Source organism: Phoca vitulina, unplaced genomic scaffold, assembly GCF_004348235.1.
Source record: "Phoca vitulina isolate PV1807 unplaced genomic scaffold, GSC_HSeal_1.0 scaffold72, whole genome shotgun sequence".
Lineage (NCBI taxonomy): Eukaryota > Metazoa > Chordata > Mammalia > Carnivora > Phocidae > Phoca > Phoca vitulina.
This window is the reverse complement of record NW_022589775.1, coordinates 2,442,329-2,586,507: the sequence shown is the minus strand read 5'-3', so window position 1 is coordinate 2,586,507 and position 144,179 is coordinate 2,442,329. Positions and strand designations below refer to the sequence as shown.

Below are 144,179 nucleotides of genomic sequence, written 5' to 3'. Positions count from 1 at the left end.
AAAATAAATAAATTTTAAAAAGTACACAATGCAAAAAAAAATTTATTAAGCTAATTTCTAGCAGGTTTTTTGATAATACTATACATACACTTAAAAATTTGTACTTCATCTCCAAATCATAAAGGAAAACTAAGGCACAATTTTAGTCTTTTTTCCTCTAGACTGATAGAGATATGGAGCATCAGGGAAGTTATACAATATGTCTAGGGTCTTACAGTGAGTAAATAGGAAAGGGAATATTCTGGCTGTATTCCTCACCACCACACCATCAGATTTTCTGTTTATATCATCAGTGAATTCCAGAAAAAATATACAGTTGATCCAGAAAAAAACACAGCAGTTAGAGGCACTGATTGACTACACAGTCAAAAATCACATATAACTTTTGACTCCCCCAAAACCTGAGCTACTAAGAGCCTACTGTTGGCTGGAATAATACAGACAGTCAATTAACTCATATTTTGTATGTCATGTGTGTTATATACTGTACTCTTACAATGAAGTAAGCTAGATTAAAAATGTTATTAAGAAAATCATAAGGAAAAGAAAATCCATTTAGGGGCACCTGGGGGGCACAGTCAGTTAAGTAGCCACCTCTTAGTTTCGGCTCAGGTCATGATCGCAGGGTTCTAGGATCAAGCCCTGAGTCAGACTTTGTGTTCAGCCCATAGTCTGCTTGAGATTCTCTCTCTCCCACTGCCCCTTCCCCCACTTGCACAGGCTCTCTCTCTCTCTCTCTCTCTCTCTCTCTCTAAAATAAATAAATAATAAATAATCCCTTGAATAAAAGAAGTAATTATGAAATTAGAAAGAGGGTAGGTTCTAAGGAGAAAAACCAGACAGAGGATAGGGATAAGGAGGGTCTGGCTTGGGATGGGACTTCCATTTTAAGAAGAGGGGACTAGAGCAGCATTACAGAAAAGATGTCCTTGTGACTCAAGTCCTATGGCATTGGGGGTGGGAGAGAGAAGATACCTGAGGGACAGGAAACTTTCTTTTTTTTTTTTTTTTTTAAAGATTTTATTTATTTATTTGAGAGAGAGAGAATGAGAGACAGAGAGCATGAGAGGGAGGAGAGTCAGAGGGAGAAGCAGACTCCCCGCTGAGCAGGGAGCCTGATGTGGGACTCGATCCTGGGACTGCAGGATCATGACCTGAGCCGAAGGCAGTCCCGCTTAACCAACTGAGCCACCCAGGCGCCCTGGGACAGGAAACTTTCAATGAAAAATCCCTAAGGAAGCAAGATTCCTGGAGTGTTTGAGGAGTAGCAAGAAAGCCAATGTGGCCGAGGGATAATAAATAAGAATTAGATAGTGGAAGATAAAGCCAGAAAGGTAAAGGCATGCATAAGCTTTTGTAAATCATTGTCGAATTTTGGCTTTTATTTGGAATGAAATATGAAGCCATTAGGAGGATTTGAAAAGAGAAATTATATGATGTAACTTATATCTTAATAATATCACTTTTTTTAGTTCATTTTTTTATTATGTTATGTTAATCACCATACATTACATCATTAGTTTTTGATGTAGTGTTCCACGATTCATTGTTTGCATATAATACCCAGTGCTCCATTCAGTACGTGCCCTCTTTCATACCTATCACCAGGCTCACCCATCCCCCCCCCCCTCTAGAACCCTCAGTTTATTTCTCAGAGTCCATAGTCTCTCATGGTTCATCTCTGCTGGTCCATTTACCTTTCTACTTACCCAGATGATCATTTCATATCTTCTCTCTTCCTTAACTTCTAGAACTTCTTAACACATTTTCACACTGAACTGATGAACTTCTATTTGACTGAGAAAAGTAAAGCAATCAGAAATGAATTTTAACCAACTTTCACCCCCAAGGGAGGACCTACCTAACACCAAACTCTCCACCTGTGTTCTCGACTCCATCTCATCTCACCTCTTCTTTCTGTCATATCCCAGGCACAATCTATTCCAAATACCATTAGCTCATCTTCAAAATAAACTTCTTCCACTTTCACTGCTTCTATTCTGATCCAAGACATTGACATCTGTCACATCTCTCAACTGAACAACTGTATTAGCTGAATCACTGCTTTTTTTTTTTTTTTTTTTTTAACTAACCCACATTTCCTAGCCTATTTACAGTACAGGTGTTAAGTGATATTATTAAGAAAATTTATCTTAATAAAATAAGATGGAAATGTGGGTTAGTTCAGTATGAAAATGTGTTAAGAATTTCTAGAAGTTGGGGGCGCCTGGGTGGCTCAGTCGTTAAGCGTCTGCCTTCGGCTCGGGTCATGATCCCAGGGTCCTGGGATCGAGCCCCGCATCGGGCTCCCTGCTCTGCGGGAAGCCTGCTTCTCCCTCTCCCACTCCCGCTGCTTCTGTTCCCTCTCTCACTGTATCTCTCTGTCAAATAAATAAATAAAATCTTAAAAAAAAAAAAAAAAAAAGAATTTCTAGAAGTTGAAGAAGAGAGAAGATATGAAATGATCATCTGGGAAAGTAGAAAGGTAAATGGACCAGCAGATACAGTATGATTGCTCAACTGCTTGAAGTTAAGGATTGTAAATTTAATATGAGATCAGACAACACAGTTTTGTGTTTGATTCCAGCCACATCAAAATGCAGGTGCAGATGTAAAGTATTTGGAGAGTTGGATTTAAGCAGGGTAGGGATTTTGCCGAAGTATTGATTATGGGAAAGAGGGACAAGGCAGTTGAAAACTATATGCAAAGAAAACCTTTTAGTTGATTATAGAATTGAGGCTGAGTAAGAAGAAAAGTGAGAACATCAAGTAAAGCAGCCATATAATTTATTGTCTAAAATAGGGCTTTATTAATTCTTTTTTTTTTCTTATGCTGAGATAACTAACAGGTTTAACCCAACCCTCTCCTATGCAAGCCAGAACATATGGCCATTATAACCCGAAGGGACATGCGACAAGGAAAAGGCCTTGAGATTGTTGGAATCAGGGTGCTGGAAGGGATGGGCCAGAAAGGTTAGAAGGTGGTACTTGAAATTGATAGTATGGAAGGTTTGCAGTTGCTGTTAACAGCAAAATCATGCCTATATGGCTGAGTGGCTGAGTAGGTGGAGGCCAAAATAACCGTAAAGGAAGTCAAAACCAGAGAGGCTCATCTATGGACAGGCCCACACAGTTGTTTTCAAGCACAAAAATTAGGAGAGGAGTACTTTGGAGAGAGTGGTATTTACTGGGGGCTAATATTTTCAGGGAATTAAGGGCTTTGTCTTGGGATCAGTAGACACTTGCTGATATTAATAATGTTATAATCTGAAGACTTAATATTTAAAACTGGGGGAATTTAGAGAGGAGGAAGTAAGAATTGTCTCAAAGAAGCAAAGAAGCAAAGAAAGCAAAGAGCATGCCTACTCATCTCTGGGCCCATGAGACCAGGTTTGTTAGGAAGACGTAGCTGCTCTTGACACCACAAGAGAAGCTGTGTGCCAATGAGCCAAGTTTCAGAGCCAGAAGGCAAAGCAAATTGTCATAAAATGATTAAGGATATGAGGAATTTGGCTGTGTCATCAAAATGGGGGGAAGGATGAAAATAATGCTGAGTGGGAAGAGTGGAAATAGGGAGTGGGAGGTGGGCTCAGAATAACAATGTTCACTCTGGAGGGAGATTAGAGACATAGGAAAATGAGATGACTGACATCTCTATAGATAAAAGGAGCGATGAGATTGGGCCTTTTAGTCCCAAGGCAAATAATGATGCTCAATCCATTTTCAGCAAAATGAAGTAACTGAGTCTATTTTGTTTTGTATTGTATTTTAAGGAGTCTTTAAAGCTCTCATTCTTTTTAATCTAAGAAAATAGTAATAAAATTTTAATTTGGGGCAACATGGTTACTTATTTAAAAATTTTAGTAAATGTAATACCATTGGAAAAACATTTTAGTTAGCATAGATTTGAGTAAACTATCAAACACCACTGCATAATACATTCAAATTTTTAATTAAAAACTCTACCAGTACTTAATAGTATGTTACTTATTTTAACATATTGAAAGCTATTTAGACTAAAACTCTAAGTCAAGGGGGAACGCAAATATTTGGATGACTAATAACAGCAAAGGAAAAATTCAGTTTGGATACCTCTGTTTTTTCATTTAGACAAATAGAATGACAAAAATAAAGTTGTCTGTGTAAATGTATGGTTATTAACTCATTTTCAGTGACTCTTCAGAACAACTGATATTTTATCTCTGTGTTGTTTATCTTTTGAGGGGGAAAAAAACAAGAAGGAATTCCAGGTTCTAGAACTGAACAAAACAAAATAAGTTCACATAATTTTGTAAAAGGAGACTAACTGAATCTGTACATTTGGATGGGCAGTCTCATCTCCGGTCAATGGCTAAAACCAGTGATTCTGCATTCCTATGGTTTCCACTTTGGCATTGCTATTTACTCTTGATTCCACGTGTACATATTTTTTTTATGTTTGTTATTTTCATAGATCTTGCTAATAACTTAAGAATTGTTCTGCTAGTACGCTGTTACAAAATTAGTGGGCACTAGTCTAATATCTGTTTCAATAAAAATGAATATGAAAATAGATTGGTTGCAAATATATGCCCGAACGAGTTAAGCGAAGGGTTATCCCAAAGTACTCATGAATGACTATGCTGTTTTCCAAATATGTGTTTTATTATACTTTGAAGAGTAGAAGGATCTCTTTAGATGCTGTCTTAGTATGAATGCCAACAGGAATCGCTTGTGGCTAAGACATTCCTTCCCACACAAGCCCCAAATGCTAGGGCAGCTGTCTTCATAACAGGTTAACAAGTCCCTTAAAATGTCCCCTTGCTCTGAATGGCCAATGCGAAGTTTAAAAAGAGTCAGAGTAGGATGTGGGGAAGCAAAAGTACAAAAAAAAGAAAAAAAAAGTGATGTAAATAGCTTCTACTCTTCACCTAATTTCAAACGCCTAGCTTTGGTTCACTGCTTCTTTCCAATCTTTGGTGAAGAGAGGAACAACTGCTGATCAATGGGGTTCTTTCAAGGAATTATGGAAAAATTCCCCCCTCAACCACTTCAGATTTAGCATGTGCTATATTTGTCTTATATATTTTATCAATATGGGGTCAAAGACCCATCTATATCAGAGGTAATAAATTTTGTTCCAGAAATTCACCGTGGAAGCCAATGTAAAATTATTTTACCCTTTATCCTTAGCTTGTGTGTTGGGTTGGCATTTCTGCTGGACTGTGAGTCTCCTGAACATTTCCTTAGTCATGAGTTTCCTATCCTGTCTTATGATTGCCTACCTGTAGAAAAGCGTGAAGATAAAACAATATGTATTCCCAATAGTTGATATAACCTGTGTCTTTTATTTTTTATTTTTTAAAGATTTTTTTTTATTTATTTGTTTGAGAGAGAGAGAGAGCACGAGCAGGGGGGAAAGGCAGAGGGAGAGGGAGAAGAGACTCCCTGCTGAGCAGGGAGCCTGATGCGGCTCTCCATCCCATGACCCTGGGATCATGACCTGAGCCAAAGGTGGACCTTAACTGACTGAGCCACCCAGGCGCCCTAGCCTGTGTCTTTTAGACAAGATTCAGCAGCTAAACTCTTCCCCATTTTTTACAGTTCTTGGACTCCTAGTCTTAAGTTGGGTATGAATGTCTCTGGGTTTCCATTAAATTTACTAAGATTCTTGCTTTAAAATTAAGGAAGCTGATAAGAGCCTAGAAAAATGTGTCTTGTCACCCATAACTTGATCATGTGAAACTCTGAGTAGGAGCAATTAGGCTCTGGCAGCTGGTACCTTCAAAATAGAAACAATTTCATGAACTCACCCAGCTTTCTTAAGAACGCATTCCCTTCCAGAACCTTCCCTTACACTCGTGCACACATGTGCACGCACGCACACAGACACACCTTGTATTTCAGTAATAAATGTTCTAGCCACCACTCAGATCTTTCTAATTGCATATGTCAAAACAGAGTCTCTTCCCTGATTTAGTGGAATCTTAGTATAAAGAGTTGTTGTCTGAGCTAGTGACTTTGGTTCAAGCACCTCTATCAATTTTTAAAGATCAAATTAGTATTACTAATTCTACTGGTTTTCTAGGGCTGCCATAACAAGTACCATAAACTAGATGACTTATGCAACAGAAAGTTATTCCTCAGAGTTCTAGAGACTAGAAACTCAAAATCAAGATGCCAGTACCATTGGTTTCTTCCGAGAGCTATGAGGAAGAATATATACCATGCCTTTCTCTTAGTTCCTGGTGGTTTTCCAGAAATCTTTGGCCTTCCTTGGTTTGTGGCAGATTATCTCCAATCTTCATATGGTGTGTTCCCTGTGTGCCTGACTGTGACCAAATCTCCCCTTTTTATGAAGCCATCAGTCATATTATACTAGGGGCCAACCCTACTCTAATATAGCCTCATCTACAATAATTACATCTGCAATGACCCTATTTTCAAATAAGGTCACACTGTAAAATACCAAAGGTTAGGATTTCAGTGTATAAATTTAAGAGAGACAAAATTCAACCCCTAAAACTGACCAATAGGTCCTTGGAGGTAACAACTCTTGAATCATCATTTGATATTGTTTCTAGTCTCCCAAGTTCAAGTTTCTCCATTCCTGTTACTTATTTATGTTTGGAATACACAGAGCTCCAATGCATTCTCATCTTCTCTTTGAAACCAGGGCAGTCACTTATTTATTCAATAAACATGTTTATCAAGCATATAATATCTTCTGGGTAAAGGGGACAATGTGTAAAACAAACACTAAACACCTCCAGCTCTGATAGATGTTCAGTCAAATTAGAAAGTCAAAAGAGCGTAGAGAATTTTATAATTGAGAAATTTTAGATATTAAAGAAAATACATTTGTCTTCTACATACAGAACACTAAGGAAGAAGTCAAGAACTTGAATTTCCATGCCTTCCCCAAAGTTTAATTTTTCATTCTTAATCATCAGTTTAGGGGAAAATCTGACATTCCAAAGGGAATAGTTCCTAGCAAGAGAAAACAGACTCCACAAGAGTTATTTTTGAGGGCTCACTGAGCATCTGTAGTCCAGCAGCCACAGGAAGATTTTTTTTTTTTTTTGCCTGGATTATATCCTTAAGACCTTGAGCAAATGTTGTTCAAAAATGTGAATGGAGAAGTTTCACTCTAGAAATGATTTCCCTTTTATGCTTTGTTCTTTGCCACAAGCAGTTTAAGCAAATCATTCTTCAAGAGGCACACTGGGATAAGATTCAAATGGACCACAGAGTGGATGGGAATTATGCAAATAAGGAGAAAGGAGAAAAATGCATTAAGTACCAAAATAGTAGCAAGGATACAGAGAAGGTAGGCAAGACTGGAATCTCTGACTTCACGGTGACTGTGGCCCCAAGGTGAGCAGGAAGATCCAATTCTTAAACCAAGAGTAGGTAGCTTAATATCACTATTTGTCATGTATTATTAGGAAATATCTATATGAAAGATATGCCTCATTTTGAATTTTCTGTTGTTTACAATAAAAAATATCTGACATCTTAAAAAAAACAACTGCGAAAGAAACAAGTTTCATTCTTTAGGAAAGATCTAAAAAGTTTCAAGTATCTCACTTCATTGGTATTGGTAGTTCCAATGCAAGGATATTTTTTCAATTTCTAAGAGGGTCTAATGCAATAATGGGTATACTAGGACACAAAACTGAGACCCCACAGCATCTCAGGCTGAAAGCAATTAAGAGATCTTTGTCCTCGTTCTGAAAGGGAGAAACATTTAAAAATCACTAATCTTGTGGAGAGAAAGGAGCCATAGCTTAACTTGACTAGACATTGTCATGTTATTCTGCAAAATGAATACAGCTATCTTCACTTCCACCAGAAAAGCATGAAGGTTCCTTTGATTCCATGTGGCTGGGGACGTATGGCTACTCCTGGCTAATAATTAGGGGTAGAAGTGCCATATGTAATTTATTTGTCAATCCAAAGTCTCACCCCCCCCATCCCAACTCTATCCCCACCAGTACTCTCCGCCCAGAGGGATCTCCTTTTCCCACTGGCATGACCAACAATTTTGGTTGTACGTATCAGCCTGGGTCTCTGAGCACAGTGAGCAGAGGAGTACTGTTGACTCTACAATATACATGTAGCATGAGCAATAAATAAACCTTCAGTGAATTAGCCACCAACCCCTTCGTGTTATTCATCTTCATAGCTTATACTAGTCCATCCAGACAGACGGACTTCATAACCATATCACTATTTGACATTAGCTGGATTTGTAATTTTTTCCAGTCTTAGCTGTATAAATTTATATTCCTATTGTTTTTTTAATGTGAATTTCTCAGATACAAAATATTCTGTGTATCTTATCATATGATTGTGAGATTTTTGTGTTTCCTCTTCAACTTTACTATTCATTGATATTGCCCATTTTATATTGCTACCCTTATATACCATTGATTTTCATGAGGTTTACTCATGTTTTTTATTAATCTTTTTTTAGTTTTAGGCATTGCAAATATTATCTTCCATTCTGGCAACTTGTCTTTAACTTTGTGCTGTCCTTTTTGGAAAAGTAATCCTTAATTTTTATAGCATCAGATCATTAATTATTTTGCCATCAGTGTTTTAAGAAATCCTTTCTGATCTCTAGGCCAAAAAAAAAATTCCTAAAAAAAAAGAGATGAATTCTTACTTTTTCTTTTAATAACTTTATGGTTTTCTGCTTTTCATATTTACTTCTTTAATCAGTCTGAAGTTTTATTCTCTTCCATAAAAGGAGTAGTTTTCTCAACACCATGTATTTAAACAATCTGCCCTTTTACCACTGATTTGTAAAGCCAGATTTCTTGTATTCTAAGTTCTCATATATTTGCAATGTGATCATTGACTCAAATTTGTTAAATATTCCCACTTTGGGATCTCATTTGGTAAGCAAGGGCATCTCCTTCCTCTGGGTTTTTTGCATTTTGTGGCTGGTGGGGCCCACCTATAGGAATTGGAGCAATGCAGATGAACACAAACACTTCCATCATCGTATAAACAACATCAGTTGATAACCTTTCATACTGGGTTAATTAACTTAGCTGAACACCAAAATTGCATGAATATTCTACACCATGTTAGGAAGAGGTGAAGTATAGGGTGTTTGGTTTGGGTTCCTTAGAAGCAAAGCCAGAGATAAGAATTTATATAGAAAGCATTTATTTTTGGAGGTAAAAGAGCCCTGGTAGGAAAATTGGAAAGTAAGACAGAGAAGGCAGGTAAAAAAAGGTAGTTACCACTGTTGGGACTAGAGCTTAACTCCACTGAGGAAACTCTGGGATTCAATGTAGAACACAGGCTTTGCAATTATCAGACATGAGGGTCAGGGAGCTGGGGTATTTCCAAACAAAAAATCATTGTTTGAAGACTGCATTCCTGGACTTCAGTGGGCAGAAAAGAAGTTCCAGCACCAGGAGAAAGCTCTTAGGCCCAGATGCTGGCAGCTTATAGTATGCAGGTACATGGTGTGTGCTGAGGAAGCAAGGGTGGGTGTAGATCATAACAGGATAACCCGATTTCATAAGAAGGGAAACACAGGAACTTAGAGCTAATTAATAAATGTACCCCTTGGGAATCCTAACAAAACGCTACAAAGTGGATACTATTAATATTCCTCTTTTACACATGAAAACACTAAGGTGTAGATAGAGGTGTTGGGGATATTTCCCAAGATTTCAGAGCCAGGTTTGGTTTTTACTTTTTTTTTTTTTTCAGGAATTCGGGTCACTGGGATATTGAGACTCTTGGTATAAATATTTCATTATTTTTCTTGATCCCCCACTGTATTTGCAAAATACTCTGCGGGGAAAAAAACATAATATATATATACAAGTCAATAATGAAAATGTTTCGTTTCTACAAAATGAAAGAAACAAATAGGTAAGATGTGAAATCCAAATGCCAAATTACTTTATGGTTAAAATGCACTAACACAAACAGGAAATATTATCCAAGCAGTGAGTGGACCTCATATTTAATGTTCTCTCTTATTTCCTTACATTACCCACAAAGAAAATAGTACTCCAAAGCTCTGACCTAAGAGGCTATTTACCATATTTGTCCTTAAAATCTCTCAAATTAAATCTTGGTTTCAGATTTTTTAAAATGTAAACACAATGACAGCTTTCGAAAACTATTTTCCCCACTCTAATGTTTAGTTGCAATCATTCACTGCTCTTTGTTAAAAAGAATAATATAATGTGGCAGACTATCACCCTATTTATGAGGCTTTAGATCCATGGCCAGCCTGTTTGCAACATAGTCTATGTTAGACAGTTCTGGCTGTTCTCCACCTATACTTTTTCCCCGGGGTTGATGGTAGGTTCTGAAATTCTTCTCTAGGATCTATTATCTCAAAGCTAACAAAAGAAGACAGGAGCGCCTGGATGGCTCAGTCAGTTAAGCATCCGACTCTAGATGTTGGCTCAGGTCATGATCTTGGGATGGTGGGATTGAGCCCTGCATCAGGCTCTGTGCTCGGCATGGAGTCCACTTGTCCCCCTCCCTTCCCCTGCTTGCTCTCTCTCTCTCTCACAACCTCTAAAATAAATAAATAAGATCTTCAAAAAGAAAAAAAGAAGACACACATGGTTCTTGGTCATAAAAAGCTTCAATGCAACACTCTAAGATTTCATAGATTTTTTTTTCATTTCCCCTAGGGAAAGTGATGTTTAATTGTCAATATTTCACATATTGCTATCCACACTCACGTGGCACAACCTCCAAGCTGGAATACCATATAATGACATCCCTGGTGATACAATATATCTTTATGTGTCCTTCTGTATGTGCACCAAAGATATTTTGAAAAAGAGCATCTTATTTCATCACTGAAAAATGTATTCCCTGTTGTAGACTTTTACAAAAAAGAAAATTGAGGTAACTATCCCAGAATCAAAGAAAACTAGCAATTGCCAGACGTATAAGTTGAATTCAGGATTGCTAATGCTAATATGAATGTAACATCAGTGTTTTTCCCACTAAGTCATGTTTGAGGACTATGATTCCAAGTGACACTACCAATTTAAAATGTAATCTCATAGAAGTTCCTCCCGATGTCTGTAAGTGATCATTCGTTTCTGGATATTTGCTTCTCAAATATGTCTGCCAAGTGAGGCATGAGATAACACTTAACAAAGATAAGATGCTTGTTATAATTACCTGTGATAATTACCACAAAGAATCTCTCTCGGTAATTCTTACCAATGAGACAGAAAAAAAAAATGTGCCATAAAGTGTGCCAGCTAGAGAGTACACTGGAAACGAGTTTGCTCTCAGAAAGTAAGTGGCAATGCGGGTAAATGAAGGGACTAGTGTTTCTTGTGCACTGCTGTTACTTCCGTGTTGCTTTAAGCAGTGTTCTGTTAGGGTACGGCACACATACAAAAAGTGAAAAGACATCATCTCTGGTATCAAGAAACATGCACACACGCACACACACACAAGGGCACACATATAATCACTGGTCATTAGTGAATAATGGGTGCAGATATGTTTTAGAAATTCAGATGAGATATTTCTGTGGCCTGATAAACAGTGGTGGCAGTTCAACAAATTCCCAAAATGAGATTCTCGAGAAAGCAGCAGAAATAAGATATAGGTTCTTGATAAATTTCTCTCCAAAAAATTCATTCTGGTTCAGAGAGCAACAGGATTCTCCGCTAAGAAAGGGTGCCAATAAACACTGTTTAATAAACACAATCTGCCAATAAATATTGTTTAATAACAAGGCTTTATTTCATGCTGAATACTCCCTGAAATCCAAGACAGAATGCTGGCAGGGCCATCAAAGAAGAGGCTTAGCATCATCTGATTATACTGCCGAAGCCGGTAGTTATGCCACAGACTTGTGTTAAAGGGACAAGATGATCATTTCATGGCTTAGGCAATGAAATTATTCTAACCCATCTAAAGTTTACCTATAATTTTCAGATGGTGTTCCTTTATTAGCAATTAAGACTCCTCTAGATTTCATCTGGCTTTTTCTTTTTCAGCTAAAAATGGTGCTCTGGTTAAAATAACATGCATTGCTCAAGCCAAACAATATCATTTGTATCCTTGCTTTAGACATCTAAATTTGACGAGAGTAGAATGAAGTGAACCCTAAATGAGTATTATTCTGGAGGCATACATTATATATTCTTATCTTTTACATATTCTTGGATTAATTTAATCAATATTCAAATGATTTCCTAAATTTCTTTTTCTTATGTTAATACCTCTTTGCTTGGTCATTTGCTCGCTCAATCAAAGTTGGTAATATGTAACTTGATCAGGGTAAGACAGGCTCAGTAATTATTTAAGTAAGTTAAAACATCCCATTATCTAAACAAATTAATCCAGATTTTTCCCAGAAAAAGTAATCATCCAATTTTGGAAGAAATGAACGTTTTTCCACTCTTTCTTACACTCAGCCATGCACGGAAAATGTATCCTGGACAAGCGATATTATTTGTTCTGGCCAAACCTAATTCAAAGATCACTCATGTATCTCACAAATTATCATTGTTTACTAAGTGTGTGTTTCACATTCTAATAGGAATGGTGGAGAAAAAGCGAAAGTCCCTACCATCCTAGAATTTACAGCATAGGACAGGAAACTAGTCAGATATATAACTCATTTTCTATGATCAATAAAATTTTTAGTTCATGTAGTATCCTCAGATCCTGTAATCTAATTCATTGTGATATAATTAATTAAGACAACCAGAAGAATCTACGAAAATAAGACACAAGAAGCTTGCAGCGATCTAAGGTTTAATCCATGGCACAACCACCTTATATCTCATCAACTGCTATCTCATGGCTAACTCCTGCATCATGTCTTCCCTGGTCAAGTCAGTAGGTATTGCGTGGTGGAGTTGAGAGGCACCCCTACGTCATTATTATTGCATCCTCCATGTCCCTAGAGTTAAAATCAGTATCACAATATCTATGGTGAGAATTTTTTTTTAGTTGAGAAATATTAATATGCTCCACTCAAAAAGTGATCCAAGTTTTGGAGGTCTTTTGCTTATATCATCGTGGGGGTCTTCTTGCAAAAAATAAGAAGACACATATGAATACAAAATTAGGTAAAGAGATTTGGAAGGTGCTAATTCGAGGAAAGCTCTGAAAGCCAAGCTTTGTCAGCTTCACAATAAATGTTTCCATTAGTAAATAAGAATAGAGCACACAATCTCTCACATAGACACCTTCATACACACACGTCGAGTGTAGGACTCTCTCACCTATAATAAGGTTATGAAAATCTTATGACAATATTGGCAGATGGGAAACTACCAAACTGTCTTCCAAAGTGGCTGTACCATTTTGCATTTCCACCAGCAGTGAATGTGATTTCCTGTTGTTCCACATCCTCACCAGCATTTGGTGTTGTCAGTATTCTGGGTTTTGGCCATTTATTAGGTGTGTAGTGGTAATGTCATTGTCATTTTAATCTCTGTATCCATGATGATATATGACGTGGAACATCTTCTCATGTATTTACTTGCCTTCTCTGTATCTTCCTTGACAAGGTGTCTGTTAAGGTCCTTGGCCCATTTTTATGGGGTTGTTTGTTTTCTTATTATTGAGTTTTAACACTTCTTTGCATATTTTGGACATAGTCCTTTATCAGTTATGTCTTTTGAAAATTTTTTCTCTCAGTATGTGGTTTGTCTTTGCATTCTCTTGACAGTGTCATTCAGAGGGCAGAAATTTTAAATTTTAAAGAAGTCTAGCTCATCAACTCTTTCTTTCATAGATCACACCCTAGATGTTGTATCTAAAAGTCATCACTATTTGCACAGGGAAGGAAACCATCAACAAAACAAAAAGACAATTTACTAAATGGATGAAGATATTTTCAAATAATATATCCAGTAAGGGTTAATATTTAAAATACATAAAGAACTCATACAACTCAATATCCTCCGCCCCCCCCCCAAAAAAAACAATTCAATTAAAAAATGAGCAGAGGACCTGAACAGACATTTATTCAAAGATGACATACAAATGACCAAAAGACACATCAAAAGATGCTGAACATCACTAATCATCAGGGAAATGCAAATGAAAACCACAATGAAATATCACCTCACACCTGTCAGAATGACTAGTACCAAAAAGACAAGAAATAACAAGTGTTGGCGAGGATGTGGAGAAAAGGGAACACTTGTGCACTGTTGGTAGAAATGTAAATTGGTGCAACCACTGTGGAACACAGTATGGAGTTTCCTGAAAAACTTAAAGTTAGAAATACCATATGCTCCAGTAATTTTACTACTAGGTATTTATCCAAGGAAAACAAAAACACTAATTCAAAAAGATATATGCACCCCTATGTTTATTGCAGCATCGTTTACAACAGCCAAACTATGGAAGCAGCCCAAGTGTCCATCGATAGATGAATGGATACAGAAAATGTGGTATGTATATACAATTGAAATATTACTCAGCCATAAAAAGAATGAGATCTTGCCCTTTGTGACAACATGGATGGACCTAGAGGGTATTATGTTAAGTGAAATAAGTCAGAAAAAGGCAAACACCGTATGATTTCATGTATATGTAGAATCTGAAAAACAAAACAAATAACAATCAAAGAAGCAAACAAAAAACAGACCCTTAAATACAGAGAACAAACTGGTGGTTGTCAGAGGGGAAGTGAATGGGGGGATAGACAAAATAGGTGAAGGGGATTTAGAGATACAAACTTCCAGTTATAAAATAAAAGTCACAGAGATGAAAAGTACAGCATAGGGAATATAGTCGATAGGATTGTGATAACATTGTATGATGACAGATGGTGACCATGCTGATTGTAGTAAGCACTGAGTGATGTGCAGAATTGTCAAATGTAGAGAATTGTCGAATATGTTGTGCACCTAAAACTAATATAACATTGTAGGTCGATTATACTTCAATAAAAAAATAAATAAAAATAAAAATGATTGTTATGATTTTTTTAACCATATCAAGATATTTTCAAAATAACCCTATCTGTGAATGTTTTTATTAAGGTCTGTCAATTCGGAATTCTTTCAATCTAAAACCAAAGAGCATTGTTATTAAAGAAGTTTAATTTTAAAGTCTGATTCTCTTTCAAAATGTTTTGCTACTGGTGAGATTTTATATCACCATCTATCATGGGGGCTAATAATTCACTTGAAAAACAATTGAGTTTATGTATTATGAATATCTACATATGAAAGAACTTGGGAATAAAGCAATTGCCTCTTTACCTTGAAAGAGCTGTGTGTTTGAAGTAAAAGTATCACTTTAACTAGAATCATCCAAATAATTTATGTTTCTGCTCCTCTTCTATCTCGTCAGTATATACAGAAAACTTGTAAATAAAACCATTTTATTCAGATTCTAAACACAGACTGACACGCACACATGAATAAACACACTCATATACATCCATAACCCCTACAATTAAAACAAGACTATTCCTTTCAAAGTAATACCAGCCTTTACAGTAAACCCAGAATGTTAATGTGTTTGTGCATGAGTTAGAGATAGAGCAGCTTCCCAAACCCCATGCGTGGTGTTTACAAGCCAGTGCCATCTGTTTACCCCTGAACGTTTCCTGAGGCCACTTCCCACCACTTTTAAGACATTCCGTCAAAGGGAATACCCAACTGCCATTCTAAAATGTGAATGTTACAAATCATTCCACTCTAGCAAAATATTTTGCTCTTCAAATTCATCTTTGAAAACCCACATAGCAAGGGCAGAAACAACAACCTTAAGGGCATAATTTCTAAGTAGCAGAAGTAACAAGTTCTCATTATTGCTCTCATTTGACCATTCAGCATAATTCTTTCTTCTACTTCACAAAAGCTCTGGCCAGCCATTCACCAATAATTGTCAAGATGTCAACTAATAAACTTTATTTTAACCTTAAGTGCAGTTGGATTTTAGTGTGAGATTCTAAATGAATTAAAATCCTTTAAGACTCACAGAAATAAATATCCTTTGGAGAAATTTCAAGCATCATAATCATTGGTGAAAGAATATTTGGAGCAGGAACCTTCCCAGAAACCACATTTTGAAAACATTCACTTGCTTGGCTCCATTTCACTGAGCTGGGGGCAGCAGGGTAGTGGAGAAAGGGCCTTATCTTAACATCAGAAAGAACTGGATTCCAACAGCAATTCAGGTATTGATTACATAGATGACTATGGACAAATGATAAAACCTTTCTGTTCATCAGTTTAGTTAAGTGCATAATGAGAATAAGAATATTTATGTCCTAAGGATATTGTTACTTAAAAGTTTAAATGCATATGAAGTGTCTGATGGATAGTAGGTGCTTAATAAATGACAATTAATAGCCATAGCATTCATCCATTTGCATCTTCAAGTAAACGTCAAAATGTGATCTGTATTGTAATAATTTTGGCTCTTTTTCACAACTATAGTTTAACATTCCAATCTTTAATATTTATAAATTTAAAGTGAACTTAACAGAAAATGGTTGCTGATGTTGCTTTGTTTTTTATTTTTTAAAGATTTCACCTATTTATTTGAGAGGGGGAGGGGCAGAGGGAGAAGGACAAGCAGGCTCCCCGGTGAGCAGGGAACTGGACGAAGAGTTCCATCCCAGGACCCTGAGATCATGACCTAAGCCGAAGGCAGGTGCTTACCCGACTGAGCCACCCAGCTGCCCCCTGTTGTTGCTTTGTTAATGTGGAACTTTTTCTCAGTGTTTAAAAAAGTGTTCATTGCCCTCACACCTATTAGAATGGCTAAAACAAAAACATAAGAAACAACAAATGTTGGTGTGGATGTGGAGAAAAAGGAACCCTCTTGCACTGCTGGTGGGACTGCAAACTGGTGCAGTTAATGTGGAAAAAAGTATGGAGGTTTTTCAGAACTACCCTATGATCCAGTAATCCTAGTATTGGGTATTTACAAAAAAAAAAAAAAAAAAACACAAAAACATTAATTGAAAGGATACATGCACTTCGATGTTTATTGCAGCATTATTTACAATAGCCAAACAATGGAAGCAGCCTAAGTGTCCATTGATAGTTGAGTGGATAAAGAAGATGTGGTATATAAATACAATGGAATATTAATATACAATAAGAAAGAATGGAATCTTGTCATTTGCAACAACATGGATAGTACTAGAGAGTATAATGCTAGGCAAAAGAAGTCAGTCAGAGAAAGACAAATACCATATGATCTCATTCATATGTGGAATTTAAGAAACAAAATAAACAAGCAAAGGAAAAAAGAGAGACAAACCAAAAAACAGAGTCTTAACTATAGAGAACAAACTGATGGTTACCACAGGGGAGGTGGGTAGGGTATAGGTTAGATAGGTAATGCGGATTAGAAAGTACACTTATCAAGATGAAGCAAATAAAATAAAATAATTTTAGAAAACATGTTCAGTGCTAAGCCCTTTCAACTTCTACTCTGTAGTGGCATTTTGGATAGAAATGGAACAATATAATTTGCTACTTGGATTTGAGTATAAGTGGTATGGGAATTCTACATGCTTCTGAAATCAGAGAGAGGAAATTCACACATAGAGGATTTTATGTTCTCGATAAATTCAACATCATAAAAGTATGCCTCTATTCTATAAAATATCCATGTTCAGTACCTAAACAACACTTTATTTGTATAACTAGAGAGTCAAAGAAGGGAGAGGATAGAAAAGAAATGATTTTTGTTTGCTTTTTAAAATTTCTATTTGGAAGTAGCATTGTCACCAAAAAAATAAATAAATAAACAATTTACTATTTCATGAGGGGATAACTTGACAGGAATTATTTCATAAGCCTTTTATGCATAAATTATAGATATCTGATTATGATATCAGAATATGAGCCAAATTTAAGTATTTATTAAGTTATACTTTGAAGAAAATGAAGTTTTCCTACTGACTCTATTGTTTTATCTACTTTGTTTTCCTGGTGAGTCTATCCATAAAGTTCCAGAACTTGTGGAAGTCTAGTTGATACAATTGCTGTGAATAATTTTTTATAGGGTAAGAATAAAAATTCTTACCATTTCAAGTTTTTTCTATGTGCCAGTTACTATTCTAAGACCTCATTTAGTCCTTAGAACAATCTGTAGGATAAGTATTACTATTCTCATTTTTAAAAAGAGAAAATTGATTATTTTTAGAGATGAAAGAGCTCCCTTTTTCCAACATCCCAAATGTAGGGCCAGGACCCAAACCCAGTTAATCTGATTCCAAAGATTTCATTCTCCTTAGATGGCCCTGAGCGTATACCAATGAGGCCATTCATCTTCCAGATTGGATAGCTTTTAGAGGGCTCTCACCTTCTCTGGGAAGCTGCCAGCATTGGTACGGTCAAAGTGCAAAAAGTTTCTTGACCTCCAAAACTGCTCTCGTAAAAGCCTGTCATGGCTTACTGTGTGCAAATAACCAGAAAACTAGGAAACAAAGTAAGGGCATTACCTAAAAAGAAAAAAAAAAGAAGAAAAAAAGTCATAGGTGAAATCTGGGGTGAGCTGACAGTCTGTGTGAACAATCATGTGCGTTTGGGTTACAACAGAGAGACTGGTGTGCGTATCAGTGCTGAGGGGAAATTAGGTGAGCATAATGGATAGATGTTGATTTTTTCAATCACTATAGGTTCCATTGGCATCCCATTATACTTTCCAGGTGTTTCCTCATGGCCATCCTGCAATGCAGATAGAGCCAGAATGACCCCTTGTGACAAAATAAATATCAAACTTAATCAATTGACTTACCTAAGATTACATCACCATTTGATAACGTTGATAAGGTAGGGTAGAGGTTCTCAAACTTTTGGTGTGACTGAAATTTAACAGGAGATCAGTTAAAATTCAGATTCCTAGGTGCAACCCTAGAGATTCAGATTCCTGGATGATGCTCCAGGAGCTACATTTTTAACACTACCTCAACTTTTTTGTGGTAAATGACCCAGTCTGTGTTTGAGAAACAGAGCTTGTCAATGAGCTTCTTTGTCTGCAAATGTTAAGGTGATTAAGGACAGTCTTGAAGAAGAATTGTGGCCTGGAGTTTCCCAGGGTGTCGGACTCCCATTGGAAATATTACTTACAGGATTTAACAAACGGTTCATAATGGTTTAAATCAAGCCATCTGCCAAGGAAATAACTATCCAGGAGACTGGGCAAAGAAAGGGGCCTCAGATACCAGGTCCCAGGGACATCACAGGGAAGCTCTGTCCACAGAGAAAAAAGGACTAACTGATCACATAGCTAAGTACTCCAGACAGACCAGCCTACCTGCTTGGTCACTATCAGGTAGTGAATATACCTAGGGCCAAGTCCTCAGTCTGATCTTCCCCATTCTTCTGTCTTAGGGATGGCTGACTCCTTAATGAAAATTGTCCTAAGGGAATGATTTTTGGTGTTCGTAAGAAGCACTTAAACCAAAAATCCTTCTAAAAAACATTTGGCATCTTTTCTTATAAAGATTTTCCTGATCCTGCCAGCTGAAAGCAATCATTTCTCCCCTCATTTCCCATTGCACCGGATGCTCACCCCAAACTGACACCATGATTGCTCCATGAGGCATGTTAATTTATGTACCTTTCCTATCCCTGCATATAACTCTGGGCACATTATGGACAAGATCCATTGTGGATTCACTGTTTTATCCCCCCAAGTATGTGAGGCACATAACTGGAACTTCTATGCTACTGTGTACTGGGGATTTGAATTAGCAAAGGTTTCATTTGCTAGAGAGTAACTTCTTGCAGAACGGCTATTAACAGCCCTGAAAAGACAATTTGAGAATCCTGCCAAGCAGGTGATATTCCAGAAATTATCCCTGCCCAAGAAAGAACAGTGAAAATCTCATGTACCAGATATGTTTTTCCTCTGATCTGAGACTTACGATCTTGCAATTTGTGAAAAACAGTGAATCCAATTTGAAGTCCTTAGAAAGAAAACCATTATTATTAGGGAAACTAGGAATCTAAGATTTTAACTCTCTTCAGGGGAAAAGAAGCAGAGTTTCCTTGGACATGGACTTGGCAAGAAGAAATTGGTTAAAGGTCTTGGCTTACTTGCCAAACCTTAACCTGAGCTTGGTTTGAGGGGAAGGCAGTGCACACACCATTGCAAGGCTAAGTGCATCCATTTAGTCCAATGGTCAATTGTCAGGCAAAGATGAAGAGAAATCTCTTTCAGCTATTGCAATAATAAAGACTTGTGGGTTGGGTGTGGTGGTCAGAATGTACTTATCCCCTTGTGCATTTATTGAATATTCATGGAGTCTAGTGCTGTTTAACAACCAGTGAGGCCTCTGACTTCTCTTTGTGGCCTGTTTGGCATAGGAATGGCATGGTCCATGCTAAAAAGCTGTGGTTTGGTCTCAGTGACACCTTGGTCCAATAGTGTATCTTGGCCCAATCTGATGTATCTTAGACAATTTGGTTAATTCTCTTAGCACACTGTTGCAGAGGCAAGAGTTTGTGGTGTCTTAGCAGTGCCTGGAACCTGGTAACATTTTTCCCTTGTACTTTAGTCTGGATGAAGTTTTAGCTAGATAGTCGGGTCATGGCAAAATCTTGTAAAGATCTAACTGAAATGTGTTCTAGTATTCCAGTTATGATAGCTTCTAGACTGTTGATTTGGGTCAATAAGTAGGATTTAGAAATAACTCCATAATGTGATTTGTCTGGGGGGAGAGGGGCAACATTAGCTTTCTGGTCAGTTTTTACTACAGTTTGTAACCAATGCTCCATTTAGGAGCTCTCCTTCCACTGCAGGTGATGCCAACCCAGGGGGATCCTGGGCCCAGTAACCAAAGTCTAATGAAGCCTCAGTTCTACGGCCCTTACCTTATGAGGCCTCTGCCTGGTAATGGGATAATAGTGCAATGGTGAATTTAGAAGGTCTCCAAGTATATTGATAAAGCCTGTGGAGTCATCAAAAAGCCATCAATCCTTAAAGAATTCTCAGTGTCTACCACTGTATGCACCTGGACACTTGCATTTGGAATGTGAGAAGAGATACCAAAAACCCTTGCCACTTTTAGAACTTGTGTTCTTTCAGAGACTGTGACAATGTGTAGTTTGTCATGGTGACTCCATTACTCTCTAATCATTACTGGTGGCCAATAATAAAGTCATGTGGGTGCCACATTTGGGTCATGGTAATGGTATCCCAGTGATTCCACACCCATGTTACTGTGTGGAATGGACTAATGGTAGAGCTTGTAGGTTAGGTAGTCAAATACAGCCCTAGCTCTGGATACCTGAATCATCTTTGTGTTGTAGTTAGACAATTTTATGGTGAAGATATAGTATTGGCTACATTTTATATAGATTGTGACACATTTAGGACGTGACTAAACATAAGAAGCTGATGTTTTTCCTATGTTAATACTTACCTGGGAGCCCAAATTTCAAGTGCTCTGTTAAATGACATGTATATTTTGGTTTCTACCAATTACCTATCTTTCTCAAATATCATATTCCTATTACAGAGTGAAATTTATCTACTTCCCAGAATATATGTAACATAAGTTTTTGGTGTGCTACCCAGATTCCTTTTACTGAGGCACTGTATTTACCCCTCAGAAGCTGGAGAAGTTTTCTATTAACAATTCACACCAGCACCCTTCTCTAGAAGAACACCATTGGAGAATGGGAGCAGACTCATCTGGAGATGCATAGGGTTGCTCCATAGCCAATGACTAATAGAACAGGGGTCTAATAATCCAGTCCCCCTTGCCTTTGGGCAGGGCAAACTCTGTAATGTGATTTATGCTCCAGAGTGTCCCGTGGCTCAGTCCAGACTTTTGCGGAACAACATGATTGCCTAGTTTCTTCCCTGGTTCATCCTATTTTCCTCATTCCCTTAAAAGTTTTTCCTGAGACCACTCCATCAGTAAGTCACTCACACAGGAATCTCAATCTCAGTTCTCTTTCTAAACACATGAAATAGGGGTGCCTGGGTGGCTCAGTGTGTTAAGTGCCAGACTCTTGGTTTTGGCCCAAGTCATGATCTCAGGGTCGTGAAATCAGCCCCTTGAGGGGCTCCACTCTCAGCACGGTGTCTGCTTGGGATTCCTTCCCTCTTCTTCTCCCTCCCTCTCTGCCCTGCCCCACCCCTCACCTCCCACAAAGCACATTCCAGTCTCTCTCTCTCTCCCTCCCTCAAATAAATAAATAAAATCTTTTTAAAAATTTTTTAAAAAATAAAATAAACACATGAAATAAAACAGGTTAGAAGCCAGGCAGCCTGAGACAGAAATGAAAAAAAAAAAAAAATTGAGAATTTATTTTAAAAGAGAAAGATGCACTTGTGGCTACGAAGGCTCAACCAGCCAACTCTTCATATACATTGATCCCTTTTTGGCCTATTAAATAATACCTTCTCCATGGACACAAATCTATAAGATCTATCATCAGCAAAAATTTTGTTTTTTAGCAAGGGGAATTGCTTACTAAATAAAATCTCACTCATACACTCACTGGAATTCACAATCAGTAAAAAGGAATATTTATTGCTTTGAATTTGTTTGCTAAGTTAAAACTTATGGCAGAGTCGATCAATGAGAAAATGGAACTGTGTTAACTAAAAAAAAATTAAGTGTGGATTATGCGTGTCTGTTTCTATCCCCTATGAACCAAAGTATGTTATTTATTTTTCTGTAGTGCTTTTAAGAAAATATGAACACACACATATGAGCAGTTGTAATAAGACCAGTTTTTAGTGCCTCACTTTGTAATCCCAGTCACTCTTAACCAATTCAAAATCTTGAAAAAACTCCTAGTAAAAAATTCCTGTTTCAAAGTTGAATCACTTAGAGTCTAAAACGGCATGCCTTATCTATAACAAACGTTGACAATCACTACCAAATTGTCATAATGAAAGGTTATGAGAATACCTGTTATTTCACAAGTGAAATTAAGCTGTGATCCAATTATCCATGGGATAAGTGCCCTTAGTATTTTTTCTCTGGTCATAAATATGGAAGGAGTGTTGTTTTTTTTTTCTAATATTTTACCTTACCAAGTATGCATTAAACTGTTTTATTCAAAAACAGTGCAATACTAAAACTTCTTAATCAATATTACATTTATTAGACATTTACATTTTTATAGAGATACTACAGGAAAAGAAATTCCAATGCTCTTTCCATCAGAAGAGGTTCTCTTAAGGGATGTGCAGAATCAGGGGGTGAATGATGCCTTTAAGAATCAGATCGGAGGATCGTGATCCAAAGAAATTTGATGCAACCCAGTGTAAAACCTGAGTATATTCTTCGATGGCCATGACCTCCAGCAGGATAGTCCTTCTCGGCCTTTTACTCATACTGAGCATCATGTTCCCCTTGATTAGAGACCTGATATTACCCTGGTATTACACAGGCCCATCACCCACGTACGGTACATGTGAACCAACAAGACCTGAGAAAACAGCAGAAGTAAATGAATTACATAGGTGTTGAAGTTACCTAGAACCATCCAGCCCAGGAATTATGGTCAACACTGCGTCATCTTTGTATCTTCGCTAAACAGGAGTCTTTGATGGCCCTTTCAATACGTCCCAGATAACTTTCTGATTAGCCTTCCAAATCCATTTCTCAACCTTTTTCTCTCGACTTTCTCTCTTTGGAGGCTAACCTGTATGGACTATATTAGTGGGCATTGTTGCCTTCTGGCTTCTGTTGGATTTGGTCAACAAGAGGAAGAAAGTAAATTTAAGATACTTACTTCCACAGCTGTCTTCTTGTGTGGTTGCCTCAGACTGGCTGCATTCCTCAACCAAAGGGCAAAGGTCATTGCTCTTTTCTGCCAGGTAACCATTTCTAAAGGCTCTTTCCTCCCTAGGTTCTAGAAATTGATCTCACCTCTTTTCCTGACATGGAGGCTCAACTGTTACCACTGTCATTATCCCATTATCATGTTCTATCTTTTGATTCTCCACATTTTGCCCACTCATTTGCAAACAGTCCCTTATTAAAGCTTCCTGGAATGCTCACTATTAAAATGTGTTATTTGGGGGCGCCTGGGTGGCTCAGTTGGTTAAGCGACTGCCTTTGGCTCAGGTCATGATCCTGGAGTCCCGGGATCGAGTCCCGCATTGGGCTCCCTGCTCAGCAGGGAGTCTGCTTCTCCCTCTCATGCTCTCTGTCTCTCATTCTCTCTCTCGCAAATAAATTAAAAAAATCTAAAAAAAAAAATGTGTTATTTGTTTCAGGCTGGCTGGCTTGATTGGTAAATAATACCATGCTCACCTTCTATGGAATTTTCAAGATAGCTGAAGTTTCTCCCTGAGCTCAGTGTCTAGGATTATATTTGTATATTGTCACAGTTAAATGGATTTGATTTTGTTCATTAGAAATTTGAACATCTATGCAAGCTAAAATTGAGCCATGATTACTGGATACCAATTATTTTCCTAATCTTATGGGGATTTAAATCTATATATATATATATGTCTTTGGAATTAAGATAATTTAACTGAGGATCGTATAAAGCACCCAACACAATTCTTGGTGTGGTGGCTGGCTGGAGGAGGTGTGGAGGCTGGCTGGGGGAAAGGATGGGAGGAGATGGACATAGGATCATGTTGAAAGAGACTCACTGAGTGATGATGAGAAGAGTGGCCACAGTGTGGTGATGGTGGTAGGGGTACATTCAGGAAAACACAGTGGACAAAAGTTCATTTGAATGGCAATAGGACAAATTAAGATGAAAGAGGAAAAAAAGTCAATACGTACTCAAGAACTAGTGACCATAGACCTCAAGATTGAACTTCAAGTGAAAATTTTTAGTTTATGTGGAAAAAAATGAAAAGAATCTCAATGAATGCTACTTGAGGGCTAGCACTGTGTTCTTTCCTGGAAAAAATTTCTCTTGGGGAGTGGAAAGGGAAGTGAATTCCAAAACAAATGGGTCTAGCAATTAAGGACACAATATAAAGAATTTACTCCTCATTGATGTCTAACATACTGTTTTCATGTGTTACTTGTTAGTTACTTGAATGGACCTTACTTTTTGTTGAAAAGAGGCAAAAGAGGCAATATTCATTTCTATTAAGGGTAATAAGACAAATGAAAACTACATTTTGCCAACTTTTCAACTTCTTGGCCCATCTGAGTGGCAAATGTGGTTCAAAATTTTTCATCTAAGTTCAAGTACAAAAGGGGAAATAGTTCTGGATTGACCAAGGCATAGGTGTAGAGTAGCATACAGATATTGTGGCTATAAAATAATTATTAGAAACTATTTTGTGAGTTATGTATAAATAAATAAATAAATAAATAAATAAATAAATAAATAAACAAGAAACATATGGACTGCATTTCCCTGGAAATACACTTGGATTTGAAAATTAGAAAGAAAAAATAACCACTTTGGCAAAAAGCTGACAAGAGTTTGCCAAACCCCAACAGTTGGAAAAATAGCTTGAAACATTTGAGGAACCCAAACATGGATGAGTTTGCCCTAGTTAGAAGGCCTTTTACGGTCAGATGAATGTGGGTAACAGTGGAGGAGGTAGGATGGAAAAACAAATCACGAACAACACACGGTCTGGCATTTTTCCAGCCAATTTAATGGGAACCCAGATTAAAATATTGCACAGAAGGTACCTGACTCAAATTTTCACACTAAATAAGATCAAGAATTTTCCGGGTAGCTGACCCAATTCGAAATTGTATATTCACATCACCTGCCATCCTACCCTTTCAAGTGTACACTCCGAGACTTAGTGACCAGGATTTCAAAAAGCTCAGGGAAAATTGTATGAATGACCACATGAATAGACACTCTGCAGGAGAGGAAGGACTAAAAGGGCAGGTGATATATCAGAAGTGAATTCTAAGTAAGTAATTAAAAATTCTGCCCATGGAGAAGAAAGGAATGATGTCCCCAAGGCAATTCACAAATCTGGACAGAGAGCCCTTGGTTACCTGAATATTTGCCAGGCAGAAACATAGAAGAGAGAAGTGCTGGTTACTAGGAAAAAAATTACAATGGAAAAAACTAATGAAGAAACAGAGCACAAAACTGAGGCTTTTGAGAAATACTAAGAACCATAAAAAACTTATCATTCCCTCAACAACAATTTATACTCTGAGTAAGAACCAAAAAGATGAGATACAGTATCAATTTGTGTAAGTTTAAGAACTGGGATTCACAGGGTAGAATAAACTACCATCTTATATATTGTTTTCATCTTCCCTATCAGGGGTGATAATTATCATACTCAAGTGAATTCATTTCATTAAAATTTGAGCCTCAAATTAGCAAAAAAAAAATACACACACACACACACACATATATAGCAAAGGACATTAACTTTTCGACATGTTACAGTGTCTAAGCCTGGTAAACTTACGGGAAGTACTTGCAATATTTTAGAATATTAACTCAGGAATAGTTCCCATCTTGAGAAATTTAAAGATTTAACTTCAGTTTGACTTACTGGAAGTTTTCTAGGAGAACCTGGAAAAGCCTGTGTAGGAAGTAACAATCACTAGATAATGTCTCATATTCACAGTTCTGGAAGGGAGTTTGGAAGAAAAGGAATAGATGTGCAAAGAGATGTGGAATAGTAATCGATAAGAACAATAAACTCATTTCAAATAAAATGAGACAGGATAATTCAAATAAATTCTTAATGATTTAATAATAATTAAAAATTCTGCCCATGGAGAAGAAAGGAATGATGTAATATAAAAATAAAATGAAACAAACCATAATATCCAAGCTCTGCAGAAAGTCTAGTATACCAAAAGTATAGCTCCTAGAGGGGACATCATGCATTTGTTTATTCAGCATGAGGAAAATGAAAGCCTACTGTGTGTTAGAATCTGTCCTAACTACTAGAGCACTCTGATGCTTAGTTTTATTATCAACAAGGCTATAGTCCTCAGTTATTCAAACAGTGATCTAGGTATTTCTGTGAAGGTATTTTATAGATGTGATTCACGTCTATAATCATTGACTCTAAGTAAAGGAGATCATCTTTGGTAATCTGGGTGGGCCTGATTCAATCAGTTGAAGGGCCTGAAGAGTAGAACTGAAGCATTTCTGAAGAGGAGAAATCTGTGGACTTCAGCTTCAGAGGGTACCTGAGAGTTCCAGCCTGCCTTCCTAAAAGCCTGCTTTAGGGGCTTTTGGAGTCACATAGCCAGCCCCCTCAATTGGACAAGCTGGTTCCTTGGCAATAAACATCCCAATGTATATGTCCTATCCATTCTGTTTCTCTGGTGGAAGCTTAACTGATACAGATTTTAGTTCCAGAAAGTAAGATGCTGCCGTAAGAAATAAGTAACTCCATGGAAGTGGCTTTGAAATTGGATAGTTGAATAGAAGGTGGAAGAATTTTGAGACACATAATAAAAAAGCCTAGACTGTCTTAACCAAACTGCTGGTAGAAATATAGATGTTAAAGCACTTCTGGTAAAACTCAGAAGGAAATAAGAAGCATGTTATTGGAAACTGGGGGAAATGTGATTCTTGTTATGTAATGGCAGTAAATTTAGCTCATCTGTGCCCTACAGTTGTGTGGAAAGCAGAACTTGTAACTGATGCACTAGCTATTTACCTGAGGAGATTTCGAGCAAAGTGCTGAAGGTGCAACTTGGTTTCTTCTTTCTACTTCTAGTAAAATATTAGTGAAAAGAGGTAAATTGAGGAAAGAACCATTAAACAAAAGGAAAATTGATAACTGGGGACATTCTCAGCCTATCCAGATTACAAAAGATGCTAAAATTAGCAGGTTCATTGTTAGGAAAGTGTGTTCTGAAGAGAAAGCACAAGTGTAGCCGGACGACTTTCTGCTCATGCAAAGAGATGAGGCATAGGACTCATGGATCTCCTTAGCCTTCTCAGAAGAACATAGGGAAAAAGATTGGATTGTACAGGTAAGATCCTTGGAGGACACTTTTGTCTAAAGGAGTGAGTCCACATGACATACACCAAAGAGCCACAACATTTTTAAGAATGTTATATCAGGGGCGCCTGGGTGGCTCAGTAGGTTAGGCGTCTGCCTTCAGCTCAGGTCATGATCCAGGGGTCCTGAGATCGAGCCCCGCATTGGGCTCCCTGCTCAGTGGGGAGTCTGCTTTTCCCTCTCCCTCTGCTGCTTCCCTTGCTTATGTGTGCTTGTTCTCTCTCTTTCTCTCTCTCTGTCAAATAAATAAAATCTTAAAAAAGAAGAAGGAGGAGGAGGAGGGGGAGGAGGAGGGGGTTATATCAGCAAAAAAAGTGTCAGGACAAAATGAAAGAGGGTTGCCAGACTCCAAAAATTCTAGAGGCAGGAAATAGGTTGATAACACGACTCAGTTGCAGACATGTGCTACCATTCAAGAAAAATAAAACACAACTCCAAAAGCAGAGACTTTGTCCCAGAGGCTACACCCACGGTTTGAAAGGCTGGGACAGTGGTCACAGACACAGGAACTGTAGGCCCAGAGTGTGGAGCCATACACCCGGAAGCCAGAGACTCCAAATCCACAGGGGATTATCCCTTGCCTTGAAACCCAAGGGAACATGCCCTACTTCATAATTGCATGAGACCAGCGACCCTCGTTTTCCTTTCATTTTCTCCCTTTAGGGATAGGAATTTTTATATCTACTATACTAAGTCTGGCCCACCATTATATTTTGTGAACAGATCACTCCTTTTCTGGCTTCACAGGTTGGCAGACAGAGAGGGATTTTTGCCTCAAGGTGGATCATACCCAGAGTCTCATCTATTCCTGATTTAGATGATTTAGGTGATGACATTTGGGACTTTTAATCTGATGATATTTAAATGAGATTTTTGGACTTGAGTTGATGCTGTAATGAGTTGAGACTTTTAGAAATGAGGGCATGGTGTGACTGTATTTTGTGTCCAGATGGGCATGACACGTGGGGGCCAGAACAGACATAGTGAATTGAATAGTGGTCCCTTAATCCCTAGAACCCATAAGTGTTACTTTATTTAGAAAAAAAAAAGGTATTTGCAGATGTGATCAAATTAAGAATCTTGAGATGAGGAGATTATCCTGGATTATCTGGACAGGCCCCTAAATCCTATCACACGTGTCCTTATAAGAGGGAGTCCAAAGAGATCTGACACAAACAAGAGAAGGAAAAGTGACCAAAAAGGCAAGAGATTGGGATGGTGGAGCTACAAGGCAAAAAATGTTGAAAGCCATCAGAAGCTGGCAGAGACACAGAACAGATCCCCCGCTAAAGCCCCCCAAGAAAGCACCTCCCTACCGACACTCTGATTTTGGTCTCGTGATCCTGATTTTGGACTTCTGGCCTTCAGAACTGTGAGAAAACAAATTTTAAGACACCAAGTTGTGATCATTTGTTTAAGAAGCCACAGGAAACTACTATAGGTACAAACAAAAGTAGAGAAGGATTCTTCCACAGCAATTGTGACCGTGTCATGGAGGCCAGATGCATGGGAAGCCCTTGCAACAAGGGCAGGTGCACAAAAGAGGAAAGATTGGTTTCTCCTTGGGCTAAGGAACATATCACAGCAATGCTTTGAGCGGTAATTACAGGTTAAATGCATCTTCTCCAGATAAATAAGAGAAAGGAGGTCATTGACCCAGCAAGACTAATAAATAAAAAGATGTAGGGGCAATGAAAGAGTAAGAGGTGTTTGAAAAGCAGAAAGCAATCCTATTCAGCTAAAATACAGAATGAATGAAAAGAAGGCCAGCAATGAAGTAACAGAGGCAATCTGGGGCCTTATCGTTAATGGTTTTTGATTTGGTACTGAAGATTTTGGAATTACTCATGTAAGAAACTCTGATGCAGTAGTCAATAGGAGTTTATGAAATATTTATATATTATATATATATCATAAATACATATAATGTGTTCGCCCTAGAAGCTATGCAAAGAAGAAACTAAAGCGAGGGCCGAGAGACGAGATCACTTAAAAAACAATTGCAACGCCCCAGCTGAGATAATATGACAAAGGTGACAGAGATGAAGAGATGAATTTTGAGGTCAGATTGCCTGGACTTGCTGACCAAATTAAATGTCAGGAATGAGGAGGAATCCAAGGTTTTGTTTTGTTTTGTTTTGTTTTTTTCTGCCATGGATTGAATGGACGCCAGTGCTATGAACAGAAAAAGGAAAGATGGGGGAGCTTGCGGACTGTTTACTCAACTCATTCATTCATTTAATAAATATTTACCATCCACCTACTTCGTCCAGGCTCTGGGCTGGTAGCGTTCAGCTTGGGGTGATTCCAGGACCTTCAGAAGGTCAAGCAGTACAAGAAGGGTGAGGAAGGAAACAAGTCACTCAGGCAATGTTTAATTTTTTGTGTTTGTTTTATTTCATTTTGGTTTTTGAGTGGGTTGGCTGTGTGGAAAGTGGTAGATAGTAGGTGAAGAGGTTGTAGATTAGACAGGGGAGGTGGCAAATGTGCCATTAAAGATGTGAAAGGTTGCTCAAACAAGAGGTGAATTGGCTGTCAATAAGAATGTTCTATCTCCTTGAGCACAAATGCAACTTGATAACTTTTGAATGATTGATTGACATTGAAATGTTCTGGCTTTAAATATAAATGACATCCCATTTGAGTCTCCTCCTCCTTTTATATGAATTTTTTAGACTGTAGACTATATAAAAATGTACAGCGATCTATGGATATGGACATTCTAGGATGTTTACAGCAGCTAGACAATGAGGCACTCTCAGTATTGGGCTTCACTAAAATTCCAGGAGCAAACTTAACAAAGAAGTTCAAATGAAACTGCATTTGTAATTTAGCAATTCTTACACAGCAAAGTGGTATATATAAAATGATATACATTTATATACAGTGAGATACTTATTACATTTATATGCTATCCAAACACATTTAAAAAAATATAACAGTCTAGGAAATAAACCAGAATATTCCTCTTTTTATCCCCACCCATGATGCAATGGTACAGGATTACAAAAATAAACAATGATTATTTTCTTTTTTGCTTGAAAGTCAGGATCATTCTTAGTCTATGGGCATTATATTGATAATCAACAAGTGTCCAAAGATTCACAAGCCAATGACCACATACAAACATCTCACAAGTTTGATGTCTTGGTTCAAAAGAAGATAAACTGAAGTAACAGAGAAACTTTCCATAGCAAGAATTATGTACATGGTACTTGGCATGCATCCTTTTTGTTCTGTGAATGGTTCATTTTCATGGATGTAAAAATGGCCCCATTCATATTCTGAGCCGAGTTCAAACTTTATCATATCCTTTTGGGAGGTATTCCATAGCATTGCTATTCTGTAATTCTGCAGCAGAGAAATTTTTTCTTTTTTTTCTTTCTTTCTTTCTTTCTTTTCTTTCTTTCTTTCTTTCTTTCTTTCTTTCTTTCTTTCTTTCTTTCTTTCTTTCTTCTTTCTTTCTTTCTTTCTTTCTTTCTTTCTCTTTCTCTCTTTTTCTTTTCTTTCTTTCTCTTTCTTTTTTCTTTTTTCTTTCTTTTTCTTTCTTTCTTTCTTTCTTTCTTTCTTTCTTTCTTTCCTTCTTTCCTTCCTTCCTTCCTTCCCTTATTTCTTTATTTCTTTCTTTTTTTTGAGAGAGGGAGAAAGAGCACGCAAGCAGGGTAGGGGCAGAGGGAAAGGGAGAGAATCCCAAGCAGTCCACGCCCAGCACAAGCCTGGCGGGGGGCTCGATCCCAGGACCCTGAAATCATGACCTGAGCTGAAATCAAGAGTCCGACTGAGCCATCCCGATGCCCAGAGCAATTTCTAATTATTAAAGGCTCCAAAGTACCTGGTACTATATAAAAATAACTTCTATCCACCCAACATTGCTGAAGAGAAATCTTATTATAATAGATATGGAAACTGGTAATTTTCTCATTTTAATGGATGAAGAAAATATTATTTTGGACATTTTAATAGATGAGGAAATTTACCTGGCAGAATGGAGTTTCAAACCAAACACGTGATTCTTCAACCCCAACGCCAAGCTACTTCATAGACACACTATTTAAAATAATCAAATAATTAAAACACATATTTTGGGTGTGTTTGACCCAGATTTAGTCCTTTGAGAAAAAATATAATTTTTCTATTACAATCAAACTTCAGTGTATTTATGGATGATGCCTTTAGTTGGCTTAAAGGACATAAGTAAAGAAGGACATAAGTAAAGGACATTAGTAAAGAAGAGCTTAAAGGACATATATATATATGTAGTCTGTAAAGGCTACAGATGCCATATCTTTGGAGTTCAAAATGTGTAAGTTTATTTTTAACCAAAGTATACAAATTACCATAATATTTCAGCTAAATAAAAACTCAAAGTATAGTGAGTTGGATGCATTTTTTAGATAATGTTTTTCATTTGAAAATTATTGTTGTTCTTTAACGATGCAAGATTGACCACATGTATTTATAGCTTCTCCCTTACCTTCTCAAGAACGCACTGAAATGAAAAGACTAAGCAATTTATTCTCTTACTTTCCTGTCTCATATATTCCTCTCTCCTCGAAACTCTGACACCTCCTTCCCTTTCTTTGCCCAGCCAAAAACCTTGCTTCCTGCAAATTAAGAAAATAAGACTTTCACAAACTAGTGATTGTATCCAAGCTTTATTTAATTCTTGGGTATGGATAGGAAGGCTATTTAAGAGATCAATCTATAGCTACTGTAAGAAGTCATTGTGTGATTATCAAAATTGGTAAATCATTATTAGCCCACCACCAATCAATATGGAAGTCAGTATCACAAGAAAGAGCTAAACTTTTTTTAAATAATTGTTTCTGAAAAGCAGAACTAGTAGGTGTGGAGGCATGGGAATACTATTTTTTAACTCCAAGCCCTGTAGCATTTACTTAAAAATCTATATGATAAAAAGTAAAATTGATAAAATTATAAAATTAGAAGCTGGAATAAAATACACAAAAATTATAGTTGCCTTACTATTAAGATGTTATTCTGGGTGATCATTTTACTATGTTTTTTGCAACATCTTAGAATGTTACATAATTCATACAATTTTCCAACAGTTCCTTATACAGAATAAATTCTTTTGTATTTTATTCTATTTTAGAAAACATTTGAAGGGTTTGCAAAAGAACTAACTCAGTAGTGGAAGAGGAGAGAGTACATAAATGTGTTTGTATATATTAAATCATACTCCTGTAGCCAGGACAAGAGATTACCCTCTCCTGGGCCCATTCTTGGACAGAACACATGATGAAACATTTTCCAGGATTAACAGAGCTTCTGGTTTTATCAGTAAATGTAATATGCTAAAGAAATTACATATCAAGGAGGGTTTCCAGCTCTGAAAAGTGGATGTGCTAGGAAAATGAAAGGCCCAGTTTCTTATCTGCAAAACTAACAATCCAATCTTAGACCAGGAAAATTCACCAAGATAGTAAGAATCTCCCAAGGTTTCTTGGTAGATGGTAAGCTGATTTCAGAAGGCAGTTCATTCATACCTCAGAATGATATGTGGACCATCAGAATCATCAACAAGAATTGTCCTTGGCAAGGACGACGTGAAGGCACAAGGAATTGGCTAGATTTCTGAATCTCTGATTTTAGGTCAATAGCACATCATCTATATCCAAGAATCAAAAGTGAAGATGATTTAAAAAAAATGAAGATGAAATCTCTCTTTCAAAGACTTTGCCTTCTACTCTATTCTTTTCCTAGATCACAGTAAGACAGTCCTTAAATGTATAGCTAATCACTTGGGCTGTAAATGAAATGATCCCAGTTCCCTTTGGTTTTCCCATGGATGCAATGTTGTAATAAGAGGATATTTCCTAATCAACATCCTGATGCTCAATTTTTTTTCATAAAATGATCAGTTTCTCTATTAAAACTGTTTCTCATCAAATCATAAATTTCTATGCTGCACAGTATAAAAGTTGAACAGTATAGAGAAGTTGATATACTTGAGTAATGCAGTAACTAGACACACAAAAATACTTAGTTCACTGAAGGTATAACTGATAGAAATACTTTGTGGATAAAAGTAAGCACCTAAGGACCTCCTGGGGAGGAACAATATTTTATATTAAGGGACAAGATCTGGAGTCAGGAAACTTGGGTTAGTCTCTTCTCTGCCACATACCACTCTTTGGCTTTGCCCAAGTCACACATCATCTTCAAGTTTTAACATACCTGTAAACAAAATAAAATTTATAATGTCCTTGTCATAAATTTCTTAAAGAATTAAATACGCGCATCTAAACAAAATGACTGCTATCGTGACTGTCACGTGGGAAGTGCTCAGTAAGTATTTGGGCGCTGGTACCACTTGGGTAAAAATTGAAAGAATGTTCACAAAAGTAAGCCGTAAAGCTTTACATCATGTATCCTACGTGATTTTTATTGATTATTGGTAAGGAATACTTGAGACCAGGAGTCAAAGAGAACCCAGGCGGAGGGAGCTGTATAGACTGTCAGGAAGCCACCTGAAGTCTTAAGTATTGGTTCATGTCAGAGAACAGACATTCCCAACGACGTAACTGTGCGTGACCTCCTGCCAGAGTTCTCAGCAGGTGGCAGAACACTGAGCATGTGACTTATCATAAGTCAAATCAACGTGAGTGAGGAACCACCTGTTGTTTAAAACAAGTGCCTCATTGAACTTGTTAGAGCATGAGAAAACTCAGGGAAAAAGTGGTATCTCTGGCGTAAAATGCATAGTCCTCCCTCTACTAAGCTTCCTCTTTGGAGAAGACTGGGAAGTGGGAGCTGGGGCTTCCTATGGCAACACTTTACCTGGGCTCTGCCTTCTTCACAACATTGTGGATCACTCTACAAAATAAAATAGGGAGGTATTCCCTTTAGCTTCATGTATAAACTATACTAGAAAGCCCTATCCTACCTATTTAGCCTGAGTGCTGTCCCACGTATAGGTATTCAAACTTTAATTCAGGTTCTTAAACCAAACACCATCACATTCACAAAACCTGTTTATTTTTTCTTTCCCTTCAACTTAGCTAAGGGAAATTCTCTCTCTCTCCTCTTTCTCCTCTCTCTCTCTCTCTCTCTCTCTCTCTCCCTCTCCCTCCCCCCTTCTCTCCATTTTTATTGAGAAATAACTGAGGTACATCACTCTATAAGTTTAAGGTATACAGCATGATGGTCTGATTCACGATTACTGTGAAATGATAACTATAAGAGGTTTAGTTACCAGCCATCATCTTGTATAGATGTAATAAAAAGAAAAGAAAAAAAGTTTTCTCCTTGTGATTAGAACTTTTAGGATTTAATCTCTTAACACCTTCCCTGTATATCATACAGCAGTGTTAGCGACGGTCCTTATGCTATACATTATATTCCTAGGACTTAGTTATCTTATAAAGGGAAGTTTGTACCTTTTGCCCACTTTCCTCCGATTCCCTCCAATTGAAAAATTTTTGCTTTTTAACATTAAAGCTAAATCCTGCTTGGATATTGCCACACATTAGCTGACAATTTTCTCTTTCTTCTCTCCTCATTGTTAAAGCTCGCTAATTCTATCTCCATTTGAACCTGAATCAACCTTCCTTCTCTCTTTTTTTAATTTATACTTAATTTCTGTTTCACTAAAAAGCCTCTGCGCTCCTTATAAACTCCCATTTCTTTCAGTGACTGAGTAGAGGACCCTTAGACCATACTGGCACCCTGATCTTGGACATCCAGTTTCCAGAACTGTAAGAAGTAAGTGTTTGTTGTTTACAAGACACCTGGTCTGTAGTATTTTTTGTTATAGCGGCCAAAATGGACTAAGACAGAGGCACACTAGATGAATTAAATCTTCAATACCTTCTTCCAAGTCACTGTCTTCAGCTGTATGCAGAGTATATGGGTGTATTGTATATAGTTTTATTTTCTGTATATTGTGATGTTCTGGAGTCTTAACAAAAAATTTAAAAAAGCCTTCCGACTAGGGAGGCACTGGGCACTGCCCATCCCAGGACCTGCCTTTGATATGCAAGCTGACCAATCCAGAGCCATACCTCCTCTATCTAGCTCATGTACTGCAGGAAACTGCCTTAATCAGCCCATGGCCATGCATCAGGCAACCAGGGACCTCACCTGTGGCCCAAAGCCTGATAAAATTATCCAAGTTAGATAATCCTAAACTCTTTACCCTGCCTTGCCCTGCTGTGGAAACACCAGTAAAGGCCTCAGTGCTTGCCATCTCCCACTTCTGGGTCCCGACCAACCCCTGGTATTCCCTCAGCCTCCCCTGCGAGGCAAGCCGTGCCTATCATTCCTGGGAGAACTGGATTGTTCAACTGTTTGTCAAAGGCACAGACCTCTCAGTATCCTCAGTCAGAACCAGGCACAGGTTCTTAGTTTTATATTTTAAAAAGATGTTTTTTACTTCCAATATTTCTAACTTGTTCCTTTTTACACCCCCTCTTCTTTTTTATTGTACCTTAATGCTGTTTTATAATATCCTGTTTTCTCACGTGGAAATTATTTATTCATTTACCTCTCCACATATCCTCAGAAACTTTTAAAGTATTCATCAGCTGGTTCCATGAGATTCTTTTCACCCCTGAAATTATATTCCTATTTTGACTGTTGATTGGGTTGGCTGTACACTTTAACATTTGATTTCTGTGTACGTGTCACCCACATGCTTAGATAAGGATATGTTTGTTTGTTCTTCGCTTTTCTTCCTTGCTCACCCATCCTTGCTTAGTGATCATTAGTCGTAACACCCTGATATTGCATATTTCAGTGTTCTCACTAGAGGAGGCCCTGGGGACATCATAGATAAATTCACTCGTTCACTAGGTTCCCTGGTTCCATTTCTGAGCTTAGATCCACAACTAACCTTACTATACAGCTTGCTACAAACCATTGATGCAAAGAGCAGGTACTAGCCATTTTCTTAAACCCAATGTCATGATCTAGGCATGCTAGAGAGAGGATTTAAGTTGAGGCTACAAGCAGCAAGGCTGACTCCAGACCTCCAGGTATGATAGAGCACTTTGGTTTTGCCCTTAGTTCCTTACAGAACCAGAGTCCTAGTTTCCACTGCCCACCTGTCCCAGAGTCCATAAAGCCTATGCCTCTATGACTCGGAATTTATTTCTGATCCAAAGAAACATCTTTTACAAAATGCCTATTTCTCTTTTTCTATTTTACCTTATGCATCTTTGTTACATTTTTGAGCAGAGGGATGTAAACATGTGTAAGTATAAACTTAGTATAAGTTTATGTACTCATACATGTAACTCACATAAGCTTTGTGTACTGTCTTGATCATAAGTCTGAACACCTTGTTAAAGATAACACACTCTAAATCAAAAAGAATACAGCATATTTTTTCAAAGAAAAAGCATAATTGAGCAAATAGTAAGTTCTGGACTATGACTTCATCTCCACTAGCAGCAGCATAAATACTGGGCTCCCATATTGGACTAAGCTTTCTACAGAAGACTCACATCTGCTGGGTTTAGAGACATGGGAGAGTGATAAATTATCACAACCATCCCTTTCTGAACAAGCTGTGAAATAGGCCATAGACCCTGCTAAGGATCAAAATATAATTGTCCCATGGAACACCTGGGTGGTGCAGTCTGTTAAGCATCCGACTCGGTTTCAGCTCAGTTCATGATCTCAGTGTCATGAGATCAAGCCCCAAGTCGGGCTTCACACTCAGCGCGAGGTCTCCTTGGGATTCTCTTTCCCTCTCCCTCTGCCCCTCCTGCTCACATACTCTCTCTCTCCCTCTCAAATAAATAAATCTTAGATATATATAATATATATATTTACTATACACACACACACACACACACACACACACACTTGATTCTCCTTCCTTCTGACTTCCTTGTTTAGTCTTTTGGACCTACGTTTAAAAAGAATTACAAACAAGATATTTACCAATCTTGCTCCACACAACTTTGAGCACAGAGAACTCTGCCCCATCAAAAAAAAAATGTTCATCTAGGCTTACTGACATTGACCGTATTAATTATTCCCAACAGGGAAATCTGACCAATCCAGATTGGTCAAACCAGTTTTCTTTTTCATTTACCTATTAGCTGATCCTCTCTTTTTGTCTGGGGAGAAGTCAGTAGAGATGTAAAGTAAGCAACAGTGTCCTTCGATTTATATCCGAGAGCAGCACGTTTCTCAATTTAATGAGTGTGTGACATATCTGGAGAGCTTCTGAAAAAGCAGGTCCAATGGGTCTGGGGCAAGGCCTGAGATTCTGCATTTCTAAAAGCTCCCAAGGCATGAAGACACGGGTTTCAAGTACCAAGTTCCTGGAGCAGTGTTTTTCAAATCCTTTCGGGAAATCCCCAAGATCAAAATTATTTTTATACTAACATAAAGGCATTACACTGGAGTTTTCCAGAAGGTATGTGACATATGATGTTACAGTGATTGAATACAGAAGCAGATATGAGAATCCAAATATAGTCTATAGAGAGATTTGCAGAAATATAAAACAATATCACTCACTTTACTAAATGTTTTTCATTTTGGAGAATATAGTTATTTTTCAAAAACAACATATTACCTAAATTAGCATTGAATAGGTTTATTGTTGTTATTAGTAAATGAATCAACAAATATTTATTTTTAAGGTCTCATTTCTATTATCATAACTATTAGTAGATATAACCACATATTGAGGACTGCTCATAAACCAAATATTTAGAGGTTCTCAGTAATTTTTAAAGGGATAACAGGCTCCAAAAAACTGAGATTCACTGCTTTATAGAGGGTGGAAATTTATTTTCCCTGTTTCAGCAGAAAAATTAAGAAAGAGAAAGCATCCTACTCCATCCTATGAAGAAAACATTGAGAACCCACACATTTTAAAATCCTACCTTAGCACAAAGTACTTGTGGACATTTTTGAAGGAAAAAAATAAAAGACTTTGGCCACGCCTTATGCTCTTTTTAATGGAATGTCAATAAACATTCAAGGAGTTCTTATTCAAGTCCCTTAAGGTTGGGAAATGACAGAACAGGAAAACAAGTGAGTCTTAATCCCAAAATATGCTCCATTGCCACAAAAGTAGATGAGTCAGTTTATCCTTGGCCTCTTTAAATTCCCATGTTTTCTTACCCATCTCGTGGATGAGCATTTGGGAAGGTATTTTCCTTATTGCACATATTATTTCTTCTTACAAGCTTCTCTTCAAAACATCTGTGGGGCAACGAGTGAAATAATGCATTTGTTGACTTCACACGTGGCAAAAAATACAATGATTCTGGAAGCTTCAAGCCAACATTTTACCCCAGGCATGCTTAATCCAACTGCCGGTACCCTGTGTTCCCCACCTGCAGCTTTATAGAAAAGTGTGCACTCTCTCGCCTTTCCCTTCAGCCTCACTTTATTGGCGATTCACTGTGGTGTACTTTTTGTGCATAAAAACACATTTTGCCATCTTGCAACTTTTTTCAAATGTTTATCTCACTGGTGAGTAAACTCTGCATTGCACTAACCACCTGGAGGTTCCGACTCATCTACCTCCTTTTCTTAGGCCTCCGGGCAGCAGAGGTGAAACTGTTCACGTGGTAGATCTGAGCCACCACTGGATTCTCTTTTCAACTGTTTCCATCTTCTTTTCTGTCTTAAAGCACAGGCTTACTTATGCTCTTGTCACTCCTACCGACAAAAATAACAGTTAACCTCCTTTGAACAAAAAGTTGTAGGTTTGTTTCATTGGTTTTGACTTCAAGCAACAGAAATGTATTCTCTCACCTGCTGGGAACTAGAAGTCCAAAATCAAAGTGTAAGCAAGGCCACACTCTCTCTGGAGGTACTAGGGGAGAATCCCTCCTTGCTTCCTCCTGGCTTCTCCTGATTCCTTGGCCTTCCTTGGTTTGAGCTGTTGTGTCTCTCCAGCCTCTGTATCATCTCCACATGGCCATCTTCCCTCTGTGTGTGTGTGTGTGTGTGTGTGTGTGTGTGTGTGTATCTGCGATTTTTTAGGACACCAGTCATTGGATTTAAGGCCTTGCCTAATCCCAGTATGACCTCATTTTTACTAATTATATCTGCAAAAACCCTATTTCCAGATAAGGTCACATTGTGAGGTTTTAGATGGTTCCTTTTGAAGAAACAAAGAGTTGTGGTTTTAGTTTTGGCTCAATCTCTTTACGTTAGTTGCTTGCTACGTGATAATGAGTATTCAAAATGAAATAAACAAGACACAGAACCAGAAATGCCAGAGAGCTGTATAAGATGACCACATTTCAAATTATGAATTGGTGTGTACTATATACATAAATTCTTCAGGGAACTACCCAGTGATTGGAAATGTGAATACCATATCCACTAATCCTAAGGGTCTGATAGATTACATCATGTGGTGGGAAAGACAAGAGTCATTGTGTCCTCCCTCAAGTACCGACAACTACCTGAATTCTCATCTGGATTTAGCGGTCTAGAACGCAAACATTTCTATTAAGCTGAGTTAGAATCATGGTTCTTTTCATGAACTATAATTCTTTCTCTCTTCCTTCCACTCAGGCCAAGATCGTAAAGAATAAACAAGAATTATATTATTATTATTATTATTTTTGCTTTGTCTCTCCTCACTTAAATCCTGTGGGATTAAATGAGATTGATTTAACTGAAATCAGTTAAGCACAGGTCTGTTTTGGAGGTGCTGGAGGCATGTGTAAATGAGGGTAGCAGTCCTCACGCTCTGTGACAGAGTGTGGCATGTGTCAGAAGGGACAAAAAGACAAGCACATTAACAACTTTAATACTGTCAGGAGTATAAACACAAGAGGACATGAATGAGAAAGATACATTGGTTGTTTTCTGAAAGTTCTGTAGGGTTTATGTGTGGAATATAGGTGGGAAGCTTTCTCTTGCTATACCTGGCAGTTTCCCTCTGTGAATGCCTCCATCTTATTTAGTCTTAATCTGCACTGTTTTCCTTCTTCAACTTTTTTAAAAGAAAGCCACTTTATCTGCTAACAGATGAAATGAAATAATGATAATGCAATTAATGCTTTGGCAGAAATAAATGAAAATCTGAAATGCAGAAAACAAATGCTAGAGGTTATATAATTACTTGTAAATATGTGTTTAGTAATTCACATCCAACTACTTGTAATTAATTCTAAAGTTATGTGTCAAAAGAACCCTTTCAGATGCCACTCAACAGAGTCACCTAAAACATTTGGGCTTAAACTGACATGGGCCATCAAAGATCTGATAACCTTTGTGGGCAGATCTGGTGAGTGATGTGGGAAACAAAGGCAAAAGAAAAATCGAATTTCTTTACCACTTACAGCCCAACGACAAGTCCTTGAAATAGGCAGAGTGACCTTCCTCTAGAAACTCAGCTGCCTCGATGTTAATACTTTGCTAAAGGCAGAAGACAATTCTGGTCTGACCCCTCCCCCCCAATCCTGTAAGTCTACTTTAACATATAAAAATTCCTTTTGAAACTTCCTTTATCTCTAAACCCCCGCAAGATACATGTTGGCAATCATCCCCCAAGCATATGGCCCACCGATACACATCTGAAGGGTCTCATGACTATGGTTTTATTAGACAGTAATAAATGACCTTTTCCCAACAATAGCTAGCCCCCTCAAGGTCCTGGAAAACTTGCTTCCAAAACTCCTCAGAGACTTACACTATTCCTAAGCCCCTCCCAACTTGAAAGTATATAATGGGCCACTACTCATGACCCCAGTGCAGCTCTTTCTACCCATGGGTCCTGTCCCCACGCTTTAATAAAATCACCTTTTTGCACCAAAGATGTCTCAAGAATTCTTTCTTGGCCGTCAGCTTCAAACCTTAACATCTTTTCTACATCAGTAAGGACTCCCTTTAGGGGATGATTCTGAACACAGATTTGAATGTTATGAGTACAACTTCATCCTTTCCTACCCAGATCTGTTCTCTAAAAATTTGATGTTCCACATGCCTGAAGGACAAGAGGAATCTCGGTTTTATCACGTACCTGGACTGGAAAGGGGGTGGATGGATTGGATGAGGATCCCGAAATGAGAAAAAGAGAGAAGCAAAAGCAAGAGTCTGGCTTTGGGGAAGAATGCAGGAAAACGCGGTCAAAGATGAGTTCCTTGAACTAGAAATCAATCAAACTCTACTTCCCTGTCTCTTCCAGCTGCCTCAAGCTCATCTGCTCATATTTTCAAAGATCAGAGATAGCAATTGTGTTGGGACTCTGGGGTGTTCCAGCTACTGGTGAAAGGAAGTTTCCCACAGGCTCAAGTCTGGTTGGCTGGAAAGAGAAAAGGGAGAGAGTTGGTGGTGATTGACATGGAAGAAGTATCCTCCCTGGGACTTAGAATCACATCTTCATTCAGGCAGTAAGTAATGGTGGCATTCTCGCTTGGTGTTTAGAAAATGATTCTGGGGACGGGAAGTGGGGTATAGGAAGAGCGACACCTCCTAAGTAAAAGAAAGTAAGTAAAAATTTCAATGCTTTTACCTGAACCCGTCTTCATGGAGGATCATCTGCTCTTACATCTGTTAGTGCCTGACTGGGAAAGCTGTGTATTAGAGAGATACGTATTAGTCCATGGACAGTCATGAAAAAATGATACTGAGTATCTTTCTTAAACCACTGAAGAGACTTGCAGTGACCTCAGCATTGTGAGTGGGAGGTAAGCTTATTGACTACACGTTTCCTGTTTCTATTTCCTGCCTGCCCAGGGGGGAGTGAGGCAGTAACCAATTGGTGTTTATCAACTTTGTTTAGATTAACGGGTCAGTGTCTTACTTTACTGACCAGAATAAGGCAAAAACATTAACACAGAGAGATTGAATAGTGTCGAGGAAGACTGTGATACTCCAGAGCTTGAGTAAGGTGTTGTTACCATGAAACCTTAACTTAAAAAAACAATTAATTGTTGCTATGAAACAACAACTCCTACCAGTGCAATTACTACTCATTATGGAATTCGAAATCTTTGCTTGAATTTGCCATCATGAAGGAAAAAATAAAAACCTCAAGTGTTTCAAATTACTTTAGGCTGGAAATTCCTGATTTTCCATGTGTTTCCACTAAGGTTTGATTTCGAGATGATTTCCGGAAAATAAAGGGGGAAAAAAAAAAGAACTGGGTAACTCATAAAAGCAAGTAATATGCGCATAATTGTGTGAGAAAAGCTAAAACAACATTTCACAGCTGGTCAGCATAAAAACTGACTTGTCGGTTTTACTTTACAGATAGCACCTGTATGTCTTAAATAATACACATGTACATTATTCATTTGAAGACTTTTATACAGTACAAACTTTCTGTGTATAAGAAAAATAAAAATCTATCTTTTCAAAAATTTATTTTTCATAATATTAAGTAAAACTGACTCTGAAGTGTATGCTATCCATCACAACAGAGAGAATGCCGTGTAATACGTCCTAGGCAGATAGCAGAGACAACAGTTTTAAGTTTTATCAGGAATTGAAGTAAATTTCGCTACAAAAAAAAAAAATTATCTACTACGCCTGTCTCAAGAAAGTTTTCTTTGCAAAGGGCAAAGAGAAGTTGGTGTCATACCCTCTCTTATTATTCCAGCTTTATTCTCAGGACTCTCTATGCACAGGTCAGTGCAGCCTAGAGGGGAAACTGAGTTAGTGGTGACTGTGTGTGTGTGCATGCATGTTGATGTGTGTTATGTGTCCAATGTGTGCGAGGTTGTACATGTGGATTGGCGTGTCCAGGTGCATGTTAGACCATTGTGGGAAATAAGAAGATTTGTAGAAGGAGGTAAAGGGTTGGGAAAGGAGAGAAGGACTGATCAGGTAGAGTTTCATCCTCTAAAAACTTAGGATTCATATCAAAGCTAACATAGTAAATACACTCCTTTCCATATTCCCAAAGTGTACTCTTTGGTTTTGTTTTGCTTTGTGTTAAGAACATTTAACACAGAAGTGTACCCTCAATACATTTTTAAGTGTACAATACAGTATTGTGAACCGCAGGCACGATGTCAATGATGTACAGCAGATCTCTAGAACTTATTCATGTGGCAGAACTGAAACTCTGTACTCTTTGAACAGCAATTCCCATTTCCCCCTTCCCCCTCTGGCAACCACCAATCTGCTCTCCACTTCTATGAGTTTGACGATTTTATAGACGATAACATGGATGAACGTGGAGAACATTCTGCTAAGAGAAATAAGCCTGTCACAAAGAAACCAATATGGCATAATTGCACTGCACGAGGTGACTAAAATAACCTCTAGTTCTGAAGCAAGTCTTCTGAGAACTAGAACTTGCAAAGCTGAGTAGTGCCTGAGGGAGGGCTGGCCCGTTATCTTTAAGGCATTCCTAAAGGGCCTTAACCCCCAGGGGGTGGAGGGAAGGTTCTGCTCCCTGCACCCACCATCAGGCCTCAGAGGGAGATGATACTAAGAAAGCTCAAAATTCAGCAAGGCCAGGGGTAGGGATCTTGATGCGGGAAAGGAAAATTATTGCACGGAGTTGAGAGGCTGTGATTCTCCTCCATGGGAGGTAAGGACCAGGTGTTTGGTTAGAGTGGAACGTTTTATTATCAGTTATTTCCTCAGTAAAATCATAGATGGGGAGGGGGAGGAAATGACACTTTAACAAATGGAAATTTGAGCAAATACTACTTAGGAGGATACACAAACCCTATGGACTGAAGCTGTCCTGGAAATACATCGCTCAGAACACCTGTAGTTCTTCTCTTGCTCTTTTTCCTCCCTATTTGTATTTTCCAGCTTGTACTCCCAAGTATCTCCTGGTAGGATTGGTTCCATCTCTGAACTGTGAGCTGCTCCGAACGTTAGTCATGGCTTATTCATGTTTATGTGCCTCCAGAGAACTTCACACAGCAGGGCCGCCAGCCCTTAACAGATATTTGTTAAACCAGATAGATTTTAAGAGATGTCGTAGATTGAACACCAATGGAGGGAATAAAGTCTTAAGGATTCAGGAGAGCTGGCCGCTAGTGGACTTTTTATCCGTGGGCAATCAATTTGGTCTCTATTCTTAGCTTCTCATTGGTAGATGGAGGAAGTTGCCTTACATGATCTCCAAGATAACTTCCTACTCTAACTGTCTGGCATAGAAAGTCTCGCTTCCTTTTCGGAAATGTAAAACTATATATCAGGTGTGATCACATCCTCCATAAATGCAGGAAAAAGTTCTCATGAAAAATGCAAAAATAAAACTGCTTTTTGGAATTATGAAAGACTGAAGTGGCAATTAGTCCACCTAAACACGACTGCTAATATATTTTAGCTTTCTACTGTAAAAAGAAAATAAAAACTTGGACGACTCTCATCCAGTGCAAATTACTTCCTTGGACTGACAAGACATTCATTGTTCTGGAACACAGCACTTCATCCTAATCCACTAGGGTAATATTTGAAAAGTATTACCAAATGAACTTCCTAAAGTATCCAAGTTACTCTCACACAAAAATAAAAATTATACCCAAGTAGAAATTTTCTGAATATGTAAGAATTTACTCATTATATTTATAAGCTGTATAATTGCCTTTCTTTGTGAATATGTGGTTCTAATAAATATTTAGTACTTGATACTCATGTTTGGAGCTTTATCTGCTTCTGTCCTGTTCTCCAATATAGTTCTAAACATTTGAATAATCTGAGTACAAATGTCATTATGTAATTAAATTTAGAGGCATAAAATCCAGAGGCATGATTCACTGAGAAATATAGTGGTTTTGAAAAAGGAGAAAAACTTTCACTAAGAAGAAAATTCATCTGGAGTTTGCTCTCCATAGACACAAGGACCACAAGGCTTTAAGGTTACTGGAAGGACAAAGAAGACTACTGGAATCCAGGTTCTCCTTCTTTAAATCCTCATCCTGAACATCTCTGGTTCCTCACAACATTCAACTAGTAGACTGGCTTTGGGCAACTGACCACTTGGAGACTGAGGGATTGTGGAATAAGAAGGGGATGATGGCCTTAAGCAACAGCAATTTCCTGCCAAGTCTGGAGGTAGTTCAGAATCCACTCGGGGTTGTTGGGTGGTCCCCAGTCTCAACAATCATTTCATTTATGCAAGTGAACTAATTCTCAGGATATGCTTCACTCTGCCTCCCAGATGACTGACTCCAGAGGGTTCTCTAGGCACTGGCCAATAGGCTTCATTGCTGGACAATTCTGAGATTCCCACCTGGGGCTCACCACCACCCTGAGAACCTCGAATCACCCCAGGACCCTCTGATTCTCTCCCTGAAAAAGTGATCAGGTCTCTTAGCAAGGATCTGGGAAAAACCACCTGCAGCTTAGGGTCCACAGAGGCACCCCTGCTCTCCTTCGCATCTCTGTAAATTAAAGGTAAGAAAGACAGAACTGTGCTAATCATTCCGGATTCACTTTTACTGATGTATTCACTAATTAGCCCTGAAGAATGAAGGAGGTGCTCTTGCAGTGACAATGCCACTCATCTACTAATAAGCACCGACCGGAACCACCTGTGCCCCAGTCCTTTTTTTTTTTTTTTTTTCTCCTAACAGGAATTTCTGAGAATGTAAGTCAAGGCCTGGAGCCATGAGTGGTTGTTTTCGGGTATCTAATTCTCATTTAAGCAGGAGGAAGAAGAGAAAGTGTAGGCACAAGTTTTGCAAATCTCACGAAAAAAAAAAAAGAAAAAGCTCAATTTTCTGCCACAGTTAACACTTTCTCGCCCTGCCTTCTTAAAGCAAAGCGAAGGATGTTCCAATCACCCGGGATTAAGGGACAGATTGCGGGCACCGATGAAAGGCGCGCGGAGAAGGGGGAGCCCTGGGCTCGCACACAAAGGAGCGGAGTTCCCAGGCGGCTGGCGGCCCTGCCCCGGGCACCGCAGCACTCAGGGCGCAGCGGCGCGCCAGGAAGCGCCTGCGGCTCCCCGGCTGCCCGGCCCCTCTGCTGGTGGCTGGGAGAAGTTAGTCACCCGGAGCCCGAACCCGACGAGCGTCCCAGCGCGCAGAGGCCGGGGAATGAGGAGGGAGGAAACCCGGTACCCGGGCGGCTGGGAGGAGGCGAGAAGAGCGCGGGGCGAGGGGGCGCACGGGAAGCCCAAAGCCCTCGGCTGGTGGATGGAGTTGCAAGGTCTTGGGGACCGGAGCGCACGGGCGTGCGAAGAGGAAAAACTTGCGGCAGGAACTTCCTACCGAGGGAAAGAAAAGCAGGAGAGAAGGAGGCAGGGAGAGACTTGAAATGTCTCAGTAACTTTAAAAACACACCAAAACACCCCTTGCAAGAGATGAGGTAAGCCGGGGTTAACCAACCCCGATTGGTTGTGAAATATCAGACAAACCCGGAGCCACTGTGGCTTTAAATGAGGCCAAGTTAATCTGTTTTTCTTACCCCAATACTTTTTTTTTTTTTTCCCCTCACCCTCGCTCCCTCCCTCGTCCCTCCTTCCACCTCGCCGGGTCCTTCTCGGTCTCCCTTTCCTAGATCACCCCCCTCGCCCGCCCTCCCCCATCTGATTAGGCGCGGACCGGGAAGGGTGGGAGGGGTGGGGGAAGCTCTCCCTTTAAGAGGCAGCTTGCAGTGACGAATTGTTGAAATTGCCATTGCAGGATGGCATGCCGCTATAAATTCATTGTTCCACCTCCTCGCATCTTCACAGCGCTCGCGCTGCTCTCGGCGCTCGCAGCGGCCGACTGGGGATGACCGCGGGCAGGAAGACACTGCATCCGAAGGAGCACCGACGCGCCGCTTCACTGGCTCCCCGCAGGCCGCCCCTTGCATTTTTTGTTTTAATTTTATGGCTTTTTTTCTCTCTTTCTTCCCTTCCTCCTGGTTCCAGTAGAGTCAAGGAAACCCACAAAATAAGAAAGGAAGTGGGCTCCAGAGCTTGGAACCCCCGCCGCCGGCGGATCCAGAGCAGCAAGGGGCGGGAGGCAGCGCGCACCGGTTGCCCGCCTGGTGCGCGGCACCATCCTTACTTTTCTTCGTGCCGCGATAGTGGTTGCACTTGGGGTTGGATTTAGGTTGTTGTTGTTGTTGCTTTCCCCCTTTCCTCGTATTTGCGGAACCTCCACAACCCGGCTTTTCTCTTCTTAATTTTTTCCCCCTTTTTTCCGGAGCACGAATCCAAACATTTTCCAAACCAACAAAGAAAAGTTCGCACGCTGGCACTGAGGCTGGGACAGGCTGGCGCTGCCGCCGGGTCCCCCTCCTTCCGACACTTGACTCAACCTTGCAAGCAAGTGTGTGTGTGCCCCCACCTCCCGCCCCGGTAACTTCCATAGCGAATAACAAAAACCCATAAAGTCCCCGTCGCGCAGCCCCTCCCTGCGGGCAGCACACTATGCTGCTCGGGTGGGCGTCCCTGCTGCTGTGCGCGCTCCGCCTGCCCCAGGTCGCTGTCGGCCCCGCCGCGGCACCTGCCCAGGATAAAGCCGGGCAGCCTTGGGCTGCTGCAGCGGCCGCCCAGCCCCGCGGGCGGCAGGGGGAGGAGGTGCAGGAGCGGGCCGAGCCTCCGGGCCACCCGCACCCCCTGGCGCCGCAGCGCAGGAGCAGCGGGCTGGTGCAGAACATCGACCAGATCTACTCCGGCGGCGGCAAGGTGGGCTACCTCGTCTACGCGGGCGGCCGGAGGTTCCTGCTGGACCTGGAGCGGGATGGTTCGGTGGGCGCCGCTGGCTTTGTGCCTTCAGGAAGCGGGCCGAGGGCGACCCGGCGCCACGGGGACCACTGCTTCTACCGCGGTACGGTGGACGGCAGCCCACGCTCCCTGGCTGTCTTTGACCTCTGCGGTGGTCTCGACGGCTTCTTCGCGGTTAAGCACGCGCGCTACACCCTGAAGCCGCTGTTGCGCGGGCCCTGGGCCGGGGCCGAGGCCGAGGCCGGGCGAGTGTACGGGGATGGGTCCTCGCGGATCCTGCACGTCTATACCCGCGAGGGCTTCAGCTTTGAGGCCTTGCCGCCGCGCACTAGCTGCGAGACTCCCGCGTCTCCGCCAGGGCCTCGCGAGCGCCCCCCGGCGCACAGCAGCCCAGACCGACGCTGGGCGCTGGCCCCGCAGCTCCTGGACCAGTCAGCTCCCTCCTCCGACGGGGGCCAGGGACCCCAGACGTGGTGGCGGCGGCGGCGCCGCTCCATCTCGCGGGCCCGCCAGGTGGAGCTTCTCCTGGTGGCTGACGCGTCCATGGCGCGCATGTACGGCCGGGGCCTGCAGCATTACCTGCTGACCCTGGCCTCCATCGCCAACAGGCTGTACAGCCACGCGAGCATCGAGAACCACATCCGCCTGGCCGTGGTGAAGGTGGTGGTGCTGGGGGACAAGGACAAGAGCCTGGAGGTGAGCAAGAACGCGGCCACCACGCTCAAGAACTTTTGCAAGTGGCAGCACCAGCACAACCAGCTGGGGGATGACCATGAGGAGCACTACGACGCGGCCATCCTGTTTACGAGAGAGGTAAGTCCAACTGCCTGGGTGGTCCAGGCGCTGGTGCAAGGAGGTAGGTGGAGGTCCAGCCTTGCTCACGGCCTCGCTTCTCGCACAGACCTCCTGCCACTACGGATGTGCTTCACTGCTCCTTGCAGGAAACCCAGCCAGCCTTCAGCCCTGCTCTGGTAGTCGGGGTCTCCCAGCAGCAATTCCTGCCTTAAAGGACTAGCCGCGCACTGACAATCCATCAATCAGGCAGGATGTCTCTAGTCTGAGACATGGTGTCCTAGATGCACAAACGGATAAGAAGGGACTGGAATGCTTGGGAAAAGGTACATAGCTAAATGGGAAGAGGGGGAAAGCAAGTTTGTCTTTGGAATGGAAGATATCGCTCTCTCTCTCTCCCCCTTCCTTTCTTTCTTGTTTTTGTGGGGGAGATCATCTACTTGCCAGTGAACCTCAATATACAACTTTGTCCAACCTAATGGGAAGGGTTTTGTTGGTTCATCCATTGTAGTCACTTTTATCCACACCTTTCCTTTGTAAAGGTCCATACCTTCTTCCTTGAACCACTTCTGTGACATAAGTTGAGGAAAAACTTTCCAAAGGAAGGACTCTTTTTCCCAATCTGGCTTTTTAATGGAGTTCTTACATGTCCACCTGGTGGAATTTCAGTTTCCGGGAAGGAAGGAATTCAGGAGGGCAGGGAGGCAGGGAGGATATGGAAACCTAATCCTGTCAGGTTCCTTAGCAACTCCTCTGCCTAGCTCTCCAATGCACCACAAGCACTGCCGGTCCCTCCAGAGCTGCCAGGGAAGGGTCACATCCAGCTTGCATGTTTGGGGTTTGGATGAATATGTTTCTGAAGCCCCAGTGTGGAAAGATCTGGGCAAAGAGTCAAGACATGAGGAAGGAATGTTTGCCCAGGATTTCCCTCTTTTAAGGAAGATGGTTACAGGAAGGGAAAGAAACTGATCTTTATAGGCCCAGAGGTTCTGGGAAGAACACAATATCTATTTGCTCAATCATTCCATCACCGCGCTAAGTGTGACTTTCAGACACAGAGTCTGGGCTGGTTTGCAGCCTTAGCTTGCTCAGAGCTCTGAGCCTACTTCATGACTCTCCTCTGATTGGCAGCTTTAAGTCATGCCTCTCGGAAACCTGGTAAGAGCTGCCTTTTAAAGCTCATTCTTTATTTTATTTTTATTATTATTATTATTATTATTATTATTTTTGTAGTGTTTGGGATCCACCCAGGGTAGCTGAAGGATTCTGAAATTTTGAAGTATCATGCAAAAGCATGGTATGAAAGGGGGCAACCAGAGCTAGGATAGGAAATGCACTGATGGCTTGCAGAAAGCTTCAGAATCACACAGCCCCACTACCTAATTCTTTGTTTTTACTGAGGCACCGCTGGTATGAAGGAAAAGTGTCGATAAATTTGGAATGGAGGAACACTTGTGGTCCATGGGGTGGACATAAATGTAAACCACATGTAAACAAGGGTGCCAGAGGGCAACAGTTTAGGAAGAACCTGCCAGCCCACGATGCTAGGCATGATGGAAAATCTGCCTTCTCATTAAGTGATCTAAAAACCATCCTTTAATTTCTCTGCGCTACATAAATCTTTGACGTGGAAGAACATTTGTTTTGTAGCCTTCCATATGAAGTAGAATTCTCCTGTAAAACTAGCCCTTTCTTATTTGGTTTCCAAGTCTTTTTCTTTCTTTCTTTCTTTCTTTTTTTTTTTTTTTTTTTGGTAAGCAATTTTCCACATCTGGATTTCTTGCTTTGCTGCATCACAAGAAGCTGCCAAGAAGAAGGCTTCAGAGAGTTTGTGGAAGGAAGTTCTCTAAAGACAGAGGAAAAAATACTTTTGTAAGCACACTACTCCAAAGAGTAGGTCATTTTAATAGTTCAGTTTCATTTTTGAATACAAATGCACATTCCACAACTTTTAAGACAAATAAAAATTCATAGAAGACCCCATTCCTCCCTACCTCCTGCCCCATCATTTTCCTAACTGCTTCCCAGAAAAAAAGGAAAACTAGTCGGTGGTTCTGAATGATCTGTCTGTTGCTTTTTCTGGATTTGTGTTTTTTTTTGGATAGCTAGCAATTCTTATTTTCCAAGCTTTGAAACATATCAGTACATTTTAAGTAGATAAAAGCAAGGGAGAAAGAAATTAATGGTCTATCTTAATGTTAATAAGTATTATAATAACATACATTTTCCAAACTAGTCTGCACATGGAAAATATTTTACATGGGCCCTCCCTGGCCTCCCTGCCAAGCAGAAGGATACTTTTGGTAAAGCAAATCTCGTTTAGCTTGCGGTTGGCCCTCTGGTATATACATCTAACTTGAAGGGAACCAAATATTTGAAAAAGCATGTGTATGGTGAATATATATACTTAATTTAAAAGAATGCTGTTAATTAGGGGGCTGAGAAAAATATTACAAGACCCTTTTGCGGCATTCATTAAGAGTACTTCAAAATGTAAAGTTAAGCTCCATCTAATACTTCAGACTGTGGAAAATGAGAGGACTAGAGCAGAAATAATCTGAGCTCTTCTACCATAGAAATCAGATATCTTAAGACCTAAAAAAAAAAAAAAAATGCTCATGACTATTTTTTTCTTCAATGAGAAATACCCTGAGTTGGCACCAGGATCCTACTTTTACAACTCTGTTTTGAATGTAAGAAGTACGTTGCTTAGCAGCCAGACGCCAAGCCATCAAATCCATGTTTTGATGGGCTCTGAGCACTGTTCAAATTTTGTGTCCAGATGTCTTCTCTTAAATTGCTTGTTTTTCAGGCATGAAGCAAATGTGTGAGGATATGTTTTCCACCCCTGTTTACTAGCCCAGGCCACCTTGAACGTTGTGTCTGGGAGTCAGCAGAATAGTGCTAGTAATTCCTTTATCAAACTAACACACTTCACCGAACCCCAGCACTCTAATTAGAGAAACTTAGCACCAGCCAATTTTCTGGAATAGGAGCTGTTTTCATTCTGAAATAGCACTCATGCTGGAATTCACACCACTTCTGCCATCAAACAGCAGAAATCTGATCTCCTCAGGATTTAATTTTGCTTTCCAGAATCCTTTCCTTGTCCCTGGCTTCCTCTTTTATTTTAAAATAGGTTCTTCAAAGACATACTCTTAAACCCAGTTTGGAGACCACGCATTCTTCTTTAGAAACAAAAGCCCTACCTGGCGGATGACAAAATTGGAGACTGTTTAATGTCCCCTCATCGCAAACCTCACATGGATCGAAAGCGTTGGACTGAAAATGACCCAGCTGCAGACTATGCAAAATACAAGGTCTACTCACTTTCATTAACTATGACTGTGCCAGTTAATAGGCAATTGTCTGTAACACCTCTCTTTATGTTCTGGACCCCACAGAGAGCATTTCTCCTCTACCAGCCAGCGCTTTGTTAGGCTGTGACAATAGAGAGCCCTGAAGGGGGAGACCAGAAGCTAGGAGGAAGTAGAAGGATGTACCGCTTCTTATTTGCTTGCTCACTGGATTGGCTAATCCAATTGCATATTTGAGTTCAAATCCCGTTTAAAGTCTGAAGTGAACTCTCAGCCAGGATTCCTAGCCTATAGATCAATCCCAATCAATAAAAATCTAAATAACTCAGAAACGGGAAGACTGGGAGCAGATTAAACAGCTCTAGTTGACATTTTAAAAACACATGTGAATTGCAAGTTGCTAAGCGAATAGATCTTAAAGGTTCTCATCACAAGAAAAAGATTGTAACTATGCATAGTGATGGATATTAAATAGACTTATTGTGGTGATCATTTTACCACATAGACATATATCAAATCATCATGTTGTGCCTAAAACTAATAAGTCAATTATATCTCAATGGATAAGTGAAGAATATTCTGAAAAATCTAATGTCCACTACAGACAATACACCACAACGCACAGGATGTATGTCGTTACCGTCTCTCTCTCTCTCACACTTTTGGTGCATAGCTAGGAGTGCCACCTATGTGTGAGGCACTCATTTATGCCGCTGAAGGCAGCAAGACAGAATATACCTGTTCCCTGCACCGCGCCTCGTCACTAGGGGAAAGGAAGCAGATGCACGCAAGAGTCTCTCTAATATTAGGAAAACTGGGGTAAATGTTGTGACTAAGTTATAAACAAAGTCTGTGAAAAGAGAGGGGAGGAGTAATCAATTCTGCCAATGGATCTTTATATAGGCTTCACTACAGATGTACAATTGAATTAGCACTCAAAGGATGGATAGCTTTTATTTGGATTCAGCCAGCTTTTATTGAGCATTTCTTAGGTACTATCCATAATCATAAACCACTTTACAATTAATCCAGTCTATTATCTGCACCCATACTATCATCGTAATGGGACAGATAAGGACATTCGTGAAAAGAGATAGTCTTCTAAGAGTAATAACTGCCAAATGGCAGAGAGAGAATGTAGTCTTGTCTAGTGCTCTCTCAACAAAATATTATAACTAATTTATTCAGACAGAATAATAAACAGAGAGGGATTCAGAAATTTGAAATGTGACCCCTTTCATAAGAATCTGTTCCAGGAAACAGGCAAGGAAATGGATAATTGTTATATAGCATGATGATTTTTATGATACATGTGGTCATTAGATATCATGGAAATACATTAGAAGGTTGCCTAACCTGTCTGAGTTCAGTTTGGAAGAAGGTCTTGGAGTTAGCCAGGCCCATAAGGAGGAGATAGGCTTGCAGACATGCCCAGCTATCCTGTGCAATGACCCAGAGGCAACATGTGAAATGTAGGGGGTTAGGAGTGTTATGATAGACAATATGAGGACAGAAGGGTGACGGAGTATAGTCTAGAGAAGATGATAACAACTAGATTATAGAAGAAATTGTATGGAGAGAGAGAGAGAGAGTTCTCTTCTTTTAAGGACACTAATCCTATTGGATCAGGACCCCACCCTTAATGATCTCATTTAATCTTTTTTTTTTTTTTAATTTTATTTATTTATTTGAGAGAGACAGAGAGTGCGTATACAAGTGGGGGAGAAAGGCAGAGGGAGAGAGAGAAGCAGGCTCCCCACTGAGCAGGGAGCCTGATGCGGGACTCGATCCCAGGACCCTGGGATCATGACCTGAGCCGAAGGCAGACGCTTAACTGACTGAGCCACCCAGGCGCCCTGATCTCATTTAATCTTAACTAGCTTCTTAAGGATAAGTCTTCAGCATATGAATTGAGTTTTGGTGGGGGAGACACAAGTCAGTCCAAAGCACCCTGCTTAAGAGTTTAAATTGTAAATTAAATCCAGTGGGAATCTATGGAAAGAAAACAGCAGTGACCAGCAGTGTTCCAGAATGAGCCTTCCAACATGAGTAGTTGAACTCAACCCAGCGGGAGCCTTTGCAGGCTATTTGAGTAACCTTCAGGAAGAGACTTGAGATGGTCAAAATTAAAGCATTAGCATTAGAAATTGAGAAGCAGGGACCAAATCAAGAAATTTTAAAATGAGGTGGATGTGAGTTCATTAAGCCTTTCCAGCAAAAAGAATGTTTGGGCTAAGGTTTGGCACCAAAGGGTTGATAAGATATGCAGGAAAGAGTGGACAAGAGGGGTCATAACAGTGCAGTGGAGGCTGACGGGAAGCCTGGGTTGCATTGTGCAAGGTTGAATGCATGGTGCAGGCTAATCAGATCGGGGCTCTAGAACATAACTGACTGCAGCATACAGGCAGGAGAGTTATAGGAGACAAAGGGACCACTTAAAAGCCTCAGATGACAGTGCAAGCAGGAAGGAATAATGGAAGGAAACGAGAAGGTGTAAACAGTTACCTGAGACATTTGGCAGATGGAATCAGTGAGTTACAGTGGCCAATCAGATGTGGCAGGAGAGAGAGAGAGGTACAGGAAAAGATGCCCAGGTTTCTTATCCAACACTTGCATTTTCTTCTTTTTTGGAATATCTTTCTCAGCACATTTTGTAAGTTTTGTACGCTTCTAAATTATTGAGTCTTACCAAACACACCATAGAGATAAAGACCATGCCGTAGTATTTGTTGCAGTAAAGGAATTTACTTGGCCAGGCACAGGTTATAAATGTAAAAGATAGCAGTAATGTCAAGAAAAGCATGCGTGATGATTTACCAGTATCCTGGTGAAGGTGGTTCAGGAATTGGGATGTTTAGATATAGGTCTGAATTTTGACTTCAGCAGTCTCAATCTTACAACTTTGGACATTTACCGCCCCTGAGCTTTAATTTCTCCACCTATAAATTGAAGTGTTTTCATTTAATACCAACACAGGTAGAACTGGAAAGATGTAGAGATCAACTGATCCAAATTCCTTATGTTAATGATGAAGGAACTTTGTCTCAAAGCATATAAACAACTTATGTAATGACTCTTACTAATAGCGTTAGAATTAAAAAGTGATCTACTTTCTATTCACTGTGTCTAATCAGCTTCCATTCCTGTTCTCCAAAATGACTCTTCCAAGCATCTCCTCTCAGCAATCCCTAACTTGCTGCCTCCCTCTCCCCCTTCTTCTTACTTCATGTTTACAGACAAAATGTCCCATCTTGGAACTCTGGGCCCAGACTGTCTTTCCAGCTTCCCCTGATTGCCTTCCACCCAACAAATCCTGTATTCTCCAGGCATGACAAACTTCCTGTCATTCTCCCAAATAGAACCTACCTTTTACCATCCCCTGATGTATTGACCAGTCTTTCCTAGTTAGGATCCCTTCCTCTAAAACTGTCAGACTTCTATTCATCCCTCGATATCTAGTTACCTCCTTCAAGACAATTTTATTGATTCACTCAGGGAGAGCTTGTCGGTTCCTCTTCTGCATTCCCTCAAAAATCTGTTCATAATAGCATGTCATAATCTGCTTCCCTCTTGGCATATCTGTTCTGCTCACTAGACCGTGATGTTTCTTAAGGTCAAGATCAGATCATATTTATTTATCACAGTGTCAGCAGATTGTGGGCACACAGTAATTAGGAATAAGTGAATATGGATCCCTTGGTCCCTAATCCAGCTGGGCTCTGTAATGTTCGATATTACCTGGTTGTATTCAGAAGCATGGATAGAGATTGTATAATATGGGTCATTATAATAATCAGACTAATAGACCCGATTAATATAGTTTCTCTTGAGATCTAAATCAAGACCTTTGTGATTGGGGATTGCTGCATAGGTAGCCAGAAAGATAGATGACACCTCAAGAATTGGATGCACAAGATAAATGTAAAATATGGTGTGTAAGTGTATGTGTTTTTTGTTTTTATATTTTTATGCAATCCCAGTTTTTAAAAATATTTTATTTACTTATTTGAGAGAAAGAGTGAGAGAGAGGGAACAGGAGCAGAGTGAGGGACAGAGAGTGAAGCAGACTCCCCACTGAGCAGGGAGCCCGATGAGGGGCTCATGACCTGAGCAGAAGGCAGACACTTAACCGACTGAGCCACTGTATGTTTGTATAATACATATAACTTAAATATGTACCACACCAGATTAATTTTTCTATCACTAACCCCTCTTCATAGGAATTGGGAAGAGAGACAGACATCTAAGACTAGTTAAACCCTCTTCTGTGTCCTTCTCTTGAGCTCCATGCTTTACCATGCTTACGAGATGGGAATATCTATGGAAACAGAAGTTGCTGTCATTTAACTTCAGATTCCATTGTACAAGGTATTCTTGGTTAATTTGGGCTTCCATTGTTGCAATTGTGATGACATCTGCTCTTCTCCCCTTGTGTTTCTTTTGGCTCCTTCCCTCAGTGTGTTTATGCTTCTTGAAAGACCAGCCTCCCAGTCAAGGCTAGAAATCCTACAGCCTCTATTACTCATTCTACTCTGTGCATTCTCATGTGTGCTTGGTTCAGTTTCCCCACCCAGTACCGACCACTGGGATTTGCTAAGTTGTACTATCTTCTGGGCAACTGCTTCTCACGGTAGCATACTTCACTGGATCCCTGCCCCCTACTCCATCCAAAAGAATAGATCTGGGTGCTACTAGGCCTTCTAAATTCCATGATGAATCACAGATATTGACATATTCATAGCCCTCTAAATGGCCACACCTGGTGAATGGTCACCATGTCAATGACCTCCTTGTCAAGTCTTCATTGGTCTTGCTGACCATCTCAGCTCTGTTTTTGCGTTACATACATACTTTTGCAACCCTTCCATTTTACTAAATCTTCCTTTGCATTGCTATCTATACCATGGTGAGAAGATATTGATCTTGCATGAAAAGAACCATCTTTAACATAACAAAGAAGTAACTTACCTTCTATCTACACTGACCAAGCAGAAAAACTCTTGTCAGCACTTGTAATTCAATTACCTTTTCTGTGGACAGTGTATGTGATTCACATTTTTCCAGTATTCGCCTGCCTCCAGATCCATAAGACGGATGGATGGATGGATGATAGATAGATTGATTGATAGATAGATAGATGCTATTGCCACTTTAGTTTCCTTACTCCTGTTCTGAATTAAAAAAAAAAAACTCCTACAAACTTTAAGGTTTGCACCTGTAAATGTTGTTATAAATCTCCACCAGTAAATAAACATGAGTGTGATGTGCTATATTCTTAAAGTTTGATGCACAAGTTGAGTTTTAATACATTGAAATGAACCTTGGATTGCAAAGAAATACAGACATTCATTGTAAATCTTGGGAATGAAACCATAACAGGGCTGTCAAGGTTTGAAATTGTGTGAATGAAATTGAGAGGTTGCCAGTTTACATAATTATTGTTACAAAAATATATAGAGTATGGCCATGTCATCAAGGGGTTTAATCAGTATGGTTAAAAAAAAAAAAAACTGCTTCTGTTCACAATTTTGTCACATGCACACATTTTTATGGCAAAGGGCCAAATGCATTTAATGCAATTCAAGGATAACAAGGACAGTTGATAGCCTCTAATGAGCAATTGCTACCAGCAACAGAGAGATACTAAGAATCCAGTTGAAACCCTATTCAGAACAGGAGGGCCATTTCCATTCACTGTGGTTCTTCATCTGAGCTTATAAATGACATATGGAATAAGAAGGGAAAACAATTCTTGCATTTTATTATTTGAAGATAATGAACCCCAAATCATGAAGATAAACATAAATCTTGGTTTAAAAAAATGTGTGCAGAAATAACCTACGGTGTCTAGCAATGACAACTGAGTCTTTCGTCTTAAAGTTACCGAAATGATTGAAGAAAAACTGGATTAAAAATGTATTGTACTAGGGGCGCCTGGGTGGCTCAGACGTTAAGCGTCTGCCTTCAGCTCAGGTCATGGTCCCAGGGTCCTGGGATCGAGCCCCACATCGGGCTCCCTGCTCAGCGGGAAGCCTGCTCCTCCCTCTCCCATTCCCCCTGCTTGTGTTCCTGCTCTTCCTGTCTCTCTCTCTGTCAAATAAATAAAATCTTAAAGAAAAAAAAAATGTATTGTACTATATTATTATCTCAAAGACTGATTATTATGCGAAAGTGTGTTCCAATTTCAATTTTAAAAACTACTAATTTGTTCTCAACAGCTGTAATTTGAGATCCCACGGATGACATATGAGGATACACAGGAAACTTGGGGAAGCTATTGCTGGTTTGGTGACTTGATTCACCAAGGCTACTCGGCCGAGATTTCCACTGTCTGAAGCTGTAATAACATGGTGGCAGCAATGTAATTCATCACAGCTGGGATCTCATAATATATAGAACACAATAAGAACCTGAAAATGTACTAGAGAGATCATAGGGTATATCTTTTAGATATTCTTTACCTTGGTTAGATTTGTATGCAGCAACATAGGGAAGAGTTACAAGAGTATGTTGACATTGAGTAGGTGACATTGGTTATGTAGTAATAATATCTTGCACTGACTTCCAAGAATCTGTTGAGATCTTGCTAGCATATTGCATATTAAGGTGTGCAAGGTCTACATTGCATCTGACTGTATGTCACAATTCACCTCAATTAAGCAAACGTTCGTTGAGTTTGTAGCATAAGCCAGACATTGTGGTAGTTGGGGATACAAAGATGGTAGCTATAATAGAAACAACACTTATTATTGCAACTGGTAAATAGTCATCTTTCATAATAATTGATGTTTTTTTAAAAAATTCTTTCCTTCTACGATTATTCACTTATGGCTTACTCTAGGATATTTCTTGCTTTTTTGGATGTAAATGTACATGATGTTAATTAATTTTCATTGAAAACAGTAGTCAAGCACAAGAAGTTCTAATGTCTCTTAATGCTCAAATAGCATATAAGGGAAAGCTGTTCATTACAAATCTATCATGTCAGAAATTTTGGTTTATATTTTCTCTTTATGCTTCATAACTTAAAATTATCTTGTGATGTCTCTTTCATCCAAATTGATCATTTTTAATGAACATTTTAAGGGGATGTGATCCTGTTTTTCTTTGAGAATCTCTTAAGAGCTCTACAACTTCTCACCAAAAAAATGCACACACTCACTTATACAAACACAATATACTACATGTATTTTCTGCGGATTGATCAAATTGAGAAATCTACATGCAATCTACATCTTCAATCTACGTGAAATGCTATGAGTAAGAGCGTATACATTTTTGAAGACACAACCTCTGAAATTACAGCTCCATTTGGAAATTGGGAGATGATCTTTCCAGGAATTACACTCCTGGATTACAATTTAGTTTCCCGTTTGAATTACTGATACACTGATATTTTGCCACAAATAGGTGGTTGCAGTTTGCCCCAGTGATGGAAAATAAATTATTAGGCCAGGCTTCTGATAAATTTAGCACGAATTCAAGCCAGAACATTAGGGCTTTAGTAAGCCGGACTCTGTGTGAAAGTGATCCCAGACATGTGCCTGTAGATACGCAGCAGAGCTTTGGGAAAGCTGCAGCGGCTGTTGTAAGGGACAAACCGCAATCCTAGGACATCTTTTTTAAATGTAATTGAGTCCCATCCTCCTCCTGTGCCTCTGGGACCCAGAGAAGCGTAGAGGAGTCGATGCCGTTAGTTTGTCTTTGGACCATTTCCAGAGCCGAACAGGTGATACCATAAACATACCCCACTCTTGCCGTTTGGAGTGAGCAAGTGGCTCTACAAGGTGGCTCCTTCTGGATGTAAACTGATTTTAATGATTTCTTTCTTTCTCCCGGGCAGGATTTATGTGGGCATCATTCATGTGACACCCTGGGAATGGCAGACGTCGGGACCATATGTTCTCCGGAGCGCAGCTGTGCCGTGATTGAAGATGATGGCCTCCATGCAGCATTCACCGTGGCTCACGAAATTGGTATGCAGCGCCTTTTCCCTGCCCTCGCCAAATCAAACACTCGTAACAGCTGCAACAGGAACCAAACTACTTGGCAATTAATTCCAGATTTCTCCAGGTTCAGATGGACTGTTGGGGATTACATTTGTTTACATTTGCACTTTTAGGGTTAACTAGTTAGGGAGGAGGAAGGCAAAGCCAGGCACACAGTAGATGTTTCCTTTTTGACAGTGTCATTTGAGAGTTTAAAAGAAATTTGCTACTGATCCTGTCTTCTTAAGCATCCGGCCATGACTCTTAGATGGAATTTGTCACAGTTGATTATGGAATGCAGGGATGTCGCTCTTAAAAGTTACTCGAGGCTCCACTGACTCATCCAGGGCTAATCAGTTTGCACAGAAATTTGTCAGGTTTATTCCATTGTGCGTGATCAGAGCTGCTGTCAAAGGTAAACAATAGCTCATGGCAAACAGTCCTATCTCCTTTTTTAATAGCAAAGACAGTGAAACCAAGACCAGCAGTCAACAGGGTTTGTCTTCCAATGTCACCCGATTTCTGTGTCCTAAGAAACGAATCTAAATCTTAAAATTAGAAATTTAGGACTGAGTTCGTTGTTGAAAAATATCCCACCAGTTAGGAAATGTGTTTCCCAGGCGATGACCCAGGCTCGATGTATGAGTACTTTAGTACTTAGAATTAGACATTAGAATCAGACACATCTGGGCTCAATTCTTGCTAGAGTACTTTCTACTGGTCTTACTATTTAAACTCTCAAAGCTTGTTTTCATATCTGAAATACAGGAATATGCTGCCGATTTCATGGAGTTATTTGAGGGACCAAATTGGGTAGGTTATAGATACCAGTTGTTATTTACACCCACATACCCTTCTGTTTTTGCTTTTTAGTTAACTAGTTCATTTCATTTTAAATGTATTTATCACCTTTTATCGTCATCCTTTCGGGAGCAAAGTACGGTCTGATACCTTTTTTGCTGTATTTTTATTAAACGGATTTAGTTTTCAACCTAAAACCGTAATTTTTAAACAGAAATTAAAGCTTTTTCACATTCCTAGTAGTACTAGGCAGAGAACATTTCACAAGGGGTAGATTTCTAGCTGCTATGTTTTCTTTGGAAAGTTAAAATAACTTCAAAGCAAAGATGTCATTGTGTAAGACAATATATTGCAGCAGTGAAATAGAAATCGGTAGTTAAATTTCAACTCCTAAGTATTAATCATGACCTCAGTTTTCTTAACTGACCCTCTTTTTACCATCTAAGAAAAAAAACACACACACACACAAACATAAAACCTTAACATGAATAACCATCCATCAGCATCACTGATAATAATTTACATGTTATTAATTAGACTTCTTTAGCCTCAAGATGAAGCCCCGTCTCTGCCTCGATGGTCTCTGTTTGGTCTCATGCAAGAGATTCAGACATCCAGTCTCAGTCTCTCATCTGTAAGGTGGGCTAATAATGAGGTGTGACTCTCTGGTGTGCTTCTCTAGAAGACCTGGCATATCCGAAAAGGTTTTTTAAAACACATAAGCCATCTGAGCTTCTGGCCTGGGAATATGTTTTCACCTATCTCTCATTCGTACCTATTAAACTGATAATAAAACAGCCAGATATAGATCCTTAGTATTTCTTACCCATCTATGTCGGTGCACGCGTCAGTGGGAGAAACACAAGAGCTGCCCAAGGCAACATTCAGAATGTGCAGTGGAAGCTAAGAAGAATTAGCCCAAATCCTTGAGAGGATTGTAATTGAGCAGAGATGATTTCAAAAGTACGCCAGTAATTAATCACCATTATTCAGAGTGACGGAAGTTCTAAAAGAAAGGTCCTAAATCCCTGGGTAGGCAGAGGCTGGTTCGTTTCGGACTGGGTAAGCAACACAGTTGATTTGTGGCATCATCCATCCATAAGATTACGAGCCCTAAATCCTGATCTTTTCAGGAAGGGATTACAGAGGTCTTGAGGGAAGGGCTATCTTTTCCTTCAATCCTGCAGTGATCTGCTCTCACACATCGTTAGCATTGGGGAGGTTTCTCTGTAAGAGAACCACTGAGGCAGTAAATGCAACTTCTCTGGGGCTGCACTGATTCTCAAGGCAGCTGGGCTGGAATGAAGAACCTTCTAGCATCACTTTTCCCGGCCCTCCTGAATTCCTAAACCAGGGGTTGACACCGGCCAACCCGGCAGTCTGAGAGGTAGGAAGACAGTTGCTGATGAGAACAAATGTTTTATTAAAACTATATATGTACGGTAAGAACTTTTCTTAACAGTGCAGGATTGGACACAGTTTTACAAGGGAACGATGCAGGAGAAATGTAGGCTTCTATGGGAAAAATCAAACCTGAATCTTTGATCCATGACTCTGCCCTGGGTTCCCTTTAATTTCTTGGTTGGGCCAGCTCTATTTAATTCTTTAGAATTCTTTATGAGCCATTCTTCATTCAAACACTGCCTACTTAATTTGTCTTTCTGCATTACGTATAGCCGAATCGGAGAAATTTAAGATCTGGGGATGGGGGATATGGACTTAATTTCCCTTTCATAAGGGGATCTGGCTTTCATTTGCTTTATTTTCTAATTGCTTTATTATTCTTTAATTTCACTTTTTGCCTAAATACTGTGAGCATGTGTTATAAAGTACGAGCCTTATAGACATTAGAGACGATAACCTCACAAAATATTTCCTAATCATCTGTCTATGATTACAGTCTTGCCTCTGCAGCGAGTGTGATCTTTGGTAATGCTTCTGGCTGATCTGTTTCCAGCGCTTTATTTTTAGATTGTTGCATGAAACCATGGGTCTGAGCTAACCATGCTCTGGATTCTAATTCCACTCCATTCTTATGTAATTTCCTCCCTTCCCTTTTATTAGACACTTACCACTTTACAGATTGGGAGGTTATATATACAGGCCATGGACGGTGACGAAGTGACCTCAGTCTTGCCCGAGTGCGTTGACTCTGCTTGAGCCCATTCCCAAATGTGCAATCCGCTTCGCGTACGCAGCATAAATATATGACTGTGCTCAAAATGTAAGCCGTGGAGAAAGTTTCCAGGCTGTCCCCGTAATTTTTCTACTTTATCTCTCCTATACGGACTAAGAGGATATATTTGATTAAGAATAAGGCTTTTATCAACGGACTTAAAGTCTCTCATGCAATGCCCCACCATTGCTTCTTCCGGCACATACTGGTTTAAAATACAAAGTCATTGTATCTGAATCAAAACTTCCCTTTGGTCTTTTACCCCCTCCATCTGAAAAATGTCCTAACTTGCAAATGAACCTGTAAGATAAATAGCAAGTCTGAAGTACCTCTCTTACACCTTTTCTATCCATCCTGTAAAAATCAGGATGGTTTCAAGGAACAATTCTGAAAAGTGACTCTTTTCCTAGACCACATATTAAGGTGAACACTTCTCTTTTCCTGCTAATTGTTTCTAAAAAAAAGATGGGGCACCTGGGTGGCTCAGTTGGTTAAGCATCTGCCTTCGGCTCAGTCATGTCAGGGTCCTGGGATTGATCCCAGTGTGGGGCTCCCTGCTTGGAAGAGAGCCTGCTTCTCCCTCTCCCTCTGCCGCTCTCCCTGCTTGTGCGCTTGCTCTCTCTCACTCTCTCTCTGTCAAATAAATAAATAAGATCTTAAAAAAAATAAATAAGTAAATAAATAAATAAATAGAGCTAGACTCTGAAGGTATGTCATCAACTGATGCCAATACAGGCTTCTGGAAAATAGATTTTGATAAGTATAGACTATACAGGCAGTAATAATTTGTCTTCCCCCTTGCTCTTATGTATATGTAAACATTAACTAAACCATTAGGACATTTTAAAAAGTTGCTTTAAACCATCAAGAACACAGTCCCCATCCCTGTGCCTTGAGTGGAGGCAAGAAATGTGGTTATGGCCATTTTACAATCCAAGTGTGAACTGTAGAAAGTTTTCAGATGAATGTAAGTTTACATTTTGAGTTTATATTTTTAACTTGTCAAACTTTTATTATTGGCTTGTAATAATAAAGATTTCACCTGCTGCCCACATGGTTCTTCAAAATAATAATTTTATTGATGTTGGGCCAGCTTCTAATATGCTAGGGGGAACAATCTGATTTTATTTAGACTAATGAAATCCATAATTTGCAAACTTGCTGAAGCTTGGTTTTATAGTAGTTAATTATAAAATGTGCTAAGTGAATCTCTCCACCATGAAAGACTCCAGAATGCTTCCTAAGCTAAAGTCAGGCAACTTAGAAAGTCGAAACCAAGGGTGCTTGGGTGGCTCAGTTGGTGAAGCATCTGACTTTGGCTCTGGTCATGATCTCGGGGTCCTGGGATCGGATCGAGACCTGCATTGGGCTCCCCGCTCAGTGGGGAGTCTGCTTCTCCCTCTCCCTCTGCCCCTTCCCCCCTTACCCCCCTACCCCCCCCCCCGCTCGCTCTATCACTCGTGTTTTCTCTCTCTCTAAAATAAATACATAAAATCTTTTTAAAAAAAAAGTCAAGGCCAAATATTCAGCTGGAGGCTAAGGAAGTGGCTGAGAGGCAACCCCATGGCTGCCCATGTTTTGCTGTGGTTAGAAGGAGTTCTCTGGTTGTGCTGATCCGCGTGTGACTGTACTCCCATGGATGATTAGATTAAACAAGGCTGGGTTTTGAAAAGCTGCAGAGGCCCTAGAAACACCGTAGAAGGAAGCCAATGCCCAGAATCAGATGTCAGGACTGGCTGTGAGATGTGAAGTGAAAGGAAACAAGGATTAAACTTGGTATTTTCCCCCAAACCTAAAGCTTTAATGAACATGAACTGAGCCTTTTTTTTGGGGGGGGGGGGGTCTAGCCTGGAGCAATGCTACACTGTGTCTTTCTTGGCCCCCAGATGAAAGGTGGGAATGGGTCTATACTAATATGTCCAGCAGCACTGAAAAATTTAGTGTTTAGTGTCAGTTCTGTATTTTTTAAATCCTATCCCGATTTCCATTCCTCTTGCGGAGGCCAAGAGATTGTCTGCCACACGTGTGGAAATCCAAGTTAAAGGTTGCATAAAAAGTAAATATATTACAAACGTAATGCATGATTTTTTTTTCCTCTAATGAGCAGTCAATTTCCCCTTCTCTCCCAAATGGAGAGTGTCTAGTAATATCAAAATTTATCAAAGCTACTTGAGATTAGAGTACCAGTAAGTAAAAGTATAACAAAGCCAGGATATCAGTGAGAACAATAAAGTTAGCTCACAATCCCTGGGCCTTTTGATATTTGTCAAGCACATTTTCTAAGCACTTTGCCTCTTTTATATCATTCAGTCCTCACAAAATGCTATGGGGTCAGTACTCTCAATGAGACACCCAAGAGAGGAAAAAACTGACACACAGAGATACAAGTGTTTTTAAGAAGTTTCTAAACCTGTCTGAGGTCAACAACTAGTATACTGCTAGGGTAAGATTTGAACCCAATTCACCTGGCTCTAAAGCCCAAGATTTTCCTGCTACCCTATAATGGTTTGTTAGTGTTCATTTTCTGGGAGATAATACTGAATTTGATTCAAAAGGAGATGGACACAGCTAGCTATAAGGTGAAAAATTAAGTTTTCTTCCTTCCAATTTATATAATTGATACAACATTTACTCACCATTTATGTTTAATGTTTTGAAATGGAAGTTTAAGAGTTTTATCTTCTACATAAGGATTTGCATTTGAATAGACATGCATGATCCAATTACTGGAGCTCCTGGTTCTCTTCAAGGATTCTGGATTCTGATCCCATGTGAGCTGTTGGCTCCCTCTTCAACCCCTGGCAAGACCTTCTTACACCTCAATAATCCCAGCTGGAAAATTAGGTAAAATAAAAACATGACTTCATTAAGAAACAGATGAGCAGTGCTTTCTTAAGTAAACACATTACAGAGCTTCTTGTGACTATTTTTTTAGGATGTGGTGCTGTGTCCCTTTGTTCATTGGTCAGTTTAGGGTCAAGAGACAAGAGTTTGAAATTCTGTTTAATTTTCAGACCAAAGTTTAGAAAAACAAGTGAATTTCCTTCCTGAGGTTAATGTGATAAGTCAGCCCTCGTGGTATAGTAATACCTGAGCTGAATAAGGAGCTGGACCAGTATTTTCCTTTATAGTAATGTGTCTTCACCTGGTGTACATGATCTCAGATTTTTTAACATGATTCATTTGTGAATTTAAGGAGGCAAGATACTTTTTAAGTCTATATTGTGAATATCAGAGATGAAATGTATTTAATGAAATGTCACCTATTGACCTTTAAAAAGATGATTATCATACTAGAGAAATTACCGGGTGACTAATTATTTGCTAATTCTGAGATAATGATATAATTCAGACTCTTACCCTATAGACTTTGCTTTGACATAATTTATTGTGAAACTCATGTCCTTAATGTAATCCAAAGAAATTCCTTCCTGATGTCACTTTGTGTGATGGGCACTCATTAGCAAGACTGTTCTACTTGTGATACGATTTAACATCTATTAAGAATAGATCAGTATTTTCTCCAAAAGTGCAATTTACATCTTGATTTTTAATAATGATTTCAAAAAGCAAGATAGAGTTCTGAGGTCTGCATCACATGGGAAAATATTGGATTACACAGTTGCATTATTCTCTGAGTTTCCCTGACTCCTGTAATACCTTTTATTTTCTTATTGCGTATATAAATACAAATGCCATTAACAAGTGCACCCACTACTCGAGTGTGTTTGTTCCTTCATTGCCTCAGGATTTGAGGTGAGAAGTTTCCAATTACATCAATCAAGAATTAAAGATTGACTAAGAAAGATAGCATCCTGAGCAAGATTGCTTAAAGCAAACAAACTGCTCTTCAATCTTTTGCATGTGACTAATTACAAAATTCTAATACCTGCAAATAAAAATGAATACAAATACACATACTAATTCTTCCAAATACAAATACTAATTCTTCCTTAGAGCGAGACCTTGAGGCCTCTACTTGAAACCCTGACAGGAAATTGTCGCCTTAAATCTAGTATCTGCATTGTCTCTTCTCGGGAGGGGTTTTACTGTCTGAGCTTGGCTGAGCTTCTTCAAAACTCTTACCTTCAAAACTGCTCTGACTCCCCTTCACTCTTCTTTTCTACATGGATCCGAGAAAGAAATACCTGAATTGCCTTTCTCTGTGGGTTTCTTGACTCTGTCACCCTGCCTCTTCCAAGGACCTCACCCCTCAACTAACTCTGCTCTGTATCGTTCCAAAAACTCATCATGAGATACATCTCGATAAAACAAGTTAGTTTAGGGGTTGTAAACATTGTCTCCAACAATTCTTTATATTCTTCATGTGCTGTCTTATTCTCTGGCACACATTTGTGTAAATCCCATCTGTGCTAATCCTGCTAGAGCCTGCTTAGCGGAGAAATGCTTAGTCTCCAACCCACACCTGTAATTTTAAACATCTCTGTGGGTGATTGATCAACCAACTCTCATTGGAAAAGGAGGATGTCCTAGGAGAGCGGTAACATCATGATACATTCTGATTAAGCCTTTTACAACACCGACTCGAACTGTATTATTGTCAGCTACAACATTATATTTTAAATTTCCTGGATTCTGGATTTTTCAGTTCATGAGCTTTTAGTATCATAGTGTGTTTTCTCTAATGTGAGTGTCCTTTTAAAATAGCTTGTGCTTTTATATGTCCCTTGCCATTTCAGGGCTCAAAGATATGGGCATTTCAGACTGACATTAGATGTCTTAGCATCATGATTGGGTGATCACATTTGAAAATAACCACCTCTTTTGCTGTTTCCAGCCCTTAGTATGGCTGTCACGTCTCTCCTGAAGAGCATCCAAACATTCCTCACACTGATCTTCCATTTTATTCCTGTCCAGCTCCTGAAGGGAAGTCACATGGGTCTCTCTCACTGTGCCCTGGTTCCAGCTACCGGAACCAGCTGCCTGTTTCCATGGGTGCTTAAATGTTCTTCGCGTTGACCATGACTCCCGTTGTCCTTGAGAGAGCATGCCTCTCCCAGCCAGCTGACAGACTTTGTTCATGGAAAACAAAACATTCCTCCAAAGAGTCTGTCTCTCAGTTGACCCTTAAGCAGCCCATTCCTGACTCACTTTTGCAGATCTGACAAAATTCACATCTTCTTTTAGCTCTTGCTGAGGTGGAACTAAGATTTGTTCATGCTCAGAATGGCAATCTTTTCTGGTTGCCATATAAAAATTTCTTACACGTATCTTTGGCAGCAATTAAGTTACATTGATAAATTAGTAAATTTAGGTAGTATAAAATTCACAATATTATGCCAAGTCACATGCCAAAAGATTCATAAAACTATACCAAAATATTTTTAAATAAACGGCTTTGCTTATATAATTGAAATCTATAAAAATTAGATGCCTCGCCATTCTGTATGAAAGAAGAAATTGAGGTACTCTGCTGGGTTTCTTAAAGCGAATCTGGTGTTTGCTACATGGCCTGTATTTTAAATCAGAAATCTGAAACTTACCCTCCAAATGAAGTGAAAATCACTTGGATGCTATAATAAAAATTCATCTAGGAGCACCCGGTGGTTCAGTTGGTTAAGCATCTGCCTTCAGCTCAGGTCATGATTCCAGCCCTATGTCAGGCTCCCTGCTCTATAGAGAGTCTGTCTCTCCCTCTCTCTCTCTGTACCTCCCCCCTGCTCATGCTCTCTCTGTCTCTCTCAATCTCTTGCTCTCTCTCAAATAAATAAAATCTTAAAAATACTCATCAGGGAAGTGCTATGTGTTTAGATACATTTGGAGGAAAAGACTGTTGCTTCATTAAATAAATATGAATATCTTATGAACTAGAATGCAAAATCACATTTTTCTAAAATATAAAACCTGGATTTAAATAAATGTTACGTGGCAGAGGTCGCCTTAGGCCACTTTCCCTCTCTCTTTTCTATGCCAGGGAAAAAAACCCAAGTGTGAAATTTCCACACAAATCCCACAATGTTAGCCGATAAAGATTCAACGGTGGAAAAGTTCAAGAAGCACGGAGTGCCTTCTCAACACGTGTTAGATGTACTAAGTAACTTTAAGCCGTTTTGAACAGGGCATGATGAAAGTTTCTGTTTTTTTTCCGAGCTGTGGCTTGCAGGAAAAAAATCAACATACCACCCAAAACTTGGACAAAGTCCTGCCAGTCTTTGGCATGTGATTTGGGATGTACTTCACAAACTCTGATGCACATTCGTGCTACTGAGCAAATAAAACGTGAGAGCGGGAGGGTTTCCCATCAAAAGCTTGCTAGGCTGGCAAATGCTATTGAAGTAAATAACTGCATAAATACCATAAAAATGTGGAGCTTTGGAAGGTCACCGAGCCCTAGCCACTTAATTTCAGCCACAACAGCAAACAGCTGCTCAGTGGACAATTTTGTTATGAGGTGTTGGTGATTTAACAAGTTGGCCAAAAGTAGTTGGAATGTGGCATGAAAGATTTCATCTCTGTTGAGTTTTACTGTTGCATGCTGGACTTTCTTTTTTGTTGTTGTTTTTTTGGCAGAATGGCCAAAAGCCCCTGCCTTTGGCATACGGGAGCCTAAAGAGAATGCATTAATCACTTTTCTGTAGTATTTTATACACCCTTTTTAATGCTTTGTGTATGATTCTATAAAGCTTTTCCAAAAAAAAAAAAAAAAAAAGCAATTAAGGTCTACTTGTCTGCTTTTTTAGAGTCTCTACAAACTACTGTCCTGGAATTTTTTTTTAATTGGCATTTCAGATTTACTGGTGAATGTCATTTATCCTTAGACTATATGAAAATTAATCTTATATGATAAAAAACAATTTTGATAATAAGCATGTGGTTAGGATACCTAGCTTGATAGACTGGGACTGCAGCGTGGCATTACAGAAACCATGTGTGGTGTGCTGAAGCAGAAACAACCGCCTCGCTGAGTGCTTTTGGACAATGACTTACCTTTCTAGTATTTGTTTTCTCTTCAAGCTCTAACACTCCATGATGGGCTTCTTGGTGTTTTAGACATTTCTTCAATGTAAATGGGTATGTTTTCAAAATATGTTATTTATTTGTGGGATTAATAAACATGAAGAACTTTCCAAATGAAAGAGCTGAAAGGGTGAAAGCAAGCTTACCTTTGCCTGGAATCGGCGAGTTCGTAATTTCTCTTTCTTTTCCCCCCAGTCATCTCTCAGATAGCTAGCTACCTATTAACTTGGCCAAGAAAATAGAAGTCACTGATAATTCAAAAACCATCTATTAAGTGTTTGCAACTTGCAGAACATTGAGTTAAACACAGAGATTTCAACAGTGGATGGAGGAGATGCTCTCTGATCTCATGGGGCTCATGGTTGATCAGAGAAGGCGGAAAATTAGACAAGTAATCAAAATAATATGTAGTGAGGCCATGACATAATCCCACAGTTCCTTGCAAATTCTGGATTCTAAATGAGGCCTGTTTCTACATGTCGTTGAGCATGTGTGATCCAGATGGATTATGGGAACGTCCACTCCTTAGTGTAATTTCTCCGTTTTCCCCTGAATGTTCACCCAAAGTGACTGCTCTGACTACACACAGCTTTAATTTCCCTGGGGGTCCAGTCTGTGCCTGAGGAGGCAGTTAAAATGGACTCATGTACAGTTTGGGGTGGGGGAGCCCAGGTGGGAAACCAAGTGCTCATGTAATTGTCATGGAAAAGTAGAAATGTGAAATCACCCATGATTGCACTCCGTCTCTTCTCTGCTTTAGGACATCTCCTTGGCCTCTCCCATGATGATTCCAAATTCTGTGAAGAGAACTTTGGTTCCACGGAAGATAAGCGCTTAATGTCTTCCATCCTAACCAGCATCGATGCGTCCAAGCCCTGGTCCAAGTGCACCTCAGCCACCATCACAGAATTCCTGGATGATGGCCACGGTACGTGTCCTTTAAGACAACACAGGCTCACTAACAACACTTGGGGGGGATTATTACCAGTGCTACTTTATGACATCCTCACGAAGCCCAGCATGCCCCCTGAGACAGTGGTTGTTTAGATAGGGTCAGGGAAGGAGCAGAGGGACGGTCTGTCGGTGTATAATGCCAACGTCCTTGGTGGCATTATAGCTATGGTATTTTTGCTTTGGAATTGAAAAGTTCAAAAGAGAAGCAGTGTGGGAGACCACACAAAATGCCTAGCCAGTGCTCTGAAAGCCTGGCTTTTATTCCGCCTTTCACCACTAGCTTCCTGTGAGAATGTTGGCAGACATCTTGTTTCCCTGCTATTAATATGACTCTCAGAATTATTTGTTACATGCCTATTATAGGGGTGTGGTTAAAATGTAGGTGACAATTCTGTCGGATCCTCTTTATGGCAACGGAAAACCAGGAAAGGAAGCTCTTTAGGTTTGCATTCACTGGAAGAATCTGGCTTCATCCTGACAGCAGATTCTCCTGGAAGTAGAGTGAAAACTGCAGAACAGAAAAAGAAAAATCAATCTGAATAGTGGGAAAACACTTTAAGAACGTCAAAAGAAAATCTTTGGCTTTGTCCGCTAGATACAGTTCAAGAGCGTAACCTACTTTATTAAATTCTGCAAATCGAGGATTAGTCCTGTAAATTATATAAAAATACCAAAGAAGTCACGGTTTTTAGAAATAATAAATTCTGACCGTTAAGTAATCTTCAAAACAAACTGTTGCTAATTTCCTAGCATCCCTTGTGACTTGAAACTACTAAAGGCACAGGAGGATAGATTCATTAGAGTTGAAGTGGTTCAACTACACACACCATGTAGTTCAAGCTTCTCATGTTATAGAAATGGACATATTCTCATTCCTTTTTTTTCTCTTAAAATTTGTCTCTTTCCAAAACTGGCGGTTGAGCCGAATATGAACAGAAATTTTTGATCATATAATTGTCCATAATTGTCTATAAGATTATCTCATGTTGTATGGTATAAAGTTAGCTAAAGAGAGTCTGTGATAGTTGTTTTTCCTAGTTCCACAAGGTTTATGGCCTAATATTTCATAATATCTTAGTGCGGTGGCCACCTTGAACTTTGGCTGCGTCATGTCAAAACAATTGATGACAATTCAACAATTCAACTCTTTTCAGACAAAAAAAGAATTCTGTCACACAGTTCTTTGGTCTCTCGGAGGAAAAATCTGTTCATTAACTCAGTTTTGCTACATTAGTGGTGAACTGGTAATGTTTTAACTACTTTAAACTTTTTTAAAATATCCTGTTCCTGAAAACAATCCATGCCTAGCCTAGTTTACAATTTCCCTCAATATAAACTGTTCTCTGTTTATTGAAAGGACATCGCAATAGCTCAAAGATTTAGAAAAAAAAAAAAAAATCTAAGAATCAATGTATTTAGGCTCTTCCTTTAGACTAATAATAAGTGATAATTTTCTGTGTAGCTCAGTTTACAATGCTGACTTAATGCTGATAAAGTCCTGTAATGGATGTTTACCTAATTATCTCCCTGTCCACATTAATCAAGTCAAATATCTAATAAAGTCCCTTTTGGGTGGAGCCCTACTCTCCACTCCTAATATTGCTTTTGCTGCTTTTTTTCAGGTTTTCTGAAAATGAAACATTAATATTTTATTTCAGAATCACACATTACACATTCCAAAAGTTTGAGCTAAACTTTGAATCCCTAAATGAATGGATTTAGTTGCTAAGGCAGCAAATACTTATGGCTAAAATGGGACCATTTTTTTTTTTCCTGTGCAAGTATTAGGTCAGCTAATTACAATGCTGTGCAGAATTTTGTTCCTTATTGCCATAATTTTGGAATGATTCATTTATTTCATGTTTGTGGAATTCATGATCTTACTTTTTGTGCAGTAAATGTGCTTTCAGTACTGTATTCATTTCTTAGCATTACTTCTGTATTTAAGAGTCCACACTCAGCTTTTTAAAACTTTTGCAACTAATTTACATATTTTATACATCTCACTATGTCCATTCCAGAGATCCTCATGGTAGATAACAACCAAAGAACATACATTTAGTAGACGTAGATTTTATTCACTGGCACTAATACAATCTTTTCTGAATTTCCCATGTATATGTTAAACAAATTGATTAAATTAGCAAAATTCTTGGAACAACAAATTCTTAAGAAGGCTACTTATTAATTAACTCATTTCATCAAGCTTAGACTCTCTCACTTTTGAATATGTTGGTTAGGCAGTCTTGTGTTATAACCAAAACACACACACACACACACACACACACTGATTTTATCAGTAGCCTATAATGAATAAAGTCATTTCAGAATATGGAGAGCCAAACAAGGCAGTAGAACCAAAGTTAGAGTTAGCAAAGCTCAATTACGCTCAATTCAAAACAGCACTCAGAGATACTGAAACAGTGGTACGCTTAAGCACTGTCATTTAAATGTGAATTCAAATAATTTAGTAACTTTTGCCCTGCCACCGAAAAACTGACTTAAATCAGTTTAAGTGAAAGTGTGGTGATAGGAACTAGTAAGCTCGATTTTTGAGATGGTTGAGGCTCTGACATTTCATCTTCAGAGCTTAGGAGAGAACCGGGGAGAACATCAAAGTCCTAGAGGAAAGGAAAACAAACAAACACATCTTTCTTGGAAGACTGGACTGATACCAAAAAACCATATGATAAAACCCTTTTACTTTGCTCATAGGAAATGACTCAGACTTCCATCCTAAGCCCATTCATTCAGAGTTAATAGAAATAGTTCTACTCTTTTTCTGTACTAATTTTCTAGGCCATAACAATTTTAAGCAATGAAAGAGTCATGGCAGAGGGGTCTGGGGGCGCACTTCAGACAGAGAGACCGAGAGCGAGGAGGGATATCATTTGACAATAAGGGAGAAACCAGAAAAGCTGTTACGTGTAGCCCTGAATCACTGAAAGCTCAGAGGTCTGGCTCCTTTTCCCAAAGGGTCAAAAATGGTATCACACCACCATGATCCCTGAAGGTACCTCTGTATTTCCACATGATGCCATCATCGATACTCAGAAAAAAAACATGATTTGCAATTATTGAGGAAAATTAAATTGTGACACTAATATAAAGACAGCAAAGCCATTGCTATGGTGAAGAAGATACTCTCACAAAACTTAACACAATTTTTCGATGGGACCTAAAGAGTTCCTTATCTGGAAAATCCATTTACGGCTAATAGCTCATCTGTCTCCCGCTCACCTCTGGCGGCGCTAGAGAAATGAGGTCTTCAAGCACAATTAAATTCAAATCATTTGATTTGTTTTTAAAATTATTACCCATAAGTAGCTGGACATTTGTAGCACTCTCCCACTGCCAAATTTAAATTCATTAATACGGAGTGTTTCCTGATTTAGTTCCAAGAACTATGTAGCAATTCGGTTATGGTTGAAAAGTCAACGTGCACACACTAAAATAACTGTGCTTGCAGATTTGTGATCCAGAAAAGGAGAAGCCATGTCTCAGGGGAAACACCCCCCACCCCACCCCGCCCCACCCCGCCGCCACCAGCCTTGCCAAGATACTTGTAGACATTCTGCAGTGTTTATACAAGTTAGTTCTAGGCAAGCTGGCGAGGCCTCAGAAATAAAGGTAAGCACTGGCAGGGAAATTGTGCAGTGAAAGCAGGTTATTGAATTTCCTTTCTCAAATGTTAATAACCTTGAAGCCAAGAAAGATAGCCGCGTCCGCTATATCCCTAAGTCTGCGGTGCCACGATGAGAAAGGCCACCTCCCAAACAGACACAGCTCAAGAACCCTCTTGACGCAGACCGCTAAGGAAAATCCAGAGACAGCTTTGGAATACTAACGTGCAGCATGTTTATTTTATTTTTTTTTTTTATAATTTTTTTTTAAGATTTTATTTATTTATTTATTTGAGAGAGAGAGCGAGAAACAGCATGAGAGGGGATAGGGTCAGAGGGAGAAGCTGAGCCGGGAGCCCGATGCGGGACTCGATCCCAGGACTCCGGGATCATGACCTGAGCCGAAGGCAGTTGCTTAACCAACTGAGCCACCCAGGCGCCCATCGTGCAGCATGTTTAAAGAGCTAAGTTTACAGCCATCCCCTAAACACAGGACTTCAGAGATAAAATGCTATTAGAAACCCAGTTCCCTGAATCCTTTGTCTGTGGAGACTATAGGCTGGTAATAAATATGATCTTAACATTCAGTTTTTAAGGTAGTACTCATATACTTCAAGGTCCGTCACGATAGTATCTCGATTTTCACAGTAAATGTATCCTTTGAAAGAGTCTGCAAATAAGACATATATTTGAAGGACATGGAGACCTGTGTTTTTAAAAAACTATGCTTCATCCTTTAACAAGAAGACTTTTCCATCTAATTTCCTTGGCATGACCTTTGCTAAAAGGGCCCTTAAACCTCGTGACATTTCACAAACAGACCCCTCGGATTGCTTTTGGTTCAGCAACCACGCTCTGCACATTTCAATGCCCTTGAGTTTTCTCTGCCACCTGGCCCGTAATGCATCAGTTTCTCTTTTATGTTAGCCGTTCAAATAAAGACCTAAAGAACTTTGAGTTACCAGGCCAGGGAGATATGGTTGGAAGTAAAAGGGGACAGTTTGCAATGGACGAGTTTCATTAGGAATAGTAATTGATTTCTGATATGCTGTGGATATTTGGGCAGATGCCTAATTTCGTGCCTGTGTACTGAACAGGAAGAGAGGACAGAAATAACCATAGTGTTAGAAACAGAGAAGAAAATATGAAAAGACTAGAGAAGAACTAACTTTGATCTGATAATTTTCATTAATCATGAAAATGAAGGACAAACAGTGCTGGCCGTCAGATACAAAAAAGGCAACGATTTTTCTGTTCCGTTTCCCGGAGGTCTGGCATGCCTTCCATCACCCTTAGTGCACTCTGTGGCCGTGGGGAGACTTCCACTTTCTTTCCTTTGTTTCTCCGTCACACATCATTGCCTTTTACTTTTTAAGTTTTCACCTTTAAGCATTTAACTGAACACGGATGGTAAAAACAAATATGCATTATGGACACGCTTCTATTGTCTTTCTTTTGGAAACTATCCATTTTTATACATAGGAAACGTTAAAACAAAAGAAAAGAAGGAAGCAGGGAGGAAAAGAAAAAACAAGTTGGCAATTTGTGAAAAAGAACAAGCAGGCAAAATGTTGGCAGCAAAGCCCAGATAGGATTTCAGACTGGGATAAAGTGAAAAATATGTGAACTAGATAGGAAGAAATGATTGAAAATAAAAGCCAAGCAGATTAAGAAAAGTCAGTAGGAGACTGGCTGCTTTTAGAGCTCAATGCAAATGATACTCAAAGATTGACAGATCTGCCTCTTCCACTCTTCCCCCAAACTATAACATTAAAAAAAAAAAGACAATGTATATCCAATCCACTTTTAGATTTTAAATATTTCACACAATGAGATTCAGAATCAGGCTCTAGATTCATTTTTTTAATTTTTGTTCCATAGTACAACAATGGAAGGCATTCCATTTGTGAGAGACATCTATACCTATTTTATTGCAAAAGGACATAATTCAATGTATAGATGAAATTGATAGGCTGTATGTTTCAGGGTAAACAGAAACTAACGCAGCAACAAATCCTGATGAGAACATTGGAATAATAAGTTAATGGCAATTCTGAAATAAATCATTTGATTATAAGCAGGAAGTCATCCCCAGGTGACCTCTAAGGGAAAACCATAGAGCTGAGATATAGTATCTTTCATAGCAAAGCAAATGTGTGATTCATTTTTAAAACTTACACTTTGGACCTGAAACTAATGTAACATCATGGGTCAGCTATATTCAAATCAACAAAAACAGAACAAAACATACTTTGGTATTAAGCTTTTTAAAGAGATGCCACATCTTGAAATCTCCTTGGTATAAGTTGATTTCAAATTGAATTCTACATTTCTTTCTGCTCATGATGTCCTAATGAGGTAGAATGAGGTCAGTGACTACAAGTCCACAAAGAGGTGGTGAGTTATTTTGGCTCGAGACAAACAAGGTGGACCCATGCTGCGTGTACCCACACGTTAGACACTTCCCAGCAAATCCTTAGTGACGCAGTCTTAATGGTTCTGTGCTTTTCAGTAAAATAAAAGTTTCTTAAAACAGCACTTTTGAAGAATTGGAGAGCATTCTTGCTGTCTCAGAGATTTGTTGACAGTCTTGTAACATCAGCAGTCTGTCAAGCCTTCCCTGGTTTATACAGTCTTCTTTTTTTGATTTTATGTAACAGTGAAGATAACACTTCTCATGGAGTTCTCGGTGCCTCATCTTACCCTCTCCTAAACAAAGCTTAGTGAAGGTTTACTGTCATTCTTTCGTATTGACTCGATGTTGATGTTTTTCTTTTAACTCGATGTTTTTCTCCCAAAGTTCTCTTTGGCTGGATACTTACTTTTAATGCTTTTTCTGGCTTGCCTTCAGAAGCTTTACCTCTTCAAACATTCTGGCTCAGAAATTAAATAGGAACTCTGCTCTGTATTCATTTTCATATAATGCTTCCATCACAGAATGACAAGTTCTAAGGCATTCACTTTGAAGAAACGAACATAGTTGTGAAAATATTTGCAGTATACTTAAAACATGCTGGCTATTCCATGTCTCGGTGGAAAGTAGGATTGAAATGTGATTTTCTTTTGTTAAGTAAAGAGAATGACTCGAATATATCTAAATTGTTGAATACGTTGAGCATAGTATCAACTGTCATTGTTTTGTATTTTTCTGGTCACCCTTTATATCTCTTATTTTTACCCTTACAGTGTCACAATGAGAAGAGAAACATTTCACAGAGCTTGAAAATCAGATAGAGAGAGGTTAACTAACTTGGTCAAGAACACTCAGCCACTTAGGGTTTCACCAGAATTAGACTTTAGACTGGGTGTTTCTACCATTAGGCACGGTATCCACCCTTTAAAGGATCCCTCCACACACCTTCCCGGTCAGCAATAAAACAAGAAATCTATCTACATGAGGAGCAGAGGTGAGATGGTATATGATGAGGAAGGCAGGCTCTGAGCATAAACCCCTAATAGCTATGTGACCTTGGCTCAGTGACCTATTTTTTTATTTCTCGGTTTCCTTATTTCTAAAATAAGGAAAGTATTAGAACCTGCTGTGTAGAGTTCTTATGAGGATTAAATAAGTGAATACATTTAAGAAAGGGAGAACAGTGTAAATTGTAACAAATATTTGTTATTTTTAGTACTGTGAGTAGTTAATGAGCAAATCCCAAAATCCCAAGTAAACAAAAATGGACAGAAACTGATGGGCAATGTGCATGCTCCCATAGACCCAGAGAAAATTCATGGTGTTAACCACAGGTCAGGGATTCTTAGGGAAGCTTTTGAGGGGAGGGGAGGCACGTATCATCTTCTGAATTTGCATTGCCTGCGTGAGTGCTCACTTCTATTGATACCCCCAACCTCACTCCTTTATACCCCCCGTATTATGTAAGGAGAGCACCAACTTATTTGTGTGACATACTTCGAGCACCCAACAACTACTAGTTGCATTAAAGAACAGACCCAAACAGCGACAAAGAAGAAGGATTAAAAGATGAGCTTCATCCCCCAAAGATAATGTCTGTTCTTTGCCCACTGCTCCTTTACTCTGTGACTCTTGAATTCTTTATTATATTTCGCATAAGTCTAGAAGAAATACTTCATTTCTTCTATTTTCTCCACTTTATTGGGAGACCCTGGGGGGTGGGGGTGGATCTGGGTCATTTTTGTGTTTTCCCAATATCTAGTGTGTTTCCTAGAACATTGTAGGTGTGACCAAATGCTTATTGAGAGCAAGAAGGAATGAGGTCTGGCCTTGTTACTATGTATGGAATTAATGGGGAGGAGACTTGGGTGGGCACATGAAGAGAAAAGCTAAAAGTCAAGAAGCCTATAAATAGAGCACACAGATAAACTGTTTCTCAGAGTTGTAAATGCTTATTTACTATTATTGTTGTTGCTGTTGTTGTTATGTCCATTATATTATTTCCTTTGGTCCATCCCGATTTCTCCTAGTCCCTCAGCACAATGGCTATTTTCACAACTAATTATTACAAAATAATTTTATTTGATCATCCCACTGCCATCATTAGATATGCCCCAGACTACATAGCCCATTGAAAATCCCGGAGGGGGGGGGGCGCCTGAGTGGCTCAGTCGTTAAGCATCTGCCTTTGGCTCAGGTCATGATCCCAGCGTCCTGGAATCGAGCCCCGCATTGGGCTCCCTGCTCCGCAGGAGGCCTGCTTCTCCCTCTCCCACTCCCCCTGCTTGTGTTCCCTCTCTCACTGTGTCTCTCTCTGTCAAATAAATAAAATCTTAAAAAAAAAAAAAAAATCCTGGAGGGGGTTGGTGAACGCAAAGAGGTGCTGCCCTCCCTCCTGGAGGGAGTCACCCCTCCTTCCCCGGGGGAGTCCCCCCTCCAGGGCCTCAGCCTGCAGATCTGTGCATGCCTGACGCTCCCACAGCACCTGGAGCACTGCATTTTCAGATCCACGATTTTAGTAACTTGAAACCGAAACAGGGAACAGTGTTCCATCTCGGTTATTCTTTTAGGTAACTGTTTGCTAGATCTACCACGCAAGCAGATCCTGGGCCCCGAAGAACTGCCGGGACAGATGTACGACGCCACACAGCAGTGCAACCTGACCTTTGGGCCCGAGTACTCCGTGTGCCCCGGCATGGATGTGTGCGCCCGCCTCTGGTGCGCCGTCGTGCGCCAGGGCCAGATGGTGTGTCTCACCAAGAAGCTGCCAGCTGTGGAGGGGACACCATGTGGGAAAGGGAGGATCTGCCTGCAGGGCAAGTGTGTGGACAAAACCAAGAAAAAATATTATTCAGTAAGTGATTTGCTTGTCACGCAATGCCTGGAGACACGGGATCTGAGGTCCATTCCTGTGACATGTGTGGGTACCATCTCAAGAAGTCTTTCTTTCCCGGGTCAAATATGTTTCCTCGAGAGGCCCAAGCAAAGCATTTGCTGGCTCTCCTCTGAGTTTCAAAGTCCCGAGGAGAGCACTGACACAGGGCACAATGCTCATGTCTTTCAAGACTATCCCACGGGGCGCCTGGGTGGCTCAGACAAGGTTAAGTATCTGCCTCCGGCTCAGGTCATGATCCCGGGGTCCTGGGATCGAGCCCCGCATAGGGCTCCCTGCTCAGCGGGAGCCTGTTTCTCCCTCTGCCTGCCACTCCCCCTGCTTGTGCTCTCTGTGTCAAATAAAAAATAAAAAATCTTTTAAAAAAAGACTACCCCACAACCATGCACTCTCAGATACTCTCACAGCAGCCCCAGGAAGTTCTTCACCCAGTCCTTCAGCAAAGGAGTTTATAATATTCTTCCCTCTGGAAGTCTCTCCGCTTCCTGCTACCATGTTTCCAGAATGATAGACCTAGAGTCTTTTATTCCCCCGTGGTGTGGGCGCTCGTGATGTGTGCCTGGGGGGTGAGTGTACTTCAGTATCTGTCACAGTCCCTCTCTACGGAAAAGGACTCTGGTCTAATGAGGACTGAAGCCCAACTCGGGTCAAATACATTTATGCATGTGACGGAGGGTCTGTCTGATGGGATGTGTGATATCAACAAAGCGATGCAGAACGTCACGCCAAACAGGGAGAAAAAAATGTAAATAGAGCCAACTCTTCCAGGCATCATGCGAAACCTTTAGCATCATTTATTTTGTCAAAGATGAAGGATCAGAGTTGATGGAAAGTTAGCTGTGGTTCAAGTGGTTAACAGAAATGCACCGTATCAGAAAGTGCAGAGAAACCTGTGTGCTCAGTGCTGCCAGGGAAACATTCAGATCCTGGTGCCAGGGGGGTAGCAGGGAGCAGAAGAGATGACTCGCTTAGACTTGGAATTACACTATAATTCCAGAATGTCCAATATCTGTGGCCACGTTCAATTCAGTGAAAATTTATACCTGTGAGGGGGTTGTCACTATGGCATTGAATGCAAGTGATTTCCAAATGTACATTTTGAAAGTTCTTTTTTTCTCCCTTCTGTGTTAAAATGTCTTCTGTTTTCTATTTCAGACATCAAGCCATGGCAACTGGGGATCCTGGGGGTCCTGGGGCCAGTGTTCTCGCTCATGTGGGGGAGGAGTGCAGTTTGCCCATCGGCACTGCAATAACCCCGCACCCAGAAACAGTGGCCGCTACTGCACAGGCAAGAGGGCCATCTACCGCTCCTGCAACGTCATGCCCTGCCCACCAAACGGTACGCTACTCCCAAGTGTCAGCAGCCACCGTGCGCCACGTGTAATTTGTATTCAAGCAGTAATATATAAAGGAGGCTGGAGAAATAACCTGTTAATCTCACACTACACAGTTCCACCAGTGTGCAAATCAATAACAAATACATGAGTGATTTTTTTAAACTATTATTAAAAACAATTAGGTATTTAGAGAGTAGGAAGAAAATAATAGTTGCTTTCAACTCCCGTGTACAGATAAAATCCAATGCTGGTGTGTAAAGAGGGTCTGAAAAATAAAGTTCGCATCTTCTTATTAAAATTACTTAAATGCACAAGACTATGTCTAAGTTTCAGAATAGACAAAGTAACACCATGACATGTTTGTTTTTTAGGTAAATCTTTTCGTCACGAGCAGTGTGAGGCCAAAAATGGGTATCAGTCTGACGCAAAAGGAGTCAAAACGTTTGTGGAATGGGTTCCCAAATATGCAGGCGTCCTGTTGGGGGACGTGTGCAAACTGACCTGCAGAGCTAAGGGCACCGGTTACTATGTGGTGTTTTCTCCAAAGGTAATTGCACACCAACTGTCCAGAAACAGTAGACTTCCTTGCGGGAAATTATTTGGTAGAATAAAGCCTAGAGATACCAAATATCAACAGTCATTATTTATCGGCTGACTAGATTTTGGAGGATTTTGTTTTCATCTCTATAGTGTCTATATTTGCAAACCTTATACAAAGAACAAAAACTATTCTGTAAACCAAGTAAATGTTTTAAAAGCTATTTTTTGAAAAGTTGTAACTCTCTGTCAGGGAAGGTGAGGTGCGACCTTCATTTCAAAACTGCCATGGAAACAACTAGAATTTCCTAGGTACGTTTGTACAGGAAACTGAAAGCAAGAAAACTTTCTACTTTTCTATCATTTAATTAAGAATTCCTTTGATGATTTATGAAGATAGGTTTCAAGATCATCTTCTCTGACCCAAACCTTTAAATGTCTTGCACCCTTAATATGAATCAATGTCCCTATACTTACAGACATTATAATATATGCACATGAAATTATCCCTGATTTTTCACAGGAAAGCATTTTCTAAATTACTAACAGTTTTATTTCTCACAATCAGTGTTATGCAGCAATTTAAAATACTGTTTATCTAATTTGTAAGCAGGTGCTACATTTCACATCACCTCTGAAAGGGGCCTTCAAATTTGTATGAAATATGACTGAAAAATAAGTTAATGTCCAACTTATGTAATTTTTAAAATACTTTATCTTTTTATTGCAAGATAATACATTTTCATTTAAAAGATATGACAAAGAATAAGAGCAGAAATATCACCTGGTAGTGCCACCATCTGAAGAGCTGTGAGCCTGTTGGAGTACACCCTACTTTAGTTCACACGCATACACACACTCACATACTTACACGCATATGAAAAGAATTGTATATACACAGATACAAAACACATCGGTTTATTTACATATACGACTACATATGTTATTTATATATACTCACATGCACAAACCACAGGGTCCATATATGTATATGTCCTCTTTTATAACTAGCTTTTTAAGTATATACTGATTCCTTTACTCAAAATATATTCAGTGTCTCCCAGTAAGTACTTCCCTCTGAGTTCCCCAGACTCTTTCTCCACTAATTGGTTGGTCTCTATTTCAGCATCTGACAGTTCAGCCCGTGATAGGGAATGCTTTCCAGCCATTAACAAGGTTCTGAATGTCAAGTTCAGATTCTCAAATGTATTACTATAGTAACAGTTATGTCCCAAAGAGGGATCTCGGCGATCTTGAGCCTGCTCATTTTCTGCTCTCCACACAAGTGACAAGTCCCCCAGGCTAAGCGAAATGATTGCTTCTATCGATGTAGAAAGGCAAGAGCGTACCAGGGGGCTGTGCTCTGCATACAGAAAGCAAGGTGAATACCTTGGGTCTCCTGGCGTATTTGGAATTAAGCTCAAGGGAGAAAAGGCATAACCCAGATTTATCTCGGATCTGCTACTGCCAAGACATCAAGGATTTTTCAGTTAGATACTCTGGGGCAGGGGCGCCTGGGTGGCTCAGATGATTAGGCGTCTGCCTTCGGCTCAGGTCATGATCCCAGGGTTCTGGGATCGAGCCCTGTATTGGGATCCCAGTTAGGTGGGGAGCCTGCTTCTCCCTCTCCTTCACTGCTCCCCCTGCTTGTGCTCTCTCGATCTGTCAAAAAAATAAATCTAAAAAAAAAATCTTAAAAAAACAAAAAAGATACTCAGGGCACTATGGTTTGGGGTTGGTCGTCTATTTTTCGATGCACTATCCCAGTCAAACACAAAACTCCACGTATTAGAACTTGCTGTGTTACCGTGGAAACCAAGTACCTGTGCACAGGTGTCTTCCCACCGCTCATGGGGTCCTTGTTACGCAGGTGACGGATGGGACCGAATGCAGGCCGTACAGTAACTCCGTGTGCGTCCGGGGCAAGTGCGTCCGCACAGGCTGTGACGGTATCATCGGCTCGAAGCTGCAGTACGACAAGTGTGCCGTGTGTGGGGGAGACAACTCCAGCTGCACAAAGGTGGTTGGAACTTTCAATAAGAAAAGGTAAGGTGATAAATCGTTGCCCCGACAGGAATCAAACAAAGCTTTAGACTTGCGCGACTGAAGAAGGGGCCTCGTGTCACATCACAAGCTGTCTGTGGGAGGTGGTCCAGCATGGCCCTAGTGACGTATCATACATTAAGAACCAAGGTGGGGCGGGGTGGGGGGTGGTGGGGGGAGAGAAAGTTCTGGTTGCAGAGTGCAAACTCCCAGCCCCTCTGGAAGCAGATACACTGCAATGGCTCTGAGGTCAAGATCTTGCAGCGTGCAAACACTGAAAAGAAAAAGGCTGTGACTGGGGCACCTGGGTGGCTTGGTCGGTTAAGCATCTGCCTTCGGCTCAGGTCATGATCTCGAGGTCCTGGGATCGAACCCCGCATCGGGGTCCCCGCTGAGCGGGGAGCCTGCTTCTCCCTTTGTGGACACTCTCTTTCTCTCTCTGAAATAAATAAATAAAAATCTTTAAAAAGAAAAAAGCTGTGACATCCCCACTAGCAATCTCTGGCAGATCTATTATTCCTGAAACATCATTTAGGGAAGGATGGCCAGTTTCCATCATAATTATTTCGTTTTACAGACAAATTTTGACTAGGCTATATTTTTCTTGAGGAGACATCTCTCATTGCAAAATGTAAGTTAGTGGCAGGGGTGTAGACAATAATATCATTTTATAATGACCTCTCCTGGTTTGTATCTAGTGTATAAAATACATACAGTAATGTCTGCTTCCTCTTATGGGCCTTGATTATGCTTTCGTTTTAAATATGTAAGTTTATAAAGTACCAGTTTCTGGAATTAAATATTTTTTGCCCAAGTGCAAGTGAGGGGAGGGGCAAAGGGAGAGAATCTTCAAGCAGACTCCCCACGGAGCCTGACCCAGCGCTCCACATGGGGCGTGATCCCATGACCCATGAGATCATGCCCTGAGTCGAAACCAAGAATCGGTCACTTAACTGAATGAGCCACTCAGGCACCCCTGGCATTAAATATTATGTTATCAGTGAGGATGAGGGAGCCAGCTAAAGTGTCTGCTGGAATGCAGGATTGTCTTTTTTCTTCACCAAACCACTCTTATGCTGAATGGTATTGGTCCAGCACCCCCATATTCTTGATGTATGTGTTATGTTGTCTTTAACTGGAGGGTAATATGCAAACCATATTAACAATAAGGATTTATTAAGACAATCGCATGCCATGTTATTGTGGAAAACTGGAAATTATCCTTGATATAATAAAAAAATGGTATGGCTGAAGAATTTATTCTGAGTTTAAATATGCATTACTAATCCTATTTTCTAGTGATTTAGTAATTATTCATCCAATTGTATTGAGCTATCTTCATAAAATAACCCACAAGTCGATCATATACTGCATTTTTATATATTGCAAACGTGCAAGACACCTTAGAAATGATGAAGTCTGCCTTATTGTTTTACAAATTTCAGAGTCCCAGAAACTGGGACTCTGAAAGTTTAGGGCTTATCTAATTTTGCATGGCTGATGAATGCCAAAGCAAAGGCTATACCTTAGGTCATAAGAAGGAAAAAAGAAAAAACAAGGAAAGAAGGAAGGAAGAGGAAGAAATTCAGGAATCAAATAGGAAATAAAATACCTTATGTACTAATAAAATGTGCTGTATATTCTTCCTACATAAACTTATAAGCCATAAAAAGTGGCTGTTTATTTATTAAAAATAAATACTAAATTTGGCATTTTGTTTTTTGGATTGGCAACCAATATCTGCACATGTGTTGTCCCATAAAAAGATGAAGGAATTCCTGATAGTGACAAGCGGTGGGCAACCCGATAGCTTGCAAACGGATTTGACCAAGATTATATTATGTGGTACAAATGATCTGTTTAACTTTTCCAAATAAATTACCTTGGCCTACTGTGATGTATAAAAAAGGACATTGATCTTGGAGCTGAGATCTTTGTAATCGAGATCTGTATGATCTCTTGAGTCACTTCATTTTTTTTTTTTTACTATCAGAATTCTTGAGAGTCGAATGGAATTAATAGTAATTTTCTTGCAAGTTAATATTGCTGTGAGGATCCAATGAGATCATGCATATTAAAATATTTCATCGGAGCGCCTAGGTGGCTCAGATGGTTAAGCGACTGCCTTCGCCCAGGTCATGATCCTGGGGTCCTAGGATCGAGTGCCGCATCGGGCTCCCTGCTCAGCGGGAAGTCTGCTTCTCGCTCTGACCCTCCTCCCTCCCATGCTCTCTGTCTCTCATTCTCTTTCTCGCAAATAAATAAATAAATAAATAACAAAATCTTAAAAAAAAAAAAAATTTCATCCAGCTCAAACCTCTTCACAAATATGACCCTACCTTAATTCACCCCTCTCTCAATGTTCTTCATCTCAGTACGTGGCAACTCAGTCCTTCCATTGCTCAGTACCAGAACAAGAGAATCCTATTTTACCAAGGCACTAAGAGATCAAGGCACCAGTCCTCCGACTGACCGTTGCCTTATGAAGCTCAGCTTGAAGACCCCTGCAATGGATTCTCATGAATCTGAGACAGATTCTCAGGAATAAGGATAGAAAAAAAGCTCTCCTACCTGATTCCCTTACCCTGCATTCTTTATTTGCTTTACACCGTGATAGGTATCATTTAAACTCTGAATATAACCAGAACATATTTTCATGTAACTGTTAGAAAGTATGACTGGCAGAGGTAAGGGGTGGGGCGGATATCAGGAAAGGAGTAAACTAGGAGTAAGGGGCCATGGCTTTTGAGCCTAGCCCTGCCATTGGATCTAGAGTGCACTTGTTCAAATACTTTAATATACCTCCACTTCACATGTTTTCTATGTAAGACGAGATACTCTCTCCAACATCCCTCCTGGTTTTGTTCGAAGCCACTGTAGGTTTGCATGTGACCTCTTGCTATTAGATACTTCAAAAAAAAAAAAAAAGTCCTGTAACAAATCCTAATCCAAAATGTCTTACAAAACTAAAAATAATGAGTCACGTTGACTGGATAAGCAATATCCTCTCTCCCAACTCGATAAGAAACTCTGACACCTGTGTGGCCATAAGCCTGTCCAACAGATGCTCAGTAGACAGTGGGCTTCCCTGGGGAGGAGCCTCCCCTCTAATTCAGAGGGAATGGCTGGGCAGGGAAAATACACTTGGATTTTCAGGGTATGAATCAGTTGCCCTATCACCTCTAAACCTGAATAAGAATTTTAACAGTAGATAATTAAATTTCACACACATCAAACTTCACTATTTATTTATTTGTATTCAAATAACTAAGAAAGCAAAACATGTGGTGACCTTATTATAAACTTGCTTATAGAGGCAAAGAGTTTCACAAATGACTCCTTACTGTTATAGTCCCTTGGCGCTTAATTAGCATTTCTGTCCTAGCCTTTTTCAAAAGCTGTGATCAATACTAGAGGTATTGATGCCTTTGCCCATTTTCCTGAGCAGATGATGGCTCATTAGAGACCTACTTTACTTGTCACCCATCATATAAGCTCACTCAATCTATCATAATGTTCATGGACACGAAGTATCTGAGGAAATTTGCTATGGCATTAAAGATTCATTTTTTTTTCTTTTGGTGATACTGGTAAGCTATGGTTACCCACTTACAGAATTTTATATTTCATGTGTGTTCTGCTCAAGAAATCCAGTGTTCTAGTAGAAATAGAAGCAGAGCTTCTACTCTGTCTCTAGTTCAACAGTTAAATCCATGGTTCCCCAACTACTCTGCACATTTGGAACAACTCCCAAAGTCCTGCTGCCTCTGCCCCATCCTGACAGATGGGATTTAATTGGCCTGGGGTCTGGGGATTTAAATTTTTAAAAGATCTCCACATGATTTTAATATGCAAATGAGTTTGAGACATTAATTTAAAGCTTTCTATGAGATTGAGGGCAGATTTTTGTTTGTGTTTACATATATCCCATTTTGTGCCGGAACGATAGGATTTGATAAGGATGTTGTAATGTTAAATAAAGTTGGCGTACATTTTTTAAAAAAGGTAGGTTGCTAACATCATCCTAATTTTGAACATCGTAATAAAAATGTATACAATATCATAGTCTAATTGTAATTTTATTTTGTTATAAGAAAACTAATCTTTGAAGCCAATTTTATTTTTTTTTAAGATTTTATTTATTTATTTGACAGCGAGAGAGAGAGAGAGCACAAGCAGGGGAGTGGCAGGCAGAGGCAGAGGGAGAAGCAGGCTCCCCGCAGAGCAGGGGGAGCCTGATGTGGGACTCGATCCCAGGACCCTGGGATCATGACCTGAGCTGAAGGTAGTCGCTTAACCAACTGAGCCACCCAGGCGCCCTGAAGCCAATTTTAAATGAATCTCTTAACTACATTAAAACTTTGTGTTAAGATAAAGTAAGACTTTTAGAGAACTTTGATTTGTTTATCCATTTATTAAGTGTTTACTTATTTTTTCCTTCTCTCTCTGTCTCTCTGTCTCTTTCTCTTCTCTCTCTCTCCCTCTCTCTCCTCTGGGGACATTTTTGCTTCCAGTAAGGGTTACACTGACGTGGTGAGGATCCCTGAAGGAGCAACCCACATAAAAGTTCGACAGTTCAAAGCCAAAGACCAGACTCGATTCACTGCCTACTTAGCCTTGAAGAAGAAAAACGGTGAGTACCTCATCAATGGGAAGTACATGATCTCCACCTCAGAAACCATCATCGACATCAATGGAACCGTCATGAACTACAGCGGCTGGAGCCATAGAGACGACTTCTTGCACGGGATGGGCTACTCAGCCACGAAGGAAATTCTCATAGTGCAGATTCTTGCAACCGATCCAACTAAAGCGTTAGATGTCCGTTACAGTTTTTTTGTTCCCAAGAAGTCCACCCCAAAAGTCAACTCTGTCACCGGCCACGGCAGCAATAAAGTGGGCTCGCCCAGTCCACGGCTGCAGTGGGTGACGGGCCCGTGGCTTGCCTGTTCTCGAACCTGTGACACGGGCTGGCACACCAGGACGGTGCAGTGCCAGGACGCCAACCGCAAGTTAGCGAAGGGATGCCTTCTCTCTCAGAGGCCTTCCGCGTTTAAGCAATGTTTGCTCAAGAAATGTTAGCCTGTGGTGATGATGTTCTGCAGAGATAACTGGGCGTCTCATCACGGAGCAGTCCTGGCCAATGGGGGTGATCCGTCGTGGTGAACGAGAGGTCTACCTAAAGCACAGCAAGTCACGCTTCGATGGCATTGTCAACAGGAGTCTAATTATGGGCAGAATCTGCTCTCGGTGACCAAAGGAAGATGTACACTGTTCCGTGTGAACAGTGGTGACCTTGGAATCTAAGAAACACTTGGGAGTTATTGAACATCCCCTGGGCTACAAGAATGAAAAAACACTGATGAATGTAGAATCAGGGGACATTTGAAGATGGCAGAACACCAGTCTCCCCCTTGTCACCTACCTCTTCTAGAATGTCTTCAAAGGCATCATAATCATTATCATCCACAATACACAGTAGCTTATTTTTACTGTTTGTAAATACATTCTCCCTTGATATGTCACTTTATATCACTTGGTTCTATTAAAAATATGTGTGTGTGTGTATACAGACCACACACACACACACACACACACATATATATTTCTATAAAAAATGTTTGACCAAAGTAGGTCTGCAGCTATTTCAACTTCTTCTAGTTTCCAGAAAGAGCTGTGGATGTTTTACTGGAAATTAAGAACTTGCTGCAGTTTTAATAAGATTTCGCATACTTTCAGACTACAGGAGATCAAATTTTAGTCAAAAACCATTTTGACAGCAAGCATCTTCTGAGAAATTCTAAGAAGAAAAAGGATCTCAGTGTATCTAGTCCTTTAAATACATACACAGGTCCATTTCCTTAAACTTTTGACTGCCTGCATTTTTTCAGGCAGCCAGCCGAACTGAGGCATAATTAGGATGTAGAAATAGTGTTTGCGTGTGTGTATGTTATGAGTATTCAAGAGTCTGAAAACTAGTTTCTCACCCTAAAAACTAGTTTCCTCATGTTAGAATTTAAAAGGAAAAAAAAAAAGACCATATTTCACCATAGTCTCAATTTATATTTTCACACCACTTTCCCCGTTCGGAACCTTTCATCTGATACCTTACCTTGTGTAATATTCATAGGAAACACACTGCAGAGAGTTTTCTGTTCGCATCCAAAACCTTCAACACTGGTATACCTCTTACCAGCAAGCCTTTAAAATGTGTTTGTTTTTGCTTGTCTGTTTAAGGGTTCTGTAAGACCTGCAATGTTTTGTACTTCTTGTTGACTTAGATTGATAGGAGTATTAAAGATCACTTTGTAGTTGGCCACATCTAGACGTGGTTATCATTAATGTGGCTCAAGCAGAAAAAAAGTAGTGGTTAGTATTAATAAGACTGTTTCCACACCGTATAGGCAATAATTCTTTGCATTTTCTTTTTAAATCCAAGTATACTGATACTGTACTTAAGATTTTTCCCAATTGGAAAGCATTTGGTTGTACCCCTAAGTGTTTGAGTGATGAAATGTGATGATTTTTGAGAAGTTTGTTGCTTCTATTTCCGTAGTCTGTCTAGGTAGGTTGTTAAGTTCGGTTATTAGATATGGAAAAGTTTTACAATCACATGCATAAAAATCCTTTTTTAAACAGTAAACTGCACTCCTCCACCCCATAGCTCAGAAAATCCAAGGTGTTCAATTTCATTGGAATTTTTTTCTTTATGAAATATTACAAAGCCAATTGTTTGTTATAAAATTTCATAATAATCGTACCAAATGTGCCTACTCTTAAAGATTTGCATATAAAGATGTTAGGGGACCATTGTTTGAGTTCCCTTAAGCTCACAAGAGTTTATTTTTATTAGAAGATATTTTTAATATAAAAGAATTAATGTAATTGATCTAGCTATATCACATTCATTTCAGTGGGAGAGGAGAATGGATGTCTCACTGTTTTAAATATTTTCTTAGGAAATTACTTGGTAAAACAAATAATTGTTCTACAAAACTGATAATCATCCTTTGGCTTTTCATAGACTGTCTTTGCTTTAGATGTGGTCATTTATTCTTTAAAGATTTTTTTTTTTATTTATTCATTTGAGACAGAGAGATACAGAGAGAGAGAGAGTAGGAGCAGTGGGGAGAGGCAGAGGGAGAGGGAGACGCAGACTCCCCACTGAGCAGGGAGCCTGATGCGGGGCTCGATCCCAGGACCCTGAGATCATGACCTGAGCCGAAGGCAGACGCTTAACGACTGAGCCACCCAGGCGCCCCAACGTGGTCATTTATTCTTAATAAATTATTCATTAGGGAAATGAGGCCCATATAGAACTTTTGGCCTCCATACATTTGATGGAGGTCACCAGATAAAAGAGAGAGGGAAGGAAGCTAGTCAAATCAGTCAGAAGAAAAATTTTAAATTACACCAACTATTTGACTATTCCAAGAGAATTAATAGTGAGGCCGACATTACTTTTTCCGAATTTTTGAAATAATTTTAATCAATTAATTCTGATAAAGTTTATTTTTATCTTTTGTGGCTATATTCACGGCAACATTAAGAAATAACTGAAGGGCAAACATGCTTGACTCCTACTCTGCTCCTCTATACTGTATTCATAGAGGTTTTTTAGCACGATCTATCATTATTTTTCCCCCATATAAAGAAGTTTTATACTTCTCAATGAAACAATTCTAGAGAGCTTAAAAGGAATAAACCACTATTCCATGCTTTTAAGGAGTTTTCTTTAGTTTTTTCATATGAGTATCGATAGATTGACTGAGGAATGTATGTCTATCTAAACTCCTGAGAAAAACGATATAGACTAGAAACTGAAATTCAGAGAAATGGAGTGTTCAGTAGATATAAGGAATGATAAAGGGAAAATCCTCCATAATGAAATCTAGTTCAGTCCAGTTGAATGTTGGACTATTCATTTCACCTTTCCAGACTTGCATCATGAAAAAAGAGTCTGAGATTCATGATGCTGAGGCTCCTTCCTTAGAAAAAAAAAAAAAAAGTTTGTCTGAAAATGCTCAGGTTAGTAAGAATCTAATCCCACAAAACAAAACACTCCAGATTAAGTTTCACTGAATAAAGGGAGCCCAGAAGAAAACAGCATTTCTTTCTTCTGGAACAGAAAAGGCCAAATTAAGCCCTGCCTTGTTATTTAAAGGTTTAAGGGTGTTATTTTGATCTATTCAGTCAATTCAACTTCCTTTGCCTTCCTGTGGAAACAGTTTTATCCCATTAAACTAAGAATGAAGGGATTTATCACAAACAAAAATAAAGTTGCAGCACTGAAAAAAAAAGTAATTTATTGTTTTTGCGACTGGTATGTGAATTTGTGTGATAAAAATATTTATTCTTATTTAACAAAAATATGTGCAAATTCTATATTTAAAATGTTTTGCTGTTGTCCTACTTTTAATTTATGCTTCATGTTTGTGTATAAAGTACACTTTGTGAGTTTACATAATATACAGCACTGGTTGCTTTTGTATTTTTTTACAGAAGGCTTTCTGCGTGAAACAGGCATATATGTATATGTTCTCCACGTATCCTTATTCTGATAATACACTTTTCCTTTCTAAGGAAGCTTTAAATTTAATCTTTCTTAACTAGTAGTGTTCATTACTTGTAGTTACACTAATCGGTCTTTTGGGTTTCATTAATACTAATTCTTCCAAATCACAGATAAGAAAAACACTTATTCAAGCAACTAAGGTCTAAGTTCCAAACTTGGTGTAGATAGCTGGAAGCTTCCCATAGAAGCTAAGACACAGTTGAGAATCAGGTCCATTCATTTCACTGATAAACCTGGACAAGGAGCTGTTGATGTATTATATGAAATTTGTGTACACATAACTTCCCAAGAGACACTGATGATAATAAAACCAAATATTGTCCTTTGCTGCTTTAAAAACACTCTTTAAAAGTTAAAATCATTTAGTCTATAGTATTGGTAGGATTCGATAGGGAGAGTAAACAAAATGAGTTTAAGTTTTTCAAATATTAGTAGTCATGGATAGTTCTACGACTATGGGGTCTCCATTGATAGAGTGTGACTTTGTACTCTACTAATGAATCTCATGGAGTGCAAATAGGACTTGGGACAAGCAGGGACACCTTTGATCACATCAGCTTGCCTCTGACTAGGATTTCAGTCTGGTCACAGCAATAAGGCAAAGCACCCTTGGATATACAATTGACCAGATCAATCTCTGGTTCTGACATTTCCCCCCTTGACTCCTTCCTTAGTAACAAGGTCATTGTAATGGTTTAGGTGAGCACAACAACCAGATTCAATGAAGTCCAGAACCCGTGTATGACTTAGAGTTCACTTTTTTTGTGAAATAAGATTGAAATTAATAATGGCCGAATTTTGCTAATAGTTTATGGCTGAGGATTGGGGACTATTACTAATCTATTTATAATTAAACTTGAGGCGATAAAAATCCCTTATATTTTTAACATTTCAAAGTTAATAAATGAATAACCATGAGTACAGAAATGATCATCCAAAGTTATAGAACCAAGGTCAGGGTCAAGGTAATCTATTACTTAGACACACAAAAAGGAACTCGTATATTTTCTCTATCATTTTTCTTATTTGCCAACAACCTGTAGTTTTAGACTATCAAACAGGTAGATCAGTTTAGCTAATTAGTCCACTGAAAAAAAAATCTTCCTAATAATCTCCCTGCCAGCATGAACTAGAGAAATACTTCTCAAGTTATAGGATCACGAAACATATCAGTCTATAATGTATAATTATCTTCTAGTCCATTAACATATGGGAACATATTGAAATAAGAACCGATTGCATTAGTGAGACAAAAATGCAAATATACATGATGTTCAGATCACAAAAGTATTCCATCTGCCAAATGTCTTTCTGGTGCAATGATACCATAATTCTCAGTGCAGATTTTGTGGGGAAAAAAATAAAAGAACATGTTGTTAGAAGTTGTTGGTTTTAAAGAGACTAAGACTGAAATGTACATATTAGTTAACCCAGTTAATTGCACCTTCTTAATACAGTAGCACTTTAGCAGTAACTTGGCTACCTGTGGTTCTGATCCTGGAGCTCCACCAACCGGTCCATGTGGACTGTTGGAGGTCAAATGAAAAACCAAATGGCCCATCATCTTAAGGCGTGGCCACATCAGAGTGATCCAAAGTCTAACACTGTGAGGAAAACTGTGATTTGTAAATAAAGCAGCATTCTTTTTTCTTTTTTCATTTTCTTTTAGCACATCCAATGAACAACTGTAATTTTTATCAAGGTGCTAATATCTTCAGTGATCAACTGTCAAGTGTGGGATTTCTGAGTTACTATTTTATTCTACATGATTTTTCAATTTGCAAAAGAGAACTCAGTTTTGGGTCAAGGCAGGGCACAACTTGATACTCACTGTTTGGGAAGTTGCATCTAATGGTCAGTCTGATCAGCAGGGTTCAATGACATAAGCTATAGGTACATCAAGGATGTTTAAGGTGACATCAAAACTTGAAGAGTGTCAGGCTAGAGGAACAGACTTTCAGAGGAGTCATGTTTCATCACTTACTAAGCCCTCGGTGTTCCTTTCAAACCTACCTTTCAAACGAACTTGTTTGTTTCCTGTATACAAACTTGTGTGTATATTTAGCCTGACTTTTTTTAGCTTTGCGATATTTTATGTCCATTGTAAACACTTGGCTACTACTTCTTGGTCTTTTCTTTAGCAATCCACAGCATATTAGAAGCACTTCAACCCAGACTGAGTATAGGAGAATTGAAGAATAGAATAGGAGATCATGTGTGTGACTTTGTGAGACTAGACTTTTGATTAAGAAAAATACATTGTCTCTGGATGGTGTTTTTGGGTTACACGCTCAGGCATGCCATAAACGTAGGAGTTGACAAATACTGCTTACATTTTAGTATGATGTATGAGCAGAAATCATACGCATGCTTTGCAAATAGACCGCAGGTAACTAAACAGACTGCAGAAATGTATTTAATTTGATGTAACCAGTGGCACAAATATTTGATTCCTATAGTAGAGTCTGTGAGTAAAAACAGGTGATCAACCTAAGTGGGTACAACTGCCATTTTTAAATCTTGAAACATGCTTTCAAGGTAGAGTAAAATATTGAAGATTGACATGTTGTTGTATATAAGCAGTAAAATGTAAACTGCTTACTATCTTCAACTTTTCAGAAGTGACGGTATTTTTCCATAAATGTTAATGCAGTTGAAAAACCAAAATCTTGGAAAACTAAGACGGGTCTTGTTTAAAATGTCTCTTCAGTTTTGGCAAATTTTGAACCTGAATCGACTATTGATTGAAAGCATTACTGTGTCTTGTAGCCTGCATTCCACGACAGCTCTGTTATTCAGGAAAACTACTTGAACGGAGTCGTTTGGGACGTATACTGTAATATTTTTCATTGAGGAACAATATCCTATTTTGTAAAGCATTTCCCTATGTGTGACTTTAAACTGTAAAATTAAACATTGGCTTTGTGGTTTCAGTGGGCATAATAAATGTTAATTGTAAACTAGGTTAAAGTATGTACTGCATATAATATGTTTTAGAGTTGGAAGCTATTGTCCATTTATTTTTAATTTTCCCATAACAACAGTAGGACCAAGCCAGGACTTAAGGAAGGCCTAGGCTCTCTGTAATTTCTACCATTCTTCTTCCGTTTGGCATAGACAATTCATACTTCTTCTACATTGGTTACAGGACTTTGGACTTACTGTTTTAAGTTCTTCTTACCAGACTGTCACCCCCTAAAGTCTGTCTAGTGTTGAAATTCTGGTGTTAAATTAGGAACAGCAAGCACCACAATCTACCTGCTTCATTTTTACTTTTTTAAAGATAAACTTATGCCACATAAAAAATGAGTCAATACTAATGCATGCATGGAAATTCAAAAAGAATTGGCATTCATTCACTAGCAAAAGCCTATTCATTTGGTAACAAATTTATGGCATTAAGGTTCCTAAGGACATTGATTCCTTCTAAACCTGAAATCTTTACTGTTTAGTGTACATTGCAAACATGGAATTTCTCCCTCATATCAAATAATATTTCAGAACTCTTGTGCTTTAAATTCCCTTCTTAGTAGGATATATAGATTTTAAAGAAGTAATTCTAAACACCTAAACTTTTAAAAGATGGTTTAGAAACTTAGTCATCATCATAATACTGCTAAGATCAGTTGACCATGTCTTTGGGTCACACCCTGTATTAGACATCTCACAAACTTTCCCCCACATGTTTCTCCCCATGACCAGTATGAGGTTGGTCTTAAGATCCCAATATTGCGATGACGATCACGTTGTATAACTGTTAATGATGACCTAGTTGTTACCAAGTGTCAGGCATTGTGATAAGAACTTTAGGTATTTATTATCAATTTCTAGCTTCTTGAAGCACTGAGAGTCTTCAATCTGCATGGAATGTGAGTCTGAGGGAGCGACTGTGCAGTGAATGGAGGACTGTGTGAGATTGGAGACGTGGGGAGTGTTTCGATGGCCCAATGTGTGGTGGGCCCCCTGAGTAAATGCAAGAGCAGTACTGAAATTCCAATAAAAACAGCAAGGAAACTATGGAGAATCAGAGAAGCAGCGAGAAGAGAGGCAAGTGCTCAGAGTGTACAAAGGACTGTTGTTTAAGGAGAGAGGAGAAAAATTCAACTTAGAAAACTAGCAAATTGCTGGGAAGAATTTTTTTAAAAAATCGGTATTTAACCTTGCAAACTCCTTCACAGCTCATAATGAGCTGGTTCAGACAAGGTCAAAGGCATAAAAATGGTCCTGAGGGGAGCTTTGAGATTAGGAGGAGAGTGAACAAAATGGTTAGAAATGGCACTACAGACACTGGAAAGGCCCAATCATCTATAATTCCTAGATTCCCTGAGAATCTTTTTTGATGTCTTATTGTTTTAGCTGTTCAATTAAACTCATGTTTTCCCACAGAATGAATGATCACCTGTCTAAATGCAGACACAAGCAAGGGGCTGTAACTTCTTTTTCTCTGTTCCCCCGCCATGTCCATCTCACAGGTGAAAAGAATCAAATCTCAGGATGATCAACTATCTGGGCTGTTCCTGGAAATGGAGAAAGATACGAAGCAGGCCCAGGATCTCATCTGATATGAATTCATAACCTTTGCTGTAATACTGATTTCTCTTTTCACTTCTAGATGCCCGTAGCATCTTGTCTCCCTATTTCAGCCTTCGTCAGGGTTTGCCTTGAATTGGAGCTACAGACCTTTTGTTGTGGTTATTCATTATTGAAAGCATCTCAGTCTTGGGGAGCAGGAAAGTGTATTCCTTAATCACTTGGAAGTAGACTCATTCCAAAAACAGCGGCTGAACTAGTTTTAGGTTAACCGAATTCATCATCTACAAAAGTGTTGGGGGCTGTTAACCTACTCAACTTTTACGTATGTCTAGTACCTACCAGGCATTGTAAGAATGTACCTAGATTGTTCCTTTGCTCTTGAGCCTCTTTACTATCTCTTTGCCTCTTCAAAGGTGTTTGTTTTCTTTCGCTCCTTAGATCTCCATTGCATTGTTTTAGGCGCGGTTTCAAGATGAGAGCTCAGACTTTAGAGCTGGGTAGGACTGGGTAGAAGATAAGACGCAGGAGTCTACACAGGTGGAACCCAGAGGAGGTGCCTGGAGCCGTGACTGCGGTGGGCATGCCAGACAGGATATTAGTGTCCAGGAACAAGCAACAAAGGTCCCTTCCCTCCAGATTATGCAAGAACAGCTTCTTCTTAGCTGCTCCACTGCTATCCGCCTAGTCCAAGCTACCAATGTTTTCTACCCTGAACAACAGCAAATGCCTCCTAATCGGGCCTCCTGCTTCCTATGGCGCAGCCAGACTGATCACAGAAAATCATGAGTCAGGTCAGTTAGCTTCTTTGCTAAAAATTCTCCGATACCTTCCTACCTTACCCAAAGTACAAAACAGTCACCTTTCCATGGCCTTCAAAGTCTCCAGGGATCCGTTGCCTGCCTTCTACCTGACTTTCCCTCCTAGTTCCCCTACCCTGGTGCATCACTCCAGCTGCTGTTCCTTACCGTACCAAGCATGAACTCCATCCAGAGCCTTTTGCCTAAAACATTTTGCCCCAGAGAAACACTTGTTTCTTCCCTCCCTTCAAGTCTCTGCCTAAATGGTACCTCTCAGAGAGGCCATCCCTGACCACCCTAAGTCAAATAGAACCATTCCTCCTTCATTTTTCCTCATGGTCTTTATCAACACTTGAAATTGCATTATGTAATCATTGCATATGTCTGCTATTGTTATACATACATTTATATGCGTACATACTTTGAGGACACTCTTTGTTCTTTTCACTGCCATATCATCACTTCTAGGAAGATGCCTGGCATATAATAAGTACTCAATAAGTCCTTGTTGAATGGAGGATTGAAGAATGGATGAATGAATAGATGGCAATCCAGGTGAATAATCATCATCGGGGGGCTGCAGGAAACTGTCAATGGAGTTGAAGTGAGTGGGCAAAATATGGTAATGGAAATATTTTAAACAGGTCACACGGACATTATAGACAAAAGGAAGCCAATTTTGGCCAGGGAATCAGAGAAGCCAGGGTAGATGGGTGGTAGCAAGCACTCAGCTCCTTGATTCTGAGACAGATCTTTAATTCCTGAGATGATAGGTTGTAGAAGGAAGAATACTAAAGATATCCCTCCATAATTCCCACCCCTTGTTTATTCAATCAAACACTAATGCAGGTACTGATGTGAAAGGATTTTGCAGACAGAATTAACGTTACCAACCCACAAACCCTAAAGTCAGGTGACTATTCTGGATTCACTAGGAGGCCTGCTATAATCACCAGTCAAGGAAATGCAGAGTCTAGAAGCTGAGAACAACCCACACAGGGACTTCAGTTCTACCACTGCGGGGCATGGGATTCAAGCAACAACATGAAGAAGCTGGCAATCAGATTCATCCCTAGAGTCCCCAGAAAGGGATATATCCCTGCGATACCTTAATTCCAACCTGGTAATGTCCAGAGCAGAGACTCACTGGAGCTAGGCGGAGCCTCGACATCTATAAAACTGGGAGATAATAAATTGGTGTTGTTTTAAGCTGCCAAATGTGTGGCAATTCTTATGGTACTTATAGAAAATGAAAACGCAGGTGAAAACAAGGAGGGATCCCAATCTAGAATAAAATATTAGAAAGGCTATCAGATTAGACCCTTAAGCAGAAGGAACAAGGCTAAGGCCCAGTTACAGGGGCTACAGTACAAAGGCGAAACACAAGACAAACACAGAATCTGAGTTACTAGAACTGGCACGGACGAAGGCCTGGGATGAGATCCCCATTTAAGCTAAGTTTGATATGGAGTCACTTGGGCTGCTGGACGAGAGATCCATAGGTGCACCCTGACTCGAGGACAGGATTAGTGAAAAGCTTGGTGTGAAGTAAGAATCACAGTGATAAGAACAAGCAAAAACGGGCTGAAGAAGGACAGGAGCTGATGGATGGGAAAATCTATCACCTGAAACGATGTTTTCCAAAATGCAGCTAACAAATCCTTTGCTGCAGCATATAAATGAAGAGACGTTTTTGTCAAATAAGTTAAAAATTTAACAAGGATGTTTTGATTCTATATTGCTATTAACAAGCCATCCCAAAACTTAGTGGCTTAAGACAACGGTTTATTGAACCTCATGATTCTGTGAGTCAGGGCTCTGTGGAACAACATGTCTGCTCCACAGGTCAACCGGGGTCATTTGGTGAGAAGCATCTGGTGGCTGGACTGGAGTGGAGGGGCAAAGACTGGTTCCCTCACATGCCTAGTGTCTTGGCAGGGACAGTCAGAAGGTCAGTGCCAGCCCTGCCCTTCCCCTTTTATGTAATCTCGAGCCTTTTCCTGTGCTATCTTCACCAAGTTATAGTCCGTTTTCTTACAAGGTGGCTCTGGGTTCCAAGAGCAGGTGTTTCCAGAGAACCAAGTGGAATCTACAGGGTTTCTCATGGCTGAGACCTGGAAATCTCAAAACATTCTGTTTTAACACAACTAATTAAAAATCCCACCATGTGTGAACTGGCCACACTTAAAGATCTTTTCTTGATTCTTCCAAAAGTTGATACCCCATACAACATGCCATTTTTTGTAGTTTGGCTAATCAGCCTTTTAAAGTTAATTTTTCTTGCTAACATGTCATTTCTACACACATAAAAATGGAGGTTTTCATTTCAGAAACAGCACTGTTTAGAATTGCAAAGGCATAATAGTTAACAATTACGTGGAAATCATTACCCTTTATATTTATTTTTGTATAAAACAAGCAAGCTACAGACAATAAGTCACACAGCCTTGTAATTAACTTTGTGTACCAGCCCTGACTCTGGGGAATCTCCTTGGTTGGGTGGGGAAGATGATATTTATTGTTATTTGTTTTGATTTTGTTTTCACAATCTGCATGCCTGTCCCTAAAATAACATTTCAGCATGTCTAAAAATTGTTGCCATTCTATGGACCACAAGTGCCTGACTTAAGAAGGCCCCAAATTTAATGTTGTAAAGAAAGGCTTTAGTATCAATCGTCCATGTGGAGTTGAACACATAATAAATCTTTTTTTTCCAAAACATATTAAGCCAGATGTATATAATAGCATAATAAATTGTTCGATCACTTACAAGTCATTTCACAAACAAGTAAAACCCTTCTACCTTACCTTAAAAGGATGAGGACTCAGAAAATGTGTCGTTTAAGAGATACAAATAGCATCTAATACAACTCTATTTAATGTAATGGTCAAGTTCAAATTCCTTTAAAATGATGGACTTTGCTTCTAATCCTACCAGTTCTTCTGCCATTGGTCCTACGGGGAGCCAGTCAGATTATGGATGAATCAATATATAAATGCATCAACCAAGATTATAAAAGGTGTGCACGGCTGAAAATGGATCAGGAGCTTTTAGAAAGGACTCTTGTGTATTATATCTTTCTCCTAGTGAAAGAACAAAACCATTTAATATTGGATTAAAGTGTTTCTGGAGCCCATTATTTTATGCCTATAATCCAATAAAGATAGATTCCTAACACTTTTTTTTTTTAATTTCAGCATTGACTAGTCTCCAGTATGTGAACTCAGTGACAGAATTTGACATGAAACCCAGGCCTGTTACTGAAGGTGTTTTTGTTTGTTTGTTTGTTTGTTTGTTTTTAACTTTAGGATCATAAAAAGAAACAAAAATCTCCCAATGAAGTTTCTTTTCTGGTTGTCCTATTTTCCTGAAAATAATCTTCCTCTCAAAGTACTTTTCCTTTGATCTTCCATTTATCCTTTTTTTGGTTAAATCTATATTGTATAAGAAGCTTAAATTTCTTGAACCAAATAACACTATAATAACCTGATTAAATCTGAGGTTTACTTAATAAATGCACACGCACACAAAATATTATGTACAATTTCTAGAGAATTCATGGACTTCCAATAGCTCAACAAGTAATTCCAATGTAACAGAAAGAAAAATACATATGTTCTAAATGACAATTTTCTAATAAACAACTTGCAAGTGAAAATTTTGCTCCTAAGTTTAGAGCATATTTAGTACACATTGGTAATTTTTAAAAACATATGTACTGATCACTTATGTAATGTGGTCTGTAGTAATTTTGGAGTATGTTAGCAAATAACAGAGTTCCAGGATTCAAGGACATAAAGCCAGGGAGATGCATATGTAGGTGACAGAGAAATCATATTGTAGTAGAACTGTTTCTATCATACAGTTAAAAACTGTCATTTGGGACACCTGGGTGGCTCAGTGGGTTAAGCATCTGCCTTCGGCTCAGGTCATGATCTCAGTGTCTTGGGATTGAGTCCTGCATTGGACTCCTTGCTCAGCGGGGAGCCTACTTCTCCCTCTGCCCGCTGCTCCCCCTGCTTGTGCTCTCTCTCTGTCAAATCACTAAATAAAATCTTAAAAAAAAAAAAAAAAAAACAGTGTCATTCATGCAATATAATCGCCAAGAAAAGAGCTAGACTCCTGAAGCGCATTGATAGAACTCTATACATAGTGATCCTCTTCCTCCTCTGCATGTTGCAGACGCTGTTAATGCTAACATCCCTTCCATCCTCCTTCCTGTGTCCATATTAACCATGGTGGGGCAAATGGTCAGGGAGAAACTGGGTCCTTGAGCAGTTTAACCAATGCCAACAGTCAACCGTCTGTGAAATTCTTGTTCAATGGGAACTTTTTTAAGGTTTTAAATCCTTACTAGATTTTCTTTTACTTGCAGACGAAAGCGTTTTTACTTGATTCGAGTTTTCATTTTAATCCTGGAAATCCTAATTTAGGAATTATATCAGCAGACTGAAACTCCATTACAGAAAGAAATGGGAAAGATGAATGAACTTAAAACTATGTTTTATTTTGTATGATGAAAAAAAGTTGGAAAGGGACTTTAGAACAACATAGCAGATGTTTTCATATAGTTTACAGGCTAATAATGGGGAGGAAAAATTATGATTATTTTATATAACCAAGAGGGTAGATTTAAAACCAGTGAGTTGGTCAAAATAAGGACCAGTGTAGAAAAACGTCTCTACCATTCTTACACCCTAATTTTTCTTCCAAACACAGTTGATTCAGAAGTACCATAACTGTGAAGGTTCATTTTTACCTCTCCCCTCCCCCCATGAAAGTCTTCTAAAAGTGTCAATGAATGCTGTGTGGGTGTATTATTTTTAAGCATGTTTAATAAATATTTGTCTTAATCTCTTTCATCCTATAGATTGTTGTACACTTCTTGCATTCATTCATTATGCAATGCTGCCCATTGTGAAAGCTTAGTTTTATTTTTTCCCAAGTACAGTGGTTCTCATTCAGGGGAAATTTTGCCCCCCATAGGATATTTGGCAATATTTGGAGATATTTTTGATTGTCACAATGTGGGGAGGGGAGATGCTACTGGTTTCTAAGGGATGCTGCAATGTACAGGATAGACCCCCTCCCATGACAAAGAATTATCCCATCCAAAATGTCAGTAGTGTCGGTGTTGAAAAACACTGCTTTAGGGACGCCTGGGTGGCTCAGTTGGTTAAGCAATTGCCTTCGGCCCAGGTCATGACCCTGGAGTTCCAGGATCGAGTCCCACATCAGTCTCCCTGCTCAGCGGAGAGTCTGCTTCTCCCTCTGATGCTCCCCCCTCTCATGCTCTCTCTCTCCCATTCTCTCTCTCTCAAATGAATAAATAAAATCTTAAAAAAAAAAAAAAAAACCCGCTTTAGTGGATCCCTCCCGTCTCACTCTGCCTGTGTGATCCACATTCTCAGGGGACTACTTCTTACCTTTTAAAGAGGTGTGAGTCAACATGCCTGTGACTCTTTTCTCCTCGCTGCTATAGAAGTTGGAGAAGCAGGGGCTGATCCCAGTGCTTCATTCTTGGAACATTGGCACTTGGTGTGTATTTGCTCACGTAAGAACCAAATAATCTCAGGTAGGTTAGGAGCCTGGGCATTGTCGGGACAATCGATGGATTATGCAGGTGAATATGGATGGCATAGACTGATGACAGACAATTGCTATAAATCACTGTTAGTCTTACCTCCAGCCACATGCAACTGATTGCAAGAAATGTACAGAAACCAGCCCTGGCCTGTCCATTTTAGAAAATTAGTCTTGTGCCAAAAGCCAGGTCTGCACATTTTCTGAATGAGCTAAGTGGAATATTTTCCATATAACCAAATGAAAAGAATTGAGAAGAATGAAAGTTTTGTTCCTTCAAGGGTAATTTTACACAATATTTTATTTTAGGTGCAAATAGTATTTATTTTTAAATAGTAAGGACTATAAGTGAGCATGTTTTAGTTTCTAGGGAATGTTCGAAGTATGAAAACTTTAGGAAATACAAAAACACGATAATACAACTGACAATCCCAAGTCAGTTTCGATGTGAGCCACTAACTATAGATTTTTGGGTTTTTTGGTTATTTGTTTAAGATTTTATTTATTTATTTGACACAGAGAGAGAGAGCACAGCAAACAAGCAGGGGCAGCAGCAGAGGCAGAGGGAGAAGGAGAAGCAGACTCCTCGCTGAGCAGGGAGCCCGACGTGGGGTTCCATCCCAGGACCCTGGGATCATGACCTGAGCTGAAGGCAGATGCTTAACAGACTGAGCCACCCATGGGGCCCCTAGATATTAGGGTTTTTTAAGAATCTTTTTTAAGAATGAAAGCTGTATAAAGGCTTGTATAGGAAGATTTATGCCGATATATATATATATTCTCAAACTTGACTGTTTAGAATAGCCCTAATGCTATTATGATTGACTAAAGAGGGGAGAAAATGGGGTTTTGTTTTCTTTTTCTTTTTTTTTTAAACCACAATTTCCTAATTTTGAGAGGAAATCACCAGCAATACAAAAGCTGGAAATTTAGTCAAAACCAAAAAGAAACCAAAATACACAGTATCTTAAAGACGAAGAAGAATGTGAGACAGAGTGGGGGTGGGGCAGAGAGAAGGTCACAGGCATTGTGGTTAAAAGCAGGTAAGATCAGGGGATCAGGGGCGGACACACTATGAAATTCTGCTTACATTTTCATGAGGCTATTATTCATGTTCAGATATATACAGTGTACTTGCCACTGGATTCCGTCAGCCAAACCAGAAAGATTCCTGAGGTTCTCGTTTATTCCTGCTGTCTAAAGCCATTACCTTCCACCTCCTAAAAGTCTCAACACCACAGCTTTCAAGTCAAGGCCAAAGACGCTACATCTCTAGAAGCGAGTGTACCATTTGAAAAATGATCGCGCTTTGATGTGCTTTGTTTTTCTCTCACAGAAATGATTTTTAACCATAAAGGCCAATCTTGGCTCAATTCACTACCTGATACACACTGACTGGTATGCTCACACAAGTCATCAAAACTGAGCACCATCTCTAAAAACATATTACCTTGGTTCTGAGTCACTGCTCATGTGATATACACAGGGGTGACTAATTCTTTTTGTCAGTTCAAAGCCAAATGCTGGGGCGCCTGGGTGGCTCAGTCGTTAAGCGTCTGCCTTCAGCTCAGGTCATGATCCCGGGGTCCTGGGATCGAGCCCCACATCGGGATCCCTGCTCAGCGGGAAGCCTGCTTCTCCCTCTCCCACTCCCCCTGCTTGTGTTCCTTCTCTCACTGTGTCTCTCTCTGTCAAATAAATAAAATCTTAAAAAAAAAAAAAAAAGAGCACTTAAAAAAAAAAAAAGCCAAATGCTGGAAGCAGCATGTTTTCCTGGATGTTTAACTAAATCTTCTTGGCTAAGTTTACCAGGCTAGAGCTACAAACTTCCAAAGTGCTGTTGCATTTAGAAACATAGTGGGTTCTCATTCGTGGGGATTCCACACTTTGAAGAGTATTTACAGGTCTATTCTTCACCCCAGAGAGCCTGGCTCTGGAATCTAGAAAATGATGGATTGTGGGTACTCAGAGCATTTAAATCCCAACCAACTTTTCCAGCCACACATCCGACTATCATATCTGATCATGCTACTCTGTGTATCATTATGTGTATTTGAATGGGAAGTTAAAAAGAGGTATATTATTAAACATGCCTAGCGTGCTAATCCAGAAATCTTACTAACTTCGATAATCAGTAAACTTAATAAAGCTAGAATCCCGGTGTTTGGCCTACATTCTGTAACATTAAATACCAGTTTAGGAGCTATACCTGGATCCCTTCTAGCACCCCTGACCCTGGTGTCTATGCCTTATGCCTAGATCTCTGGTCCTGAAACATTCTTCCGCCTTGTCCCCATGGAAGCTTAGGTTTTGTTCATTCAACAAACCTGCTTCTGAATGTTCAATCTACAGCTCTCAGCAAGTTTTCAACCTCTCAGCCTTACTTGCCCTATCTGTGTAATGGGGAATTTGGCATGCCTATATAATGCATAGCACAGAGGAATAGCTCCATAAACATTGGTCGTTCTTCATTTCTCCTTCCTAGTGTACCCACTTTCTCATCATGGAGCTCTACTTAAAATTGTCGATGTCTACCAAGTGCCAATTCAAAACAAAACTCCTAGTGCTGGCAGCCCAGGGCATATACAAGCCTAATTTTCCCACTTTTTCTCCCCCTTTGCCTTTTTCTGCACTATAAGGTCACTCTCACTCATCTAATAAGAGTTGGCCCTCCACCCGTGTCCTAGCATTCAAGGATCCCATCCCTTCTGTAGGGGAGGACTCGACCCCATCATTTCGTTGCTGAAATTGTGCTCTTTTTCGAAGGGCCAATTTAACTGTCACTTCCTCCAGGAAGCTAGGAGAACCTCACTCCAAATGCACTCTTCCAAATTTAGAGACTGAAATTCACCCTTTGCCTTTTAAAATCAGAAGTGAAATAAACCAAGAACATACCAAGAACTTATTTAAATTCACAGTAGAGTCAACAAATGGAACAGAAAACAAATACGCCTGAAAAAAAGAAACACCATTTGTTTCATTTTAGTTTAACCTTTTGTCACTCTAAAAGAAGAACCTGTGTTTACATTAATTCTCTATGTAGATGAAAGTTTTAGATCGTTGAGGGGTCTGGTATACATCCTGTTTGCAAACTAAGATTTCTTCATGAATGGAGAATAAAGTGTGCATACGCAGGCCTGAAACAGAAACCTTGCTTTGGGGCACTGCTATTAGTTTCAATCTTTATAATTGGCATCTCCGAAACGTTCCACTTTTCCGAAGTACAAAGCCGGGTTTCATAGTTCTCTCCTAACTTGTTTTCCTAATGCACTCCAATCAGTTTGATGCCAGTGAATTTCTGTTGTGTTTATTATATTTTGTCTTCTCTCCACCCAGACCCTCAGATCCCACATTGTGAGCAAGCCTTTGAGTAACCAAAAGCTTATTAGCAAATTTTCCAGCAAATAGAATTTTTTGGAATTTTTTCCACCTTTGGTTGATGGGCTTACAACTGAAATAAACCAGTCATGTTTGTGCTAGACTTCTACTGGAACTTCGTTTCCAGTCACACTTAATGAATGAATGACAGACTGAATATACCAACAAAATCAAGCCACGAGTGAAAATAGAGAAAGGCAGATAGACACTGAGTAAAACAGAAAGAATGTGGGAAGGAAAAGTTGGGAGGGAGAATGAATGTTCACTCTGGACTCCTGTAACAAAAACCTAAAAAATATACTTTTCCCTACATTTAATATGAATATGTGAATGTCCGAGAGAACTAATTTAAGTAGCTAAACTCTTATTTTATTTTCATGTAGATCTAGTCCGTAATCATGACATCAAAATATTGATAAATCTACCGATAACATAAATGTTAAAAGTCACAAAATGAGCATGAGATCACAATTAACTGAATTTAAATACTAACTAGATATATGCAGGTGAGTGGAGAGCCACATGATAACAAAGCCTTATCCAGAACATCAAACAAAATGGAGAGGATCTAAACTTCCTTACTTCTGAAAAGTTTCCAGCTCTCAAGTACATTCACTCCCTTAGTATTGAGTCACACAATAAATCCTTTCGTTTAATTTTTTTCCACTTAATTTCTATGCATCTTTCTTATTACCTTTCAAAATGTACCAAAAGGTTAGCTTCGAACTAAGATGAATAATTTAATACCAATAGGAAAATGAGAAGAAAAAAAAAAGAGCCACCAAAGAAATAACATCTTGTAAGTGGAAACACCTTGAAAATGGTCCCATTTCCATCCTCCAAATCACGGTTTCATATCTTGACTCAACCTACAACCATGTATTGTTAATTTCACTGAATTTTGTTTCAAGGATCTGAGAAGACCTGAGGTGATGATCAGCATGTACATCCTGATCCTAAGTCATGCTAACACCTAACAATTTCTAAATACCTCAAGATCCTTCTAAAACCTCCAGCTACTAGATAAATGATAATAATCCCTTATACATAAGACATTACCATGCATTGTTTTATAATTGCTTTCAAATATTGCATCATATTTTGAATGATTCCAGATGGGTGCTGACTCAATGCTTGCTTCATTGGATTAAAATATATAGAAATCATGTGAGAAACTCATGAGTATTATGGACCTGGGAATGAGAAGTCAAAGCCAATGTTAGGTTGGAGACAGTACTAGGTTTGTATGCTGCCAAATCAGAGCTAGGGGCCAAGCTTGGTGGAAGAGATGACACATGAGTGCCGCTGGAGTTAGTTTATTTACCTGAGAAAGAAAACACGTACACAGGGAGATGACTAGAAGCTGATGATGCCAAAACTAATTAGAAAATGTGTGGTCACCTGCCCTTTTGCATTTTTATGGAAGAGATTAATAATTCATGACTAGAACTCAAATTACCTGCTAACGCTGTTAACAACATCCTTTCATCTACTGACTCAAAAGGATCAGGTACACATCCATGTCCTCAAACACCTCACATTTCCATGTCGCTTCAGGATGTTCTTCTATGGCAAGCATGGTACCATGCCCAACCTCTCTCATTGTTCCCCACTCCATCACAAACACTGACCCAAACCAACACCTCTTTGAGCTTCAGGGATTCCGGAAGTACACAGGACTTCTGGTCCTCACTAGGAATTGGAACTGTCCCACTTTTGAAGCTCTGTGCTGCCTCTGTGATGTGTCAGTCTGATTTAGAGCAAGAGCAGACAGGACGTAAGAAGGGAGAGTAGATAAGGGGATCAAAGTGAGATTGTAACCAGAGTTGGAAGCGTTGGGTAGACATGACTATGAACAGAAAGGAGTCTCTTTAAAGTCCTGTTTGGGAGCAGAATATTATTTAAACTTCCAAAAAGAAAGCTTTGAAGCTCATCTTTATATATTATATGCCAGGGGGCACTAAATGTTTACTTGTCTCTTTTGTGAGTGTTTATTTGCATGGCAAAATAATCCAAGAAAAGAGAGCAAAGAAGTTTGCATTCAATACATGATTTTATGTGTGTGTATGCTGATAGTCTCATTTTTTCTTGTCTTTTTGCTTCTTTGCTTTGGAACTTAATGCAAGAATATGATTCTAATATGCAAAATAAGATAAAGGAATGAAAATTTTACAGTAGTACTAATTCATTCTAAACATGAATTTTACTCTGAAACTTATAAATGAGAAACAAAGAAACAAACACATTTCACCACTTTTGGGGATTGGTTTATTAAAAGGTTTTAGTCTTGTATGCCATCATCAAAATTGAAGTCATATGATTCAGACAGAGATATCTAAAAAATTCCATAATAAAATCTTCTAATACTACTTCCACTTAAGACCAGTGTGTATAACAAATGCAGATTATGAAAGTATACAATCACAAACTATTGTTTTGACATAGATGTAAATTTCCAAAAAGAGATTACAATTTTAGCAAAGGACTGTCCCTTCTGCCTGCGACCAAGTCATAGGAATCTGGGCACACCTTCCCATCGTAAACAACAAGAAAACTGAAAAAAAAAATGCAAAAGCACTATTTTCAGGCATTGGACAGCTGGCAGTCTAGGACCATGCTAATGGAGAGAAGGGAAATGCATGAGGTGAGCTGTGTGATCACCGCAACTTTCTTCCTGGAAGCATTTGCTCAGTTTCAAAGCAGGCAAGCAAGGCGTGGCAGTCCCACTGAGTTGATGAGGCAGGGATTAGAATTTGGAGATGAAGGGAGGTGGATTTGAAGGCAGAATACTGATGATGAGGAAGTTCAGAGAAATTGCTCTAGAACTCTGCATGGGACCCCTTGAGACCTTAACTGAACAGTAAGTAATGTGTGCAGAGGGTAAAACTAAACATGGCATAGAGTAAAATGCAGTAAGACAGGGCAGAGGTAAAAAGGCACAAGGGAACTAGAAACTGAATAAATCCCAAACTCCCACAGGGGTGGGAGACTATTTTGTCTGACCACTCCATCTGGAGAAACCTTGTTGAGTGCCTGAGGCATTCAATAGACACCCCAGGAAAGGTCTTTATGGTAGGGCTACTCCATGCTACCCCAAAGAAGCTGAAAGATAAACTCAAAATAATCCACAGGTATCTTCATTTCTTGCCAAAATAGACTTCAAAACTCTTGAAATGAAGACTGCAAAATCCATACACTTATCACCGTAACATACGCAATGTCTGTAATCATATAAAAAAATACCAAACAGGGGGCGCCTGGCTGGCTCAGATGGTTAAGCATCTGCCTTCGGCTCAGGTCATGATCCCAGGGTCCTGGGATCAAGCCCCGCATCAGGCTCCCAGCTTGGTGGGGAGCCTGTTCCTCCCTCTCCTTCTACTGCTCCCCCTGGTTGTGCTCTCTCACTCTGTCAAATAAATAAATAAAATCTTAAAAAAAAATACTGAATAAGAAAAGAAGGAGAAAAATGTAGCTCATAATCAGAAGAAAAGTTGGTTAATAGAAATAAACTGAGAAATGATAGATGATGGAATTAGCAGACAAGCATATTAACACATTTATCATAAATAGTTTCAAAGATTTAAATGAAAATAAAAACATAATGACAAAAGATATGCAAGATTTTTTTAAAATGTGATATAGTTGACAAACATAATATTTGAGAGGAGAAAGTAACAGGATGGGCTTAATAGCAGATTAGAGACTGGACAGTGAAAGATTAATGAATTTGAAGACATAGCAGTGGGAATGCAAACTAAGTGCTAAGGAGAAAAAGGTTGAAAATAAATAAACAGAACCTCCATTACCTGTGGAACAACTTAACTGCCAGAAAAAAAGGAAGTTAAAAGGCAGATTAAGGGCGCCTGGGTGGCTCAGTTGGTTAAGCGACTGCCTTCAGCTCAGGTCATGATCCTGGAGTCCCGGGATCGAGTCCCGCATCGGGCTCCCTGCTCGGCAGGGAGACTGCTTCTCCCTCTGACCCTCCCCCCTCTCATGTGCTCTCTCTCTCTCTCATTCTCTCTGTCTCAAATAAATAAATAAAATCTTAAAAAAAAAAAAAAAAAAGAAAAAAAAAAAAGGCAGATTAAAAGGAAAATAAAGAAAGAATGGTCAAAATTTCTCCATAAAGCTGCAGTAATCAAGAAAGGGTGGTATTTCCAAATGCATAAACGTATCACTCAAGGGAATATGATAAAAATCTTAGAAATAGTTCCCCACATCTATGATCATTTGATTTTCAATGTATATGTTAAGGAAATACAATGTGGAAAGAAGTTTGTTCAACAAATGGTGGTAGAACAACTGGATATCTATGTAGCAAAAAAGAATGTCAACACTTACTACCATAGAGACAATTTTCTCAAAATGGATCATCAACCTAAATGTAAAATCTAAAGCTACAAACCTTCCAAAAGAAAACACAGGAAAAAGCCTTAAAGAACTTGATGAAGACAAGGATGTTTTAAGGTAGAAACAAATTGTTGTATACCTATATAATGGACTCAGCAACAGAAAGCAATGAACTTACATAATGCGCACAAAAACACAGTTGAATGTCAAAAATATTCTCCTAAGTTTCAAGGTACATACCATACTGGTGCATGACACATGGACATACAGCCTATGCTTGTCCGTTCAGAAAAATCCACCAGTCTTCAGATTTGCTGCTTGTAAGATAGAGAAACAGAGATGGTAGGGAATCCATTCTAATGCTGGCTGCAACCACATATATTTTCCAGAGCCCCAGTAGAAGTGGTGGCATCCAGCAGTCTGACCTGGAAGTGAAGGTTGTATAAGCTGAGACACCATCTATGCCATTATTCTTGTCTGTGCCGTTATGGCTGTCTCCCAGCTTCCTTTGCTCATGACAATTTCCTGAGCCTTGTTCTAAGCCTTTCTGGCAATCCCATGAGTTATGCAACATCCATTCAATATTCTGTTCTTCTTGAAATGGTCCCTGTTCATTTTTGTTTGCTACTAAGAACTCTGACTTATATAAATTATGTCAAGTACCATGCATATAGTGATGATTTGAAACTCTCTATCTGTAGTTTTGGTTCCATCTGCAGACACATTAACACCTCCTTGAAATCTCCCTTGGATACAAACTCAGCATCTATAAAACAGAAACAGAATTCTCAATCTCACAGTGCCTGGGTGGCTCAGTCGTTAAGCGTCTCCCTTCGGCTCAGGTCATGATCCCAGGGTCCTGGGATCGAGCCCCACATCGGGCTCCCTGCTCGGCGGGAAGCCTGCTTCTCCTTCTCCCACTCCCCCGCTTGTGTTCCCTCTCTTCGCTGTGTCTCTCTCTGTCAAATAAATAAATAAAGTCTTTAAAAAAAAAAAAAAGAATCCTCAATCTTCTCCTCCCCATGAAGCAGTAATTGGCCAAAGTATAGTATTTTCTTTCTATAGTACATCAATTTGCAGCAACCAAACAGCTCCATCTTTCTTTTCATTATCACAACTATCAAATTATACAGATGTCATCCAATCCAGTATACCCCTTTCTATTTGTATCCCATCCCAATTCACCACAGGTAAAAGCATCAACAGAATACAACCAGCGGGCCAGAGGTTATCACCCCTTCACTTTATCACAAACAACAGGAACTCTGTTGCCATCTGGCCATTGTGTGATCCAATTCTTGACTCTCATTCTGAGTCAGCTTCCCAGAACCACTTCCAGTACCTAGGATTACTGGCATAGGGTTGGACTCCCCAGGAGCAAATAGTGAGATAAGGATATTTGAGAAAGTGATGCATTTCAAATACGTCTAGCAAGTAAGTGAAAGACTAAGGATGTGGGACCAGGAAAGGAAGGAGGACAAAAAACAGTGGGGTAGCACAAAACCCCACAGAGTGTAACTTAAGTTCAATAATTCAAAGACACCCTGCCCTCCATGTAGGTCTCACCTCAGAGTTGGCCCCTTAGGGAACACAGTATTTATATTCCCTCATGCATCAGTCATCGGCTAAGAGCTGTTTCTACAGTCCTCCGCTCTACCAACTGATGGCTAAGAGCTGTTTCTAAGGAAAACAAAATTCGCACGCATTTCTCCTCTCTGTGCTTGCAGGCAAGGCTGGTTCCAGCAGCCTGGCACAAAGCCCGCAGCTGTTTGTTTTTGTGCCTCTCCTAGTAGACTGTGGGTCACAGGAGGTCACAAGCCAGGTCATCCCGAACAGTGCTGTATCAATGCCTAGCAGGGTGCAAAACAGCAACCATGCCTTTTGCCCCCAGGTTGGCACAGGTCCGGGCCCCTAGAATTCGGGTGTGGAATGGGAAGATAATACTTAGGAAGCAGCATTCTGAGGAAAGCCATGGGAAGGAAGTCATTTAGATCAGAATTAACAAGTGCATTGGGGAAGTGACAAGGAGAGTGAGCCTCTAAGACCAAGTTCAGAAATCTGCAAGAATCAACATATTATTGGGACTGAAGCAGACAGAATTAAGAGATCCTGAAGGCATTACCGAATCCAAAATGTAAGCAAAAAATATTTTTAATGCCATGCTCATGGCTGTTGGCATAAGTTAGCCTGGAGAATTAAGCGGGTCAAGGAAGAAAGACACCTTGGAACAATAGGTAACTTTGCCTATCTGATAACAGTGCTAAGAAAAGACAAGATACTCTCCACGGAACTGGGAAATCGCATCGAAGAATCAGAGTCATTTCTCCTTAAACCAGTTATAAAATCAATTAATGAAAAACAAACATATAGCCATCATTTTATGGGGAGAAAAAAAGGGAGAGATTATGCCTTTAAGTAATTTAGATGTCTTTGAGCCACTACCGAGTACAAGGGAAAGCTGGGCTGTCCGATAGAAATATAATACAAGCCACAAAGTCATTTTAATTTTTTGGTAGTTTCATTAACAAAAAAGTATGAAGCAATGGGTAATATTATTATTAATAATATACATAATATGCTGTATTTAACCCGATATATGAAAAAGTTACCATCTTCACATACAGGCAATATAAAAATGTTAATGACATATTTTATATTCAGTTTTTAAGTTTGAAGAAATTAAAAATTCAAGTAAATTGAAAATTCAAATCTTCTCACTAGCTATATTTCAAGTATTCGATGTGTAGCTAATGGCTAATACGTTGGACAAAGTAGCATTAGAACCAAATATAGTGACAATGTGAGACTATCTGAAAAACACTGAATTTAATGAATTTATCTATTGCTTATGTCAATGAAATTCTTACTCATCTTTCAGGAGGGCAAATTTTTAGAAAATTCACTTACTGAAAGCTTCTTAATGACAGATTATCACTGAGGCTACTGCAAAAGCCAAAACAATCATCACTTACTGAAGAACATTCTGAGTTAAGCTGCTTTTTTTTAGAATTTGGGGCTCTCTGAAATGATCCATGACTTCAACTTGACCTTTCCACTCAGTTTCCAGATGTGTTGCCATATAGGGATCATGTGCTCACTGTGATCAAACCGTGAGAAGAATGTAGAGTTCTAAATTGTTCTGATGTAAGTATCACTGAAAATTTTGGTGTAAACTTCTCAGACTCCAAATAAATACTATCAGTGTTATCCTACCCAAATCGAGACACAGCAACACAGAAAATGTAAACTCTAAAAATAAAGCCAAATATTAAAACTTTCTCTTTTTTTCCAAAGATTTATTTATTTGAGAGAGATTGTGGGGGGAAGGGGCAGAGGGAAAGAATCAGACTCCCCATTGAGCACAGAGCCCAACACAGGGCAGGGCTGGATCCTATGACCCATGAGATCATGATCTGAGTGAAACCAAGAGTGGGACACTCAACCGACTGAGCCACCCAGGTGCCCCTAAAGCTCTCTTATAATAACTTATTATGATCCCTTCTCCCACTTCCCTTCTCATTCCTCCTCCCACTCCCAGGGCAGGGAGGAGGGAATCATGCAAAATCAACTTATTGCACACTGGAACACAACTGGATTTGAAAACTTTTTGCAGTTGAGAATTTATTCTTATATTATAAAATCAAGGACACCTCCTATCCATGAAAAATGATCAGGAAATATAATCATGAATACAATGCAATTTTGTAGGCATTTCTCAGGGAACACGATTTTTTTATTTTGATAGCTCAAAAATGGCTTCAGGTCCAGTAACTTCCATTTCAAACCTCTCTTGAAATAATCCTCCAAGTGAACAGATGGTCTCACAATTTTGTTGCCAATAGTAGTCTAAATTAATTTAGTTTGAGGAATTTCTCCCAATTATCATACATGTTTCATCACTCTCGATAAATGATGACCTGAAAGGACAGTAGAGATCACTAAGGAAATTCTGGGAAAAATTTGACCAAGATTTTCTGGGTTTTCAACCCCAACATGCCCCTCCATATTCCGTATCAGAAGCTATCTTGATTGCCACTTATGGGACAATATCTTAACATTCACATCAATCATACTCTCCCTCCCAGATTGAAAAGGAGCTCACAAGACAGAGAAGGATCTATCTTGGATTCCGTTTGATTTCCACCTACCTTCTTGTCTCACCTGTATTATAAAGGAGTAGACTGTGCTAGACAAAGGACCTAGTGCAAAGTGGTTTAACCCTGCTATAACCGTATTCCACATGAAATGGGTTAGAAAAGCCGTAGTACAATAATCAGTCATGGGGTACCTGGATGGCTCAGTTGGTTAAGCGTCTGCCTTCAGCTCAGGTCATGATCCCAGGGTCCTGGGATCGAGCCCAGCATCAGGCTCCCTGCTCAGTGGGAAACCAGCTTCTCCCTTTCTCTTTCCCCCTGCTTGTGCTCTCTCTCTCTCTGCCAAATAAATAAATAAAATCTTTAAAAAATAATAATAATCAGTCAAGTATTCCGCTTAGGATAGCTTGGTGGTATCAAGAGCTGTCTTCATTAGAGCTCTCAGCTCTTTTTTAGTGACACATACATAAAATTCATTAAATACATATTTACATGTACACATACATGCATATATGTGTATATCATATATCATCATACATACATGTATGTAGGCAAAAACACACAGGCACACACTTATCTAACTCTCTCCAAAATAATCAAATGCGAAAGCAACTGATAAAGTGAAATTTCCAGGACTTTCTGCATCCACTAGTACGTATAGTTGAAGCTCCATGAAAGGCCACTTGTTTGTAATTCACGGATGGTAGCTGATTCCACAGTTGGGAGCTGATATTCAGATCCAGGCAGTCTGGATCACATCCTTGACCACAAGAGCAACATATATATTCACATAAATATTCATCTTTGGAATTTGAGAGGCTCCCTCATCCAACTCACAAATCAATGTTTAATGTCAATATCATCCCTGACAGTGTATTAATAATTCTCCTAGCAGTAGGGATAGGAAAACATTTCTGAAGCAGAAGGGGTATGTCAGGGTGTTTTTTTTTTTTTTTTACTGTATAACAAATTAAAATAATTTAGCTACTCCTTAAGCAGTTCTGCTCTCTGATTTCCAAATTTTGAAGAATTACCCCCTCCCATCTGCTGTTCCATAATCATCTTTTTTTTTTTTTTACTTAAAGAAAGGAAAAACTCACATCCATGAGAAGTAAAATAATAAATGTAAATCAATGAACTATCATTCATCATATATTTTCTAAGATGTCTCCGTAGCTTAGGGGGAAGAAAAGAAAAACTGAAAAGTGCTAGAGTGAGTTATAACATTAACTGTGTAGATGTATTAAGCCATTTATATAACACATCTAATACAGCCACGCTGGTCTCAGAAAATGCTAATTAGGTTTTCAAAAGTATTTTTCACACATTACGACTCATGGGTCATCTCCATTTTACCCCATAAAGGAATTCAGGCATTCTCAAGGTTGGGCTCATCTCTGTTTGCAGAAAGAGAACACTTGTTGACATCTAAAAGAACATACTGGAAATGAAAGAAAATACAAACATCATCAAAATTGTGGTTTCAAATACAGACCAACTTAAAATCCTTCCATAGTTTTTGGAATCAACCATACAAGCAGCTCTATCAACCAAAGAGATGAGGTTAGGCATTTTGTTGTGTTCTCCAAGCAAAACTTCCAATAGGACTATGGTTGCTTCCCACTTTTATATAAACATCCTTCATGGCGGTTCAGCGGCAGCACCAGGACCGTCTGGCAGACCAAACAAAGCCATTGTAGGCACAGGCATCTCCCTGGCGCTGGAGTGAGATTAGAGATGGAAGAAATATCAACATCTCCCAAGGCCAGTGGAAGCAAATTTAAACTCTCTTACCACCAAGCAAACAACCACAGCAGTATCTTAAAAGCTGCCATCAGGATGGTGGTTCGGGCCCACAACCCTGAAGTGGCTTCTTCCATATCTGCCTCTTATAATTAGTGGCGGGTGTTTCCTCCAGACACTCAAGAGTTAGAGATTTGGTTTGAATGTTGTTCTGAAGTTGATCCAAATCAGGCTGGATTTTTTTTTTTCTTCTGCGGGGGTTCCTCCCTTCCCTCGCATGTTTTCTTTCCCACCTCACTCTCTCCCTGTTTCAATTTTCTCCTGCAAAATCTATACATTTCCTTTGAAGTCTAGAATTTCCTATTGTGTCTCATGAGTTTAGTGCTTGTATTTTATTTTCTAAATGTTCGTTTTACTTTCCACAGACGAGATAAGAGATTAAATTTGTTGTCAAAGAGCGTGGCCACATTGAAAAAGATCCAAGTTCCTTTTAGCCAGAAGACAAATTACTCATGCCCGTACTTCACAAGCTTCATTTTTGTTTTTAATTTTTTTTTTTTGAAACAGAAAACAATAAAGGAGAAAATCAGCGTTGTCTTTATTTGCCTGGCTTGCCTTCTTCTTCTCTTCTTAAGAACACCACGATTTCCAAATGTTAGAGGAATTCCCCTCTTCCCCTCTTGTGGAACTATAATTAGGGGCCCAAACCTCTCATAGTTAAGCAATGGAGATGTTTTTCAAGGTGGGCAATAATTCAGAGCCCTCTGGAACTGGAATCTTGAACACAGGAACATAGGGACAGAAAGTTATGGTTCATCTGTTTCCACCTTGGCTTCCCGACTAGATCCTTCGTGTTACAGAACATTTCCTGGGGTTCTTGCTTGGTTCTCTGCATCTGCTTTTCTTCCTGCCTAGTTTACATTAGAGTCAGTTTCCACTGCCTGTAACTAATGAATCCCAAGGATTATTCAGTTAAGACTTGCCACTCATTCTTAGATGGATAACACATATACTGGATTCACTGGGTTATGTGTAATCGGTACAGTCCTTGGTGCTGGAAAAATTACAAGAGAAAAGGAAGACACTGACTTATTCTCAGGGGGTTTGCTGTATAGTTAAGATTATTCTCCATGCAACAGTCACCGTTCCCAGGCACACGAAGACCTCGGGAGGAATGTGTTCATTCTCTGAGCAATGACTTTTCTTGTCACCCACTTAGTTTCACAAGCCTAAACCCGTAACTCATCCTGGACTATTCCCTCCTCCACACCCCACACATCTAATTAGTCACAATTCATTCAGTGAGAAAATATTTATTAGCAAACCATGTGGATTGTGCTGATTTTATGTCTCCTACTTCTTTCCATGGGCAAAGCCTCTGCTTAATTCAACCTGTCACGATGCATTTCTCAACCTAACTTCAGCAACTGGCTAACTGGCTCTTCTGTCTCTGTCTTTTTTCCTTATGGCCCCTTCTCTTCTAAAATACAGCATTTTCTTCCTAAAGGGCAAATCTTATCATGTTGCTCTCCTGAGGTATGCTAACATCTTAGGAAAAGCTACAGCCCTTCAAGGCACTTGAAAACTCTCCTGGAACAAAGGGAGTTGTAACTAAAAAAAACAATTGAAAATATAAGGTTATTGTGACGTGGCTCTACTTATCTTTTCAGCTTCCTCCCTCATCACTCCAAGCCACAAGCATATTGAGCTACTTACAGGTCTTCCCAAAACAATCATCTCATCTCCTGGCTTGGGGATCAGCTACTCCTCCACCTGCAATGCCCTTCCTGCTCCTTGCCCTCATGTCACCTAACTGACTCCCATTCTCCCACTCTCTGGGTCTAGGAGAGCTACCCCTCCTTCATTACCCCATTTGTCACTCTGTGACACCTCTCACACACCGCAGCTCTCTATATCATAATATACACACTAGCACTCTATATTATAATGTTCTATTCCTTTGTATGCCTTTCTTTCTAGAAGGCAGATTCTATTCTTTGAGTTTAGAAACACTGTCCAATTCATCTTTGTATTCTCTGTGCTTAGTAGAACACCTAACACATGAAAGCATTCAATAAATGTTTCATTGACTGACTAGATACGCATAAAATGTTTTCAGGAATAATGCCTGCATAACCTATTTTATAAACCCAAATAACAGAGAAGACCTGGATAGAATAAACGCAGGAAACATTCTAATACCTCAATGTTGTTGTTTCAAGACTCTCTAAAAATGCCAACCCTGAATTATAACAAATGTATTACCTCAACAAACAAATAAATTTTCTAGATTTATGTGAAGTTCCCATTGACTCAGTTCTCCATAAACTCTCATAAAAACATCTTTAAAAGCTATAGGTTTTCATAAAGCTCTGGATTTTGTGGGATAACACTTTATATATTGATGCATCATGCATACTTGGAAATATAAGCTAGTCTGGCAGAATTGGTTTTACAGAAGGAAAAGGATGAATTAAGCCAAACTGTTACAGCCAAAGAGGAAATATGCAACATTTTTTGGGCAATATTCTCTGTTTAAATGAGTTAAGACAAAAGGAATGGAGAGCTGTACAAGAAACAAGGAACAAGAAAGTTGCTATTATGGCAGATACTCTCCTAGGATGAAGTCAAAAGAGTTACAAAACATAAACATGGTTCCAGAGGCATTTGTAACAACAACAAAAAAGGCAACATGCATATGGTAAAATGTGGCTTTGCTAGTCACAAGAGATAGTTGATATGGTCCTTCAAGTTGATATGTCCTCCTTCTTCTACCATGAACAGGTCTCCGTCATCAGCCCCATCCTTCAGGAAGATGATTCTCTCTTCCTATAGCTGCTATCTTAGGCCATTAATGCCCACCACTTAGCATTAATCCCAAATTTGTAACTCCCGTTCTGGCTTCTAATTCAATTCTTATATACAACTGTCCTTTATATACCACTGTCCAATGAGTTGGTCCTTATCACAATAAAATTTACTCAATCATCTTTTGCCTGTCAGCACCTCTTTCCATCACCTATTTCTGCAGATACAACCAATCTTCCAATACCATATCATTCTCAACTCCTTTTTCATCCTTTGTATCAGACCTCTCTCTCCATCTGCATGTGTGTGTGTCTCTGTGTCTGTCTCTGGCTCTGGCTGCCATCATAGAATGCTTCAGGAAATCAATTCGCGTAGTTGTAAAATACTCCTTACATGACAGACTTTTCTGATACTAGAGAATTCAGTGGAATATCATCTTATCTACATATTGTGAGTCTCATTGCCAAAGTCATGTCCCGGAACCATTGTCTACTGCTTCCATCTTGCCACTTCTTCTCATCTTCCTCAAAGACCTTCTATGGATTCCCAGTCTGTCTTCTCACTCTAGATTCATCATACCTATGGAAATTAATCTTGTATAGTGTTAGAATTTAAACTCTTTCTTTGGGGCACCTGGGTGGCTCAGTTGGTTAAGTGTTTGCCTTCGGCTCAGGTCATGATCCCAGGGTCCTGGGATTGAGTCCCGCATTGGGCTCCCTGCTCAGCTGGGAGCCTGCTTTGCCCCCCCCCACTTGTGCTCTCTCTCTCTCTCAAATAAATAAGTAAAATCTTAAAAAAAACAAACTCTTTCTTCTATCCAAGCCAGTTTTACTGTATCACAAACATTTCTTTCCCACATTTGGTCAGAGTCCCCTGCTAAATATGCCTCCATGTCTCACTCAACTTATCCCCAATTCTACCTGTCTTCTAAAAACTTGCTCTAGGGGCACCTGGGTGGCTCAGTTGTTAAGTGTCTGCCTTCAGCTCAGGTCATGATCCCAGGGTCCTGGGATCGAGCCCTGCATCGGGCTCCCTGCTCAGCGGGAAGCCTGCTTCTCCTTCTCCCACTCCCCCTGCTTGTGTTCCCTCTCTCGCTGTCTCTTTCACTGTCCAAAAAAAAAAAAAAGCTTGCTCTAATCTCACATTTATGAAGATTTGCACAATTCCACCATTAAATCCTTTCTGATAATATAACAGTACCTCCAGTGACCCATGCAAACTAACTTGGATTCTTTTCATACCCAAAAGCTCTAGATAACTCTATTAGTCAAGATTGGCTCATTTATGCCGTACTAACAAAAAAAAATCCCTGAATTTCAGTGACTTAACAGAAGTTTATTTCTCATTTATACTGTATGTCCCATGTGAGTCATCAGTGAGCTCTAGTGTGTGATCACTCAGGTATCCCAGCAAATAGAGACTCTAATATTTGGTGCTGCGTCATCCTCAGTTGCCATGGCAGGGGAAGAAAGAAACCAGAGAATGATGCAGAGGATTTCTTTTGCTTCTGATCAGGAAGTGGCATAATTCCTTTTAGCTCACATGGTCTCACCAAACTGCAAGTGGGCCATGGAATGTAGAGGAACAACAGAATACTTAGGGAGCTCTGCTATTTCCACCACAATAAATTTGTATTAATAATCTCAGCTTGGCTTGTGTAAAAAGGGAAGGTCTCAACCCAAGCATTACAGCATTTCACACTGGAACGTTACTATCTGCAGGAAAGTAATTGAAGACGATGACTGTCTCTCCCGTATGTCTCCTGCTGTCGGAGACCAAACAGAAAGCAGCATGGGTAGGAGCATAATCTCAAAATCTTAAACCCAACAGCCCAGGCACATTAGCAGCTCCCTAGTCAAAGCAGCTCCTTACAAAAGACTGCCACTTACTGATGTCGAGCTAGGCTGACCAATAAAGATGGTTTGAACGTATCTGATGTGATACAGCCAAACTGCCTCGAGCTTCCAGAAAAATGTGCAAGATGGGAGTTTGCAATTGTTTTGTTTCACTGTGTCACTGCTTCAAGTGTCTATATGTTCTCCATAATTAGAGAGAATTATACAATCACAGGAATTGCTTAAGATAGATTCCCCCTTGTGCTCCGGCACCCTATTATCAAGAAATACTCAAGGCTGTTTCATAGTGGATGAGAACCTCTTCATTAGACCATTTGAGGAGGGGCAGGAAAGATTTCTTCACTCCTGGCCTTCCCTTCTGTGTGAAGAGGGTTCCATGGTTGACATACTCCCAGGTCGCCTTACCCTCCCTCTCACTCCCACACAGCTTATCTAACTCGGGAGTTTGGGAAGAGAAACCGGGCTACTGAAACCAGCATCTTCTCTTTTTCTCTCGAGAAACAGCTGCCTATATGTTCTACTTTGCTTCTCTGTGGGCTAGCTGTGTTTTTGCAGGGAGTGCCCGGGCGCACTCCTGTGACAAGGTGAGTAAGAACTCTATATAACTTCATGTCCGGAAGCCTACATCCTCCCAGATGCAAAACACATTCTCCAATTTCAGTTTGAATGGTAATAAGGGTGATATTTTTGTTCTCCATATGTTGGCTCATTTATTGTATTTCTTAATCAATAAAGACTTCGAGTGGGAAGCAAGGTATAACTTGTTACATCCCCCAAATAACCTCTAAAGGTAGCATATTGTTTTGTATTATTTATTTAAATACATTTGTCATCAATATTTACAGTAGGCTTTTTTCCACTGCTGACATACTACAACTACTACTTTAGTATTCAGTGATACTAATACATTTTTGTTAGTTATTAGAATGTGCAGCTATCATGAATTTTTCATTGTAATATGAAATAAATATGTGCAAGTGTAATTTGCAATATACATGCATTATATTCTTAATCTACTTATATCGTGACTTGGTTATTTACATAGAGGCAAAAAAAAAGCAAATAATAAAAATCAGCTTTAACATAACATTTTTACTAGCATTTTCTATAACCCATAGACACGTAATAATGTATTCATTTGGATTCAGATAAGAGCATCTGTTCGTTCGAAGTTTACGGCAGAGGCGAAACTTCAGAGAAAATCAAATTAGCCTACAAATGCCAATGTTTTCTGATGACAAAAAAAAAAAAAAACCCACTGGTCTTAAAAGCTAAAAGATATTAAACACAGCCGCAATTCAAATCAACTTCAAATGTTTCGTGTTGGACTGAAAATAGAAGTCATTTCTTCAGTCCATACAGTCTACAAGCTGCTAAGAAGACAACGTATGCATTGAAACACAAAAAAAACCTGAAATTTGTCAACCATCTCTCTCTCTCTCTCTTTTTTTTCCCCCCCTCATTAAATTACACTTACTGGAAGGTCACATAATGACTATCTGCTTTTTAGTGCCACCTTTTGGGGGGGTCTTGTTATTACATAACATCAGAATCGAAAAACTAGAAATTTGTGCATGTTAATTAAATTCTACCATATTAATTATGTTTTTTATTTTTCCCACTAACTGTACAGTTTATTGATATAAGCAGATATACAGTTTAATGAATATCTGCACCCTTATATTCTGTAATAAAATGGGAACTGAAAAGTTTCCTTAGAGCTTTCTGACTCATGGGACTCAACCCCTGTCCATCCCCGAAAACAAACCCCAGCACTCACATCCATATAAGCTCTGATCTAAGCTATGTCTACTCTCCCCCTTGTAGGAAACTTAAAATTCAGTGGACAACCGTGGACACTGAGAAGGACTGTGTCATCGATTGACAGACACAGCCAGAGAAAACTCCGTGGCTTTTCTGATGCCTCACGATTTGCAGGTGGTGGAGCTAAACTCAAACCCAAGTCCATCACGGTAGTTCTATGAATGACATTTACCCACTTCAAAAAAAATATTGGCTCTAACAAACATCCTCTGGTACTCCTGTCCTGGTGGAGTGGGTTGAACTCCAAGGAAGATGAGAAGCCGGCTCTCAAAATTTCACAACAAAATAACAGAAATGCTAGCTGACGTCTGATATTTTTAAAATCACACTTCTGAATTTGGCCAGTGACAAAGACTGTTTTGCTCTAAGTTGGAAATGGGAAACATCATTGATCGACCCAGCAGCACCTGTCACTGACTCCCAGAAGTCTTTCATTAAAGAGTCTGTTTGGCGTATTACCCACCCATTCATCTAGACTCCCAGGGTCCCATTCCTATAATGAGTTAGATCATTGAAAAATAAGAAACCTAAAAAACATTAACTTAGTTGAAATAATAAAAAGAAAAATGTGAAATAGAAAATATTTCACAGATTTATAGTATGATTTTCAGCCTTCAGCTCAGTAAAAACATCATCTATTTAAACATGATTTTTGAGTGTTGTAAAACCATAGCAGTTTGCCACTGAAATTTAATGTTCCTTATACAAGTACTTCTTTTACATTTAACTCCTGGAAAAAAAAAAAAAACTGTTGCAAGTGAGTTTGTATCATTTAAATTATTATGACTATAAAAACAAAATTAGCCTAAATCTCTTTGCTTCCAGGCAAATCAAACTTTGTGCCCAATTATGGTAATTAGATCATCTCAAGTACTTGATCACATTTACTTTCCCGCTCTTTGCTGTTGATCTCTGTTCTGTTTTGTTTCTATTCCAAATTGTTCTACCTTACGCTATGTTTACTTTTACAAATTGTCTTAAATCTTGTTGGATGTAGCAAGTGCCAAAATGTAAGGAGTTAATTCAGGAATTCAATTCCAGCAAGGAGGTTGTGGTTACTAGACCTTAGTATCATCCAGGAGCAGTATGGAAGAACCAGCAAGACTTCATGGGTCTTAGCTGAGGCCATCGATAATCATTGCCAGCGGAGAGGTAAAGCAAAAGAAAATGACAGCAACTGCAAGCAAGCACAGGAGACAGATGCATCAGACACACTGGGATAACAGGCAAGAAGACTTGCAATCAGTTTAAATGGAGCTAAGGATTTTTAAGAGAAGGCTTATGAAGTCTCCTGGGTCTGAACGAAAAACTGAGTTAACAAGAGTTTAATTACCAGTGAGAAGTCAGGGTGTCTTTTTCTTTTTAAGATTTTATTTATTTATTTGACAGAGAAAGCGAGAGAGCACAAGCAGGGGGAACAGTAGAGGGAGAGGTAGAAGCAGGCCCCCCGCCAAGCAGGGAGCCCAGTGCGGGGCTCGATTCCAGGACCCTGGGATCATGATCTGAGCCGAAGGCAGACGCTTAACCATCTGAGCCACCCAGTCGCCCCAGGGTGTCTTATTAGAAGCAACACCACGGTGGCCAGGTATTTAGGAGCTCATGACAATGAACTACAGAGGTAGAGGTAGCACTTGAGAAAGGGTCAGTGCTTCCCTCCTGGACCTATCCATTCTTAAAAATACTGTCTCCATGTGAGAAATGAGGAATAGGATAAAGGAACAGTACAAATCAATGAATTGTATAAATGAATACATTCCATACAAGAAAAAGTACAGAATTGCATCACGTTCATTGGTTTTTCTAATCTTTGGGACTAGTTTCCATATGTCACATGGCGTGATGAAACACAAATTTGTTTCGAAGTCTTTGCTCTTGGGAAGTGTAGGTTGGCCACTTTGGCTTTGTACATTGACAAAAATTAAAGCCAATAAAAGATGTGCTACACATTAGAGTGGAGAAGAATTTTGTTTAGGAATCAACATAAATGTCCACAAACATAGGAAAAACTACAACTTTTCAGATTCTTATTTGCTTTAAATTCTCCCTCTCTCTCTCTGCCTGCCATTCCCCCTGCTTGTGCTCTCTCTCTTTCTCTGTCAAATAAATAAATAGAATCTTTAATTTTTTTATTTTTTAAAGATTTAATTTATTTATTTGGGAGAGAAAGACAGAGATAGCGAAAGAGAGCATGAGAGGGGAGGAAAGGGAGAAGCAGACTCCCCACTGAGCAGGGCATCTGACGAGGGGCTCTATCCCAGGACCCTGGGATCATGAGCTGAGCCAAAGGCAGATGCTTAACGAACTGAGCCACCCAGGCGCCCCAATTAAAATCTATAAAATAAATAAACACATAAAATGCAAATCTCATTGCCCTCTTTGTTACTACTTCAAGAAACTATTCTAGTAGTAGAAAAGAAATACAGCATCTGTGATAAAGCATTGTTTCTCTTTTCTATTTACAAATTCTACAAATCAGTTAATTGTTTACTTAAATAGAATCCTCACATAGTGCTTAAACACCCCATAGACTTGTCTTCATATTTGAGAATTTCAATATATTGATTGTTCCTCTTTCACAAACTGGAAATACAGCCTCAGAAATTACTTGATTTTTACCAAGTTCATTCAAATTTGACTTGCTCATTGAACTCTAGGAAATTTACTAACTTAATGCTGCTTTTGCATGTTATATATTTGTATGTTAAAACCCTAAAGAATGTCCACAGTTATCTGTTCTGCCCATTTGGCTCCCAGCAGAAGATCTGGTTGATACTTAGAGACCTTTATCTGAAATTTATACCTGGACTCATCTAAAAGAAATGTTTTCTAAGGTGGATTTATATCTTCTATAGGCAATTATATGTTTTATATTGCTCAAATAAGAAAAAATTATGTTATATGACTTCTAATTCTAAAATTACATTAAATATAACCCAATTTTCAGGAAACACAGTTTTAAAACATTAGTTCAAAACTAAAAATGATATTCATTATTGTATACTATACAGAATAAGTTTACATGATGGAAAAAAACTAATAACTACCATTAATCTATAAAATCCATAATATTAACTAATGCACCTAGAAACTAAATGTCTAGGTTCTTTTTTTTTAGAGAGAGAGGGAGACGGTGGGGAGGGTTTGAAAAGAGAGAGGCAGAGAGAGAATCTTATGCAGCCTTCACACCCAGCATGAAGACTGACCCAGGGCTCGATCCCACAACCCTGAGATCATGACCTGAGCCAAAATCAAGAGTCAGACACTTAACCGACTGAGCCACCCAGGTGCCCCTAAATTTCTAGGTTCTTATGCAATTTCTCCTTTTAAGTAAAAAAAACTTCAGAAATTCTGATATATACATTAATTAAGTGAAATAAAATTTTTACTTAAAAATTACATATGTTGTTTTCAAATAAACTTTATTTTTATTTTTATTTTTTTTAAAGATTTTATTTATTTATTTGACAGAGAGAGACACAGCGAGAGAGGGAATACAAGCAGGGGGAGTGGGAGAGGGAGAAGCAGGCTTCCCGCGGAGCAGGGAGCCCGATGCGGGGCTCGATCCCAGGACCCTGGGATCATGACCTGAGCCGAAGGCAGACGCTTAACGACTGAGCCACCCAGGCGCCCCTAAACTTTATTTTTAATAATTCCAGATTTATAGAAAAGTTGCAAAGAAAAAATACAGGGATGTCTGATATACATTGCATTCAAATTTTCCTAATGTCACCTCTTATATAACCACAGTTTACTTGTTAAAATTAATGAATTAACATTGAGACATTGATTGCTTAGGTTACAAACTTCATTTAGATTTTACCAGTTTTTCCCATAATCCTTTTTCTGTTTCAGGATCCAATCCAGGAAACTACATTGCATTTCACTATGTTATTTCTAATAAAAACATCTTTATATGTATTTTGGATAAAGAAAACAAATATCAGTAATACAATAAATTTTTAATTTTTAAAATAATGTAGTATAAGTAGAAATCTAATGCATTTATTTACCACTAGGCTTTATAAAACTTAGAAAAAATTTTAAAATATGTCTCTGATTTTAGTCCATTTGGTACCTTTAGTGTAATTATTATTTTCGTTTGCTCTCAGTTATTATTAATTTACATGAGTTTACTGTAGAAGCATAAAATAATATGAAAATATTGAAATAATAAATTCACATAAGCTCTGAAAAAGTGGAATTTATATTTTCACGTGTTTATTATAGTATTATTTGCACAGTATATAGAAAGAGGCGGGGGGGCTGGGGTAACTGGGTGATGGGCATTAAGGAGGGCACATGATGGAATGAGCACTGGGTGTTATATGCAACTGATCAATCACTGAACTCTACCTCTATGTTAATTAATTGAATTTGGATAAAATTAAATTAAAAAAATAAACATGGGTTTCCATGACCACAAACTATCTGGGTTAGAAAAAAGGACAATTTATGTGGAGATGGTAGATGACATATCTGAGAAAGGGGAGAGAGAGGGAGAGAGAGAGAGAGAGAAACTTCAGCCATATCAGGCTTGGGTATATCTGAGGAATTGTGAATAGAGAGCAACCTTATTAAAGACTTTTTGGAAATTGAATCTGGAAGCACTCCCTGTGGACTTGTGACTGATATCATAGGAGGTGGAGCAGGCGGGAATCAAGAGGTCATTAATCCATCGCACTCAGGAGTCGTCAATTATACTGAACAAGGTTTTCAAGCCAAAAAGTAAGAAAAACTCGGAGAAGACCAGAGGAATCATGCAAATATGGTTAAATAATTAGAGAACACGATCTTTAAGACGTGGAATTATTTACTCTAAAGAAAGTAAGCTAAAATCAATCTTCAGTTTGAAGCTTGGCTACTACCCAGCGGATGCAATTACTACATCTACTGAACCCATAACAGATGGAATTAATTGTAACAATGGAAAGATATATATGAGATAAAGAAAGAAAAACTCCTCCTGATTGTGGAAGTTATTAAACTGTTGAAAGTTCAGCAGTATCTTTGTTCTTAGTAAATAAAATGAAATAGCACTTTTAGCAGAATTGCATGTCTATCATGTCCTTGATTTTCTTTAGATTGTCGCCACTTAACGCTTCCTTCCTTTAACAGCACGCCCACGTCTGGGTGTTTCTAAACTTCATACAAATAGAATGATACTCTATATATTCTGCAATATATCTTTGTTTGATCAAAATTATATTTATATAAATTAATCCAGCTTAGGGTTGTGGTTTTTTTGTTTTGGTTTTTGGATTTTTTTGAGAACGATCTTATTTTCTGGCACCATAAGGTATTCCGAGCACATCTTATATTTCCTTTTCCCAGCCAACCACTTCACAAGGAGCCGTGGTTCCTTCCATTGCAAAATGATATTTAGGAATCAAGATCTGGGCTCCAAGTGTGCTTATTTCTACTGGGTTGTCATTACTTTTAGACCTGCTCAGCACATAGAATACAGAGATATGTTTATGTATACTAACCCATGCATACATACACATTATATTTATTGCTATATCTATTTGTGTGTTGAAAACATAAATAAATATTTTATAGAAAATGAGATGCAAGTATACATATTGGGAATATTGAAAATATTAATATTAGATATTCAAATATATGTATGTATATATATGTATATATATGTGTGAGATACATATATATATCTCTCTCTCACAAGTTCATACAGATATTTCCAATTCCCATCCAACACCACAGGATTCCCTCTTGCCTTTCCCCCTTTGCCTGTTTGTAAGGTTTTCCTCAGACAATAAGAAAAAAAATTCGGCTCCCATTTCTACAGTACATTTACTTATTTATTCAATCATAATGTAAATCATACTACATAAAGTGGTTTCATAATTACTAACCCATAACTCTATGAGAAACAAATTTACTCACTACAGTGCATTATTTGTGTAACACATTTTTTGTATTTGGCTTTAGATTATCCACTTATTTTTTGTGGTGCTGATTTTAAAAAATACAAAAAGTCATGTATCCACCATTATTGTTGTGATACCAAACAGTTTCAACTTCCCCCAAATCCTCTCATGTTGAGAGGATTGTTGTCAACATCTCCCTTCACTTCTTACCCTAGCAACTATGGATCTGTTTCCCAGCCCTGTAATTTTGCTTTTTCCTTAGTAGCGTGTAAATGGAATCAAGCAATATGTAGTCTTTTGCAGTTGGCTTCTTCTACTTAGCAAAATATATTTAAGATTTATCTATATTGTATAAATCGGTAGCTCTCTTACATTGCTAAATAGTCTATTTTACGATTGTACAACGGTGTCTTTATTCATTCATTGGTTAAAGGACAACTGAGTTGTTTCTAGGTTTGAGCAATTAGGAATAAGGTTGCTGTACACATTCATAGAAAGGTTTTTATGTTAATAGAGGCTGTTATTTATCATGTGAAAAATACTGAGGAAAAAGATTGTTGAGTTATGTGGTAAGTATATGTTTAACTTTATAAGAACAGAATAAAGAGTTCAGTGATATTCATTTAAATTATTAACATGGTGCTAATGTAATTCAATGGGGAAAAGAATGATCTTATCAGTATGATGCCGTGGTGGAGTAAGGATGGCCACAAATCTGTAGATATCCCTTCCACTGAGACATAGTCAGTCTCTCTTCCCTTGAGCTTCCTTTGAATTGAGCTTCCTGTGACTTCTCTCCCCAAAAGAATATGAAAGAATTGACACTATACTGATTTTAGATCATAAGTGGGCTAACAGTTTCCACCTTGTTCTTTTGATATCATGAGCTGCTAAGTAAGAAGTCCAACAACTCTGAGGTCACCAATGAGAATCCCAAGGCGCATGAAGAAGCCCTAATTGAGGATGAGCCACCATGTGAGACAGAGAGCGAGAGAGAATGGTCAGGGAGCCTGATCACCACACATTTGAGCAAAGAAGCCATTTTGGAAGTAGATCCTTCAGCTCCAGGTGCCCCCGCTGATAATAGAAATCAGAAATGAACCACCTTACCAAGACCTCCCAGAATTCCTGATTCAAAAAGTCTTTATGGGGAAAAATGTAAAAGTTGGCTCCTACTTCATTTCACATATTCAAACATTATTTTGAAATGGATTATGACTCTAAATGTAAAAGGCAAAATTATAAAATATCTGGGTAAAACACTGGAGAAAATCTTTGTGACCTAGGATTAGGCAAAATTTCTTAAACACGATTCAGAAAACACTAAACATAAAAGCAAAAATTGATAAATGGTACTTCATTAAAATTAGGGGCATCTGGGCGGCTCAGTTGGTTAAGCATCTGCCTTCAGCTCAGGTCATGATCGCAGGGTCCTGGGACTGAGCCCCTTCTGCTGTCTGCTCAGCAGGGAGTCTGCTTCTCCCTCTCCCTCTGCCCCTCCCCCACCACTCACGCACATGCTCTCTCTCAAAAAAATAAAATCTTCAAAAAAATTAAAACTTCTGTTTTTCTAAAGACACCATTTAGAATTTCAAAAGATTTGCCCACATATTGGGACAAGATACTTATAACACATACATTTTTTTAAAGATCGTATTTATTTATTTGTCAGAGAGAGAGAGAGCACAAGCAGGGGAAGTGGCAGGCAGAGGGAGAAGCAGGCTCCCCACTGAGCAAGGATCCCAATGCGGAACTCGATCCCAGGACCCTGGGATCATGACCTGAGCTGAAGGCAGACACTTAGCCGACTCAGACACCCAGGCTTCCCTAACACATAGATTTTTTCTAAAGTTTTCATTGCAATCCTCATTTTCAATCTATATGTATATATTTTTTTTAATATTTGTTTTATTTTATGCTTCTTAATTTAGACATAAAAATTATGGAGATGGTTCTTTTTTATTATTTTAATCTGACAATTTGTGTTTTAAGTGGAATATTCAGTAGACTCACATTTAATGTATCTACTCATATAGTTACTTTGTTTTCTATTTGTCCCATTCTGCTATCATTTTTTATATATGAGCTATTTATTCATAACTCTCTAGAGTGTTTCAAAAAATATTTTATTTTAATTTTTATTCAGTTTTTGCAGTTAGTACAATGGAAACAATGGTCTGCTTTAATCTTCTGTATCTTATCAGAAGCCCTCCACATTAATTTTTCTTATCAGATAATATTTCCCTTTACAGGAGTGTGCTGTGTCCCTCTCTTCTTTCTCATAAATTTTAGAACCGGTTTGTCAAATCCACTAATAAACTTTTGAGGTTTTTATTTTAATTGCATTTCATTTATTGATCAATTCAAGTGCTATTCTCTTTAGATATGTTTTTCAATCCATAAATGTATTATATCTGTCCATTTGTCTTCTTTAATGCCTTTCACTAAGATTTTATATTTGCAGAAGCATTGTATCTTTATTTATTTATTTATTTATTTATTTATTTATTTATTTGAGAGAGGGTGGGGGGGAGAGAGCGTAAGCAGGAGGAGGAACAGAAAGAGAGGGACAAGCCGACTCCATGCTGAGCATGGAGCACAGAGCTCAGTGCAGAGCTCAATCCTATGACCCTGAGATCATGACCCTAGCAGAAACCAAGAGTTGGGTGCTTCAACCGACTGAGTCACCCAGGCGCCCCAAGACTTGTGTATCTATTATGAAATTTACTCCTACACACATTTTGTTTCCAATATAATTAAAAATGGCTTATTTTATTTGATTTCATTTTCTGTTTATTAATATCAAAATGCAAATTAGTGTTGTATATTAATCTTTTTTCTTTTTTTTACTTTTTTTTAATTTTATTTTACTATGTTATGTTAGTCACCATACATGACATCATTGGTTTTTGATGTAGTGTTCCATGATTCATTGTTTGCGTATAACACCCAGTGCTCCATGCTATACGTGCCCTCCTTAATACCCATCACCAAGCTAACCCATTCCCCACCCCCTCCACTCTAAAACCCTCAGTTTGTTTCTCAGAGTCCATAGTCTTTCATAGTTCGTCTCCCCCTCTGATTTCCCCCCTTCATTTTTCCCTTCCTACTATCTTCTTTTATTTTTTTTAACATATAATGTATTATTTGTTTCAGAGGTACAGGTCTGTGATTCATCAGTCTTACACAATTCACAGTGCTCACCATAGCATATACCCTCCCCAGTGTCTATCACCCATCCACCCCATCCCTCCCACCCCCCTCCACTCCAGCGACCCTCAGTTTGTTTCCTGAGATTAAGAGTCTCTTATGGTTTGTCTCCCTCTCTGGTTTCATCTTGTTTCATTTTTTCCTCCCTTCCCCTATGACCCTCTGTCTTGTTTCTCAAATTCCTCATATCAGTGAGATCATATGATACTTGTCTTTCTCTGATTGACTTATTTCAATTAGCATAATACCCTCTAGTTACATTCATGTCATTGCAAATGGCAAGATTTCATTTTTTTGATGGCTGCATAATATTCCATAGTGTGTGTGTGTGTGTGTGTGTGTGTGTGTGTACACTACATCTTCTTTATCCATTCATCTGTTGATGGACATCTTGGCTCTTTCCATAGTTTGGCTATTGTGGGTGTTGTATATTAATCTTATGTGCAAAAATTTGATATACTTTCTTATTAATTCCAATTACCTACAAATTATTTTTATTAGATCTTCTATAATGACAACCACATAATTTACATCTAATTATATCTTTTCTCACTCTCCAAAAAGAATGTTTATTAAAAATGGCTGTAGCACGTATCCCTGATTAGTTCATATGTGTAATATTTCCAATACTTCTCCATTAAGTATAATTTTTACTATAGAATTTTTATAGAAACCTTTGGTTAGATCATAAAATTCCTTCTATCCTTGGTTTCCTATGAAACCATTATCCATTTCAGTGAATGGATGCTAAGTTGCACTTACTATTTTCCTGTATCTTTTAATACAATTGTCACATTTTCCCCTTCAAATTGTTAATTGTAGTAAATTGCATTCACTGGTTTTCTTGTATTAAACTTCTATTGCACTTTGACACTTGGCCAAACAGTATTTACCTTATTTTTTACACATTGCTCAGTCAGGTTCACTAATATTTGGCTAAACACTTTTGCATCATTGTCACAGAAAGATGGCCTGAAATCTTCCTCATTCACTCTTTTGGTCTAAAACTTATGCTATTCTTATATAATGAGCTGGAATGTTGTCTCTTGCTGTATACTCTAGAATCACTAATGGTAACATTTAAGTTGTTGACTGACCGCCCCCCCCCCCAGAAAAACCTTCTATCTGGGATGATGTGCCTATTTTCAAGTACATATTTTAGGTTTTCTTTATTGAGAGTTTATTGCAGGCAAATTCTTTTAGGTTTTCTTTCTGTTAAAATGCCACTGTTTTGCGCTCATTCTTGTCATCTTTCTAGTACATTATTCTGCACTGATAGCTATTTTTTCTCAGTATATTAAATACATTATTGTACTTTCTCAGTATATTAAATACATTATTGTACATTCTTTCACTGTTGCTGTTAATAAATCATCTCAGAACAGTTGTCTTTAACTCTAAACGTTACTGTCTATATTGCTGGCTGGGGTTTTAAAACTATATCTTCTATTTTTCTTAAGCTGTATTCTTCTGTTTTCCACCCTATGGGCTCTCTTACATTCATGGAAATTTCTCCATTATTTCTCTCCAGTTCACCGATTTGCTCTTCATCTTTGTCTAATATACTGCTAAACTCATTCAAATTTTATGTGCAGTCATTTTTATGGACTCTTACTTATATTTTGTATCTGTTAATTCCAATATACAATGTTTTTGCAGGTTTTACTCTGTGATTTGTTTGTCTGGTTTTTGTTTTTGTTTTGTTTTGTTTTGTTTTTTTCCCTGCTGGTTCTCACTCAACATGGCTTGCTTAGTTTGTTTTATTTTATTTTGCTTTGCATTGTTTCTGTTTTTACTGTGAGCTCATATTACTATAGATATTATTTGAGCCCTGAGTTGAGGTGTTTTTGTTTTTTGTGGGGTTTTTTTTTTTTGGTTTTTTTTTTTTTAATGAGAGAAAACTTTTGTCCTGCCATGCCCCAAGGGCACTGCTAATCCGGGACCACTTTACATTGAATACTTGTATGTTGAGTATTGAGACCACCCAGGAAGTAGGAATTCAGTCAGTAAAACTAAAGCCAGTTGGCTGTGATTACTAAGTATAAAAGAAAGCTTTTTATTCCCCTCCATACAGTACCAAAGTTCAAGACAAATCAATTTTCTTGTCCTCTTTCAACATGTGGATGTGTGGAGTATGGAGACCCAATTCCCTGTGAGCATCCCATCTTGTATATACCTAGGGTTTAACTATGTTCCCCACTTCCAAACAGTTCCAGAAAACAAACTTTATCCATACAGAAAATTCCTTCAAGGGGAACTGATTCAGAGTTTTGTTTTCCTCTGTTGATTCCTTGACTTCTAAGAATTCCTTACTTTCTTTACTATTCACAGATGCATTTATAAAGATTTTATTTTTAATATTTCCTCCCTCTCTTTTTAGTTGTTTGCAGCAGAAGGGGTCTTAAGGCAATCTAGTTCATAGCACTGCCTGAAACAGAAATAAAATCCTGCTCACGTTTAAATCCTATATTATAAATTGAAATACCAACTCTCAGTTATCAACTCTTGTATTAAAAATTTCTTGTCTAAACTGAGGGTCACCAGAGGAGAGGTGGGGGATGGGGGGAAATAGGTGATGAGGATTAAGGAATGCACCTGTGATGAGCACCAGGTGTTGTGTGGAAATGTTGAATCACTATGCTGAACACCTGAAACTAATATCACCCTGTATGTTAACTAACTGGAATTTAAATAAAAACTTACTTTTTTTTTAATAAAAAGAGCAGATCAACAATTCAAAAATTAAAAAAGTAAAGAGGTTCTTGTTTATAATAATTAAACAGTAACTTAACACCTGTTGTTTTAAATTATGAAAGATCAAGGAAAACATTGAAAAATCTGTCTCCAAGTAATTCCCTCATCATAAAAGAATTCCTTTAAAATATGCCCTTATTTGCATCCCATCATGGGCAAGCATCATTTGTATATTAGTCTTAATCATCTTCAGTTCAGTTGACCTGAAAGAAACATTTGTTGGCTGAGTGTCTATAATTTAAAAAAAAAAAAAAAAAAAAGTTGCAGGTGGAGATAAGCCAATTGCTGCCCTCAAGGACTTTACCCTCCAGGGGGAGAATGATATAAGTCACCAATTACCAAAATTTGATAGATATAAAAAGTAATAAAAGAACTATGGATACAGCAACAAAAATAGAAGAAGGGTGCTTATTACCTCAGCCTGTCTCTTTGTATGTGGGGGAGGAACTGGCATCATCCAGCATTTTTTCACCATGGAGTCGTCATAGAAGCGTACTGAAAGTAAACAAAATTGCTCCGGCACAGAAGAGGCTAAAGGGTATTTTGGAATTCAGTAGGGGCAAATAGAACAGAGAAAGGTACAGAGATAGAAAGCAGCATTGTGCATGCAGGAAACAACAAATAGTATTTACCCTGAAGATTCAAATGGCAAGAAGGCCTGTGAAAGATGAGATTGTACGCATTGCCATGGGTCATGGGAAGGAATGTGAATTTTATCTGCCACATGAGTAGGAAGCATTGTTTTAAGCAGCAAAAGGGACAAAACAAATTGTAAAACAGATATGTTATTTAGGAAATTTATGGAGAATGGAATATGTGGGACATGCCTATGTGGTTTTTTCTTCATTCTTTATTGAATTTCTTTATTTTGGGTTTAGCATTTTCTACAGATTCTTCTATGTATTTCTGTAGCATTTATTTATCATTATAATGGAAATGTATCATTTTATCACCAAGAAAATTGATTTGATACACACACACACACACCATCAGAAGTTATATATATCCTATCTATCTATACATATCTATAGATAGATGGATAGATAGGTGTATATTTACATATAAATTTTGTTTTATGCATGTTTACATAGTTTTTTAAAGCATACAGTAAATAACACACACAGTTCACAATGTTTTGTAAACGTTTTATTAGCTTAAAAAAGATACCATGAAAGGGGCTAGCATCTGACTCTTGATTTCAGGTCAGGTAATGATCTCAGGGTCACGAGTTTGAGCCCCACATTGGGCTCTGCACTCAGTGTGGAGTCTGCTTGAGAGTCTCTGTCTCCCTCTGTCACTGCCCTCCCCCCAACTCGCACTCTCTAAAATAAATAAATAATAAATAAATAAATAAAATCTTTAAAAAAAAAAGTACCATAAAATTTGCCAGGCCTTTAAGGTTTTTTTCACGATACTTTTATGTTGCATAGCACAAAATCATATGACATTATTCTAATTTATTTAAAATTGCTTATATTAGGGATGCCTGGCTGGCTCAGTCAGTGGAGAGTGTGACTCTTGATCTTGGGGTTGTGAGTTTGAGCCCCACATTAGGCATTTAAAAATAATTTTTTAATTACTTAATTTAATTTAATTACTTAAAAATAATTTTAAAATCCTAAAAAATAAAATAAAAATAAAATTGCTTATATTGGAATATATTTTGAGTTTTCACTATTAGTAAAAAAAAAACCACACAGGGAAACATCATCATACATAAATGCTTTAGCATACCTTTAGGTATCTCTTTAAATTATATAAATAAAAATGGAATCTTTCCCAGTTAAAGGTGAAAAACATGTGGAAAACATTTGTGGCACATTTCCAAATTGACCTCCAAAATGTTATGCTCATTTTCACTACTCCAAAGAGTGCAAAAGAATGCCAATTTCTTCATACTCTCGTCAACATGGGAATGTAATCTGAGATTTAATTTGAATTTATTTGGTTTTAATAAAGGGTTTCTTGATATTTATTTTGAGGTCAACTATGTCTCTTCTTTGGTGAACTGTTTATATTATTTTAATTTTTTCATTGCAATGCCCAAATTTTAATGATTGTTTGTAAATGAGCTTTGTGTTCTAAAAACATGGATACTTTGTCATACATGTGTTAAAGAAAATATATGATTCAACTGATAAAGAACAGTAAGGCAGACTTTATTCAGGGGACCACAGCGATAGGTGTAGGGACCACTGCAATCGGGTTTTGCACTGGTGGGTGAGATGAGGCTCTACTCCGAACACAACAAGGAAAAGTAGGAATTAGAGCCAAGGAGCACTGCAGGGGTCAGTGGATGGAAAACTACCCAGAAGAAATAGCAGGGGTAGAAGGAGATTTGGCATAACTGGCCCAACAGGATTCTCCGCTGAAAGCAGGGTGGTCAGACATCACCTGGGGGGGTGGTGAGGAATGAGGAATATGATCAGATACGGCGGATGATCAGATACAGAGGATGGGGGATTCTGGCTAAACTGACTTAGCAGGATTCTTGCTAAAATTGGACATTGCAGAGATAAACATGGAAGCCCCCAAATCAAGGATTAGAGAATTCAGAGGAACTTGAGTAGAGTTTGGTCAAAGAGAGAACCTTTGTCACATGTTTTTTATATTATCACAATTATAATCAATCTAATTTTTTCTTTCATTTTTTGACACATGACAGTTTTTAAAGATTTTATTTATTTATTTGAAAGAGTGAGTGAGAGAGCACAAGTGGGGCGTGGGGTCATAGGGAGAAGCAGGCTGCCCACTGAGCACAGGGAGCCCAAAATGGGACTCAATCCCAGGACCCTGGAATCATGACTTGAGCTTAACCAGCTGAGCCACCCAGGCACCCCAACACATGACAACTTTTAAGTTAAATCTATCAGTGGTTTCTTTTTAATAATTTATTTGCTGTTACGCTTTAAAACACTTTCCTTTCCCAATGATAAAACAGATATATATGTCTATGTTCTTGTTCTCTTATTACTTCAATTTTTAACTTTAGTTGTTAAAATTCAACTAGGATTTGTTTGGTATGTGGTATTAGAAAACAACTTATTTCTTGAGAATTTGGCAAATTTACTAAAGTGCAAGAGTAATATAGTCTCTACTAGATCAAAATATCACTTTTGTCATAAACTGATTTTACAAATAATAAGTTGTTCATAGACTTCTATTTTGTGGTATATCTATTCATGAACTAGTTGTTTGAACAAGAGTAGCTTTATGACATTGAATGTCTATACATTCTCCTTCGTTGTTGTTTGTCAAAGATTACTTGCCTCTTCTTATCTATTAATTCTTGTGTATGAAATTCAAAATGATTTTGTCATATTACCAAAGTAACTTCATTTAGCCTCTCCCAAGTGTCAAAATGTTATTACTTTTTGTCCACATAGTTAAAAAATAAAAGGAAGGGGTGTCGGGGTGGCTCAGTTGGTTAAGCATCTGCCTTCAGCTCAGGTCATGGTCCCAGGATCCTGGGATCGAGCCCCACATTGGGCTCCCTGCTCAGCGGGAAGTCTGCTTCTCCCTCTCCCTCTGCCACAACCCCTCCATTTGCGCGCCCTCCAGAGGGCACACACGCTCGCTCTCTCTCTCTCTCAAATAAATAAATAAAATCTTAAAAATAAATAAATAAATAAAATAATAAAAAATTTTTAAAAAAGAGAACAAAAGGCTACAGAGATAAATGTGTCTCCCATGACCATCAGTATTAATTACTGTGTATCTTTAAGATCTATTTCATGCATATACATGAAAAGTCTAATCTATTTACCTTTCTAGTGATGTGGGAAACAAAGACAAAAGAAAAATTAAATTTCCTTACCACTTACAGCGCATTGACAAGTCCTTGAAATAGGCAGAGTGACCTTGCTCTAGGCACTCAGCTGCCTCAGTGTTAATATTCTGCTAAGGACAAAAGGCAATCTTAGCCTAGAAGGATCTTGTAAGTCTACTTTAAGATATAAAAATTCCTTTGGAAACTTTCTTTATCTCTACCGCCCAAGACACATGTTGGCAGTCATCCCTGAAACATATGATCCACTGATACACATCTGAAGGATCTCATGACTAAGGTTTTATTAGACAGTAATAAATGACCTTTTCCCAACAATAGCTAGCCCCCTCAAGGTCCTGAAAACCTTGCTTCCAAAACTCCTTAGAGACTTACACTATCCCTAACCCCCTCCCCACTTGAAAGTATAGAATGGGCCACTCCTCATTACTCCTCTTTCTGCCCACATGTCCTGTCCCTGTGTTTTAATAAAACCACATTTTTGCACCAAAGACGTGTCAAGAATTCTTTCTTGGCCGTCAGCTTCAACATCTTTCCTACATCACTAGTATACAGGTTTTTTATCCTGTTTCTTAAAAAAAATATGGATTTCTGGGTTGAAAGATTTATTTCCTGTCTCAGTGCAGGAAACGTGTCACTCAATTGTCTTCTGGGTTGCATTGCTGCTGATAAGAATTCTGCTATAACTTTGATATTCATTACTCTGTATGTAATGTTTCTTTTTCACTGGGTGCCTGCAAGATTTTCTCTTTGTTTTTTGGCAGTTAACTATGATGTACCTAGGAATTTATTCATATTCTTATTACTTATCACTCGGGGTTTTCTGTGTTTCTTACATCCATGATTTTTTTGTCTTTCATTAATTTTAGGTAATTCTTGGCTGTTTTTTCTTCAAAGATGTCTTCTGCTTTATTCTCTCTCTTTTCCCTAACTGCAAGTCCACTTACTTGTATGTTAACAGTTTGAATATTGCCCCACAGATCTTGGATGTGCTAGTGGTTTTTGTTTGTTATTTTAAAGTATGTTCTTCCTATTTAAGTATGAATAATTTTTATTGGCCTATTTTCAGTATTAGGGACTCTTTCCTCAGCTATGTTCGGTTTACTGATAAGTCCATCAAAGGGATTCTTTATATCTGATGGTGTGCTTTTATTTCTCGCATTTTCATTTTACTTCTTTAGAAAGTTTCCATCTCTCTTTTGATGTGACACATATGTTCATGCATGTTGCCTACATTTATTCATAGTTATTTGCAAGTCCTAGATACTTTAAACAACTCTGTCATTCTGGGTCTGGGTCTGTTGACTCCTTTATCTCTTGATGTTTTTCCTCTTGCTTTTTTAGGGTGCATTTTCATTTTTTGTTGAATTATGGTCATTGTGTGTAGAAAAGTAGAAACCAAGGTAATTAGACTTTATTCCCAGAAATGGGTACACCTTTTCTTTGGTTCAGTCATTATATGGGGGAGGGAGAGAGTCAAGCTACTTAGTAGTTGAACTGGATTAGCTTCTGTTACCTTCAGTGCACCATAGACTTCTACATTGTGTTCAGGGTGGTGTGTAGGCTACCAAAGGGTTTTTATGATGCCGTTTTGTCCATGGACATGGATATGACATCATTTGACCAAATCATTTTGCATCTTCCAAACGTTGTTCTAAATTTGTTATGTTCCTGTTAATTTTTTTTTGCCATGTTCCTGTCCAGGATTTTAATAGTTTTTTATGGTTGTAAAGGAGAATTTTCTTACATTGTATCTTTAAACTACTTGCTTTCTATATGTATGAATATTATGACCATACTAAATTATCTTATGTTATATAATAGTTTTTACTTGACTTTCTTAGTTTTAAGTAAAATATCAAATTGTTGAATGTGGAATACGTTACTTTGCATTCCCAATTTTTCCTGTGATTTATTCCTCATGCCTAATATCATTAGTTAGGTCTTCCAGAAAAATGTTAGATAATATTGGTAATAGTGAAATTCTTACATTGCTACTTCCATTTTTTGCTCACTTAAAAAGATGTTAACATTTGGGTAGGAATGCCAGAGAATATTTTTAAAGTATCTAACTTTCTTATTTTATTAAGAGCCTTTATGATTAATGGATATTATATTTATTAAATGCTTTTTTCTGCATCTAAGGAGTTCAGAACATACAGTTTTTCCCTTAGATCTATTAATAATAAACTGTTAATAATTCACGATAATGAATTACGCTTGCTTTTCTGGACTAAAACACACTTGTTTATGATCTTGTTCATAATCTAAGTAAAATTGATCTAAATATTTTTGTGTGTGAGAAAACTTTGTGAGGTTTAAATATTAATTATATGGGGTTTTTTCCAATTACAGTTTTTAGGTGAATAAAAATGAATTAGGTTTTATTTTTATTTTTTTCTTCTTTTTTTAATTTAAAATTCAATTAGCCAATATATATCACATCATTAGTTTCAGATGTAGAGTTCAATAATTCATCAGTTGCATACAACACCCAGTGTTCATCACATCATGTGCCCTCTTTAAACCCCATCACCCAGTTTCCCCATCACCCCCACCCATCTCCCCTCCAGCAACCCTTAGTTTGTTTCCTATAGTTAAGAGTCTCTCATGGTTTGTTTCCCTCTCTGATTTGGTTTCATCCTTTTTTTTTGTATGAGTTTTGTTTTGTTTAGATTCTACGCATAAGTGAGATCACAGTCTATATCTTTCACTGTCTGATTTATTTACTTAGCATAATGCCCTCAAAGTCCATGTATGTTGCAAATGACAGAATTTCTTTCTTGTTTATGGCTTAATAGTATTTCACTCTGTGTGTGTGTGTGTGTGTGTGCGTGTGTGTGTGTGTGTGTGTTCATTTTCTTTATGCATTCATCCATTGATGGACTCTTAGGTTGTTTCCAAGCCTTGGCTTTTGTAAATAGTGCTACAATAAACATGGGCATGCAGATATTTCTTCAATGCAGTGATTTTGTTTTTTTCAGATATATAACCAGAAGTGGAATTGCTGGATCATACTCTAGTTTTATTTTTAATTTTTTGAGGAACCTCTGTTGTTTTCCATAGTGGATGTACCAATTTACATTCTTGTCAACAATGCATAAGCATTCCCTTTTCTCCACATCCTTGCTAGTATTTATTATCTCTTGTCTTTCTGATGTTAGCCATTCTAATAGTCATGAGGTGATACCTCATTATGAATTTGATTTGCATTTTCCGAATAAGTGATGATGAGCACCTTATTTTGTACCTGTTGGCCATTTAGAAAAATGTCTATTCAGGTTCTCTGCCCATTTTTTAATTGGGCTATTTGAGATTTTGCTTTTGAGTGGGATGATATTTGAGATTTTTTTTAGAGATATTTTGGCTATTAACCCCTATAAGATACAGTTTGCAAATATCTTCTCCCATTCCATAGATGGCCTTTTTATTTTGTTATTTCTTTTGCTGTGCAGACCTTTTTAGTTTGACGTAGTCCCATTTGTTTATTTTTTGTTTTGTTGCTTGTGGTTTAGGTGTCATATTCAAAAAATCATTGCCAACACCCATGTCAAGAAGCTTACCCTATGTTTTCTTCTAGAAATGTTATGGCTTCAGGTTTTGCATTTAAGTCTTCAAGTTAATTTTTGTGAGTGGTGTCAGACAGGGGTCTAGTTTCATTCTTTCACATGTGACTATCCAATTTTCCCAGCACCTATTGAGGAGATGACCTATTTATTCTCCATTGAGCATTCTTAGCTCTCTTATCAGATACTGGTTGACTAATTTTATGTATTTTTTATAAAAAGAATTTAGTGTATTTCCTTCTGTTTCAATGGCTATGGGAAAGCTTAAATAACATTAGGATTATCTGTTTGTTGTTTTGTGGGTCCTCTTTAATCATATTTGTTCATTTCTTTTGTAGTAACCAACATTAGATTTTTCTATTTCCTCTCTAGTCACTTTTGGTAAATTATATTTTCCATGATTTTGTCGGATTTTCAAGTGTTTTTGCATAAAACTTAATTAGCTTTTAATTTTTGTACCTGTGGTTATTTCCCACCCTTATTATTTATTTTATGTGCACTTCTTTCTCCTTAGGTTAATGATTCATCTATTTTATCAGTTTTTTTTTTCAGTGAAACAGGCTTTATGTTTATTTATTAGTTCTAAATGTTTTCCCTTTTTCCTATTAATCTCTGCTAAAATTAATTCTTCCTTCTGCTGTCTTTTGGGTTATTCTGTTCTTTCATAAAAGAATTATCAGATGGAGGCTTACTCACAGATTTTCAGTCATTCATATAAGTTCTGCTAACATAATCTTTTCATCATCAATATATTCTAGATATACTATAATTATACTTTGTATATCCTCTCTGACCCCAAAATTGTTTACATCCCCTTCCATTTTCATATCTATATGTTTGAGGATTTACATTATGTACCACTTTAGAAATTATACTGGAACCATATCTAATACACAAATTAATTTTTATCATTCCAATATTGAATTATTCTATCCTAGACTATTGCTTTTTAACCTGTTATTAAAGTCTTATTTTATGTCCCTGAATAAAAATATATAGGTTGTATTTATGTTTTATTTATTTATATATGATTTTATATTTAAATAAAATGATTTATATTTTTATTATGATTTTATATTTTAAGCTGCTTATATTTTTGTTGCTATTGAGAATAAAAATT

General features: G+C 38.8%; 1 protein-coding gene across 1 annotated transcript; it reads left to right on the top strand.

Moving 5' to 3' along the window:
* The first annotated feature begins 46,799 nt into the window (after positions 1-46,799).
* ADAMTS5 (ADAM metallopeptidase with thrombospondin type 1 motif 5) lies at positions 46,800-91,432 on the top strand. The gene is made up of 9 exons (XM_032393306.1): positions 46,800-47,112; positions 47,430-49,273; positions 60,413-60,545; positions 71,273-71,440; positions 80,073-80,356; positions 81,551-81,734; positions 82,104-82,279; positions 84,140-84,315; positions 88,827-91,432. The coding sequence occupies exons 2-9, from the start codon at positions 48,164-48,166 to the stop codon at positions 89,392-89,394; spliced, it is 2,799 nt and encodes a 932-aa protein (XP_032249197.1). The 5' UTR covers positions 46,800-47,112; positions 47,430-48,163; the 3' UTR covers positions 89,395-91,432.
* Positions 91,433-144,179: the final 52,747 nt, after the last annotated feature.

What these genes read in the sequence shown, in the direction of transcription:
- ADAMTS5 (XM_032393306.1), top strand. Translation starts at nt 48,164, where the DNA reads ATGCTGCTCGGGTGGGCGTCCCTGCTGCTGTGCGCGCTCCGCCTGCCC. An exon ending in CACCGTGGCTCACGAAATTG is followed by an intron (nt 60,546 to 71,272) that starts GTATGCAGCGCC and finishes TCTCTGCTTTAG; the next exon opens with GACATCTCCTTGGCCTCTCC. An exon ending in ATTCCTGGATGATGGCCACG is followed by an intron (nt 71,441 to 80,072) that starts GTACGTGTCCTT and finishes TTATTCTTTTAG; the next exon opens with GTAACTGTTTGCTAGATCTA.